Source organism: Condylostylus longicornis, unplaced genomic scaffold (assembly GCF_029603195.1).
Source record: "Condylostylus longicornis isolate FDR11 unplaced genomic scaffold, ASM2960319v2 ptg000055l, whole genome shotgun sequence".
NCBI lineage: Eukaryota > Metazoa > Arthropoda > Insecta > Diptera > Dolichopodidae > Condylostylus > Condylostylus longicornis.
In genome coordinates this window covers 330,278-474,456 of record NW_026578024.1, presented here as the reverse complement: position 1 = coordinate 474,456, position 144,179 = coordinate 330,278, and the positions used below count along the sequence as shown (strand labels likewise).

Genomic DNA, 144,179 nt, shown 5'->3' with positions numbered 1-144,179 from the left:
GTGTGCAATATTCTAGTGCCTATTTAATAAAAAAAACAGTTATCTACGAATGCGAATTTTGTATTTTTTATACCCATATGAACGTATGTTCGAAAGGTATACTAAATTTGCCTTACCATTTGTAACGCTAAGAAGTAATGGTCTGAGATAAAGACTCAAGTGTATGTTTTTGATCAGCGTCGAATTCTGAGTCGATTAGCTTTGTCTGTCTGCTCGTCCGTCAGTCCCACCGATAACTCAAAAACTAATGGCGCTAAGTTCACCAAATTTTCACAAAAGATTCATTGTAGTAAGTACCAGAACTCAATTTAAATTGGACATGATCGGGATACTGCTTCGAATAGCTGCCATGCAACTTCAAAATTTATTTGGCTATATTTTAGAAACTATGAAAGTTGTGGTATTGAAATTCCGTACAAGTAAATATATTAGTTTTGATTGTTTTTGTTTGACAAAGTGTTTGATAAGAGTTGTTGAAATTGCTTGACTCCTTCTGGTAGCTACCATACAACTTCAAAAGTTATTTGGCTATATCTCGGAAACTGTAAAAGCCGTGATATTAAAATTTCACACGGGAGAATATATTAGTAGGGTCAATGTGTTTGATAAATGTAGTTGAAATTGCTTGGCTCTTTCTGGTAGCTTCCATTGAACTTGTTTGCTATAGAATAAATATTGAAAACACAGTACTTTACATATAATACGACATATACATAAGTATGTATGGCATATTCATTCCCATATCAGATAACAAATTTGTACGAATATCACAGAGTTCACACGGTCAACCCTATTTTTTCTCGTTTTTATTTAATTTTGGTTTTAATGAATTGTGTACGCTTAGTACTCATGATCATTTTTTATTTTTGTAAAAGTTACCTACACACGAGTATATATGTAATAAATTTATGTTTTCTATGTGAACATCCTGTTCGGTGTTCGACTTTCTCTTAAAAATAGATGCAAATAACTAAAAGCTCTGAAAGATTTATTAAATTATAGTTATTGTAAACTAAGAATTGTTTTATAACGTGAAATATAATTGAGTTGGGTATAAGAACTGTACAAAAGTATATAGAGCACTGTTATGCATTATTGGGAATTAGATTATGTTATGCATTTTGGGAATCATAATCAGGGTTGGGAATCATAAAAAAAAGTACGTTTTAAGTTTAAAGATTTAATATATACATATACACACATTCTTTAGTAAAGACATAATTAAAAAAAGTACGTTTTAAGTTTAAAGATTTAATATATACATATACACACATTTTTTAGTAAAGACATAATTAAAATTAACATCTTTTACAAAATTTTATTTCATTTTCGCAAATTCAGCGAATTGTCTTCAACATAATTAAAAATTATTTACAAAGATAATATATACATATATATAATATCAAAAATTTGTCTTTATAAGCGTTCCATAAATCAAAACTACAACAATTCGATTAATTTTTTAAGAATTAAATTAATTGGCATTATCTAGCCTCCTATTTTAAACAACATTTACAAATTAAACTGGGATTCGATGAAGACTTCACAACTGGTAAAATATTTCGTAATATAAATATTCTCTTATTTTATTATATTTATTAAATTATAGTTATTTAATTGACTAAGAATTGTTTTATAACGTTAAGAGCTGTGCAAAAGTTCATAGAGCGCTGTTATATACGTTTGAGCCATTTGAAGTGTTTCATGCTTGGAAAGTTGTCTATCATTGCCTAGTGATGGTAAATATTGCCGCAATCTATCGAAGGCTTGATTTAAATTTTGCATACGTCGACGTTCTCTTGCATTTGCTGCTAATCTACGTTTTTTCTTTACAACTGGTGAAATTTGTTTACCGCGTTTTCTTTTAGAGTTACTATTACTTAAGGTAACTGTTTGTATTACAGTTGTCGGTATGTTGGCATCGTTCGAGTGTTCAAATGACGAACTTTCTGCGAGGTTACTTTCAATATACTCTTCATCATTTAAAAAGTCCATATCATTATTATCACAGCTTTCGTCAAAAAATGCTTCATCAGCGAAATCAAAAGAACTAAAATCTGCATTATTTATTACATTACTTTCATTAGAAAGATTATCACTATTTGAAATGACTCCACTTTCACTGGTAGTGACTTTTTCTACTTTGATCACATCCGAATCACAAGGCAGTGATGTTACACTACTTTTCCTTTTTTTTGTGTTTATACGTTTTTTTGGTAAGACTGTAACAGAAGTTACGTTTTTACAAAATGCAGAAGAAGTGTTTGAAAGTGCTGGACAACTCGTTGTATTATATTGGAATTGTGTTTGATGCTGTTCTATATTTGAATTGAAGTGCAATGTACCTGTGCTTTGATTTATTCCATTAGATATTGGTACAATTTGGTTCATGTCCGTGAATTCAGGGCTTGATGAGCGATAGCTTGCTGGAGATGGTGTATTCCAGCCATCTGAATATGAACCTACACAGTCAATGAAATGAGCAGGCCCTTGAACGTTGAAAGGGTTCGTAATATGTTGGCTATGAATTTCAGTGTTATTAATTAATCCAAAAGTTCCGCCATTAACTTCATTTGTATAAAAGATTTCGTCATATTTTGGTTCACTCTTTAAAACCGTTAAATTCGAATTATAGTAATACCGGTACATTTCTTTTTTTATTTTTCTGTTTTTTATTTTTTGTATAAATTCGAATATACTTCTTCATTAATTTTTTTAATGAAGTGTTATCCTTGCGATAAGCGAATATTTTCTAACTAAAATCGTACGATTTACGATTACTTTTATAGGTAACAGAGAATAATATCCCCTCTACATTACATAAGCACGTGCCTTTTAACCAATCAATATAAGCGCCAACCTAAGAAGCCTGTGTATGTGTTGTTCTTTTGGGTTGGGTAAATTTTGCGTTTGTGTATGTTGCAGTACAAATGAGAGCAGGAGATTTTTATTCTCAACTTTTTTATATGCACTTTATCCTTTAGTATTTTATGAACACACAATACACATACAAAAAGATGTAAGAACAGAGTATTTCAAGTTTTTTTACCTGTATTAAAAGAATTGTTTTAATGTAGCTGGGAAAATTATAAATATTTTTTTTCCATGAAAAAAAAAAGTTTTATTAGTTTTATATTTTTTTGTGTTTTTGATTCGGAACAGGTAAAAAATATTTGGTAGCGGTCTTATTTCAGGTACTGTTACAAATTTAATGTATTGGAAGTTGTTGAAATTCGACATTGTGAGGTTCAAAATAACTAATCGGCAACACTAAAGAGTTGTAAACATTAAAGAGTAAAAAAAAACAAAAGTGTATGTAAGAATGCATGTCTTAATATTAATAATATAATAAAGTATTATTCTACATTTTGTTTGTAACATTTAACTCTGAACGCTGTTTTTGTATAATCAGTAGTAAATTGCAATTTTTCATTTGTAAATATGCCACTAATATTTCACGGAGTTTGCTGCAAAATTATTGCGAAAACTCTTAATTTCATTTTATTTAGAATTTAACATTTTTAATGTCAATTTTTTTACCTGGCTGTCGATACATAACTCTTATTTATATAATCTTCGTTAACTTTTAATTAAAAGTATTTATATAATAGTGTGTCTGTATAAAACCGTCCATTTTAATTTAAAAATATCAAGAAAGTATTTATTACAGGGTCAGCTATCGTATGTTACAAAGGACAACATCAAAACTTTGTTTATTATGCGCTAAATTTTTATTGCTCTTACAGTTCAAGGTGTCAAAGAGGTATACAGATATACAATATAATTACAGTTTTCAAATGTGAATTTTACCACTTTTCACATTTCGGGTTTACCGAATTGTAAAAAAGGTCATAGTTTAAAATTCTTTTATTACTTTATCATACCATGAAAATGGCAATTTTCACAATAAGGACAATACTATAATAGTTAAAATATGTATTAAAAATTCCCGACAATAATTATTTAAAAAATATATTATTTACATCGATTTACATATGGATTTTAAATTCTGACAAATATAAAAAAATAATATAATCATTTGAGGAAAATGTAGTTTTTGTTAAATATACGTAAAACCCTCGTATTCTGAAATTTTACATATACATAAATATTTAACTTCGTAGCGAATTTGCATGCATGTATTTTAAAGAAAAAAAAAATATAAAATTAAAAAAAAATTGCATATAAAGGTACCAAAATTCAGATCAAGCTTAATTACATACATTATGTACATATATAAAAAAATGTACACAAAAAAATATTTGAAATTGAAATATTACCAACAAACTATTGCACTTTAATTGTTGTCATAAAACTTTAAAGTAAAATTCATTGGAGTTTTTTCATATGTCGCGAACTTATTTAATACAAAAGTAAGTTATAATTTTAGTATGTAAGTGTATATAGTGCTTAGTATATAAATTATCTTAAAAACGTTTTTATATTATATGTATGTCATTATTCAAATAAAACTACACACGCCTGTTAAAGAACATATAATCTTAAAAGAATCTCTCAATGAAGAATTTCTCTAATTTTAATTCTAACAAGAACTATTTACGTTACGAAATGACTAATGTGTAAATTGCAATGTGAAACCTTGATTTGAAAATTGTATTAATGCTGTATTAATAAATAATTTTGCTTACAATCTAATAATGAAGTCATGGATTGTATAAAGCAAAACGTATTTGCGTTTACATATTCCTCAAAACGTTTAAAGAATATTAATAATTTACATATTGCTTAATTCTTTAAATGATTCTTAATATTATTTCAATGTTTTTATGAAATTTAGAAATTTATCCCGTGTTACATTAATGCAAATTAAATAAATTTACTTTAAATAGAACATTCCTATATCCTTCCTGTGTAGATATAACTTATCCCTATTTAATAATCCGTTCATTAAACGCAAGATGAATATAATCAATTATTCTGTCATTATCAACATTCTTTTCAAGTAATTTCTGTTTTAGTATTGCGACCTAAATTAACTTAAAATTTCCCTATTCTAAAGGTTTTCATTTTGTACCCATAGATACGAGTATTCCTTTAAAATGAGCAACTCGAAAACGTGTAAATGACATATGTATGTACATCCATCTAAATATAGAAAACGAAATTTCAATATAAAATAACAAATTACCTATGATATACAATAAACATAGCTTACTTAATTGCAAAAAGAGACTACAGTATAAAGAGTCCATTCTCAATATGAGTTTACATTTTTGTTTATAAGTATAATTGTAATAATTAAAGTGACCCTCGACACAATCAAAATGATCTTTTGTTGAGCGCACACTTTTTTCTCTGTGAAAATAAAAAAAATTCTAGGAAATATTTTGGATTTGGGAATCCAGTATCGTAATTTTTTGAAGAAGTATCGTTATTTTAGTATCATCCACACTCTCCATAAAATCGAAAAGTAATCTGCCAACATAATAAATTATAGGTTTGCAAATTTCGATCCAATTTTATTAATTTTATTTGAAAAAAAGAAAAAGTACTAAAAACAATACAAAAATCTGGCAAAGGGTGATTATGAAATAAACACAACAAAACTTAAGCGTTTTAAATATCACAATATTTGTTTGTTGCAACCTAAATATATGTTAAACCACGATATTAAAGAGGAAATAGGGAATTAAATTTTCTGTACGGTAATTTGAATACGATTTTGGAATTTTAATTTTGAGCTATTGTATTTTACTTTTTTTATAAAGGTTCATTATTTTGTCTTTTAATTTTGAATAGTAACTATAATTCGCGAACATCAGTTTGATTTTTATTTAAATTTTTCAAAACATTATGGGTTTTAAAAGTAATTATTACTTTGTTCTGGCGTTTTAGTAGTTTATTTATTTGAAATTCGAAATGATATATCTTTAAAAATAAGATTTTATGAAAGTAAATCAGATATAAATGTTATAATAAGAGAGTGGAAAAAAGATTAGGTATAATTTATTTACAATATACACTTACATGCACTTTTTAGCACTTTTCCAAAAAAAATTTTGATAAAAAGTGCTTATTAGTTTCACTTTACCCGTCCGTCCGTCTATTCGTAGGCGTGTTTATAAAACTTTTACACCCTTGTAGATAGAAAGCTGAAATTTTATATGCATATAGATCTTTCCCAAAAACTTATTTACGTAGAAGAAATTTTTTACTTACCACCCCCCACCCCCGCTCCTCTCTAAATGTTATAACCCACAAAATGGTAATTAAGTGTATGTAATCTTTGAACTAGTTTGATCTATGAATTTAAAAGTAATAATTCAATAACGTAGTAAAAAGATTGTTTTAAAAAATTGCTGAAGGGAAAAGTTCTACATTACAAACCATTGGTTTGACTCAATTTTATCAATCGTTTACATATTACATTATAAAAGTTATACAATGTCATATAACGTTATAAATTTAAATTGAGAGTGACTTTTCAATGACAACGTTATACTGAAGACAGGTGTGGGTATTTTTAAATACTCCATTCGCAATTTTAACTTAAAACTTAAATAATTTTATAATAATATAAAGAGTTTTATGGTTAAAGCTCTGAAACTACTACTTTAACTGTAAAATTTTTAACATTCTGAGATTTATGAAATCTTTCATGTCTGAAGATACGGTTCAGATATGCCGCAGAATATATCAGATCTGTGCAACCGTCCGGTTTCACACTTTTGATTATTAAGAAAATTATTTAGCACATTTGGAATTTTATATATAAAGTCTGCCCGGCAATACATCAAAAGGGAACTAGTGGTAGCAACTAAATTTTTATTTAACTTTTCAACTTATATACGGCGTATATATATGTGTTTCTGAGCTACAGGCATGTCAGGAAAATTTGGTGAAATGTTAACATATCTTAGTTTTTTTTGTTTATAGCTTCCGTCCCGAAATAGATAGAAGTTTCAAATACTCATTTCCCACTATCTACCCCATGGTATATAGCTCCTAACGATGTTGCTGAATTACTCTATATATTTTAATTCTTTTATAAATTTTTCAAATTTTCCTAAAATTTTAGATAAGTATTATTCTAACCATTAACGTATTTTTTCTAAATTTACTTTTATTCTTTATGTATATATTTACTTGTATAATATTTAGATATAATTCAAAAAATACAAGTATAATGTGATCAGTTTTGTGATGATCTTTCAAATTTTTTTAATAATGGAGTGAATCCAAAATTTCTTAAGTGTACCATTTAAGCACATGCACAAATATTCAAAAATAACTTATGAGTTTTATATCTCTTATTTTGACAAAAAAGTAATGGTTGAATTTTTATTGCGAAATTTGTAAAGTAAGACTAAAATTCAACATGACAAACTTGAAAATTAAATTGTTTTAGTTTTGAAAAAACTCTTGTTGTTATTTTCTAATTTATTATCTTAACTTAAAAAACCTGAAATGATTTCAGACATGTGGAGTAGTATGATTTTTAGAAGCTCCTCTGTGTTATTCAAAAATTTATGAGCTGAGAACTTACGCAATAGTTATTCAGCTTATAAGCGTCTCTAATGTAATTCCTGAGCTTGCATATTTTATTTTCTAATCTGTATAACCACCCATAACGCATTTTTAAGTTCTAATAAGCATGGAAACTTTAAACTTTCTTTCATTGGACACATTATGAAAAACGATATTTAACGTACCTATTGATGTTGTAAACTAAGATCAATTTTATTTTTTTTTTATTGTCAAAATTCATTTTAGGTACATGAATAAGAAATTAAAAACTACAAAACAAAGATTTGTTAAAGGAGGTCTTCAACATCATATTTCGAAAATATTAATCTTAAAAGCAATGCAATAATATCAAAATGTAAACATGACTTTAAATGGATATAAAATCCTTTTTTCAATAATCTTCTGTTAATATTTACAAAATATATATGAAATGTACCCATACACATCATATATACTATATACCATTCCATTTTATTCAATTTAATTAAATGGGAAGCTTTTTAACTCTTATAATATTTTGCTAGAATGTAAATAATACGCACCTTTTGCTAAGGATAAAAATTTTCAAATCAAGGCAATGGACCAGAAGAAATTTTTGATATTTTATTCTTTCATTAATTTTTTATACCTATTTTTTGTAGGAGAAATTAAAGTAGAAGAGTGAATGGACCACCGTTCACTTGATCCAGAGTAATAAGTGAAATTAAAACCTTTGAAAAAGAAGAAAAAACTAAGAACATTTTTGCTAAAAACTAACTGAACTGAAGCAATGAGATATATAAAATTCCCAAGGAAAATTATGTCAAAAACAAACCATGAAAAACGTGGATTTTATTTAGATGGAGGATACACATATAGGCAGCGTAGGATTTGCCACATATGCAAAGTAATCGTTTGCAAAGAGCGCCTGAAAATCGGGGTGCCATTGAAGAAATAAAAACGAAAACTAAATTTTATTATTATTAAATTTATTATTAAATTTTCTATTTATAGAAAATAACTTAATAACATGTACCTATGTACAAATATCATAAAACAAAAAGCTGACAGTTTAATTTAGCATGATAAAGTTCCAAGAAAGTAGTTTATTATCCCCAATATGCAAGATTTATTGCTTATTGTTCGTTGCTTTGAAAACGGAGGGTGGGTCGCACATTTTGGAAACCGTGCAGGGCGTCAAACAAGGCAGAAACGGGTCTGCATATAAATAAGTACATATAATACATAAGTGCGCAAAAATGTGCAAAGTATTTGTTTAAGTTTAAGTCATGTTGGCATTTAGACTGGAAAATATAAAAATTTTTATAAATTTTCTCAATCTGACTTTTTAACGGTTTGGGCAATATCTAAAAACGATAGTTTGGTATGATTTTGATTTAACGATTTCAATTAAATGTTAAATTTTCAAGTAAATACCTATAAAAATGTGAACAAATTTGAGATACTACAAAAACCGGACAAAAACCAATTTCTCTATATATTGGCTTTGGTTTTACCAATATTAAAACATAAAAATTTTTCTGTTTGAGAACTAAATCTCACAACCTCTGTGGCTTGCAGATTAGATCATGATCCAAATTAAAAATGCACAAGTAAATAAACTATTATTCAATGTATTACCAACAATTCACTAAATGAAAAGAACGCAAATTTGAGTTTCAAAAACAAAAATTAAATTAAGTACTTTTTCAGGAAGTAAGCACTCTAAATGACCGAAAACAAAGTGTCCATACTTTATGAAGTGGGACAAATTTTAATTACGAATGAGTTCATACTTACATACCTATTTATTTATTCCTTTTTTTTATGTACATATACATTTTCGTTTTTAATTTTCTTCAATTAATATGCAGTTTATCGCTCCATTAAAGCAATTTCAATTAGCTCAAAAATTAAAGGTGAAAAAATTGAAAAAAAAAATAAAACAAGATTTTCTTTTTAAATAAAAAAATGTCTTAAATTACATTTTACGAAATTTTGTGAATTTTTCACAAATATCTTATTTTTTGAATCGACAGTCAACAATGATTTTAACTCGAAAGACATCAATTTGGTTTACGCATCACTCAGCTTCTGTTCCAGCCTGATTTAATCTGGTCTGATGGTTCTTATTGTAACTGTGATGTCTTTTTTTATCAACGTTTTAACTGGTTTTTTTGAATATTTTTTTTTGTCAGGATTATGAATTTGAAAAAATCAGGAATTTTGAAAAAATAAAAATAAGTTCTCTAATTTTCTGCTTCAAGTGAATTTTGAATGGTTGTTAATTAAAATGCGATTTTTTATGAATATTTTGCTGTAAATATTGATTTGATCATTATTTGACATTTGGATACAGAAATCATTGATCGACCATTACCATAAAAAGTAAGGCAAAGAGTTTAAAAGGTGAGTTAAATGCCATTTAAGTTAAGTCGATTACTGACTTAGCTGTAATAATGATTGATAGTTATGGCGGTGGTGGTGATGCTGATCATAAAAATATCATATTTCCTGTACGCGCTTTTAAAATAATTTCCAAGATAGGGGGTCCTTTATATCAAAATAAAAAAGAATTTTTAAATTTTGCATTTTGCAAGAAAGCACAGGAATACATAAACGTTATCTTGCGTTCGAAAAAATTTTTGATGTAATGTAATAATGTTATTTTTTGAATAATATAGTTTTTCGGGAAAACTTATCATTACAAGTTTGAATTAGGACTTAATGCTTATGTATTAGTACTCAATCTTATAAATTTCTGACAACAAAGCGTTTTTGTATACCGATTGTATGAATGTACATTATGTTTTCGAACGCTAAAGTTTAGCAATTTTGGCAACGCTAAATTTTAACAAATTCTTATATGTTTCCAATATGATAATATGAAAAAATATTTATATTTATAATGATATGCACACACATTTTGTGCTTAATCTTTTTAAGTGCGGTCAGTAAATAATAAATAAGTTGCCGAAATGGAATTTTTCATTGAATGTAATGCATTTTAAACAAGTAAACTACAAAAAATATTGATTTTTTTCTACAAAAAATATTGATTTGAGCAACTTTTTCCAAAGGCTGGCTAAAAGAAACTATCAGTATCGAACTTTTTGTTTTGTTAAAAGTAAACTTAAGAATAAGGATTTCATACCTTAGTCAAGATTTAAAAACCATGGAGTCAATTGAAGAAACAATAGAAGGTAGAGTTGCACATTTATATTAAGATAAAGATAAACATTGTTAAATGTGTTTTCAGAAAATAAAAGTTTTAATAAAATCTTTGATAATTGTTGATTTCAGGCGCTTGAGAAAACATTATTAGAAAATATGGTGTGAACAACACATAACCGATCGCATTGAAACTGTTGCATAAGATGAAAATGTCTTTTAAATATTTATTTCAAATTCTATGAAAGTTAATATAAATTTGGTTCTTTTTGATAGCCGCCCGAGTACCTGCAAAGTTTCCCAGTTAATTTAATTAACAGTCAAATCTTATATATTAAATTTCAAGAAATTTCGTAATTCATTTCCTGATATATGATCAAATATGTAAAATCGGCCTTTATTGAAAATTTTGTTTCTGAGCCCTGATGTTTGCGAAAAATTACTGTCTTATAGTTTTGTTAGCTAGATGGTAACAATGAAATTTTTGTTTGATATTCTGTATATGAACAAAAATGTAAATGGCCTCTAGTAAAAGTGTACTTCCTGCTATATTGGCTCTATTGCACCAAACACTTTTTACTTTATTTTAATCAGTTAATTGAAAAATTTGCAAAGTTTCTACTGTAGCAATTAATTTTTAAAAAACTAATAAATTATGCCAATAAAAAATAGTTTTTTTAAAGTTAAAAATTAGAAGCACAATTTAAAATAAAAGTGATCTGTGCAATATGCCCTAATCTCCTCAAAAAATTGGACGATTTTTTTTATTCGTATGTTATTATTATTTTGTTAAAGTCCGCTGAGTATTTGCTTAAAAATAGTTAAAAATGTAAAATGGACCGACATAGTAAAGATCCAATTTTAAAGACCTGATATATATCAAAAGTTGATGTCTCGTTGTTACTATCTCGTTCTCATACTAAAGTTGGATATAAATTTTCCTCAAATCAAAGATACTGATCCGCATAGTCAGACTAACGGAATGGCAGACAAACATTTGCTTAAAAATAATTCATCGACATACTCGTATTACAGCAATACAGGAACGCACGCATTTCCGCTAAAAACTCTACATGCAAAATTTGGTGTTATTACATAACCTTCCTTATTGTATGCAATACGGTCTATAAAAATGCTATCATATCGCACCAAAAATCAAACTCTTATTGTAAGTTACTGATCCCAACTTATATTGGTTTTTAACCCATAATTATTATAACAAATACCATAAATTATTAATGCCATCGCGAAATTAGCTAAAAACCATTTAATAAAAAGGCGCATAACAAATAAAAACCATTTTATTGAGGAATAAAAAAAATTAACATTAAATTAAGCAATTAGAATGTCAGAAGAGGAAACAAGAAACAAGTAAGAAATTTGTTCCTAAATAAATGCATATTGCTTTACACTCTTCAAAAACATTGAAAAATTCAGTGATTAACTCTTTCTTGTGTTTGTGTATTTTTTAAATGATTTTGTAATCATCTTTGCTTTAAAGTTCACAATCATCCCTACTGATTTGCTTTGTTCCAATTTTTGAAATCCATATTGCTGTAATATGTCGATGAATGTTCAATCAATTTAATTAAAGGCATATCCTTTTAATTTAGCGCGAAAAACAACGCTGTTTTTTTAATACTTTGATGGTGTTTTTATTAAAAAGAGGGCGTCAAAAAAGGTGTAGAAACGGTTTATAAGATTTTGAATGAGAGCTTCTTCAGTAATTTGAAATTTTTTTGATGGCCATCGATAAAAAAGGATGAGCATATTAAGGCTCAGTTTTTTGTTAGGAATTAGTTGATGAGAATTTTTTTACGTAAGAGGAAATTTATATTTAATTTTTTTTTTAGTAATCAAGTTATTTAACAGGATATTGGAAATGAATTTCTATACTCAATAATTATATAATGTGTTATAGGTTTTTAACGTAATTTTGAGTAACGCCAAAAAATTTATTAAACAAATAAAGAAGTTTGTTACAGGTTATTTGAAAAACACGATGCTTCTTCCCAATGGCATACGAGTATATCCTCTGAAATTGTTTATATACTATTTTCAAAATACATAGCCGTTAACTTATTTTAACAATGCACTAAGTAAAGAAGCTTTTGAAAATTAAATCTAAAAAAGTCGAAAAATTAAAAAAATAAGTATAAATATGTACAACTTAATACTGCTTTCCCTCAAAAATTTTATTTAAAAATACAACCGTAAAATAAAGCAGAAGACCTGCGGGCATTGTGTCTGACTTTGATAATTTTAAAAAACAAAAACTTTAGAACTTTAATATTAATTCCATTATTAGATAGAAAAAAAAATTTAGAAGTAAATTGCAATTTTTATCACCAGCTTAAATGAATAAATTCATTTGAAAAACAAATTAAAATAAAAAGAAATAAAATCAAAATAAAGAATAAGATTACGAAATATTTCCCACGACGTTTTACACTGAAACTTGAATCCGGAAATGGAATGTAATTAAATTCAAATCAAAATCAGTTCCAGGAAACACACAGCATCTTTTAGAAAAAAACATGAAATTTTAAAAGATGTATAATATATGAAGATCTGAAGTATTTTCCTAAATCAAATTAAAAACTGCTGAGGGGATCTTAAAATTTTGAAAATAGGTGAAATAACTAAAAATATATACATAAAACAATAGTAAGGAGACCTAGATTTAGAGGATCTGATTATTAAGTAGGTATGTGACCCATCGTACATCATATACATCAATTAACTTCTACATATACAAACATATTATAAAGAAAGAACCATTTATCGATATATTTTCACTTTTGATTTTATCCTGACTTCTCGAAGTGCTTTAAAATAAAAAAAGGTCCTTTTCAATATTATTTCATTGAAATTTAATCATTATATACTCAATATTTTAATTCATATTAAATTTAACTAAGTATCGTGCATAGTCACCTGCTGTGTTATTCATTTTTTGAATCAGAAGTCAAACGAATTCAAATATAGCCAGCGATAAAGTGAAAACTCTAAAAAAAGATACAGTTATGTACAAAAATGTACAAAAGTAAGGGCAAAACACATGGATGCGCATAAGCATAAAATAACTATGTAAAGTTTCTACATATTGGTATAGCTCTTATACATTTATATATTGAGTATGAAAGAGTTGGATATTTTATTTAACATGTTTATATTACTTTTCAGCATATATGCAATGAATAAAACAAATTTAATATAATAATATTATACTAAACTAAAATACAGCAAGTAGCTTACTAAAGTACAAGTATTGCAGATGATTATCAGACCTGCTGTTACTTGATTATAGCTTTGTAAATGAATGCTGCAAGAACTGCACGCCATTAACTAGCTCAACAAAAATATGATTACTTTTTCTAACGAACCTAAGTTATTATGTTTAGAGCATTCATAATATGTATTTTTTTAATTTTGTCTTTATTATATAACTATTTAGTTGAAAAAACTATTTAGTTGAAAACACCATACCCCTGCTTTGGACAGTCAAATGTAAAAATTTTTAAATATTGTTTATCTATAAATTTGTAGTTTAATAACAATTTTCCACTAAATTTCACTGGAAAAACGATTTATTTTAAATAGAAAGTAAAAAATTAAAAAGTAAAAAATATAAATTAAGTGGATAACTTCTTTGTTGGCATTTAAAATTTTGAAAATAAGAACTAAAATAAATTTGATAGAATTGTAATTAAAGTTTGTCATTTGAGGCTTTATAGAACATTCTTTTTATTTGAAAATTCAAAAGAAATTTAATTATCTAAATAAAATGCTACGTTTCAAATGTGCCCTGAAAACTATTTTACAAAAAAACTGTTAAAACAATGATTTTTTATGCAACACATAATAAAGATATAAGGAACATAATAAATTCATTTTATTTAATTCCCTAAATTGTAAAGATTTTCAATTTGAAGTAATTTCGGGAATAATTAAATATATGCTTGTCATTTCTGTTTTAAATTGGAAATTCAACTGAAAACATTAATATATTATTTAGATAAATTAATATCGTTATATTTCGATAATAAATTAGCTCAAAAAATCCGGTAATACATATATTTTTTATTTCAAAAAAGAAATTTTTATTATAATTCCCATCGTAAATTACAAATCTATTAATAAATTTCAACAGCATCCTTTAAAGATGCTCCAATTTTACTTGTTAAAAATTGTTCTCTATGAACCTTTTTTTTTAATTTTTTATATTTTTTTAAAGAAAAAGAAAAAGGATTTTATGTTAGACATTAAAAAAAACTAGATGAATAACGATTGTTTGAATATCAGCAACATAAGTTGAATGTCAGAAGATCTTTGATTACGATTCGAAGAACATGATTTACTGTCGTAGTTTATATTTCGAATTTCTCGTGTTTTTATTTATGGAATCTAAAAAATTCGAGCATCCATTGCTCTTATAAAAAAAAGATTTCAGATCGGTAGCAAAAATTTTCTAAGCGCGTTAAATAAAATGTCACAAAATAAAAGTTACAAAGGGAAATATAAAATCCTTTCCTTTTTTATATCTTAAAATGAATTTATATTAATAAATTATACAAGTAGGTATTTATTTGAATTGAAATTTTTCTGTTTTTGAAGTAATTTCTTGATACAAAATGGGTGTTACTGTTGTGATTCTTAGCGGTTTTGTTAAAGGATGTTATATTTGCGTACATTAAGCCAGAAGTTGTTTTATTATGCTTACATATCTATTTGAAATTCAAAAAATAGGTAAAACGTTTATTTCATTTAGTCATTCACACGCATTTAAACGTGATAGTATACATTAGTAATAAATTAGTCCTTTTTGTAAACAAAAATTTAAAAAGCACTAAAATGTTTTAAATCCCGAAAATTATTTTTTAAACAATAAACGTATTTTAAAGTGGTATAAACTGAATTGTATTTAATAACTATAATTTATTTTATGAACATGTATGATTCTTTGTTTCCTTTGCAAATGACATGTGTAAGTATCTGAAATTTTATAAAAAAATATTGAAGTACCTATTTTACAAAAGAGAGAAATAACATACATATGTTTATTACTCAAAATTTAAATATTTTTCTCCTACATCTTTCGACCTTCAAATTTTATCTCTTTTTAAAATTTTTGCATAAAAATTTTCGTTTAATGAAAATAATTGTTCACATTTGTTTTTTTTTGTATCAAATGGGTCATGCATTAAGTTCGGCACGAATGACTTTTTTGATTTTAAAATTTTTATGTTTAAACTATGCAATACAAAACTTTTCTGAATATTTGACTTTTATTTAATTTATACAAATTTAATAGTTATACTAACTTTTGGTGTAAAAATCGCCTTATTCTAAAATTATCTGGCGCCTTTCAATGAATTTTTGGTTTTTAGCACTTTTCCAAAAAATTTTTGAAAAAAAGTGCTTACTGGTTTCACTCTGTCCGTCCGTGCGTGTGTTCGTGGACATGTTTACAAAACTTCTACACCTCTGAAGATAGAAAACTGAAATTTTATGAATACATAGATCTTCACTAGAAACTTCTTTCCATAGAAGAAAATTTTTAAATAGAAACGGACGGACTATTGTAAAGAAGACTCAATAGTTGCAATTAGATATACTTAATAGTTGTAAAAATACCATTTTACAACTGTTTATCGCAGTGAAACCATAAGCATTTTTCAAATTTTGCGAACGCAGAAAAGCAGTGGCTGTCTTCTTCTGCCGCGGTATGCCATATTTGAACTTTAAAAAAAAAATGACCGTTAAAATTGATCAGTATTTTAAAGCAATAATTGCCACTAAAATATGTAATTGTTTTTGTTAACTCACGCAATTAACCCTTAAATTATAATGCTTAAATTTACCTTTTTAAATATATTTTTGCTTTATTCCAAAGACGGCATAAATAGTGCATCCTAATGTTATGCAATTCTTGAAATAGTTTCGTATATGAATGTATATTTTATATTTATATTATATGAATGTATATTACATATTTTTAATAATAGTAAGTTTAGATAGAAAGGTTGTTGTAAACGCAGTATTTTCACTTCTTGAAGGGAAAAGTGCTATATTGCAAAACATTGGTTTGACTCAACTTATTTTATTGTATATTTTTTGCGCTGTCATCAAAATTTTTATGATATTGCCAAAAGCCGAATGGTAAAACTCAGCAAATTGTGCTTAAAGTATAGGCAAAAAATTAAGTAGGTAAAAAATGGGAAAAACATGAGAAAAATTAAATTTCTTTTGTTTTTACGAGAAATTATAAATCTGCCGAAAAGGTTACTTTCTTATAGGTATAGTTCACAGATAATCATTATTAATTTTACAAAGGAAAAAAATTAGTTTTCTTTTGTAAATTTTTTAATGACGAGAGCGTGACTACATGTCCTTGTTATATTGCTGATTTTCCTATCAAAATATAATAAGGACAATAACTTAGAAAACTGTTTAAGGAGTGTCGATTATGATTTGCTAAAAAAATAAAATATAAAACTATTTTGGTTTGGTTTGTGATTTTTGATTTCTCGGCATGCCTTTTGTAAACACACATACATATACTAGTTTGGACTAGAATTTTTAGAAGATATTAAGATCATTGATAAATATCTGATGTGTTTTTATATCATTGGAAGTAAATTATTATTAATTATACTGCATCGGAAGATTTTCGGAAGAAGAGGTTATCTTTTTTCATTAAAGATTTAATAAGATATTATTTTAATATAATTTCAATAAGATTCAATTTGAATAGGCAAGTACATATTTTAACTTTGGCAAATACCGAGTTTAACATATTTCTTGTTTCAATATATTTCGGAAATTTATGTCACCGCAAATTATTAAGCTCAACCTACTTAAAATCAAACGCGAACAATTACAATGAATTATAAAGGTATTTGCATGAAAATAATTTTGTATAACAATGTAATTAGTTTGATGTCCGAAATGATCACTTTTTTATTGATTACTCCTATTAAACCATAAATGTTGAGAAATAATTATCAGAGCAACGGTGTGCAACAATTATAATAAAAATCATAAAGAGTTTCGAATGCTACTTACGAGTATATCCTATGGCGAGTGGCCTATTTATTGCTGATATTTTCTTTACTTTTGGACACTGTTTTAATAACGAACTTTAGTTTTGAAGTGAAAACAATAAAATAATATAAAACATTAATTTATTCATGTGAATCATAAATATCATAAAAAATTGAGGGGTTTTTATCAACTCTTAAGGTAAATATTAAAAATAAATTATATTTTCACAGTTAATAATTATGAATCTCGTTGGTTTTCTACCTGAAAATGAAAGGATCTTTTCCAACAAAAATTAAAATAACCTGAAGGAATTATTATTTCATCCATAGTTTTTGCTGTGTGAGTAAATATTTAATGCTGTGAAGTGTTGTTGGACTAAAACGGAGTGGAACGCGTGTTCTAAGTTTGGTCACGCGTGCTGAATATTTTACAATACGTTTTTTTTTACTTGATTCGTAATTTATTTCTTTATAATTATTAAAATTCAATAATTATCATTAAAATTTAAGATGGAAAATAGCCAATGAGCTAAACTATAGGATACATACGGAATTTAAAATATAACATGATTACCTAAAAATATGAAACCAAGTAGGTTAGTCTTGAAAATAAGTTATTATTTTTTGGACAATAATTTTCTCTAAAAATCAGCAAGCTTTGTCAAATATTGATTGAGTTGTTACTCAACATTTTTACCGATCGCATTGCGATCGCATATGATGACACGAAATTTCGCTTAAGCGAGATAAATAAGCTAAGTGTAAATAAGGTATTTTTAGAGAGATGATTGTATGCCTGCTTGTCTACCTGTCTAGCAGTCTGTCTGTGCAAATATGTATCTCAGGCTCGGCTGTACCGATTTTCACTATAATTTACATCTGAGTTTACTATATCAATGATTGGTCAACGTTTGGGATATGCCAAGTTTCAGGAACTGAAGCTTTACTTAGAACCGAATTCATGAGCTTCGTCTTACAGTACGACAAGTCATCTAGTTTTTCAATGAAATCATTTGTCAGCAACTTGACTTTTATCACGGGCCAAATTCAGGTTTTTGCTTTTATACAGAGAAATAATCAACTGAGTTTCTTGAAATTTAACATTTGTAAAGCAACGAACTTGTAAATGTTTTGGTATATCAGGGTTCGGAAACTGAACATTCACTAGTAGCCGATTTTATATTTTTTAATATACATAAGGAAATAATTGACGGATCTCTTTGAAAATTATTATTTGAGTTCGGAACTAACTGCAAAGTTTTTCTGGGTATTCGAATATTATAAAATGAACCTCTCCTATGAGCTAAATTCCCGTTTTTCTAGGTAAGTTAACTGAAAGCCTAGTAACGTCTTTAAAATTTGAAGAAAGGGCATTTTCATAACCTTGTACATAAAAGAAAATGCACTTTGCGATCGATTATGTGCGGAACACATCAGCTTTTTTTGTTAATTATAGCTCAAGTAAAAATACGGTATAGAAGAAGCAAACTGAATGAGAATTCTTTGTTGATGAAGGTAACAATTGTTAACAAATACAGTTATAAACGAAAATCAAAATGTTTCAACTACTAGTATCCTAACATTAATTTTTCAACAAGGTAATTCAGTGTCCCCTTTTTATTTTAAAACTTATATTAAATCATTTAGATTTTATGCTTTTGGTAAAAGAAACATTTTTGTTGCAACTTATATATTTTGATATCGTACTAAACATAAGAGGAAACAAAACGAGGAATAAGACCATTGTTTGCTTAGCACTTGTGTCGACTTTCAGGTTATTTCTATTGGTTAATTTACGTTTAACGTTACAAAAGAGTAATAAATTTTATATTTAAATCAATTTGTCCTTGTTAAATATTTAATGAAACATAACGAAAACATTGATATGAGGAATGTAACCATCAAGTTAGCAAAATATGTTTATATTAAAACTATATTTACATACAAAAATTTATGTGTATACGCGAGTATGTATACATTTTATATGCGTGTATTGGTTTTTACTTCATAATTGCGACTGTGTAATTAGGAAGGGAAGAGTAAAAATAGTTTGAATGCATAAACACCCACAATAACACGTCCTGTTTAATGAAGAAAATGACAGGTATAAAAATTAATTATTTAATTTCTTTGTCATCATTTCGATTGTTTAATATTGGAATATGTTTACGTTTTTGTTTACGTTATTATACAATCCAATTACAATCACATACCAACATTTTCCTTTACCTATTTATATCTAAATTAAAGGTCAAGAGCTTGACAAATCGATGTAAAACCTTATTAGCACACTTAACTAAAGCAAAAATTGTTGCTAAAATTTAGATACGGTCTCTGTATAAGCACATGTAATGTACTCGTACCTACGAATACGAAATTTAATAAAAGGTTATTTATTTTAAAAGAGCATGAATATCAAAACAAATTTTTCTCGAAGAAGCTATTATCGTTTTATTTTGACAAGGATTTTCGTTCCTTACAGATTGTTACTCACTCCAGTCAAACTCCAATAACACTAGTGTAACGCGAAATGTAATGTAGCAGTGTTTTCATAAAGAAGGTACACAATCAAAAACTCTTTAATTTTTAAACAAGAAATGAGATGTATAAAAGATTTAGCTGCTTGAGTCAACTAACAAGAAATTTAAAAGGACGTAAATATAATTATAATAACAACTAATGGTCCTTTCGTTTTTTTTTTATTTAAAAGAGAATATCAAAAATGTTGATATTTCATACGTAGTTTACTCAGAACAATTTGAGTTTGTAAAACCTCACATTTAACTTTTTCTAATTTAGAATTTCAATTCTTTCTAATTTAGAATTTTAATTTTTTAGTATTATTTATTATACAAGAATTTTTTTTTTTTCGCGCATATTAAATTTTTGACCATTTGTTAAAAATTCAAACAAAGATCTTTCGTCCTTCCAATTTTCATTTTATTTTAATGATAATACAGAAACATTTTTCCACACCGATAAATACATATACGAGTATATGTTATGCATGAATGTACATATACACACATCATATACATAAGTATAAAAAAAAAGGCGGAATCGATGGTTTATAAAAATATTTCTTGTCTAGTTTTATAGATTATAGCTATATACAGGTTGATTCATCAACAAGTTGGGAACCTTATATTACCGGATAGAGGGTCGAAAACGAGTAAAATTTTTGTTCGGAACATAGTGTTAAATCGCAACCGTTTCAGAGCTACAGGGATTTTAAGAAAATTTACCGCAATTTTAATATTCTTAAGTTTTTTTGCTTATAACTTTCTTTCCAAAAAAAGATAGAAATTTCAACAAATAGTTTTTTAAAGAGCTGCAAGAAGGATTTAAATCCTTATAACAGTGGGTTATTTGGTTTAACATGTTTTTTCGGAAATACAAACATCCGAACTTTAGGAAACTTCCAATTTTCCTCTTCTTTTATTTTTTTACTTTTTTTCCCGACAATATCTCATGAAGTTTTTTAGAAGCTTCCAAAATTTTTTACAGAATCTTTCCCAGCTGCTTACGCTTTAATTTAGGCGATTAACCGTTAAAATATCTTTTATGATACAGGAAATATAATAAAAAAACCATTTCTATGTCTAGTTTTCCAGGCCCTAATAAAATCTCAAAAAATTATGACTTTTTTTAATTTTTTTGATTTTAAGTAGTATTAAGCCAAATAAGCCCTCTTGAAGCTCTTTCAAAAACCCTTTGTTTGAAATTTCTATCCGTTTTGGAATGGAAGGTATAAGCAAAAAAACTTAAGTATGTTAAGATTTCGCTTATTATTAGACATTTAGATAATGTTAAGATTAAGAAAAATATTTAAATTTTCTTAAAATTCTTGTAGCTCTGAATCGGTTCCATTTTAACACTAGGTTCCGAACACAAATTTTATTTAAACCGTCTATCCGATGGTATATGGCTCCTAACTTGTTGATGAATTGCCCTGTATAAATATGTATAAATTATTTATATATGTTTGTATTTTTGTATACATGAAAATACACATCCAACTGAATAATATTAATATTTGGAACTCGTGGTGGTCACGCTTCTTCTTAAAAATATTCAACTAATTTATATTTGAGTTAAACAAAAATTACTGAAAATTGAAAATAAAATATATGGTCCTCATTGATCTTTTTTTCCATATGGCGTCCGAATGTTTTAAAGATTTTAAAATTGTTGATCCTTCTTGGTTCCTCAATATAAAATATTCTAAATCTATATGTATAATGCTCCTTTTTATTCATTTTAAATGATCAATGATTGCTCATTTCATTTTAGTTTTCTTTCTTAAGGTTAAAGCATAAGTGTTTCTTGAATATAAATCCTTTTGAAGGATAAATGTATGTACGTGAAGGATAAATACACGTATTTTTATATTTTTTAATTCAATTACAAATCTCTTAAAGAAAATAATGTATATATGTATTTAGAAGTAAACTGAACGCAAAATTCATGAACACAAGTTTATATACATGTAATGTTAAGAAAACTCTCATAAGCATTTTTTTCTAGAATTTTTCACTTCTGGATTTCCTTAATTTTAGTTCGCTCATCTTTCTTAAAAAGATTATTGATTTGCATAAAAGATGGTTTAGCGAATTTTTGTTAAATTGAGTTAAATTGCAAATCGTATGACCATATTTGTCGACTTTAAATCTTAGCATAGCAAGTCTTTCCAAAACTTTTTTCTCAAGATGTTTTGAACAATTTGCCAAAACTTCATGGTGATCAAAATTTGTATTTGTATGAAAGATGCAGATTATGAATAAATGTTACAAATTGTAGAATTTTTAAAAACGTATATACATATATACATACAAACATATATACATGTGTAGAAAAATAGTTCGAACTTTGATTAAACTTCAAAGTTCAAACAACCACAATGCGAGTTAATCCAAAAACATTATTGATTTTATGAAGCAAACAAATTTCACTTCCCAATAAAGGACATGTCTCTTAAAAAAAATTTTTTTTTTCATTGGTTGATAATTTTTCCGAAATATAATTTTTTTTTTTTTATTGATATGAAAAGAAAACTTCCTTTTATTCGGAATAAAATACTTTTTTTTTTTATTTTTTATTTTTCGCTAATATTTTTCTTGCGCTACATACGCACTTTATCAAAAAAGAGAAGAAAATCAGCTTTGATAAAGTGCGTATGTAGCGCACGAAATATATTAGCGAAAAATAAAAAAAAAAAGTATTTTATTCCGAATAAAAGGAAGTTTTCTTTTCACACCAATAAAAAAAAAAAAGACATTTCTCTAATTTTTTATAGCGAATCCTAAAACACATTTAAAGTAAAAAATTTTTAATGCAAAATCTTTATTTCTTTTAAAGAAACGCGTTACCCTTAAGTCACCATGTTTGAATTTCAAAATTTCTAAAATTTAAAGATTCAACACAAATTTAAAATAATGTTTTCGTTACTAACAATTGCTTTTGTCAGAATAATTCTAACCTAAGAATATTTGGCAAATTTTTAGCAATGAATTTGGTAAATATCATAAGCATGTATAACTCTATATCTTTAAAAACTACAAATTATCAAATTTGTGGTCAACACAAAACTATAAGGACACGCAATGTAAAAGAATGAAAGTTAAACTTTAACTGACATGCGACATACTGACACACAACCTATAATTTGTGGATCATCACGAATTATTTTTTTGTTCAAAACGTAATGTACATATACGAGTATATTATAATAAGCATACACGTTATGCATATTCGTGCATGCATGTAAATGGACAGTATGTTTCGTGGTTTTAAAAATTTAATTTTTGCTTGAGCATACATATTATGTTTACTACATGTATATCTAACAAGAACTTATTTTTTCACCAAACTTATGCTCTTGACCTGGGTTTATTGATAAAAGTTTTATTTATATTCAACGCAAGTGCAATTAAATAAATATACTCAATATGTGTGTGTTTTACAAATACATACTCCAAAAAGAAGAAATACTTTAAAAGTGCTTTTGAAAGAAAGAGCAGAGAAGGCTTCAACTTTGGTAAAGTTTTCATGTTTTAACAATCTATAATACTTATACTCCACAGACATTTAAAAAAGAATCTCCAAAAGAAATTCAAAAATTTCTCCTGGACATTTCAAAAATGTTCAAAAATTGTCCTTAAAAATTTAACCTAATATATGGTTTTTGCTAACTTCATTGAATCTACATATAACGTGAAAAATAAGTCGTAATAAATTGATGGATGTAATATGAGAATATATGTTTCAAATAAAGAAAAAAAAATATTTCGCTTGACAAATAATGCGACAAATAAATATGTGCTTATAAAAGGTGCATATTTTAAGCGCTTTTTATGTATATTAGTTTGCAAATTATAGAAAAACTTTTTATACCCTGCACTTCGTGAAGGGTACATTAACTTTGGTATGGAGTTTGTAACTACTTGAAGGAGTCATCTGCGGTATGGACATATATATATATTCTTGCTCAGCGTAAAATTCTTCGTCGATTTAGACATGTCCGTCCGTCCGTCCGTCCGTTCGTCCGTCCGTCCGATTGCACGATAACTCAAAAACGAATAATGCAATCGACACCAAACTTTCACAAGTTTTTTCTTTTGTGCCAAGGACGAGCCCTATTGTTATTGGACTAATTCGGACAACGGGTTCGGGTAGCTGCCATACAACTCAAAGAGTTTTTTTAAATATTTCAAAAACTAATTAAGCTATAAATATAAAATTTTGTATACATGTGTCCAATTTTATTCTACACATGCTGTAAAAATTATAATGGGATAGCTGCACTGGTTCGGGTGGCTGCCATACAACTGCAACAGCAAATTTTTTATATTCGGAAAAATAATAAAGTCAGACTCATGAAACTTGGCAGTCATGTGTCCAATTATATGCCAAATATATTTCTGAAGTTTTAGAGGAATTGCTTGACAGGTTCGGGTACCATACAACTCCAGAAGCTAATTTTAAATATTTGGAAAAATAATATAGTCAGATTTATGAAACTTGGCAGTTGTGTGTCGAGTTATAAGTCAGATATATTTCCGAAGTTTTAGTTGAATTTGTCTCTACAGCTACGAGTAGCTCCCATACAAGTTCAAAAGTTTAAATAAAGGCAGATTCATAAAACTTGGCAGTTGTGTGTCCAGTTATAAATCAGACATATCTGTGAAATTTCTATAGAATGGTTTCACAGGTTTGAGTAATTGCTATACAAGAACGAAAGGTGCAGGGTATAATTCAATCGTTTTTACTTGTTTTATTAATAATTTAGGAAAAATTATAAATGAAAAAATGAAAAATGAATAAATTCTATATGTACTTATTTCTGTTATTTTTATATTGAAGCAAAAGCAACCCTTTCTTCATTTTTAGAAAATTTTACAAATCTATATATGCTCCTTCATTATTTATAAGGATATTTCCAGTTTGTACGAGTGCACTTATACTATGTATATAAAAATTTCTTTAATAATTCTGTCTAAACTTTACGTTTTTTGTCGCTTGATTAATAATTGTAAACAAATTTTTAACTTATAATGATTATTAAGAACGTGTTTTATGGATACTAAGTTTTTTTAGCTACAATTTTGTAAAACCTTCTTATTAATATAGAAGAGTGTATATTAACTTGCTGAGCTAAATGGTTTTTGCTGAGCATTACTACCTTTTATTTTGCAATTATTATATAATTATTTTGTTGTTTTTTTGCTTTATATTACTTTTATTTATTTTTTATTCCATTCCTTATTTAGTATTTGAAATTTTTATTTTTTAGAAAAATTTTTCTTTTTTATTTTGAAAATTTCTTATTTTTAGCACTTTTCCAAAAAAATTTGAAAAAAAGTTCTTATTAGTTTCACTTTGTCCGGCCATCCGTTCGTGGCTATGTTTACAAACTTCTACATCCTTGAAGATAGAAAGCTGAAATTTTTACATGTACATAGATCTCCATTAGAAACTTATTTCGGTAAAAGAAAAATTTTACCTATCTACTTATATTTAATTTATAAAGAAACAAAATGCCCGTTAAAATTTACTGTTATTTCAAACCAGTTTTTTCCAAATTTTTGATGCCATTTTTATTGTACACTGTACGTTGCAGGAGTCTGAAATTTTAGCAACTTAATGATATTCATAAATAGTTCATTCCATTAGCAGAAAATTTTTTCTTATCTCCACCCCCTCTCAAGTTATCGCCTCTCGGAATTTGTAAAATTTCAATATTTGGCACCTTATATTTGCGAAACTTGCAAGCTTTCTCAAATTTCTATAAACGCAGAAAGCTAACAGTAAATTCCATGGCATTAAAAAATATAATTATTTTTCTTAACTCAACAAATAACCCTAAAAACGAGCATTATGTTAACCCCTCTTTAAATTTACTTTTTGCTTTATTTCAAAGACTGCATAAATCGTTCATCCAAAATACATATATACAATTCTAGAAATAGTTTCGTATGTGAATGAAAATAATTTTAGTAGTGTAGTAGGTATACATAGATTATTTTTAAAAGCAGTATTTCCACTTGTTGAAGGAAAGAGTGCTACAATACAATGCAACACACTTATTTAAATTTTTTGTACTTATTTACTCTTAAATTATTTGTTGTAAAAACTTTTTAGGATAGTTTTATTTTTTAAATGTTATTTAATTTTAAGATATGAAAATAAATGAAATAAAATGAAAAAAAAAAAAATTGGATCAAACGAATGGTTTCTAATTTAGCATTTTTCCAAATCAACAAATTCAACAAATGAAAATTCTGCTTTTAAGAATTACTTTCATTTATATACGAATATATTTCAAAAACTGTATACCTGTAGGATGATTAATGTTGAATACATTGCAATAGACCAAAAATAATTGAAAGAGGCGTTAAAATAATGCTCGAATCTAAGAGTTAATTGCGTGAGTCAAGAAAAATAATTATATTTTTTAATGGTATGGCATTTACCGTTAGCTTTCTGCACTTATAGAATCTTACAGTTTCGAAAATAAAAGGTGAAAAAAATTCGAATTTTACAAATTTCGAAAGTAATAAATTTAGGGGTGATAGAGGTGGACACAAATTTTCTTCTAACGAAATGAATTAGTTATTAGTTTCTAAAAGCTACTAAAATTTCAAACGCCTAAACTTTTCGGTTTTGAAGAAAAACAATATCAAAAGTTTGAAAAAACGGATTGTAGATAGCAGTAAATTTTAACAGCCATTTTGTTTTTAAAGTTCATATATGGTATGCCGCGGTAGAAGAAGTAAGCCACTATTCTTCGGCGTTTGCACAATTTGGAGATAGATAAAAATTTTCTTCTACCGAAAATAGTTTCTGGTAAAAATCTATGTAATCTATGAAATTTCAGCTTTCTATCTTCAAGTTTTGTAAACATGTCCACGAACAGACGGACGGAAAAAGTGAAACTAATAAGTACTTTTTTTCAAAATATTTTTATATTTTTAAAAACTAATGAGTTAAGTTCACCAAATACTATAGGTAGTCTTATTTCTAAGATGCAGCTTAAGATATATGGCAATTTCTATAATAAAAAAATCATTTGTGAATATTAGGTGAACTGAACTGTTACTGGAACAAACGCTTCGAATAGTTGAATCGACTCCGAAGTCGATACTGATCAAAAACATATGCTTATGTATATATTCCGGACCGTTAATTCTTAGAGTTACAAGCGGAGTGGCAAAATTATAATACGGCATAACGTGTTGGCAACATTACATATTTACACTATGCATGAATATAAAACCATATGACTGTAATTGTATGCAAGTGGTATAACTTTACATACAATTGATTAACAGAAGCTTCTTTAATCGTTCTCTCAATGATTTATTTCTAAATATGTTCATTATAAGATTCGACTCTTTTTAAAAATTTATTATAGGCAGTTAAACAAAGTACACACAACGTTTCTATATACTTGTACCGAATGAAAAAAAATTTATGGCGGAGACCTAAGACAGAATTTTTGAATAAATTATTATAAATTGAAAAAATTCTTAACTAAATTCGATTGAAAAAAGATTACAAATATAGAGCAGACATGGTGCCAAATATTTATTTTTAATAAAGATGTAGGACTATGTAAGTCTCCAGTCTAAAAAAAAATATTAATTAAATTATATGTGTAAATCTCTAAGTATTCTCAGAAAATATGTCATGGTCTTTATTTTAATTAAAATTTATTAAACCAAATTTTGGCATATATTATGATCTATTGAGCATAAACAAATTTTCTAGACTCAAAATCAATTTCATAATATTTAAACTCTTTAATATACAAATTAATTTTAAATCTCTTTAAAAGAATCGCTTAAAAAGATTTTTTTTCAAATGAATTAATAAAATTTACAATCTTTTTTGTAGGTTTTATTCATTGATTCAGTATAAATTTTGTTTACAAACAATTCATATTTGAATAGATCCTTTTTTTTTAAATACTCCGTCGTTCTTTGTTATGTCTATAACAATATTTAGAAAGAATGAAAATTCCAATAAAAAATTCAACTCTCAATTAGCTCACCATATTCAATTGCTCATGTAAATATTTAAAAATGAAATATTCAAGGGAAAAAGAATGGAAAAGGATATTCTGAAATGATACAACAAGATTTAAATGGGTTTAATTGCTTTTCTTTATGTTCATGGTCCAGTTTTATGTTCATTTGTATGTGTACAAAAATATAATAAATCGTGTGTTCATGCATAACTTCATATGCATACCATACATAATAACTTTGTATATTTACTCAAAACAAACAATATTCCATTTTTATTTGAAATAAAAGTTCATATTTAATAAGAACAATATTTATTTTATTTTATCTGAATCATGATAGAGTAGTGAACTTAATTGATTAAAAAAAGTTAAGCATTTCACTCCAACTTTAATTTTTTTCAAAGAACACACAACGATATAAAAACCATTCCAATTTGATTTATTTAATTTTTCGAAATTTCAAATATCAATATTTGTATTTTTTTAAACTTTTAGAAAACATTATTAGAAATCAAATTCATCTACTAAAACATTAAATTATATTGTCACACACATTTTATATAGAACGTCTTTACTATAAGAGTGCGTTCATATTTGTACCATCTTATACCAATCCAAACAAAAAGGGTATATTGTGATAGCACAAAATAAAAATTGAAAACTCAGAGAACAATTAAAAACAAATTTCGGAAATAATTATTAGATTATGGCGATAAATAGCAGTCTGTAATGCCAGTCTCCTCCAAATTAAATGTTTTTTAGGGTTCAAATGTGGCGAAAGATATTAGTCTTTTCTCTAGATTTTGCATGAAAAGCATACATAGGGCAAAAATAGTTTCATGGAAAAAAAAGTAGTTTCAATCGAACAAATTCAAAATTGATATCTAAATTTTTTTTTCTTTTTTTTTTTTTTTTACCCTGGAGGAAGGGTACAAAATCTCGAAAGACACTGCCAGAAGCAGTAGTGTGAAACCAACTTTTTGATTATTTACCAATTTTTGATCTGGCACAATAGCGTACTAAATACTCCTTGTTCCAAAAAAGAAACGTTAAACTAACTCGAGAGGTCTCGTACGTTTAAGTCTCCTAACAAGGTTTTGATTGTCAACCAATCGAGCTGCCTCGATATTGACATGATTGGATAAACGCATTTTATGATTGGCTGCTTGATTTTTAATTTCGTCTGTGACACTTCAGGGATGGTGAGACCCCTGTGTATATCGGCATTACCAAGATGCCAGGGGGCGGTTACAATGACCCGCAATACCTTATTTTGAAATCTTTGAATAGATTGAATATGAGTCTGCGCAGTGCAGCCCCCATAATTGAATACCGTAAGCCCATACAGGCTTAAATATATGATTATATATCAACACTTTGTTGTATATTAACGAAGAACGCCTTCCGAAAAGCCATTTAAACTTCCTGTATTCTTCCTCGAGTTGAGCCCTCTTTTTCTTTATGTGCTCCTTTCATCTGAGCTTTGCGTCCAATGTCATTCCCAAGTACTTCGCCGTGTTTGTGAACGGAATTAAGACGCCATTTATCCAGGGTAGTTAGAGTTGTAAATTCTAGAACCCCGAAACTGAATCCTGCTTCTTAAAGTCATATGTGTTTCTGTTACGAGGCAAACGTCTATATTCTGTGTATGTAGAAAAACTTCAAGCATGTCCTTTTTATTTGCTATACCATTGCAATTCCACGCCACTATTTTAAAATTACTACGTGCCATCATTTACTAGGTTTTTTGGTATTCGATTTTTTTCCCTCGCTCTCCAAAATGCTCAACCTCTGAGAAATAGTGTCCATCATATTTAGCATGCTCTGCATCATATTTTGCATTTTATACAAAACACTCACGTCACTTGCCCTTGCTTTATTGCTTGTGCCACTGCCATAGGTTTTCGTTTCGTGAACATCTTTAAACACTATTCTCGAGCTGAATTGCCTCGGCGGTCGGTCAGAATTCTTCTTCGAATTCTTGTCATTGTTATTCTTACGTTTTTGCAGTTCTTTAGCTACAAGGCATCCCCTATAGTTTGCTGGGTGAGCCTCCAAACAATTAAAGCACTTTGATGCAGTACTCCTTGGCTTACTACAATCTGCGATTAAGTGCCTACCTACACAGTTAACACCATATGGTTCCCTCTGGCAAAATTTTTATGTATGGCGATACCTTTGACACCTTTTACACTGCGGAATCGCGCTATCCTTTCGAAGTGCCTCTATCCTAACTTTCATCCTGTTTATGTGATTGATTATTTAAATTTTGTAAAATTTTTTTGGAGAACATTCAATATGTCCACATAATATTCACACTTTACTAATTAAATTTTTGTTAGTTCAGATAACAGGAAAAAATAACAATGGAAACACCTTTGAATATTTTTTAAACATAGCATAGCGATTCAACTTAATTTTTATTCTTATAAATATTTTGCATTTATAATTCACCATTTGAACTGCACTGAAATTTTACTTTCGTTTTTTACTTACCCACAATATTATGTAAATAAATTATTTTTTTTCTTATCTTACAAACAGGTTGAAGTGTGACGGTATTTCCGGTGTAAGAAAAATAAAATTAAAATAAAAAATGTGCTCGTATTATGTGATCGCCAGAAAACGCGCGATGAACGCATCAGTTCTAGATGATTGAGCTCGCAACGTCTTAAATTACAAAAATATTTTGAGAAAAAATAAAGTCCATACTTTTTTCCAATAAAATTCTTTCGACGCATATACATATGTATGTATTTAAATATAGCGGTGGTAACAGTACAGTTAAAAGGCGCTGTTTATATAGCTTCTTTATTTATATTTTTCGATAAAAAACATTTTTTAGTTACGTTTTTTATTCATTTTACAAAAATGTATTGTATATGTACATACATACATATGTATGTACATATGTACTCTTTCTTAAAAACATAATATTGACAAAAACTAAGAACTATACATACACAAAATTAAAAAATTTCTTTTTGTAACATTTTAATTGGATAAACTTGAGATTGCGCAATAAATTTAAGCTTTTTATACTTACAGTCTCATTAAAATTCTAGAACTTAATAATTAAACGTTGCTAATGGAAAAATTAAGAGCAAAGCATTAAGAAAAGTTTTCATTTTTTAAACGAATTTGTCCAAGTTGCAAATATTACTTATATGTATGTATATGTAAATTGCATATGAACTTCAAATATAAAATTATATAATTCAAGTAAATATTTTCGTAAATAATCGCAAATAATTAAGTGGAATTATCGTAATTTTAAATTTTTATGAAGAATTGGATTTAATTCCCTTTATGTTGGTATGCATGTACATATGTAATTAAAATTTCATTTAGATTTGAATTTCATAAAAAATAAAACATATTTTAATATTTTTATGACAAAAAGGACAAAGTCCTAACTCGTTTTAGTACAAAATTTAGATTTTAAAATATTTGTATTCATACCTGTAGCCCAACATAATATGTTTCTATAAGCTATAAAAAGTTTATATCTATTATTCCTTATTAATTTGTTCCCTAAAAAGTTTTGCAGGATTATGTAAATATATTTCTGGAAAATGATTTCGAAACTTTTAACAAAAAAATAATAAATTATTCGTTTAGAATCATATAATACAAATACTAAATAACATGTTGTAAATAATTTAAAAATGTAATAAAAATCAAAACTCTTTTTTTATATCAACTAATTTTCAAAATATTTTTAACAAAGAGTTTAAATATTTAAACTTTAATTATCTGAAAATATCAATTCAAAACTTACATATACACATGTGCGTGTATATGTACATATATAGCTAGTTTTGTATGATTTTCAAAAATTTTATACTAAAACATTTATCTCTTAAACTTCTAAATAATTTGAATAGAAATTGTAAATAAAATTGAATGAAAAAGTGATTTTCACTTACTCCAACAAATTTATCAGTATACCGAAAAAAATAAACAAGTTTCAACTTATTAAAGATACTCGACAGAGGTGTTTCATACCTTTTTTTCTATTTTGATTTTTATGATTTGATCTTCCGGATATTAGTTACCGTATATCCTCAATTCACATTCATGTAACTTATAATATTACTATTAAATGGATACAATGAAAATGTGAAGAACCCTTTTTTCCCTTAAAGTGATCTTTTATTATCTCAGCGTTCTTTTATTTTTTTTTTGCTTAATCTTGTAGTTATGTTAACTTTTTATTGTTCTTAATAAATATATGTACCGTTATATTCGATCCTTTTTTACATCGATTTTAAACCTTTTTGTGATGTCGGTTAAATAATTTAAAAACTCACAGATACCTAAAAAAATATTTCAAAAAACGAAATTGCTAAAAACATTTAAAAATATTTTTTGTATAAAAGAAATTTTAATTACATCTACCAATAATATACAGTCATAGTTCTGTTTTCAAGCAGAAATTCAATTGCATTCAAAAAACTATTTTTGTTGCTTCTTAGAATATATAAACAAATTTCCAATCAACAACAATATGTAATCAATAAGTCGCTAAAGCTAAGCGTAAACTAATAAAACAAAAATTTTTTCTTAACTCTCTTTTTTTCGTTGAGCCTCATGATGAAATTTGAGACCACCTGTTTTCGTCATCTGTAAGGTAGACTAACAAAAAAATTTGTTTCTTTTCAAATAGAAATTTGTTACGGTATTTGTAACGGTATATATCATATTAATAGAAATGCGAAATAATATTTAAAAATTCATATTTTAACTGAATAACCATAAATACATAATATCATTTGAAATTATAATATTTTAATAGGGAAAAATATATACAGGAATGTCATTTTGAGTTATTTTGAACTGCGACTGAATACATATTAATCTCAGGTTATCTGTTTTTGTTCACTTTTCGGCTTTGGACTAATTATTAAGCTTCACATTTTTAAACGTTTTATCGCGTTTATAACCGGTGATTTTTTTTGTTGGTATTTGGTTTTCCTTGTTTTTTTTACATCTATTATCGCGTTAGCTATAATTATTAAGTTATGTAAATTATTGAATGTTATAATGTATTCTCTAGATTATTCTACTTGAGTCTGTGTAAAGTCTATTCTTTAAATAGATTACATTAAATTAATCGCACCTTCGGAAAACAATGTTAAATATGATTGATGCAAAATAAAATGGTGCGACTAGTGCATATTCAAATGTAATGTATTCAATAGCTTCTCTTATGTACCGATAACTGCCTTGGAAGTACACAAAATAATTAATGGTTTAGATAATTCGGATTCTGGTACTTCAGATGGGATAACTAACAAAATTGTAAAAAAAATATCTTGGTCGATTATTGATGTTTTAGCTTTTATCTTCAATAAGTGTGTCTTTTCAGGATCTTTTCCTGATTGTTTGAAATCTGCCGAAGTTATCCCACTATTTAAGAAAGGTGATAAATTAGACATCAACAATTACAGACCTATTTCTATTTTACCGACTTTTTCAAAGATATTCGAAAAAGCTATTAAGACCAGAGTTGTGAACTTTTTGAATAAAAATGCTTTTCTTAGTGAAAGTCAATTTGGTTTCCTGAGTGGTAAATCTACAGAGGGGGCATTATTAAAATTTTGCGAGGAAATTTACCACTCTTTAAATATGGGGAAAGCTACGTCTGCTCTGTTTATTGATTTGACTAAGGCTTTTGATCTGGTTGATCATAATTTGCTATTAAATAAATTGTCCAATGCAGGTTTTAGGGGGTTTATGTATGATTGGTTCGCTTCTTACTTGTCGGAACGGAAACAAAGGGTTAAGATTGGTTGTGCTCTTAGTGACGAACTTTCAATTAGCTGTGGAGTGCCTCAGGGCTCCGTTCTGGGCCGTATATTGTTTCTGGTATACATTAATTCTTTATTTTCTCAATCTTTTAAGGGTGTTGTTACTGGTTTTGCAGATGATATCGTTTTTACTTATGGGTGCGAAAACTATTTTGATGTTGTTGCAGGTATGAATTATGATCTAAATAGTCTTCGCCATTGGTTCAGCAAAAATAGATTGATTATAAGCTCAAAGACTAAATATATGAATTTTACTATTGGGAACTCATTACAGACTGATTTCGATTTATGGTACCATTCCCATTCTTGTAAAAAATTTCCTGTTAGTAATTGTTCGGTAAAGTTTGACTGTTTCGGTAACTGTTCTCATAAGTGTTTTAGGATTGAATGTGTGTCTACTTTTAAATATTTGGGATTGTTTATTGACTCAAATTTGAACTGGAGGGACCACACTAATCATTTGAAGCTACACTTCAAAAAAATTATAAGGAACCTTTATCATGTTCGTTTGTATAGCTCAGAGCAATTGGCCACTTCTGTGTACTATGCATTATTTAACTCCAAACTCCAATATGGGTTGGTTTGTTGGGGTGGGGCATATTTAAATAAAATAAAACCACTACTTATATTGCAGAAACACGCCATTAGAGTTATATGTAGGAAAGGTATATTAACTTCATCTTTAAATTTGTTTAAACATTTAAATATTTTACCTATAAGAAACTTATATCTCTATAAAACTTTAAAAATTTTTTATTTAAAATCTGAAAATTTTATTATTAGACAGTCTAATAACTACAATTTAAGATCAAACTATGCCAGACTTTTTCATGTTCCTAGATTTCGCAATATTCATTTCACTCAATCTTTCAGTTATACTGCACCGAAAATATTTAATACACTACCAGCTGAAACTAGATTTATCAATTCTAGATCTAGATTTGACAAACAAACAAGGTTCTGGCTTTCTAATTTAAATTACAATGAAACTGAAGATCTTCTACGTGTTTTGGTGTAATTTAATTTAATTTTAATTTAGGTTTATTACTTTTTTTCTTTTTCTTAATTTTGTATAATTTTCTTTTAATTTTAAAAATTCTATATTTTGTATTATTATTCGATATTATTCTATTTTTTTTTTATGAACTTCTTGACTTTGTGTCACTTTTCTCTTCTTTAATTTTTAAAATGCATTTACTTTTTTGGAACCCCAAATAAAATAAAATAAGATAAAATAATCTTTGTAAATATATTATAAGTATATAAAACTATGGTAGGGATTAACCAACACTTGTTTAGTACAAATGGTTAATTTACTTCTTTATTTCCAACTATTTTTAAGTAAATAATTAGCTATTGAATTGTAAAATTTTTACTTTGGTTTGAAATAAATGAAATGAAATGAAAAAAAAAAAAAAAAAAAAAAAAAAAAAAAAAAAAAAAAATGTATAAATTATTTGCAATTTTGCTGTATTTTTGCTGTATTACTTGTTCGAACTTGTTCGATTTGAAGGATTTGCCCCAGCATAAAAAATATTAAAAAAAGTTTTTTTATTTGGAGTTGACCGAAGAACTAGTTCCAATAGCTGCTACACAGCTTCATATATAATTTACTCGTATTTTGGAGACTATAAAACATACAGCTTTCAAATTATGCAAAAATGAGGTTGGTAATATAGCCATAACATCGATTTAATTTAAACAAGCTCTTACTATAGCTGCCAAACAATTCAAAAAATAAATTGTTTAAAATAGCTGCCTCCAGAAATAATTTAATAATATGTCAGCAACTATAAACTTCACAGTTTAATCTTTAACTTAAATTTAATTTAATTTTTAATTTAAGTTAAAACTTCTAGTTCAATCTTTACTCGTTTTGTTTCAATATTAAAAGGAAACTTTAAGAAACTTACCACTTCTTATGATGAAATACCAATTCTTATAACCTCTTTTAACTTAAAAGAGCTCAAAATTTGAGCTCTTTTAGCGGCACATTACGGATGAGACTTTATACTGAATACTAAATGTTGCATTAACTTTTTAATATTTACTTAAATATTTTCCGTTAAGATAAACTCAGTAAACATTCAATTACATGTTGCAGGAAACTTAAAAGTATAACACTTATAGATTATTGCATAAGCAAAAGAATTGAAAACGGCACAATTTTTAACAAGTAAATTATTGAAAATTCTTAAGAGGTCCTTCATAATACAATATTTCTAATACAATATACATTTTTATGAAAAATAAAATTAATGAAGCACTGTGTGAACATTTTATTCATCTAAATTAAAAGTTCTATACTACATTAAATATATGTATGTACATATATTTAATATAGTACATCTACGTGTGTCCGTAATAACACAAGTTTCCTTATGAGCAAAGTGCATTATCAATGTTTCAAATATCAGCACGTCGTTTTTTAAAGAATTTTTTCATAAGGTTTTTTAAATTTTATATTTCATAAAATGGTATACTCACCAAATATTTGCATATGTGTATTAAAAAAACTTGAGAAAAAAGCACTTTCTTTTCACCAAATTACTTTTTGTAATATTTCGTTATATATTAAAAAAAATTTTTTAAGTACTAAATATAAGAACCTCAATATAGAAATAAATGGAAGAAGGGGAATTTTATTGTTTTAAAAGCTATTGTTCTTAAATTTTTTTGAGTTGTGTGATAAATATTTGAGAGTATTTATGGTCCAGTTAAGTATTAGTAATCGCGTATATTTCAAACGAAAGAAATAAATATTTTAAACCTATGTGGTAAAACTTATAGCGCATATGAAGAACAAATTTGTGGTCTAATTAAGTTGAAAAACTTAGATGTCTTTTTTCTTTGATAGAATGTTGGAGATTAAATGAAATCTTATTTTTGTTCTATTATAGCTCTGAATATTTTGCCTTATAATAAGTTATGAAGTAACAAAATTGTAATGTTCCCATATGCCAATAAAATTTTGTGGTTCACACAACCATTTTCCAACAACTTTACAAGAATAAGATATTTTCAATATTTTGAAATTATCTTATTTATTTATTTATTTTTGCTTAGTTCAAACAAAAATAGTCTTCTCAAGGAAGAAGGCGTAGCGCGAACCTCAAAAAATTTTTTTGAATAGACTTAATCCTGTCAATATGTATATTGTAATAGGGTGACCATACTTGCGAAGCATATTTAAGATGAGAACGTACAAGGCACGAGAGCGATTTCCAGACATAAGGATCATTACACTCCTTTGACCAGCGTTTAATGAAACCCAACATTGAGCTTAATATGTATATGATATGACTATAGTGGTTTTTGAATGATAACTTGTGATAGAAGCAAACACCTAGATCCACAGTGAAATCGACTTGACTAAGAGCTTGGCCATGTAAAGTATGGTTTGTTTACAATGGCCGTCTTTGTTTAGAGTAGCACATTTGTGCACATTTATTTACATTACATCTTCAAGATACGTCGCGTCATTTATAGAACCTATTTTTCTGAAAATTTTCATGTCATCAGCATATATTAAAACATCACTGCGTCAATATGGAAACAAGATCATTAAGAGAAATCATGAACAGCAATTGACCTAAGTGGCTACCCTGAGGGACATCAGTATTAGCCGACAGAGGTGAGAGGAATGATCGTACCCAGGCTAAGAAGTTATCAGAGAATCCTAAAAGTTTCAATTGCAAAATAATTACGTCATGTGGTAAAATATCAAAGCGGCTTTGCTAAAGTTTGTGTAAATTACGACCTTCTGATAAAAATTTTCTACAATGTTTGAGAAAACCGTAGTGGTTTCCAGCAGGCTCGTCACCGTGGATTACTTTTTCAAGAACCCATATTGACACCCACTAATGAATGGCATGCAATGGTAATAAATGCTGTCATATATCATCAATCCATAAACCTTAGGAATTGCCGTCAATTTAGCAATAGGACGGTATTTTTCCACGTCATTTTTATTTTTTTTCTTATAAATTGACCTAACGAAAACTTCCTTCCCAATGGAAGGAAAAATTCCCGAAGAATAAGACTTATTAAAAATAGAAAATCAGCACTTGTTTAAAACAACCTCTATGATTTTCATCTGATCCTGAAGAAAGACTAGATCCCAAATTGGAAAGATGTTTTTAAACTGCAGAAGAGTTTGTTACAAAATCTATACAGGTAATTTATTGTGTAGTTATCAATGTTAATTTAGTATAGCCTAATTTCAAAAAGGTTGGATAACTATTACATTTCCTATTATGGTTTATGAAATTCCAAAAAACTTTGGAATTGTGTATTATATGTGTATTGTGTATTATATTATCCGAAACTTTATAGATATAGTAGTCGTAACGTTCTTTTTCCGAGAATATAAATTGATCATACGGCAATCGGAAATAGTGAAGGACCCGAAATAGTATCTTTAGATTTCAACACTGGAATAAACAGTTCAAGCGCAGCAAAAATGATTATATAAAATTTACCCGTATTTGACTTAATACCAATAAAGTTATATACTGGAGAGTGAAACTCGCCTTTTTAAAATCAAAACGATAGAAAAAGGCCTCATCAGTAAATGGTTGGTCGTCAATGCAATAAGAGAAAGATATCGGGGATGACAGATTTCTACGTTAACCAACGGAGATGAGTATAGGTTTATTTCTGGGACAGTTATAGGTAAGCAATTATACCAATGAGAGGTAAAGACTAGATCCAGTTGCTTCGATTGATGGTTTGTTACTATGGATATTTGTTGTAAGTTATTTAAATGGAAGGCAAGAAAACTCCAATTCACTGGAACAGTCAATTGGAATTAAAAACGGTTCCTCATCATGAGTTATCCACTTAATTTTGGGGAGATTAAAATCTCCAAAAACAAAAACTCCATCCACTGGGTTAAGAAAATTGCACAAATAAACAATTGCCGAAGAAAATTTTGCATATAATTCGTTACTTAAGTTGGACAGTAAAAAGAAAAACTGTTTTAGAATTTAGCTCAATTTTAAATGCAATAACTTCAAGATCATCAGAGTCCTGAATGTCAATAACACTAGCTGATAACGAGTTTTTAACGGCGATTAGTGACCCACCTCTCTTTGATAATTGTTCCTACAAGAGAAGTCCATGTCGGTCCTATCTAAAGACTGAAAATGAAGAGTTAAATAATTCAAGATTATTAATGGAGGGGAACAGCTAAGTTTTCGTTAGAGCATAAATATCACAGTCAAGAAGGGAGCAGTTGAGGAACAATGTTACTTTTCTAAGAACTACTGTTCTTAGCCCACGAACATTTTGATAGTACAGAGAAATGAAACATCCTTGTGATACTATTTCCAAAACTAGTTAGTTGGAGGTGGAGCAAGTGTTTATTGTTGCTTCTCAAACCATTTGGACGATTGGGCTGAGGTAGACGGAAGAAAAAACTTGTTATATCTAGCAAAATAGTTGAAAATATTCAGTATACAATATAATTCAAAAGAAAACTATATGGTACACCAATTTAGTTAACACTTAAGTTTTTGTAGTTTCAAACTGGAAAAATTTAACTTCTACAATTAGAAAAAATAATCCCGATACCTGTGCCGATAAATGCAAGTGAAAATTGTATGATCTTATATTTATAATATAATGAAATAATATTATATAAAAATTTAACTTTAGTATTCTAGTCTGTATAGTATTTTAAAATGATTTAAAACTGTGTATGACAGCTGCTATAAAGATTCATACTATTTAAAAGAGTTATACAGAAAGTGATGAGCACATTACTATGTTTATTTGTGCAAAACGTCGATCGCAGTTTCAACAGTTTCTGATATATAGCCAAGTAATTTTAGAAATTGTATGGCAGCCGGCATAAGGACGCGTATAATATCTATATTTCAGACCAATACAACTGGAAGGGTAAATTTATAATACCCTAATACGTTTTTTCGTGTATAATTAAAGTATAATATGTAATATTTTTTTCTATAAAAATCTTCAATTAAATTTCAAAATCATTTAACCACAATAGCCAGTCACATTCAATATGAAAACATTTAAATCACAATTATTTAAAATAAAAATATATGTCTATAGAAATTCATGGGACCACCTTAAGCTAAACTCTGCGTTAAACTATCATAAATGTCAACTTTTAGTTGATTTAAGAATGTTGGGAAAAATTATTTGACATGGTATGATTCTGAGAGATAAACAAATATTTATGTATTCACTTCAAAGAAAAGCAGCGAAGGTAGTGGTTTTTTGTAAAAGCAAATTAACTATATCCAAAATTTAGAGGAAGGAAATACACTCAAATGCTACCAGAAATCAATAATTGATGAGCAACTATAACAAAATATAGCAACCGAAAGGTAAAACCAAAAATCAGCAGGAAGAAATTACAATGGAAAGACAAATAAAAGTTCAAATCTTTTGCACAATCTATATTAACAAATCGTTGCGTCAATTCTGTTATCATTTGTTTTTTTTTCGTTTTATGTATTTCTTTTGTTTTTTGCATTAAGGACTGCTTCATGGGATAAATTGCGACATTGTCTGCAAATTGAATGGTGCATTTTGTCATCGTATCTTTTTATTGCTCGTAGAATTTGATTTGGGATTTGAATCGATTTTAAAAATACACCTGTCCACACTTTTTGGCACATGCCTGTTTCATGGCAAAACAATCGAGTAATTTAATTCAAAGAATAATGAATTCAAGTAATCAGAATCAGATCACATACATTTTATATTCACTGATCGCGTTCAAATGCCATTCAATTTTTTACTTTTTACGGATACTAGTAGTGACTCTTTTTTTATGAGATAACTCATGATATCCTTCTTTATCCTTTATTATAAAATAAATATTTCTTTTATTTTACTTTTTATTTTACTTATGTACATATATACAATATGTACATAACACGGACACATTTTTAAATGTAGATTGTAAGAGGATCAGATGCAAATGTTGGAAAGTAATCATTAATTTACGGTGACAGTTTTACACTTATTGTTAATGTTTTGCAGTTTGCTTTTGCTAAACTGTACAAAAAAGGGTGTAAATTCGAAATGATTAACATCGATTATTAAACGGTATACAAATTCTTCTAAAGAATATACACATTCATTATTAAGAAAAAAAAGTATAAATAAATACTTACTTAGACGAAACAATATAATATGCATATGAATAAGTAAATTAGGTATTTTAAATTGTATTAAAACTTTTGCATTTATATAACAATGAATCAAGTTTATAATAATGTGAAATCGTAATTGGAATTTTTAATGCAATTGATTGGATTGGATTATTTCAAATGTATAGCTTAGCAGCAGTTCTGCCAACGAAATTTTAATTTAAGAGCATGATATTGAATTTCAAAATAATTGATGATTAATTTTCCAAATGCTTAAAAGTTAATATGAATGCTTTAATTATGTTTTGAGCAAGAGCTTTTTGATCAAACCAGCGGAGCGGTTTGAACAATTAACTTAGTCATGCTATAGCGTTATTTTAAAACAAAATTTCTTAAACTTCTTCTAAATTTCTTTTCTCACTTTGCTTTAATCAAATTGCCTCTAGAGCTGCATATTGAATTTAAGATAAGTTGAAAATATGTAATTTCAAGCTTCAGAAGCACTTAATGCTCTGTCATAATCTATTGCACTAGCTATCTAAATAACACATGATAGAGTTAATCTTGGAAAAATCCACATAAAACAAGGTAAAATTATTTTAGTAAACTTTTTTAAAAATTCAATTAAAAACAAACCAACACTTAATATATTAAATTTAAACTTTTTTACTATTTTATAGTATTTTTGTTCGTAAATAAATTGTTTGTATACTAAAAACCCTTTTCGACTTTTATCTAGAAAGTAATAATGTATACAGTACATGTAGGTAATCTCTTTTTAATTTTTTACTTCTTTATATACAATTTACATGAAGGTTCAATAAGTTTTTAAGACGGACAACAAAAGGAAAATTAAGCAACCGACAAATTTTTTTCTAAGAATTTTATGAATAACTGCAAACATTACTATATACAATACAAAAGTTGCTACTTAAACTTGAACTTTAGTGGAATTTATATTTTATATAAATTAGTAGGTATATAAATCTTATTTATGTTATAAATAAAAATAATTAATTTATAAAAATTCCTGTACATACATATGTATTTACTTTTTTTTCGATAATGTTCTAAAAGACGTAATACCACAGTATTAGAAAAAAAAATTTATTCGAAGGATAAATACATACATATATAAGTCAAGCACAAGCTTGCCGCTTTTTATCGTTTCTTTTCACATTTTTTTTTACTACTGCAAACAAGCTATATAAATTTATAACTTAACAGCAAAAATTTTTGAAATTGCAAACAAATAAAAAATTGAAAGTAAAAATTTAAAACTTAAGCAAAAGCTGGATTTAAAAAAAAATAACACAAAACGTCCAACCATTTAAACCAGGTAGTTTTGCAACACACTCCTTTTTTAAGTTTTTTGTGTTTATTCAAGATGAAACTCGCTTGTTTTTCTGCGTGTGCGGTAATAATGAGAAGTGAAGTGTTATTGATTGGCACAAGGTGTGCTTTTGATATTTTGAGTCGTAACAATATTCGTAAAATCAAAAATCTCTAGAAAGTATTGTCGAGAAAAAAATAAACAAGTAAAAACGTTTCAGTCGGTATAAACCGACCGAATTATACCCTGTATGTTAGCAATCTGAGTTTAAAATTTGGTTTTTTTAATATCTAAAATTAGCTCTCATTGTTATATACCAAGTATTCAAACCTCACAAACTATACTCTATAGAAACTGCATGGATATGTCTGACCTATAATTGAAGACACAACCGCCAAGTTTCTAACTCTATTATCTTTTTGAATATTTTAAATTAACTTTTGGAGTTTCATGGCAACTAGTCGAATCTGTCAACTCATTCCAACAAAACTTCAGGAATATATGTGACCAACAATTGGACACATGACTGCCAAGTTTCAAGAATCTAGCTTTATTATTTTTTCCGAATATTTAAAATTAGCTGTTAGAGTTGTATGGCAGCCACCCGAACCTTTCAAGCCATTAAACCAAAATTTCAGGGACATATGTGACCTATAATTGGACACAGGACTACCAAATTTAGTGAATGTGATTTTATTATTTTCCCAAATATTTAAAAATAGCTTTTGGAGTTGTGTGGCAGCTACCCCAACCCGTGAAGTCATATCACCAAAACTTTAGGGACATATGTGACATATAAGTTTCATGAATCTCACTTTATTATTTTTCTAAATATTTAAAATTAGCTTTTGGAGTTGTATGGCAGCTACATGAACTAGTGCAGCCATTCCATTAAAACTTTCAGACCATATGTAGAGTGTAATTGGACGCATCCTTGCAAAATTTTATATTGATATCTTTGAAACCTCTTTGAGTTGTATGGCAGCTACCCGAATTAGCCCAATTACAATAGCAGCCGACGGACGGACATGTCTAAATCAACGCAGAGTTTTACGCTGAGCAAGAATATATATATATATGCAAGGTATAAAAATCTTAAAGTGTGGTCTACCGTTGTCTATTACACGAAAATAATTTTTTCGGTTATTAAGCGTATTTGTAGATAACTCTTAATGAAATAACTTTTTTTATTAATTTCAGTATTACGCTACTCATAATTAATGTTTAATTGAACTTATATTATCTAAAATAAGTTAATTATTTACCTAAAATTGAACACTAATATCGATTTAATTTTCTGCAATATGTGTATCTACTTACGTATATATAATATTTACCGTATCTTACTATAAAAGACTACTAAAATTTAATTTACATTTACTTTATATAGCAAAAAACATTTTAAAAAATATAATAAATCAACAAAAAAATTTGATGTGCTCAGCGCATAACCAAATTCAAGAAATTCTATTAGTTGGTTCCGTAAAAAATGTAAAATTGGCCTTAATTTGGTTTCCGAGCCCTGATCCTTTCAAGAAATTTATAGATTCATTGTTTTAACATCCCGAATTTAAATATTAAATTTCAAGGAAATTGGTTGATTATTTCCCTTCATATACGCAAAAATGTAAAATGGGCTCTTAAAAAGGTCCAGTTCCAGAGGTCTAGTATAAGTTAACACCAAAAATGCAAACATTCCATAACTCACGTTGCACTGCCACGTGATCACGCGTAACAAACAAAACATTCCAAAATATTTTCCCACAATAATGTTCACAAGAATGTTGCAATAGGCAAATATGCTTATTTAGCATATTTACGTTATAAATATTAGTACCTAAGATTTAAACATTGTTAATCGTCAGTTAATCGTCGGTTAATCGTCAGTTACCGCAAATTCTTTAACGTCAAAATTTTGTTTTCAGTCTGCAAACTGTCTGACGTATAAAACTTTTACGGACAGAAATGTAGTAAACTTTTTACCCGTAATTGACTTTGAATTTTGATCATCCGTAAACGTCAAAACAAAAAAAAAATTTTTTTTAGATTTAAAATAATTTTATACTTTTATACATATAAAAATTTTATACATATTAAAAATTAACAAAAAAAATATTTTTTATATTATTTTTAACGTAATGATAGTCACTCAATACATCTAATTTATTTACTGAATTACTACGTCAGACTGTCTGCATGTAAAAAAAAAAATCTGCAATTTTGACGCTTAATTGACTTTTTTTAAACGTTTAAGAATTTAAACTTTGACTTAAAATAAAAACACAGTATAGTATTCGTAAACTCAGACAACTCAGATTTTGTAAAATTTGCCGTTTAAGAATTTACCATTAATCGTAAAGTAATAACAGTTAGCATAACATCTTATTATTCTGTTGTATAGTGTAATTTAAATACAGAAAAAATAAAAATAAATTAGAATTAAAATTAAATTTGTGTTTTTTTTATAAAATACTCGTAACACAGTAATAATTTTAATTTATATTCCAAAAGTTGGTCAATCCGTGCCATAGCCAAAATAAGCTCATATATTATATTTCATCAACATTGATTCAGCCGAACTTGAGACCAACCGATAGACCGACATCTCTCTAAAAGTAGTTTATTTACGCTACTCTACTATGGAGAAGTGCGTTCCCACCGAAGACTCGAAATCCAAAATTTGATGCCATAACATAACAATGAGGTAGATTGTATACAATGCGGCCGGTAAATATATCAAACTCAGACTGCTAACTTTATGTAAAATCTATTTTTGGCAAATTGTGATTACTTTAGTCTTTATTCACGATGCAATTAATTTAATTTTAAAAAAATTTAACTTTAAATGCAATAAGAATAAATATATGCACATAATTATGTTCAAATAATATGTAATATACATATAAATAATTGAATACTTCTACTATAGAGACAATTTTTATCGAAATTGATAAATTTATTAATGCTAATTTTCTTTCAAATTTAAAAACTTTTCACTTTGTGAAATCTATCTAACAAAGTATTTCAAAATTATGTCAAAAAATTTTAATTCATTTTTAACAAGTTAACACAATATTAAATGTTTGATCTTGCTGTGTAATTTCGTCGGTATATCTGCTTTCATTAGACTTGAAGGAATATATTGCACAATTATTTCCCTTTGGTTATAGCTTCTGTCGTGAAGTAATTTTTGGTATCTAAATGCTTCGATTTTTCATGAAACGCACAGTCATTAGAAAGTCTTATGGCACTTTAGTTATATAATATATAACTGTTGGTTTCTTATGATATATATTATTTAATGTGAACATTTAAAAAGTGCAATCGTACTCTGCCTCCATGGTCGATAGATCAACTAAGTTGCGTTTTTTCGTTTTTCAACAAATGGGTGAATCACCTTAAGATATCATATATTCAGAGCATGAATCGACAGAAGCATGTAAATTTTATTCTGTCTTGCAATAAGTAATTTTGTAATCGCTAATTGCTTTCAAAAAACGGAGAGCCCTTTTTGCTGTAGTCCAATAAAACTTTGTAAACTGATTTGTAAATGTACTGAGTAAATTTTAAGCGAATGCTATATCTGGCGGCGATGTATTGGATAAATACCTTAATGTTCCTATTAATTTCCTGAATAGTTTTTGTTTCATTTCGTTTGATTATTTTAATTCTCATCTTTCCAAATCTTAAATTTTTCATTGAGTGGCGTAATTTGATTAATGTGGTTGAATTTTCGCAGTGCTTTTTTCATATACTCAGACTAACCCACATGTTTCCATACTCTGATATTTCCACTTCTCCAATGTCACTCTTTCATTCAATTTTAATAACCAAAATATTTTTTACCTTGCCAAGACCTTTAATATCAAATTGTTTCATTAATTTTTTTTGATTTCTATTGAATTTCCCGAGTTACTCGACGTTACAAGAATATTGTCTACATAAATGACCACGAATATCTTAACTTTACTCAATTTCACCACATAAAAGCATGGTTCTGATTTTGAATTTGTGACACCGGTACCTTTCAGGAAACTATCTAATTTAATATTTTATTGTATTCCAGCTTGCTTTAACCCGTATAATGGTTTCAGCAATTTGAAAACTGTCTTATAAATTCCACTATGTTGCAAACGTTTTGATATTATCATATAAACAACTTCGCTTAATTCAACTTGCACGTAGACTGTGATAACGTTCATATGGTGCAAAATTTATTCTTCTTCCGCACATACAGCTAGTGGTAATGTTATGACTTCATATCGGACAACGAGAGAAAATGTTTCATGGTAGTCCACGCTGTAAGTTTGTTGACAACCTGATCTGGCTTTATATCGGTATGTAGACTCGTTATCGTTATTTTTAATGCAAAATACCCAACTATCAAATATCAACATCTCCTGGTTGTTGTGAGAATTGCTTACACAATTATCCAAGTATTGCTTCTTTTTATTTAATCTAGGGGCCCAAAACCGCACTGTCACCTCCTAGTGGTGGGCCCCGGTAATGGCAGAGGATAAAGGGGTGATTGAAACGATCAAAGTTACGTTCGTGTCGTGGTCATGTCTCGCGGCGAGCCTCTTGCTTTGTGAGTTTCAGCCCTATATCTATACGTCAGCTGACAACAGGCGTCCCAAGTCAAGGTGGAACAGCATATGCCGATGACTGCGTGGCTAAGGGGGAGCTTAGTCGTTAGTATGCGGACTCTGGATACCAGGCGCCCTCCAATTTAAACGAGCCTTCCCATAGTATACCGGGCTCTGCCATGGGTGACTATACTTTCCCGCGCTATTCGTGGGACCAGGAATGGAAAACAACAATAACAACAGTGATAATTGCATACAACCACTTAGTGCTCAAGGGTCTTCGGAACCAGAGCTTCTCTTGGCTGACGCAGAGGAGGAACTCCTTCTCACGCCAGTAGAGGAAAAGGCGGCGCCTCCGATGGAGACGGATAACCAGGATCCTCTTGGACCTATTATCCAAAAAACTGAGGAGGACCTGAAGGGGTTGGACATCAGGGGAAAAAAACAATATTTCTCTGGTGCATCCAAGCGGCGTATCGCGGCTTATATCAGGGATGGCATGTCCCCAGAGGAAGCTCGCAGATATGAGAAGGAAAGGCTGGAAAAGCTGAAGGCCTGCGGATCGGGTGTTGTGGCCGACCATCCCCAAAAGAGGGAAAGGTCGGCAAGCAACACCCCTGATGCAGGGCCCTCAAAGAAGAGGTCGATGAAGGGCAATGTTGAGGAAAAGGTCCCTGGGAACATTCCTCAACAAAACCCGAAAATGACTTCTTATCGGGATGCAGTAGCACAGGTAAAGGTGGCCATCACTCATAGACTGCATCCAGAGAAAACGCTATCCGAAGTCCAGATGGGGAAAATCAAAGTAGCCATCATGGATGAGATGGATAGGGTTGTGGACTCTCATCCACAATTCACTGCAGCGTTGCAAAGGGACGGATGGATATCCGTAACATGCAACAATCAAAACACCAGGGAGTGGATAACCAGTGTTTGCAGGAAGATAAAGCCTTGGGACGGTTGCGATGTCGTGGTATTGGATGGCGACGACATGCCCAAACAGCATGTCTGCGTCACCTACGTACTAAAGGACGAGACAACCGTCATTCTCTCCAGGGACAAATTTCTCAGTAGGATAGGGAAGCAAAATCCCAGCCTCAAGATAAGTTCCTGGAGGGTGCTGAGGATGGATAAGGAAAAGAACGGGGACTGCTCCATCACCTTTTCCGTGGATGATTCCTACGGAAAGCGGAGTTCCGACTTTTCCTGAATTTCTTCTGTGTTACCGTATCGGGTTAAGGGAAGAAAATTCTTTCAAGGTGCTGGCGGCAGGGCAGGACAAAATAAAAAACCAGTGCCCACCGCGACAACGTCGAGCACTTCAGGCCAACCAAAAGAGCCAAAACTCATTGGAAAGTCTGAAGTCGCTCCGAAAGTGGCGGCAAGGGAAACGGAAGGACCATCGACCAGCACGCGAAATACAAGCGTCCCGGGGGAACCAAAAGGGCTTAAGCCCATTGGGAAGCCCGGAACTGCTTTGGTATTTGCTGTTGGAGGGGCTAGCGTGGCACCTGGGATGGCAAAAGAGGCTGTGGCAGGGCAGGCGCCCACCAAGATGTGTAAAAAGGCGGCAATGGGAGGTAAGGCTCATGTAAAGCCTTTGTCTAAAGGGCCAAAGCCCATAGACAAGAGCCGGAGAAAATAATATGGCTGTGAGATGCATCCAAATAAATCTACAGCATGCTAGGGCATCTACTGATGTTCTAGCTCATAGATTTATGAAGGATCACCTCGATATCGCCCTTATCCAAGAGCCTTACATAGTGAAGGATCAGGTTAAGGGCCTAACAGGTGAGCTATTGTATGATAATACAACTGGGGGCAGGCCTAGGGCTTGCATTTTGTTTAGTAAAAGGCTAATGTATTTTCCCATTCCAGATTACTGTTCTAAGGATCAAGTAGCTGCGTTGGTGAAGGTGAAGTCCTGCTAGGGCTGGACAGAGTTCATTGTGTGCTCATCCTACCTCCCGGGGGACTGTGCCCACCCGGACGAGCAACTGAGGGATCTGGTGGACTTTTGTGGAAGGAGGAACTTCCAACTTATAATAGGAAGTGATGCCAATGCCCACCACACCATCTGGGGAAGCAGCAATATAAACAAAAGAGGTGAGTGCCTACTTGAATTTATATATAGCAATAAATTAATGATTATGAATGAGGGCAATAGACCGACATTCATAAATGCAATTAGGGAAGAAGTCCTTGACATCACCCTTTGCACTGAATTTATCGGCAGTAGGGTTGGTGGATGGCATGTCTCAAATGAGACATCCATGTCCGATCATAGGCAGATTAGGTTTGATATCATGGTCTCCGGGGGCCTGGCAGAAGAAATTTATCGGGTGCCCCAATCCACAGATTGGAGTCAATTCGAAACGCTCCTCATGGATGGGATTGGATCCGTTCCTGCTTCTGTCAGAACGGTGATGGATATCGAACTGGCCAGCGAGGCCCTGACGGCGGCTATTACTAATGCCTATCACGGGAGCTGCCGTGCTAAGCCGAGCCGGAGCAATAGGAAGTGCCTGTGGTGGAATGAAGAGCTTTCAAGGCTTAGACTAAAGACCAGAAAGCTATTCAATAAGGCCAAGGCGTCAGGTTCGTGGGAAGAGTATAGGGACTCACTCACAAAATACAATAAGGAAATTAGGAAAGCGAGAATCTCGTGGAGGGCGTTCTGCAAGGGCATTGATGAACTCTCCAGCAGTGCGCGTCTTCACAGGGTGTTTTCCAAAAAGTATGCTAGCGGGTTGGGCCTAATCGAACGTCCTGATGGCTCCATGACTGAGAACGGAAAGCAGACGTTGGAGCTTATGGCGTCAACGCACTTTCCTGACTCGGAGATTCTTTGCAATCACTCAGATGCGGTCATCGAACCGAGGGCATCCTGGCCCAGGAGGGATGACTGGCAACGATCCCGTCTAGTCTTCACGATGGGCAGGATTAGATGGGCTGTCTTCTCTTTCAGGCCCTTCAAATCTCCAGGTGATGACGGGATGTATCCTGAATTTTTGCAGAGGGGTTTCCAACATATCGCTAGGGCACTGTTGGAAATTTTTCGCGCCAGCTATGCGTGGGGTTACATCCCTCAAGCATGGAGGGTGGCTAAAGTGACGTATATTCCGAAGGTGGGTAAGCGACCAAGCAACCACCCAAGGTCTTTCCGTCCAATCAGCCTTACTTCTTTTCTATTGAAAGCAATGGAAAAAGTGATTGATAGATTTATACGGGACGGTGCACTGGGAAGCAATCTCTTGCATGAATCTCAGTACGCCTATCAGTCGGGAAGGTCTACTGTACTCGCTCTGCAGAGTCTGGTGGGGGTCCTTGAGAACTCACTGGAAGTGCGGGAGGTGGCAGTTGGCTGCTTCCGTGATATAGAGGGAGCTTTTGACAACACCCCATATCATGTCATCTGTGAGTCGCTGCACAAACGAGGGATTGATGCGACGACTAGCAGATGGGTTAATCGGATGCTACAGGATAGGATTATTAAGTCCACCATAGCTGACGATATACTCTTCATCTCCGCTGCAAAAGGATGTCCGCAGGGCGGGGTTCTTTCGCCCCTCCTGTGGTCCATTGTAATGGATGATCTAATCGCTGCTCTCAGGGGCTCCGGGGCGCGTGTCTGGGGATACGCTGACGATGTGGCCTTCGTCGTGCGGGGAAAATTTGGAAGTACTATTTCTGATCTTGCTCAATCTAAAAAATTTCTTCTTCGGTTTTATTATTTTCCAGATTGAGTCTTAATGTTGATACACATACAGATTCATTAGTATAATTTTCTTTTTCGATTTTTTCAAAACATTTTCTGAATTTTTAAATAAATTCAAATGAAGTATGTTCTTTAGGATTGTCTTTCAGATGAAGTATGTTCGAAGACGTTTAATTTTTAATCCAGTTTCTATTTCAACTCGTATTTTAAATTTCTTAAATTTATAGAAGATTTAACCTTTTTTCTTTAAAAATACCATATCAATGTATCTTGAATTTTCACACATAAAGATGTCTCGCTAAATGGTCCGAATATCTCGGAATGTATTATTCCAATTACTTCACTATTTCGTGTTGCAGCTGCAGCGCATGGTAATTGTGATACTTTTACTTTGATACATATTACACCTTTAATCTCAATTTCATTAATTTTGTTATAATTTAAATTTCCCGTAAAATTTGCTTTTACAATTTTCATCAAATCATAAAACTTTAAATTTCGAAGTCTCTGATGCATTTCAGTAAATAATTTTCAGATTTATTTTCTTCTATACAAATCAAAGCTGCAGTATTTTCAACGGTTTCAATCATATACACCTTATCTTGAAAACCCTTTTGTGTAATTTCAAATACTTGAAAACCCTTTTGTGTAATTTTTGAAACTGAAATTTTGTTTTATATTTTGTACGAAATATATGTACTTCTTTTGATGTTATTTTTAATATTTCGCTTTAGTATTGACAGCTTTTATTTCTACAGATCCTATTCCATAAGCTTAATTTAGATTACAAAACTTACTTTTATCTTTGCACATATGTGTACTTGCATTATACGGAATTCAAAAATAAAACCAAAGTTTCTTTTTACGGAAAATTTTTAAGATGCAAAAAAAAGTAGTATAAAAAATGCAATTTTGATACAAAAAACTTATTTCTAGAAATTTTATTGTTTCGGTAATATGAAGTATAAAAAATAAAAGGATACAAACAAAATATATAACAGAATGTGTCGATTGGATTTATAAATTCAATAAATTGAAAATTTTTCAACAAGTTTTCAAGATACCAGGATCTTATTAGGCTTTATAAAAGTAGCGTTCATAGGCACCATAAACTTACTAACATTAAATCAATTAAAAATTTTAAAATTTCTTTTTTCCTTATTTATTTATACATACTGCGTATTTATATAAACATATACATATATGTATATTTTATATTTGTATACATATATACATATATATATATATGTAATATGCACATTATTGTGTTTACATAGAGAAAAATACTGTAAAAATACGATGTATTTATAACGATGAATCTTCTCACCCTTTCTGAAATCCTAGTTTTCTTGGCGAAAAATTTTAACTGTACACGAGTATAAAATCAATTTTGATTTAATTTTGTATTTATTTGTAGGAATCAAACGAAAAAAAAAATTTCCAAAAAAATATTTTGCTCAGTCATACTCGTACATATTTCAGTTTAAAAAACTATTATTAAAAAAGCATTATTTTTATGTACAAATCATGATAAACCTTTACGCAATTTTTATATTTTAACACAAAATTATTCATTCTTATTCTAAAACATTTTTTTGTGTATTCTTTGTCCATTTTTGTTTTCTTTGTTTGGTTTAAACCGCAAAATATAAAAAATAATTATGAATCTTAAAGGAAAAAATAAAGTACCGCCAATGATTTTTTAATGGAATTCTAATATTAAAACATAAAAATTATTATATACATACATACACCTGCATATACAAGATCCTTATAAAATTACTAATAATAATAACAAAAATATAAAACCATATAAAACCAACATAACAAATTTACTTGTTTTCATATCCTTTTCGAAATTACTATATAGGTATGTACATACTTTGTTTGCGGTTTTTATTTTTCCACAATTTTCAGATATGGTCACACTACCAAAATAAAAAACATTTATTATTGATTTAAAGTGTGTGTACCTATTTATGTATGTTCATATGCAAGTGTTTTTATAGGATTAGTATTTATTATAAATTAAAATTCGTATTATCCTCTAGACATAAATTTCTACCTGAAGTCTACAAAAACACAATAACACTTTAGAAGTAGAATTTTTAAAATTTAATTCTTTTACAAATGAATGTTATAATTTTCTTGTTTGATTTACGAAATTAGATCAACCGGAAATGTCTATAAAAAAAGCTACTGATCCAGTTTCATTATTTAAAATCAAGGATATAACCGGCGACAATGATTTTCCTATTTCTAATGTTGTTGTTATTTATCGGATAGATTTTCGGATTTCATTTCAGCGAATATGACTTTTATTTAAGCAATAGCAACGAAAAAGGTGTGAATAAAATAATAAATAGAATTGTAACAAAAATGAGAAAAGTATACATATAAGATTTTGCATAGAAAGTACACAAATATATTTTTAAACAAATTGAATATTTTGTTCAATTGATTAAAAGAAGGAAAATATCTACGTATTTTGATCGTTTATTTAATTAGAGCTCGTTTATTTTTAGAGCGTTTATTTAATAGAAAAACTAATTATATTAAAGGAGTTGCATTTCACTTTTAGTATTGCAGTTATATAACGCGTAGCTAATAGATAGATGTGAAACATAATGTATGTATATATTTTTATTTACGAGTATATTAGGAAAAATTGTTTGAAATTAGAAAAAAATTTAAAAAAGAAAATCTTTTTCACTAACCACTTTATTGGGAGTTTGCTAAAATTTCGTATTTTTGTTATTGGGACTCGAAACATTTAGACCATATTGCTATTGCTACGGTTATAAAAATTTCAAATTTTGTCTGATTCGGCGAACAAAATTCTATAACTTGAATTAAAGAATGCTTACGCATATACATTTGTACATCTGTACATATGAAATCCTTGAATTTCTGTTTGGTTTCAAATTATCGTTAAGAAAAAAATATATCGACATAATAACAGAAATTTAAGACATTTTTTAGTTGTTATATTGTACTAAATACATTATGATAGTTTTAGAAATGTATACAAACCATTTTGTGCATATTTTGATTTTACGAAAAAAAAAATTTTACGGGGTGGCAAATATTTATCAGATTTTTTAAAAATTAATCAAAATTTAACAATCAAAAAACATGTTGTTATATAAAAAGTTTAACCATGTATAATAGGAGTTAACTAATAAAATTAATATTCTAGATGAAAAAAGTTATTTGTTTTGAAACTGTTGCTGAAACGAATATTGAACTAACAGTATATATGTATATTTGAAATTGTTTTAATATTCAGCCCTATCATGAATTTCCATTCTTAGAGTCCTATGAATTACAGATTTTGGTATGACGTAGGTAGACTTTTGAATGATCACACATTCCTTTCGTAAAGATTAGAGTCAGCAATGGCAGCACCATTTTTCGGAATTTTTAAACCAGTATTTTATTTCAACTGTCAAATGTTAATTTATATTTTTTGTTGCTATTTAAGTAAACAACATTCATACAAGAGAATATTTTTTGAAACCGGAGTTTTTTAGTTATTTTAGTTTTTGAATATTTTTGAAAAGTGGAGAAAAAAATTTTTATCAAATATGAATTCATTTGCTTTCATGGTAGCATTGTGGAGGAAATCAAGCTAAAAAGAAATAAAAACAACCACTCCCTTTAAATTGCTTGTATATGTGATTATTTCGTAGACTTGTATGGGCATTTTTTACTACGAATGTAATTTATGATTATTACGAACATTCGCAACAGAGTTTTATATGTCTATTCTAAGATCAGTCGCCGTTTTTTTTTTCGGGGATAATAAAAAAAATGGTATTTCAAGATCCGAAAATTTTCCAAATTGAAAGTCAGAAGTTACGAATAAATTATGACTCAGAATTTTCGCAACTTTGGTATTCTAAGATCACTTTTTAACAAATGTTAATAGGGAAATACTACTAATAATAGTAAAAATATGATTATTCACATTATTCGCAAATTAAGTTTTAAAATAAATAATACGAAGAAATCGAGAAATTATTAAAATGTAATTCTAGTTACTTGGGGCTCAAATTAAAAATGTGTTTTTCCGCATGTTTTTTATTATTTTTGTATCCAAACGGCTAAAATTAAAACTAATCAATCACAATATAAGCAATATAAATATGAAAAGTATTTTTTTGGCATAATGTATAATCTTTTTACGAAGTATAAATTTTGCGATATATTTATAACCATGTAAAAATATTCAGAACTTACAAAATACCATCCACGTCGAAAGGATTTTTCTATCAATATTAGAGAATAATATATCTCCATTCTTTCTTCCTCTTCAACACACACTATTCCGAATTAAATTTCCAAAATATTCTTTTGTTTAAATAGCTTACTTGAATAAAATTTTTTTTTTAATTTACTAATAACACCACTATTATTTGCTTACTTTCAAATTTAAATAATTTTTGTTCCTCGGTGTATTTTGTTTTTTCCTTTTTCATTTGTTTTTAACACTGCGAAAAATTCCATGTCCTTCAGGGTCGTATCGTAGTTCGTAGATCAAAACAATATTACGACGGATCTTAGAATAGGCATATTAGTAATTCGGAATTATAAATAAATACGAAAGAAATTCATGATAGAACTTCTTCTTTTATAATTCATGAAAGAACTTCGACATTTTTATATCCAAGGGTTTCGAAAACATATGATACATTAAATTTATTAATTTTTAATTCTCAATTTTTCACAAGAATTGCTAGTTCCATTATTTCAAATTTTAGACAAGAATTCATTTTCTAAATCTTACGTCAATTAAATAACGTATTTAATAAGGTGTTCAGGTTTCTTTTGAATATACATATCTATCAATAATCTTACATCAATTATATTCCTTATTTAATAATATGTTCAGGTTTCTTTTGAATGTATCTCTTAATATAATTTCTGCAAATTTATTAGTTACAAAGTTAATGTTTAAATTCCCAATCTATAAGTCTAAAAGTAATTTAAACATTAACCTTTTAAACCACACTGACAAATACCTTCTAGTAGAAGGTATTTGTCAAATAGAAATATGATGTTATGATTTATTATGAGTTGTAAGGTGATCTTTTAAATGTGATTTCTTTATAAAACATTTATTACAAACGACACACAAATAAGGCTTTATTTCTGAAAAATGTTGTCTTTTGGTGTGTTGTTGCATGTCGTCCTTGTCATTGAATTTTTTCTCGCAATGTTCACATTTAAATGCGCCTTTATTTTTATGTCTTCGTTCATGTCTTTTGACGGCTTCCTTACTTGAGAAAACAGCAGAGCATAGATTACATATGAAAGGTCCATCAGTAGCTACCATATGTTTTTTTTTGTGAACGCGAAGAGAGTTTGAAGTAAGATATCCGGCATTACAGTATTCGCATTTGAAATCTTTACTCCGGTTCTTTTCATGAGTCAAAGCATGCGCCGTCAGGTGCTCCTTTCTTTTAAAACGATATTGACATATTTCACATTGAAAAAGTTTCTGAGAATTACAAGTTGTCTGCTCATGCCTTTTGAGATGAGCTGATGTGTAAAAACTAGTACCACATTTTAAACACTTAAATCTGCGTTCTTCTTTGTGCACCAATATATGATGATTTAACATTTGTTGGGAAACCACACTCTTTCCACACAATTCACATATAAATGGTGTTACGTTTTCATGAAAACGTTTGTGCTCCTCCGGCTTGTACGAGTTTTTGAACCTAGAATTATAAGTGTGATGAACAATGGCGTTTTCAAATTTTATTAAGTACTTACATTTTGTCACAAACCTCGCATCGCCAGTATCCATTTGGGACACTGTAGTTAATTTCAAGAACCGAGTTTTCTGAGTTACCATTTTCAATCTGTTGCAAAACAGCTTTCTTTTTGCCAATACCTTTAACAAGCAACCGATATTCAACCGAATGTTTTCTCTGATGCTCATTTTTGGAAGATATTGAATTAAATTTTATAAAGCAGAAATCACATTCGTATATTCGCGGCTCGTTATGCACTTTACTATGCTTTTCTAAATTTTTGGTAGTGTTAAAGCCCTTCAAGCAAATCTTGCATTTATATGGCCTTTTACTTTTTTCTATATGAGAAAATCTGTGTCTTAATAAGGAAGATATATTTGGTAACAAACGTTTGCAAGTTTCACATGTCAGTTCGTTTGTTGAAAATTTTGAAACCCGTTTTTTCATTGAATTTAACTTGCATATTTTCAAATGTTCAACGACGAGTGCTCGAGATACAAACTTTACATGACAATATTTACAGTTTAATTTCATATTTGAATCTTTTGCAGAATCTTCTTCCAAGTTCGCTTCTAAGACACCAGTAAGACTTGAACAAATATCGTCTTCTTCATGGTGCTTTAATTCGCTGGGTGCCTCAAAACTATATTACATTTAAAAATTTTCAGTCGTAACAGTTATTGAATTTATACTTATTACCTCACGTTCATACTTACTTTAAAAAAGAAGTAGAAAATTTACTGTCAGATGGTACGTTATTAATGTCATGTACTGATTCCTTCTCATCGGTTGATTTACAGATTTCCTTATTGTTATCATTTTCACAGTTCGCATCACAAAACAAATTCTTTTTTTCTAGAAAACTAAAACTGAACGGGTTTCTTTTAATATTATTTGACTCATTAATTTGTGGTGAAAGATTTAATGAGGTACCACTACAATTTGTTTCTTTTGCATCAGTTTCGAATTTTACTTCAACCTTTGAATCATTCCATTTTACCAAATGTTGATTTAAAAAATGATTTGAAAATGAATTAAAATTTCTAAAATTTAATTCACATAATCCACAAACTACAGAAAATTTCTCAACGTCCCTTTGAAAAAATACATCTCCGCATTTACTTCCGAATTTCAATTTCTGAGTAGATATATTATTTTGTGCAACTGCAAAATTTAAATCTCCTTTATTGCTAATTATCGCTTTACGCGATTTTTCTTGAATCATTCTAAATTGCTTAAAACAATTTTAACCTTTAAATATTGTTATTGGAGTTTTTATATTTCGTAGATAATATTGAATGAGAATATTGTTTATTTACTTTCAAGTGTCAAAATATTAAATAATATGTTCTTCATACTTGACATGATATCGACATAAAAATATTGCTATAGTGTAGCCATGTATCGTGCATGAACGATTCGTTCTTTTTGAACGACTCATTGGCATGAAAAAAACATACGACTCAGTAAAAAGAAAATGACTCGTTCAAAAAGAATCGCATATTATACTAAAAGAATCAAATTGTATATACAATTTATATACATACATATAATATTTGTAGCATTACATATGCCCGCATGTTATCTACTACACACCTTGACATTACAAAAAATCAAGGTCTGGACCCTGTTTTTTGTGAATGGATTTGTAAAATTGCATATGTATGTATTGTAATTGTATAATATATATACATATATTTGGCGAAATGACATTTCTGAGGAATAATTTTTTTTTGTTTTTTTTTAGAAAAATTATGAATTTTACCTATTTTCATTTCGAACTTTCTATACGAAAAGTTAACTAAAACCTAAAAATTTTAATTCTAACATGAAATCAAAAATTGAAATTTTAACTGATTTTGATTAAATATTTTTTCCATTTTTTCCACATTTTTTCGTACCGCCATGTCAGACAACATATGTATCTGACAGAATTGAGAGTAAAACATGATAATATAGTGAATAAAAAAAATTTGGTACTATATTTTTTAGCCTAGAATACACGACTTAAAATAAAGTTAAACAAAATTTTTTTAGATTTTAATTTAAGTTTGTAATTATTTGATTTTAAGTTTTATAATTATGAAAATGCTTTTAAAATTTTATAATCGTTATAAAAGTGCGTCGTTTCAAGTTGTCCCCTATATAAAAACAAATATAAAAAAAATTGTAAAGAAACTTGTATAAGTTCTAAAGTTTCTGATGCGGCAGTTTAGGTAAATTAGCGAATTGGCCTTATCAACAATGTGAAGACAATTTCTAATAAAACTATAATCACATACGTAACTTAAAAGAAATTATACGGACTTTTAATACAAGAATTCACATTGTAGTCATTTTTATGAATTATGAAGCATATATGTAAGTTTAATTAATATAGTATACACATGAAAAATATATAGATATATGTATATGTGATTATTGTGGAAGATATATCATACAAAATCAGCAAACTCGTTATTATCAAATGTATATTTTCTCAAATTTGAAAAAATACACCAAAATCAACTAAATCCTGCAGTGTAGCATTTATTGAAATCTTAAAAAAATGTACGGAGCCTGGAAGGTTTTTTTTTAAATCAATTGTTTAATGTTTTAATAACACAAAACTTTAAAAATGTAAACTAGTAAAGTAGAAAAAGATTGAATTTTAGTTTTTTCTAATTAAAAGTTTGAAAAAAGTTGATCTTGTAGTAGATCTAAGATGTTAAAAAGGTCCTTTATAGACCCCATAAGAATACGTGCAAATTCGTCAGCTTTGAACTCTTCGGGTACAGACCTGTATTTCTGTCTGCAGCGCTACAGACATGAAAACTGAGAAATTTACGTTCTCTTCTTTTCTTTTTACTATAGCTTTTTTTACACACATTTATATTTTTATAATGTACTAAATACAATCCGTGCAAACGATTCTTTTTGGAAACCAGTTCTTTTTAGTGTACAATACATACGAATCTTTTGAGAATTCTCTCTTTCATATGCATAAGATACTCTTAAGATTTAGTACTTTTTCGTATATTGTATACAAACAAATCTTTCTGAACAGTTCTTTTTGATCAGTTCTTTTTGGTACACAATACATACGATTCTTTTTGATCAGTTCATTTTAGAGTAAAATACATACGAATCTTTTGAAAATTCTCTTTTTCATATGCATACGATTTATTCATAACGACTTCTTTAATGTTTCTTGTATATGTATATTTTTTCATATGTAGGAATGTACATATATTGCATGTTTTTCGTTCTTACTGATTTTACATGAGAAGCGCGATAGCAGTATTTTTATAAAAAAATATTATACTGCATTAAAAATAACGCACTTTTAAAACTAAAATTCAAACTCTGTGTATTTGTAGGTAATATTATTTGTAAAAAATTAATATTATAATATTAACTGCAAATGCACAGTAAATAAATAAATAAATGAAATTAATTGAAAAGCAGTAAATAAACTTATTAAATGACTTAAGTGTAACTGACCAATTTGGCTATTGTAAATTTTCTAATGAATCTTTTTGAACGAGTCAGTGAAAATGAACGATTCTTATAATTCGATTCTTTGAAAAGAATCTAATTACACTATCGTGTGCTTATATTGCATAGTAAGGATAAATATATACTGAGAAGCATATTCGGTTCCTTTCTTAATATATAGCAAGTTTGCTACTTGTTCTTGTATTCACAATATTAAGTAGTGGTTCTATAAAGAAAATCTACCATCGAAAATTTACAAAAAGAACGGATAATTAACAATTGAAATTGAAACAAAATTAATATGATATTAAAACGACGTTCTTTCGCAAAACCGTATTAAATAAGGAAAAAATAATTCAGCGTTGTCTCGTGAGAAAGTTTTTTGTTTTTTCACTAAGAACTTTTATTCAGCTTTTTAAAAACTCATATTAATTTTAATATATGTATGTATACTGTTGTGTAACAACAATTATTTTCAATTCTATATTTCTTATTATTATTATGCTTATTATATTAAATAAAAAAAATTTAATGTGTGAGTATTGCACTATTTTTTCGTTAGTGTTTTTGTTGTGTGAATATTTGTTTATATATCCAAGTAGCCCAGATGCTTCTTGCAAATTTCTTAAGCAAAATAATAATTATCCCTTTTTATTGTTGTGTTTCACTAGGTCGTAAAAACCCGTATTTACTCTTGAAATAGAAAAACAATTAGTTGAATACATCCAGGAGATGGAGTCACGATATTTTGAATTAACTCGGCAAGATTATTATATTAAATTTTATTAAATAAAATATCTATTATATATATAAAAGTATTATAATATTATATTACATTACGACGAGATTATATAGAAAATATTATTATTATAGAAAATAGACCTGTGGTCCAAATTACCCGAACACATGGTCCATATTAGACTTTAAATTTTTTTTATAGACAACTCGAAATTAAAATAAATAATCTACATATAAAAAAGAAAAAAAAAATGATTCAGAAATGGTAAACATTTGCAATTTTAACACATACATTCACAAAAAAGAAGGCTCCAGGACTTGATTTTTTTGTTATGTTAAGGTTCTTATTCTTAAAACATGAACCAATTGTTTTTTAAATTTTTTATTCCAATTTTCCGTTTTGGTATAGAAATGCATTGCAATGCATTAAAATACTGTATTACTTCTTTTATCTAAATTACTTAAATATGTTATAGGTGCAGGCTGCCGTTTGATTTTTTGGATGGGCAGCAGAAATATTCAAAGGGAGCCATTTTCAGAAAAATAGTGCCAATTCCTATATTTCAAAAATTTCAAATTATTATCATACGATTTACAAAACAAAATCAGAAAAACACAATAAAAATCATAATAATAAATATCACAATAAAAACTCATCATCACAATAAAAGAGAGTATAGCTTATGATAGGCTAATATACAATTAACAAATATGTAGAAAAGTATAATAACTTTCAATAAAATCCATTTGAAATTAAGAATTCTTTGAAAAAAGGGGATAAAATAAAATTAATTTAAAAAATAAAATTATTTTGTTATTAAAAAAAGATGAAACAGGTATGTATATGATATTAAATTTAAATCTAATTCTACTCTTCATTATATTTTACAATTTTAATTTTTACTCCACGATATAAACTTTGATTTCAAATTGAAAACACGATATAAATAGAAGTTCCAAAATGTGTTGCTATTTTTTGTCTAGATGTATAATATTTTTGTTTGTGGTGCTAAAACCATGTTTTCTAGACAATTTGTAGTGTGTATATTAGACAGTACCATATGATGAATATGCAGCGTTAACCTTGGATTAACCAAATCTTTGACAAAAAGAATGTCTTTCTTTTTGAGTATGTTTAGTGCATTCACGCCAATCGTAATTGTATAAAGAAGTAGTCCGATCCTCCGTTTACATCACACTAATGCAATCACTCACCAATGTTTGTATACAAAAAATTCCATAAGCTAAAAGAGATAAGCAGTATAACTTCTTATTTTCACTTTTATACACATAAGAATTTTTTTGAGACAGGAAGAGTACGTAATAGATGTCTCCCTATTTTTTTATAATGTATTTTTAAAAGCGGAAGTCATTCATTTTTTCGTATATAAAGTATAGGAAAAAATATTAAGAATTTTAAAAGCGGCAGTTTTATTTCTGTAATTTATTCCAGTACAAGGTGGCAAAAAAGGTGTATTCATATTATAAAAGACAAGCAGAAAAAAAGTATTTAAAAAAATTATTATAATTTATATAATATAATTTTAAAAAATAATAAAAATGAATTTTAAAAAGACTTGAATAGGTGTGAAAAATAATAATTTTTTTTATAATAATGGGTAAACATTATTTGAAGTGTCTGGGATGTAATTTTATGAGTGAGGGGAAAAAGCCGATACGAAAATTTCATTTGTTGCCAAAAGATGTGGAGAGGTAAATATGTACTGTTGAAAATTTTAAATATTTAGTATTAAGCATTTGTAATTAATAATTAGCAATAAATAAATTATCTTTGAATTTTTTATTTTTATTTCAATCTTTATTTTTATTTTTTTTTATTTATTTATTCTTTATCTCATAAGAGCCCAATCGCTCGTATAGAGTGTATAAAATTCATAGGTATATATAATATACAATAACAAAATTTGTAAATAATTAACTTAAAAATATATAAATTATTCCAATGCAAAATGATTGATCAATCTAATTTCTTAACATATTCAACCAATAAAAGAAAAGAAAAAGTAGAAAACTAATATAACAAAAATGATATAAGAAAAAAAATTAAAGCTAATTTTATTTTAATGCGAAAACAAGTATGTATTTTAAATTTGGTTTAAATAAAAGTCCCTGACTACTGCCTTAAATTTATCTAATTCATTAATTTTAAATTCATTTTCTAATTCATTATAGTTTCTATACGCTATGTTGTATATAGTATCTTGTCTATTAAATCTAATATTTGATGATAATATTCTTAAGTTTTCAGCCGTTCTTGTATTGTAGTTATGATAGTTTTTATTGACGGGTGGTGAAATACATGTATTTATGTTGTAATTTAGTATCATGTGTATTTGTGTTACCAAGTTGTATTTAATGTAAAGATGCAGCGGCAAAATTCTGTGTTCTTTGTGAATATATTTTGTAGAAGTTCTGTGTTTGTAGCCGAAAAGATTTTTTATTGCCTTATTTTGTAGTTTTTGAATTGCGTTTAAATTTTTGACAGATGTGTTTCCCCATATGTGAATGGAGTAGGTAATGGTACTGTGAAACATACTATAATAAAGCGATCTTTTCGTTTTTGCAGGAACTCTATTATTAATTAGCGAAAAAACTCCAGCTATTCTTCTGGCCTTCTTGATCTGCTCTTGTATTTGCATGTTCCACATGAGACTGCTGTCAATTATAACGCCCAGATAATTATAAGCTTCAACCATTTCTAGATTCACATTATTGTATTTGATATTTATAGTTTGATTTGGTTTTTTTTTTATTATCCTATACTTCGTTTTTTAGCGTTAACTGTAAGTTTATGTTTCTCCATCCAGTCATTTATTATAACTATAGATCTTCTTGTATCGCGTTTTCTACTTGATTTAACGATTCGTGACTGTATATAATTGCCAGGTCATCGGCATACATGAAGGGATTTCCCCTTAATTTTATATCTCCAAAACCACTCATATAGCAGGAAAACAGAGTTGGTCCTAGTGAACTACCGTGTATCACCCCATATGGTACATTATGTAGATTACTTTTAATTTTATCACACTCCGTGTATTGCTTTCTTTCGTTTAAATAACTTTTGAACCAATCGTATTCCTTACCCTTGACACCACGTTCATGCAATATTTTTAATAAAATACCTCTGTCGATAGAATCGAACGCTTTCTGTAGATCGAAGAATACGATCGTAACTGTTTTTTTTTCATCGATTCCTAATTGTATTTCTGAAACCACGTCAAACAAAGCTGCTTGAGTACTAGAATTTTTTCTAAAGCCGTATTGTTTTTCATTAATTAATTTTTCAGATTCTAGATGTTCGACAAGTTGATAATTAACATATATTTCAATAATTTTACTAAAAATAGATGAAATTGAAATTGGTCTAAAGTTACTTACATCATTTATAACACCCGACCGTTTATAAATAGGTACCACTCTATTAATTTTTATTTTTTCTGGCATTTTTCCTTGAGATAGTGATGCATTTATTAGACATTTAATATTTTTTGAAATCTCTTCCTTGCATATTTTTATTAACTTAGGTGAAATTTCATCTACGCCTACTGACCCTGAGTTCGAGATTTTAGCAATAAGTTTTTTTGTTTCATATTCATTAATGAATTTGAATTTAAATTCTTTTTCTGTTCTCAACTTCGGAAAATATATGCTGTTAAATTTTTTGGCCATTTTTTCACCAACTGTACAGTAATACGAATTGAATTTATTAATTCTACTAAATTTTTCTGTTTCACCGATGTCCAAATTTGAGAAAAAATCATCTTTTCGCATGTTTGACGAATTTATTATTTGTTTTACAACATTCCAACTCTTTTTTGGGTCGCCTTCTTAATAAATTTAAAACATATTTCCTATGAATCGGTAATAATTATATTTCATAAAGTATTAATCAGTATGCATACATCTAATTTTTCTTTATAAATTACTTTATTTCTATATCACTACCTGATACTGTGTGTCTACTATACCAGGTACATGCATATGGACATTCATACATGAAATTTCAAACTCATATATTTTTATTTAATCAAATAACTTTATTTAATTTTTATTTTAGTTCAATGTTTTTGATACACTCGTTTGTTTACGATATTTTGTTTCCTTTTTACTACCTACACCACTTTTATTACCATCTTTTTCTAAATAAAAATGGAATATTTTAAGAATTTGGAAGCAAAATGCAAACTAACGGAAGAGAAGGAGTCGAACTATTTATTAATAAATATACTTTGATCATGACAAACTAAAAACTCATAATCAAAGAAAAATTTTAATAGAATTACCTTTGAGAAGCATACAACAAGAAAATTTTTGAACCGAAACAGACTAAATTTGCGATTGTGGAAGACCATATGTTGAAATTTTCAAAATATTACTAATGCCTATGGCAAATATAATTTTAGCTAATTATTGTAAAGATTTCAATAATATAAATAAGGAGTAAATTTTAATAAAAGAAAATTAAAAAATTTTTTGTGATAGTTTTGATGTTGAATCAATACTAGTTTTAAGATAATACTTGTAATTTCTGCTTGTTTGGAAAATTTTTTATATGTGTTTAATTTACTTAATAATTACATTAAGAACATTAATTTTTTTACCTGTGAAACATCGCAACTCATCCTGAACATTTCTAATTTATTCGAAAAGACTCAATATAAGAAATTGTTATGAGAATAATTTGACGCTCATCAAATACAACTTTTCATAATAATTTTGACGCGTTAATCATGATTTCATAATCTGCTGCTAAAGCAAAAGTTTGCAAAAATCAATTGATCGCCGCATTTTTTTTTACTGCAAGATGTCAAAATATTTTATATTACTAAAATTTTTGTGTTTATAAGATGTCTGAGACGGAATCAAGATATTTGATTAATTATAAGGTTTTTAATAAAAATGTGTTTTTTATAAATAAATACTTTTTTTATGTCAAACTTACACAATCGACGATTCACATAATTAAATGTAAAAATTACACAATCGACGATTCTGACATAAATGACAGAAATCATCAATATATGGCAGTCAAATCGTTGACTATTAAGACTTCACTTTCTTAACAAAAGGTAAGATGATCAATTTTCAATACAATATATGTATGTATTTATTAGTAAGTTCTAATATAAAGATGCCTCTGATAGTTGATACATTTTTTGACATTTTTTGGCAATAAAAAGGCGATTTTACTAAAAAGCACCAATAATGGACGAAAGTTTGTTCCAGAGTGAAAAGGTATGTATGTATATTCCGCTTAACCTGAAGTCGATCCGAATTTCATGAAACTCGTTCACTTCTTCTCGTAATTCTTTAAAAATTTTTTGCATTCAATAGAGGTGAAGATGTAATTATCATAATATATTTGGTTTTTTTTTTATGTTAATGGTTAACTTTTGTTGTTCCATAAATGGTTTAACTTTTTTATGTCAAAATTAATTTTTTTTTTCTAAAGAATTGTAGTTTTCAGCTTGGAAAATGAAACAAACGTCTACAAATATTTTTAAAAGCAAAGAACGCAAAATACTGCCCTGCGGAACGCCAAATTTTATGTTTTTTTTTCGTTTTGTATATTGCCAACCTGTATGAATTGCGATCGATTATTTTATTAATATGAGTTGAACCATTTAAAAGTCAATCCTTTTAAAACATATCTTTGAATTTTTTTTTAGAAAATTGTATGATCAACGGTATCGAAGGCGTTTGGTAGGTCCATAAATAGCACTGATACTATTCTCAAAATAGAAAATATCTAGCGAATGACAATGAAAATTAATATGGAACATACAGGGTGTCTCATATCTAAGTGCACTGCTATGTACTAATATACAAACCAAAGTATATCTTTTTTATAAGTATGTAGTTCGTGCCAGCGTTTACATCACACTAATGCAATCATTCACCAATTTTGGGTTACATAAAATTCCCTTAGCTAAAAGAGTTAAGCAGTATAATTTCTTGTTTTCATTTTTATACACATACAGTGTTCCCACTTGGATACAATTGTATCCATTTGGATACATTTTTTGCTTTAAATTTAGCTTGGATACAAAGATACTCAAATCTGATAAAATGCCGAAATTGGCTACATTTCGAAATTTTGCTGAAATATGGATACATTTATTCTCTAAACACTAAATAAATGTTACAAAACTGTTAAAATGCTGCTAATATTAAAACGCGTAATTGCTCTATCTTTCAAAAGTGTTATTTGCTGGCATTTCTAAGCAGATTTCCGAGTTTACTAGAAGAAAGTAAGAAATCTGCTTTATTAAATGAGTGCTGCCTCTTCCTGTATTCAAATCTAGAACATTTAGACAAGAACGTACCAGAAATATTTTGGAGTAAGCTAGTTGTAATAGAAAATGCATTGGCTGTACATATTTTTTAAAATTTTTCCGTGTTAATGGTGAATTGTCTTTAGCACATAGTGCAACAACATACATATATGCATTTGTTTTTTCTGACTTTAACTTTTAACACATTTAAAATATAATAGAAGTTGTATGTGATTTCTTAAAGAATTTACTATAAATAAAAAAACCAACAATAGGACGGCTTGGTATAAAAATTCTGCTTTATGAGGTTGGATACATTTTGGATACATTTATTCCTCGAAATTGGATACATTTTGTTTTTACCAAGTGGGAACACTGTACACATACGAATTTTTAGGGGAGGGAAAGAGTACGCAATAGGTGTTATTTTTTTATAATGTATTTTTAAAGGCACGCAAAAGTATTATTTTCGTATACCTATAAAGAATAGTTAAAAATATTTAAGGCATTTTAAAAGTGCCCAAAACCATTTCTGTAATTCATTCCAGTACAAGGTAGCAAAAATATGTGTTCATATTATAAAAGCGAAGCGATTTAAAAAAAAATTGATTTTTAAAATAAAAAAATAATTATAATTTATTTTGTCAATACATTTATTGATAAAATATGGATTTTATATATTTGTTTTAATTTTGCATTTTTATATATTTAAACACATATTTCTAATAAGTATGCATACGTATGTATTAGTAATACACATCTTTCATAAAGTATGAATTAGTATGCATACACAAAGCTCACTAACGCTCCAAAAATTGGAAAGAAGTCTTTAAAAGGAATTTTTATAATCATCTGTAAGCACTTCCACTTAACTAGACTATACACATTGCGGTCGGTTAAGTGTTGGCCACATCAAATTTTTTTCTTTACTATGTCAGTTTAAAAGCCAGAAAACGACGTTTATCTATTTAATTTCAAATAAATATTAACATCTCAAGTCAAATGAGCAAAAGTTTTTATTGACTTGACTGAAGCCGGCTTTTGGTATGATTTTTATATGGTAAGATTTATATAGACATAAAAAATAGTCTTCGAGTTTGTACGCTTATGAAGCAGCATAGACTATAATGTACAAGATGCCTTAATATTTTTGCATATGTGTGAATCCAAAGTCCAAACATGTATAAATTTCGTACGGGAAGGCTGTGTCGCTAAGCGGTAAAATAATTTATTTGTTGTTTAAAATTTAATTTTGATTTAAATTCAGTGAATAATTAATTTTTTGGGTTATTAAATAAAATGAAGATTTATAATTTATATTAATTAAATTTTGTCATTTGTTCATAATATTTAGAATAAAACAATGTAATCTATTTCTATTGTAATCATACTTAAATAAAATATAATACTATATTTGATTTGCCAAAGAACGAGGTCATCAAGGATAAATGTATACAAGCATTAGGAAAAACGAATTGGACACCACCAAAGTATTTTTAATTTGTAAGAACTTTAAATTTTATTTTGTTGCCTGTAATTATAATATAATAATATAATATAATTTAATTAATATAATATAATTAAGTACTTAGTAAATATAATTTAGGCAAATATAATTTAATTAATTACTTAGTAATGTTAGGATTTGAACAATTTAAATAAGTATGTAATTTAATTTCTAATAAAAGAAAATTAAAAAATTTTCTGAATTTAGTTGAATACATTTTTATCATAAAATTTACTAGTTTTAAGAAAAATTGATTAAAAATTTTATTTTTTTTATTTTTCAAACATCCCAAATTTCCATGAACATTTCAAATTTATTCGAAAATATATTTCTTAACAAAAAGTGTAATGACCAACTTTGAATGCACCGTATTAGTAAATTGTGTATCACGGAGTCTTGAGAATAAAGATGTCTGTGGAAGCAACCATATAAACATATGTATATGTAAAATATAATAATACACCCAAGTAATATGCATGTGTAATAATAGAAAGTCTGTTTTTTTATTGTTTTTTAAACTTCATTATGTATGTTCAATCACTGAATTAATGCTGTAATATAAAAAAAAAATCTCAAAACAATCAATTTATCACGCTGTTTTTAGATAAATTTGGAAGAAATATAATCAAAAACCGCATATTAAAAAATTCGCATAAAATCGGCCGAAATAGGACGGCCGAAAACAACAACCGCGTAACTTCAAAATCGCACAAAAGGATCATAAGGCATAAAACGAGGCTTAAGTGTATATAAAATTTTAAACGAATACCATTACTTTCATACATTAGAATACTTTTATCTAACTAAAAATACATAGATACATATATTGTATTTTCCAATTTTTTTACTAAGAATAAAAAGAACTTGCTTTAAACTACTACTTTCGATTTATTTAAAAAATAATCTCAAAGTCTTTCAAATTTGATTAATTTTTTGATTTCAATTCTGTAAAATCGTCTTTTTTTTCCTTTTAATGTGATTCTTTTTTGGTTTAACTGTAGCTGGTATTTTTTTCATATTCTGTATCTTGACCTCCTGGCGGTTCAACAGCTACATACGACGCTGCGAATCCTTTTAATGACGTGGAATTGTCTGTTTCAAATTTCACAATCAAACTATCTGAATGAGATGTAATTTTAGGAGGTTTCTTAAAATATAATATACTTAATAAGATTAACGACATTTTTAATATATTAATATAATAACTTACAAAATTACCACAAAATTTTCCATGTGATGATTTTCTTGACTGATTGCTATCTTCACTTACTTCCACATAATCATAACCACATTTTCCTTCATATTCAATTGAAAAACTAACAAAGCTTAATTTAACACTACTCTCAGAATTCGCTTGTATTCTCCATACGCAATAAACATTTTTTTTATAAGGTCGATGCCCGAACTTGGCGTGTGAATAAAAATGTTTTGTTTCGTTTGTTGCACGTAAATACCCGCCACATTCTAATAAATAAGTTAAACAAAAAATAATTTATAATTATAAATAAACTTAAAAATTTGTCATAAAAAATGATGAAAGGAAACTTCTGCACCTATTGTATGTGTTGCCATAAATCCTTTCTTTTGAAGACCAGAATCTGTTTTCAAAACCATGTATAATTCATTAGTTGATGCTACCACCGTATATGGTTGTTTTTCACCACAGTAACTTCCTAGCGTCGAACTGTTTTCATTTTTTCCATCATATAAAGTTAAAGAATCATAAATACATTCTTGATGATTTTCTATTTCAAAATCATGAAATGAAAGTAATATGCGATGACCAGGTACTGTTGAGAAATGCCAGTAACAATATAAATTTTTTGGGTAATTATTTGGATAATTTGGGCTGTGAACAACACCATATGATGACGTCACCTCAAATTTACAATTTGTTTCACTGCAATTAAATCCATTTTCATGCAGACTGTATCCAATTCGGCAAGAACATTTATAAGATCCATATGTATTAATACAATTATGTTGACATTTACCATTTCCTTTGGCACATTCGTCGTAATCTGACAATTAAAACAGCAAAAATTTTGCTTAAATGATGTCATTCCTAGTTAAAACAATATACATAGGTGTATACCTATGCATGTACTTACCCGTTTTTATTTCTGCCAGGAAACCTGTGTGTTGAATTGATTTATCTGAATGAAACTCAACCCTTAAGATATTGTTCTCTGATTGAATCAAGGGTGGTAGTTCAGTACCACAAAATGTTCCAATGAGCCTCAATCTGTTATCTTTTAGCTTTGAATAAATATTTAAATAATCATAGCTGCATTCTTTGAACTGATATTTAGAGCCTTCCATATCAAAATGTGTAAAATTTAAGAAAACATTATGATTTTCTTCAGCTACTATTTCCCAAATACAGTTTTTTAAAATCGGATATACGTGTGGGAATGATGGGGAAGCCAATTTTAATTTACTTTTCATTGATGCATTAATTCTTCCACCGCATGCATCTAGAGAAATATTTTAAATTTATTTGATAAGAATTATTTAAAACCAATTCGTAAGCATAGACTAACTTTACGTTAGCTAAAAAAAATATAATAAAAACTTACATAATATGTTTATGTTTTTAAATTATAACTTTTAATATATTTATATGTATGTATGCATGTGTCTGCGTTCATATAAAATACTTGAGTATGAAAAGACAAAAACAAATTTTTATTGTAAAATACAATAGAAATTTTTATTGTATTGTACAATACAAATGGGGTACTTCACCCTGGATACGTAAATATAACAGATGCTGTCTACGTAAGCATGTGTATTGAGCAAGTGAAGTTAATTTTGTGTTAGTGGGTGTTTTCCTTTTAACTTTATATAATATATTTATAAATATTGAAACTGTTCCAAGAGTAGCGAGTATTTTTATTTAGAATGCCGCGTAGTTTAGTATTTACACAGGAGTAAAAATAAACACTTAACTAAATAAGATTTAACACATTATATACGGCATATTAGTCAGGAAACTTACCGCCACACGACTTTCCGTCTAACTCCAATTCATAACCAGCTTTACAAATGCATTCATAACTTCCTAACGTATTCACGCACTCATGTTGACAGTCATGCTTCCGCAGTTTACATTCATCGACTTCCTTCATAAATATACCGGAAAAACCAACTTTTTGCACAGTTGAGTCCGAGATAAATTTCACATACATTTCATTTGAGTTTGTCCTTAAATAAATTATTATTGCATTTAAAAATAACGATGAATTTTTGTCCTTAAATAAATTATTATTGCATTTAAAAATTTAGAAAGCTTTGGCGCTTTTTTGAAAAGCAATGTTTTTATTACTAGTACTACTAGCAATATTTTATTGGTGTTAATGATTTTACCTATGGTTTGAAACTTAGTCTTTTGATACTAGTAGAGCATAAATGAAAAATTAATAACATGTTTTAGTAAAACATCTCAAAATTTATTCAAGATACAACTGAAATTCTAGATGTGAATATACTCGTACAACATTTCCAGTTTTGCTTTTGAAAAGGCTTTGAAAGCTAACTTCAGATAAAATTTCTCAAACCGATTCATGTATTGTTGCAAGAAACAAGCAGATTTATAAAATTTCTGTAAAATTTGAATTTGACGGCTGAATGAAGTAACTTTTTCAAAATTTGTCTATGCGACGTGGAAAACAGTTAATGAAAATATGATAAAAACCACTCAAATTTTTATATTACATTCTTGAATTGAAGCACATCTGCTCTTACTTTTACTTGTATTGTATTTTTTTAAACGTGGAAATTTAACTTTAATTTTGCACATTTATATATGCCATAAAATTATCCAGATAATATTATGTACCTTTACACTTACTTTATAGTAGGTGGTATTTTATGTCCACAAAACACTCCTATCAATTCAGAATCAGCTGTATTACCATCACGTATTTCAACATAATCATAAATACAATTATCATGATTTTCAATTTCAAAAGTTTGAAATTGAAGTGCAACTTCATATTTATCCGGAACTATTATTCTCCAAATACATTCTTTATCTGGCAAATACTCTGAGGGATAATTCGGGGAATCGATACGTTGACTGTCATTTATATAAAAGGTCCCACCGCAAGTTACTACAACAAAAATAAATAAATTATTAGTAATAAAAATCAAATAAAAAAACATTATCCGTCTTTATTTATTTTTGTCCGAATATTAATGATAGTTTAATTATTGTTTTACTATATTTTTCTTTTTCATGCAACTTATATTTGAAAGTTTTGTGTAATTTTGACGCATAAAATTTACAATTTGTAATAAATAAGCTATACTATAAGTTCTTAAAAAAAGTGTGAAATTTAAAATTTTGTATTAAGCTAAACAAATTTTACCTTACATTTGCCTTGATCGTAGAATAATACTATAAAAAATTAGTGTAGCAGGGACTTAATTTGATAGCCTTCGAAGAAATTATAACAAATGTTTTTTTATTATTATGAAATGTCAGTTAGGAGTAGGTGCATAAAATTTTGCAAAAGTATGCGCGACAATTTAGATATGTATGTATGTTAAAGTGAATAAAATGGAATAAATGAAACTACCTAATTGAAATTGTTACCTTTTCATAGCATAATATCTCCGAGAGTAATTTAGTTTAAAATATCTTTTTTACCTTCAAATTCAGCAATGAATCCTTTGAATCCTTTGGGTAACATGCTATTTACATAAGTAATTAGCATTCGACTAGACTTTGAGCGAATTCCACCTGCCAACCTTTTGTCGATTTTATTTCCACAAGTTCTTGCGATTAGTGGCGATTTTAACCAATATCCATCTCGAATTTCCAAAAAATTATCTTTACAATTACCAGCGGTATCATTTGTGAATATTTGTAGTTCACGAATTCGTAAAGTTATACTTTCACCATGGGTTGCCGTAATTCTCCACTCGCATCGTTCAATCATGTCATCATTATTTAAAGTACCATTTATAACTCTATTAGCACCTAAAATATACCCAGGGGAAATAATTTTTCCTTTAAGTGTTTGAAAGGTTCGGCCACATTTTGCACACTTGTATAATAAATTAGCTTGAGCAATATCACCTTGACTTAGACGAATACGTTGCCCGATTTCTGGCCGTTGTTGACCTTTTGGAATTATGGGTGTTATGGTATCCAAGTAAATGCTTTTTGAAAATGTGTTTCTAGCGTAATGCATTATTGAGTTATAATCATAGGGTAGTCCCAATGAATCAACATCTTCGGGATCCAATACGTTAAAATTATATTCTTGCCCTTGAAGAATATTCGCTCGATTGATTTGTATATACTGGTCACGATCAATTCGAGTATGTTCATGCCAAAATCCAATAACATGTCCTAATTCATGAACTACGATACCAAATTTGTCACAATTGGTACCGATCGAAATAGCTTGTCTTCCGTTTCCACGTTTTCCAACAAAGGAACAGCATCTACATGTAAATGAATTATATTTTTAGTTTTAAATTTTGACAATATTTCGATCATATTAAGAGTGACTATAAGTATATAGTACTCGTATGCTGATATATTTACCCGCAATTTTTTATTGTAAAATAAATATAATTATTGTGGTATGCAGGATCACGTTCAACAAATTTTATACATGTATAATTTTCCCAGTGTCTCATTGCTTGTTTAAATATAGCTTTATGATTTCCACTAAAAATATTATCTATTTCATATGGAATGACACCGTAGTCCCATATTCGTTCTTTACGTGGCATCACAGCTCTTTCTTGTCTACTTTTAGACGTTATTGTTGATGCATTCACATTGATTAAAATTTCCCTTCTTACATTTCCAAATCTTTTTTTTAACTTTGAATAATTTTCGTAATGTTTAAGACGTTCGCTTTTAAAAATTTTAATTGGTTTAATTTCTTCTTTAGCTAATGTTTTTGGTGATAAGGGTTGCCTGCGACTCTTTTTGCTATATTATGAGAATGAGTTAAAAAAAATAATAAATTAAAGAAAAAAAATTATTAAATGATACAAAAATATTATGTAATATTTTTTTGTGTCATTGGCATCACAGCTTCTTGAATTTTTAATTATACTTACATCCTTGAAAACTTTCTCTTTTGTTGTAACTTATCTTTCTGCTGTACTCCTTTATTATCTTCATCTTGTGTTAATGGTAAAATTTCTTTTGTTTTTCGGTATATATTTTTTTTCTTTTTTTCGGTCCTTTTTGCCTCCATCACTTTTGTTTTTGGCATCAACAACCCTTCTGCCATATTTTCTTTAAATTTGCTTTCCCTCTTATTGTAATTATTAATATTTGGATAAAAAAGATGCTGCTTTGGCAGTGTTGAATCGGTTATTATATTTTTATTATAAAGGAAATTTTTTCTAGGGTCGTTCTTAATATCCTTTGAATTTGACTGTATTTTTGTTAAATCACGTAAAAACGAAGGTAATTTATTTGCTTTTGGTTCTTTTTTCAATACCTCTTTTAACTGAAATATGGGGTGGATATTAAAAAAACGAGTCGCAAAACTCAGTTAACAAATGAAATATTATTATTGAAAAAATAATTGATGACAATTATTCTCACATTGACACCTGTAATTTTTATTAAAGTTTAACATTTTTCAGGAATTTAAATAAATATACACTTTTTTAAGTTGTTTACATTTTCGCTAGCAATAATTCTATTTTATTGCTAAAAAATATTTTTCAGGAATTTAAATAAATATACACTTTTTTAAGTTGTTTACATTTTCGCTAGCAATAATTCTATTTTAAATTTTTAGTTTTAGGCCTGTTTTAAATTCTTTTTAGGAGCAACAAAATACAAAAAGCAAAAAAATACAAAAATTATATGTATGAAGATTATAAACTAGATTTCATTTATAAACAAAGAATACTTAACAACATAAATAACATATTATATTGTTATATGTTTGATTATGGACAGCATAATTGCAGAAAGATTTTTCAACAATGGAATAGATTTTTATATAGAAAACATTTTATGTACCTACTATATATTTATATGTTTATGTATGTATGTAAGAAACAAAAGTAACTATAATAAATTCTTTTTTTTTTTTACTTAAAACTTATAAAGAAAATCCTTTTAGAAGAAAAAAAAACGTTTCAGTGGGTCTAAATAATCTGAATTATATCTTGACAATCTTAACACAAAAGCATGTTTTTGAAATATTTAACATTAGCTTTAACCTATAGCAGGTATAATTGGACACGCAATGGCCAAATTTCATGTATCTAACTTTGTTATTCTAAATCCAAATATTTAAATTTAGCTTTCAGGGTTATATGTCAGTTACACGAACCCGTCCAAACAGTCCATTAGAATTTTCAGAATATGTATAATTGGACACACCTTTACGAAATTTCATTATAATATTTTAATAACTTTTTGAAATATTTAAAATAATCTCTTTGAGTTGTAGGTACCCGAACGCGTTGTCCGAATTGGTACTTAATCTTAATCACATGTCGCGTATGGAACACACACACATGTCCATACCGGACCCATCCTTCAGGTGACTACTCCATACTGAAGTTAATATACCTTTCCTGAAGATACAGCGTATAATAAAAATCCAGACATTTTAAAAATTTTTTTAGTTTCTCATTGCGCCCGCATTAATTCACTTTAGTTTGAAAATATGAGTTACAATAAAAAAAATTAATTTTCTTAACAAAATTATTTCGAAAAATCAATTGCTAACAATCTTAACATATAAGTATGTATTTATTAAGTATTCAAAAATATGCTGTTATAAATAAAATTCTAGTTTGAAACATTTACAGCCTTTATTTCATCTTTGAATCACAATTTTTGCTTTTTGCATGTAGAGTATCATGAAATTTTAAACGCGAGAAAACTTCAACATAATAATACGGTACATAAAATGTATTAAAACTACATGATTGTTTGTAATACATACATATATATATTGTATAACTTTTTGTATTATAAAATTGTGTACAAAGGAAACTGCATATGTATTATATATTTCATAAAGCTTTCAAAATTTGAAGCTTTGCAGTTTGATTAGTTACAGTATATTTGTAAGCTGTAATAGCTTGTAGGAAATGAGCTATATAGGAAAATATATTGTGTTTCACAATACGAAATTATTTATGACATGTATGTAAGCATTTTCAACTTTTAAATTAACGTGCTCATAACAATAGTCTCTTAATATACGACGTCTCTGGTTTCAAACTACAACGTTTATATAAATATTAAAAATTCTTACAGATAAGTAATTATTAAACAAAGTAAAAATTGCGTGGCAATTCTTTTATTTTACAAAAATTTAAGAAAAATGCACTAAAATTTTTAATAACCGATAAATTTTTTTTTGTAAAAAACACAAACGGTTTCAGGTAAACTGACATAACGTACATAATGTATATAAAAACGTGGTATATACGAATATATATACGCCAAACAACGTATAAACAAACACTTGAATTTTTCAACGAGATAAAAATACTTAGAAATTTTTATACATATATGGACCTGACATTTTAAGTTATTATTTAATCTTTTGATAAACAGAGTGAAAAACGGATTGGCAGGTATCTACTTGTAAAACAGCCAATTACAGGCTAAATGTATATATGTATGTAAGATTATGCATATTCTAATGAAATATAATTAAATTTGTTTTAATGTTTTATTAAGGGTCCTAGAAAATTTATGTATAATATACAATGTTATAATATGAAACAATTATAACAATATTGTGTATTGGGTCACATTAGCTTATAGAATGTACTGATATTTGACTTTTAACAATTAATGGGATCAAAATTTTATTTGTTTCGTACATCCCTCATTCGTTCCTAAATATATTTCTCAGAAAAACCAAAATGTTATAAATGTTATTTGAAACGATAGTGAAAAAGGTGACTTTAACAACTTCTCTTTCCTAAAAATTTTTTTTATCCATTTGAGTAACTAATTCTGGCTGATGCTACCAAATCAGTAATTTGAACAGTTATTGCAACTTTTAATTAAGTGCATAGTCAATTGAGCACAAAACTTAAGCAATTCAAAGTTTTGGTTAGGAAATATTGAAGAATATTATAAATAAAAACTAATTTAAAATATGCGGGCCTATATAAGAACAAGTACCAATTCTATTCAGGAATTATTTTCAATAAAACAATAACTCTTAACTACGTTTCATAAAAAAAAAGCAATACAATGATTAAGTATTTTAGCCAGATTTGACATCAAATCCAACAATTAACACTAATGTTTTTAATTTTATGAAATAAACCTACTTACCTCATAATTTTCAGGTTTTCCTTCATTAGTTTCAGTGCTCCCGAGGAAACCTTCCGGCTCTATCAACAAATCCTTATCATAATTATCAATCCCCATCATCAGAATATCATCAATTTTGTAATTAGATATATTCTTAGTTCCGTTACTGATTTTCCTTAACTTAATTTTATCTAATTTTATCAAATCCAATTCCTCTTCATTTAATTTTTCGTAATTTGTAACCATTGAAGTTACTTCATTAACTATTTTTATATTACTATTAATATAACTATTATTTAAAGATTTTTTAAATTTCAATAAAATTTTGCTATCAGTTTTATCACAGATTGTACCACAAACAAAAAAGAAAACCGTTAAAACTATTACGTAAAACAATCTAAAATCCATTTTCCCTTTATTTTTCCGCCACACCTATGTTAAGTCGTTCCTCTATCTATGTCTGATTTTTTTAATGTATTTATATGTGTTTTTTTTTTAAATTAAAAATAAAGAGCAAAAACTAAAATATTTTTAATGTATTTTTAACTGCTCTTTTTATATCAGAATAAAGGATAAAACTTTTTTTTTTATTTCGCAAAACCAAAAACGGTAAGAACAAACCATGGTTGAAGGAGAAACGAAAGAAAAGTATTTTTAAAAGAAAATAGTGATTTTTACTTTTTTTAACGTAAAACAGTTTAAAACGTGATATCCTTTCCGAAAAACGAAACTGTTACGAACAAAATCAAAACATAAACTGGCACTGATTATGTTGAAAATCGCAAAATTAAAGGAATATTTTGCTTTTAGTTTTTTTATTGTTCTTAAAGTACAATTATTGCTGCTGTTGATGTTTTTTTGTGAATAAGAACAAAAATAATAACCTTGTTTTCTACCTAAATTTGAGAGTAATGAATTTTTAAAGTACGAAAAACGTGCTTAAAATCGTCTTTTGATTATTTTCTTTTATCTCTCTGCACACAAATATTACATGTGCATGCACACCATGTGTTGTTAATCATTTAGACGGGTATACAAAAGTGTATCTATATATATATACACATATATACATATGTCCATATACCTGCAAAGCATCATTTGTATAATAGGATTTGTAATGATACTTTTGTATTGTTTGTTGAATACTGCTTTCATTTATATAAAATTGTATAGAAAACGAGGGAAACTATGTAACGAGTATAAATTTTATAGTTGATGATGATTTCTCTCATCACTAAAAACACGTAACACACGAAATGTAGTAGAACATTATGTAAAGGTATGCATACATATTATGTGAGTATACATTTGAGTATAACGATAAGGGAATATTCAGCAATTCAGCCCGCCTGATAACCTCCCTGATATATAGTTTGAGAAAATAACTTCAAGCCTGTCACAAAAATTTGATTCTCAAACCGAAACAAAGTCATTCAGTCTGCTTTTTCTTCTTTTACGTCTAATAATTTTTTAGTTTTTTCTTATTTCGAAGTTTCGATGAATTTTGAATTATTATGAAATTATTTTGTTTCTATTTGCGATACGGAAAGGACAAATATGATTTTTTGAAAAATAAAAAGGTACCGACAATTTTTATAATTATGTTATACATAATATACATTATGTTCTATATACGAGTAATTTAAAGAACTTATTTTTTCAAATCTTACGATTTTGTTTAACGTTATTGTTATATGTGTTAGCAATTAAACTAATATCTGTTGATAATCAACTTAATATGTTAAATTTATGTTTTGTAACTTGAAGTTATAAAAATCTCGTTAAGTTTTGCATCAACTGCAAAAAATAAGGCTTCAACTAAAATAATCTTCAAAAAATTGGTAATTGTAATCGAGAAAGCGATAAAATTTCTGTCACTTTAGATTTTTCTGCTCTGATAAAATTAAGGTTGCAAATGCAATTTTTTTAAGGTTAATAATGTTTTTTAACCTTGAATCTCGAACTATATGGAAAACAATGACAAACAAAATATAATTAAATATATTAACCATTAATGATCAGGTAAAAGAAAATACACATTTTAGTTATCTAATATTATCATCTTATATTACAATTTAAATTAATTTATTTTTGAATGATTATCATCTAACGTTTTACTATTTTATTGAAAAAAGAGAGAGAAAAAATATAATGTTTTACAGTAAGTTTAAAACATTTTGGACATCATTTCTATGATGGGGGTGAAAATATTACAGTAACTTTAACATTTATAGTCTCTTATTCCAATTAAAATAATCAAGTATTGAAAGAGCACAGCCAGCCAGATTGGTCTACTTTTTATCTAAAAGGATTTTAATTTTTTTTAGTATTACAAAACTTTATTATGTCGACTCGACAATACTTAAACTTTTTTTGTTTCTCATATGGTGTTAAAAATAATTCAATAAGTTTAAATGGATTGTTTAACGAGATGTTAATATTGTTCGAAAGAAGTTTCTAAAAGGTTTGTTTATGAAATTATCGATGCTTTAATGTCGAATCTAAAAGGCTATCGTAAATATACTTTCCAGAAAATTCACAATCACGATAACCAATTTGAAAAACATTAAGTTATAAAATGTAGTAGTTAAGTATTTAAAACGCAGTTTGAAAACTGGCTAAATTACCCGTGAACGATATGAGTAAACTTTTTGAATTTTGTGTTTCTTGATTTTTGGTAAAAGTATTGTTTATATTGGTTTCATACAAACATGTGAGTATTAAAATGTATATAACTATATGACTGTAAGAGATGTAACTTGTCGTAAACAGAAAATACGCTAGTTAAAAGTATTTAGTACAGAAAAGACGGAAAAACTTGCAAACTCGAAATCCGTAAAAATTTTATAAAAAATTTAGAATTACTTTTGAATCCGGAAATACTAGGATTGATTTTTTTTGTTTTAAAAAAATATAGTTTCGTTCCAGCAAATGGGAAAAAAACTTTTTAAGAAAAAATATTTTAAAATAGAAAAATTTTCATTATTCCCTTGATTTATCAGTCCAAGGCAAAAAGTTGATACTGCGAAGCTCAAAAACTTATAAAGTTTTAAGTTTTGTAAACAAAAGTTTTCTACTATACATACTATAATAGAAATATAGTATACTATAATAGAATATGTCTTTATATCAAATAAAGACATATTCCCTTTAAATTTTTTACATCTTTAATTTTCCCTTTAAATTTAATGTAGATTATAACGTACTCGTAGATATATTTTTATTTTAATGTAGATTAAAAATACTCAAAAAAAATTATGATTAATTGAAATTTTTGATATTTTTATTGTCTTTCAAAAACAGTTTTTGTTTACTTGTTCTATTATAGTTTTCTTAATATCTTGTGTTTCCATTTAAAGATACGTTTATAATATTTTTTTTTATTTTTTCTGTATACTATCTACATACATTTACGTATTTATAATCATCAAACAATCTGTCAAATAATTAATTTATAAATATTACAGTGTATTTATTAATATATTTTAATGAATATTAAATCATTTTACTAAAAGCAAACGTGATATGTAGAACAATATGTACACATACAATACACATACATTTATATTTGCCGTCTGCAGATATTATGAAAATTTAATATCCCTTTATTGTTCTCAAAGAATTGTTAAGTTCTAATCAAAATCTTGTCATTATAATAACTAGTATTATATATTGAACTTCATAGAACTCCCAAAAATTTTAAGGATGGACTTACACATGTCTTTTCCATCCGTTGTCAAACTCAATTTCATTTCTCCGGTAATCGTAATGTTATGAGTATATGAAAGAGTCGAATATTCTGAGTTGTGGAAATAATTATTACAAAATTACATATAAAATTTTTTCAAAAAAAAATGAAAATATTATTAAATTATGAACAAAAGTTAGTGTAAATAGATTATGATATATAAAATAGAATCAGCTTCAAAATTCTTTATTTTTCAAGTTTAGACTCCCAAAATTATGTACATACAATAATATTACGTAATGTTAAAAAATATAAAAACATTTTATATATACATAAATACATATATTTTATATACGAATATATGTGTTGTGTATATATGCACTTGTATATGTACACATTATTATAAAATTAAAAATTAATGAATTACATTGTAACAATATTCTAATATTATTAAATAGGTTTTTTCATGTTAGTATAAGTATATTATAATTGAAGAAATTGTAACAAAATATTGTCATGTAATACGATTATCATGAATAATTATTATCCGTTTAAAAATTTTTTATATACAAAATTTTTTATATTAACTTTATCTTAAATAATTACATTCCCTTTAAATGAATTTAAGATATGACTTCTCATAATGGTTTCTTTTCTGATATGAATTTTAGAAAGTATCATTTCGTTTTCTAGAAAATTTTGCATTTTATTTTAAAAGTAAATTAACAGCTTAATTAAAGAGATTAATTAAAATAAAAAAATCAAGTAGTGTTTAGCGTAAACCATATAATATAAAAATATAATATTCATAAAACTTCTTATTTTAATTTTGTTTTAATTATTGATTTTTTTAATTGTTGTGCATTTAGTAATTCAGCATATCTCTTTCAAGTGTGCGTTGTAGTTTTTACAAGTACTCTTTCTAGTAGCAACTATCTTTTGTTTTAAATTATGTTCAAAATACTCTAAGAGTAGAACAGAATAAATAAGTAGTAGAGATTAACATAACACTCCTGATATAAGAACAAAAAAACTGGTTTAGATAAGGATTAATTTTTAATGTCTTTTGCTACTTTTCGGTTTATGAAAGACGAAATCTGTTATATGTTTACATTATTCAAAAAACATACATACGTTGCTTTGGCGCAAACATATGTAGGCTATTGCAATGAAATATTTTGAAGTTTGTGGTGTTAAAAATTAAAAAAATAAACAAAAATCGCTTTTTTAAGGCATCACAAAAATTGTGGTCGTGCAGAAAATTGCCGTTTATATTCTACTATACCAGGTAAAAACGGACACACAACGGACAATGACTTGGGATGTTATTTTATCTTATGTAATTTTAAAAATTATAAAAACAAACGTGCACCATGAACGTTTTCCACTAAAAAACTTATTAAAAATTAAGATATTGTAGCTAAAAGCTAACAAAAAATTAAAGATGAACTTTTCTGTGTATATAGCGAAGTGGCACAAGAAAATTTTGCTACAACATTTTGAGCAACAAGCACCTGAAATAAATTATACTATTAAATATATTTTATTTTTCTATCAAATAATTATGGAAGATTTTAAAATATGGGTCTTTGAAGGACTTAATTTTATTTTTGAAAATTCTTTTCGTTATTTTAAGGATTAATAAAAAATAAAATTATTACACGACGTAATAATTTCCGCAGAATATCAGGATAGTGAACATTAATCAACTAAACCGTTTTGTTAAAGTCCTCAGCATTTCATCACCTATTTCAATTATTTATTTAGCATTATTGTTTCATAGGCTTAACCTACATTAAGTCTCTAGGTTTATGCCAACTTAAATGCTGCATTTGTATTATGTTCATTAAATTTTTATTTAATTATTTTTGGGTTGAAATTAATGCTTTATCTGTTTTTATAGCCGTTTTTACTTATAACTAAAAATTTTATTTATACCTAGATACAAATGTACATATATATATGCATAATTTGTTTGTATAAGAATGTAATATTTAAATACAATTAAACATACAAATTACGGTAATTCGCATATCTACCAAAACGTTTATATTGTTCTTGATTAGAAATTGTGTTTTCTCTATTGTCTATGTACTCATACACCTCAGAATCAAGTGAATCGGATTTGTAAATACTTTTAAAGTAACCAGGAAATGGTGTAACAGATTCATGACTATCTGAATTTAAATCTTCGCTTTCTTCTAATGGCTCTACAGTTACATAAGATGCGGAAAAACCTTTACTTGTAAATGAATCATCAGTTCGAAAACGTACTAATAAAGAATCACTAAGGGAAATTATTTCCTGCGGAATCTGTGTAGAAAAAAAACATATACGTATTCACAGCTTCTTGATTGAGTAAAGTAGAATATTATCTCTAACAATTACCTTGTCACCGCAATACCGACCGTGCAATGGTCCACTTGTATCCTCCATACCAGCATAAATTTCTACATAATCGTATGTGCAATTGGTTGAATCTTCAACGTCAAAATCGTTAAAAAAGAGTTGTACGTTACTCCCTGAAGTTGTTTTTATTGTCCACTCACAATCCATATTCTCATCATAATTCTGATCAGCATAACGTGCATGCGAGTAAAATTGTTGAATGTGTGGTGTTGCACCAAGAAATCCCCCACATGCTGTCCCCGCCAAAAAAAAAGCCAAAAAAAAAAGGAAAAGTACTATGAGTTTTCGCAAAAAAATAAGTATTTGTGTAAATTATTTTAATAAAGAACAATAAGAAAATCAAAGTCTCAGAAACTTGAAACATACATGTTGAATGTGTTGCTTGAAATCCTTTTCGTTGTTTATTTTTGTCAGTTTTTAGCACCATATACATTTCATTTGAGGATGCTGATATTGGATAAGGAATTTTATCACCACAGAAAATACCTAATTTTGAACTATCATCAGATTCACCATCATAAATTATTACGTGGTCATAGCCACAGTTCTATGTGACAAAAAAAACAAAAATGAAAAACCAGAAATTTAAATAAAATTTATATTTTTCTTTTTTCTGATATTTTAATTGAAATTCAACAATTTTAAAACATCACATTTTCTATTTAATTACTAAAAAGTAATTAAATACAAGATGTAGGTTTATATAACAAAAAATAAAAATAATTTACCGGGTGTGATTCCACATCAAATTCATTAAAAATCAGTTTAATTCTATGCCCTGGAGTGGTAGAAAAATGCCACACACAATCTACATTAGGGGGATATAATTCTGGATAATTTGGACTAAAAATGTTTCCATATGGAACTGAAATTTCGTATTTGCATGCACCTTCTTTACAATCATGTCCATTATCGTGTAATGTATAACCATTATGACATGAACATATGTAAGACCCAATAGTGTTTTTACATTCTTGTTGACATCCACCATTATTTACGGCACATTCATCGATATCCGTAAAAAATATTGCAGCAAAACCACTTCTTTGTATTGACTTATCAGATTTGAATTCAATTCGTAAAGCATTACTTTCAGATGTTGCTATTGGTGGTATTTTGGTACCACAATAATTACCAACCCGTTTTAAACGGTTTTCGCCAAGTTTTGAGAATATAGAAACAGAATCATAACCACAATCAGAATGTTGGTTATTTACGCCTTCCAAATCAAAATGTGTAAAGTTCAAGGAAATTTTATAACGTGGTGGCGCAATAATTTCCCATATGCAGTCTTTTAATGCTGGATATAAATCAGGAAAAGAGGGCGATGTTATAGTGCCATTAGTAGCTTCTAAAACACCACCACAAGCGTCTACATAGCAAACAAAAACTTTAATTTGAAATATTTTTTTAAATATTATTCAATTTTTAAACAAACCTTCACAATTTTTTTTATCACTATGAAGCTCATAGCCGATGTCACAACTACATTCATATCCTCCTAAAGTGTTAGTGCAATGGTGTGCACATCCATGTTCAGCAGTTTCGCATTCATCTACTTCTTTCATAAAAATAGCGGAAAATCCTGCTTTTTGAACTGAACTATCGGAAACAAATTTAATCCACATAGTATTTGAAGTAGATCTTTATTAAATAGAAAATCAAACTATTTGCAAAAAATTAAAGAAATTTTCAAATTTTATTCTATTTTACTTCATATTTGGTGGTGGCTTATAACCACAAAATATTCCGATGACACGAGCTTCAGCATTATCACCATCACGAACTTCAACATAATCATACACGCAATTATCGTGATTTTCCACTTCAAAAGATTGAAATTTTAAAGCAACTTGGTATCCTTCCGCAGCTGTAATTTTCCAGACACATTCTTTGTTTGGAAGATATTCTAAAGGATAATTAGGGGATTCTAAACGCCCTTCTGAATCGGCGAATAATTCTCCACCACAAATCGCTTGTTTTTTAAAGTTCATAAGTTTTTGTTTAGTAATTCTTGTCTGAAATTTAAATTTTTTACCTTCAAAATCAGCTCTAAATCCGCGATAACCCGCGTTTCTATGAGTATTAACATAAGAAATTAACATGCGGCTAGAGTTAGTCATTATTGTTTCTTGTGCTACTTTACCACATTTTCTCACTAACAATGGGGATTTATACCAATAACCATCTCGAATTTCCAAGTAATCGGTTTGGCATTTTTCAGATTTGAATAAGTTCTAAAAATATTTTTTAGGAACTTAAAATGCTTAAAATTCTAATTTAACTTACCAAATTTTCCAATTTTAAAACTATCCTCTCACCATGTGTGGCAGTAATACGCCATTCACATTTTTCAACATTGCTTGCATTTTCTCTTGACTGGTAAGATGGTGAAGAAAATGAACCTATATTTTCTTGAAATGTTCGACCGCATTTCGGACATCGGTATAATAAATTCGCTTGAGCTACATCACCTTGGCTCAAGCGAATACGTTGTCCAATTTCAGGACGCTTCTTACCCTTTACTTCAATTGGCAATATAGTATCCAAATATGTTCCTTTAGAAAATGTATTTCTAGCATAATGCATAATTGAATCATAATCGTATGGTTGACCCAAGGAATTAACATCGTCCGACGTCAGCATATTGAAATTATAATTTTGTCCTTTCATTATATTATTATGTTCGATGACTACATGTGCATCTCTATCAGGTCTAGTATGCTCATGCCAAAAGCCTACAACATGACCTAATTCATGTACAACAATACCAAATTTATCACAATTTCTTCCTATTGAAATTGCCTGTCCACCATTCCCCCTTTTTCCAACGAAGGAGCAGCAACTTTATATTATGTGAAAGGTATTAAACCGAAAAATATAGAGAAAATAAAAAAATATTAAATTTAATGCACAGTAGAAATACATTTTCTATAGGGAAGAGTAAAAAGGAATTCCTAATATTAGTTTTTCAAATTTATAATATTACAAAATAATACTATAAAATAACCTTTAATTTTTGTAAAAATTTGTAAACGAATTCCTTAGAAATAAGCTGCAATTTTTAAGACTTGGCATTTTTTTTTATCATTTTTATAGCCATATCGCATATCTACTATATTGTAGGTAATAACAATACTAGTTTTAAAATTATTGGATTTCGATAGCTAGAAACTATATAGGAGGGCAACTATAAAACTATATAGGGACGGCACTCGTGTCTGCGCGGACAGCAAACTGCAAAAACTATATATCAAATATTTTTATAAAGAATTATAAAATGTATGAATCTTAGAAAAATATGCCTATAAAATTCAAATATTTAAACAAAAGTTGAAAACCATTGTTTATTAATCTGGTCAGTTATTATATAGTACGATTCCAAAATTGAACGATAAATGAGGCTAAGCAATGAAGTGTTATATTAAATACAAGTGAAAGTTAGACTAATGAATTTGTTTTTAAAAACTTGTTCTTTTCAAATTCTTACCCACAATTTCTAATAGTAAAAATAATATAATTTGGATGCACATCAGGATCCCTTTCAACAAATTTAATGCAAGTAAAATTTTCCCAATGTCTCATAGCTTGCTTAAACAGCGCTTTATGAGAACCACTAAAATTACCATCGATTTCATAAGGTATGACACCGTAATCCCAGACTCGTTCCTTTTTTGCTGTAACAGCACGTGTAATACGACGTTGTCGTTTAAGAGTTTTAGAATTTCTGCGAATAAAAGATAAAAAAGAAAAAATCTTATTTTAATTGTATATGCACCATTTTAAAAGCACTAATTTTATTTACGTTCAGTCTAGAAGCAAAATTTTATGAAAATATTGATTCCACACTGTCCTGGCAATAGTACGTTTATATCTTTTCTATGTACATATATAGATTATTTTTAAGTATTAAATCAATTTAATGCTTTTGCTTCTCAGCTGCTATTACCTTTATTACTTACGAGGAAACTTACTTTTCGTCATTTAACATAATTGCATCTAAACTTGCTGCATTCAATTCATCTGTTAACGCATCCAATGTTGACTTACGTTTTGTTATAATATCAAAGTTATCATAAACAGTATTTGAATAATTTAAAAATTTCTCATTGTGTTGATTTTTTTCAAGCTTAACTAATTTTTCGAGAAATCTTTTATTGTTTTTGTCTAGCAAAAACTTCTGACTTTTTTTATCAAATTGTTGTGGAAAATTTGAAGATCTGTTTTTATCTTTTCTCTTTTTTAAGTTTTTCAAGATTTTTCGATCTTGTTGAGTTTTTTTATTTAGATTTCTTTCCCTTTTTGCATCATCGACAGTTGCAACAGGATGATTCAATTCTTCTTTCAAACGCTGTAATTTTTCACGATATTCCTTTGTAGTGTGAGAGCGTCTGTAAAGGAACATGTAAAGTTAAGTTTACATGTCTGTAAAGTTACACTAGTATTGAGAAAAATTTTTTATATTTATAAGTGTATTATAATATAAGGCTATAAAATAATTCAAGAATTTCCTAAACATTTGATATGAGACTAACAAAATTCATAAAAAATAAACTTTTTCTATTATATAAGGAATGTTAAAGCTTTGAATAATAAACAATTACAATTATGATTTCCACTCAATATGATAGAAAAAAAAAATGCCAAAGAAGCCAAAATGAATATTATTTCACAAAAAGTTTTATGATAGAAAAATTGTGCACAAAAAAATCTTAACGAAAGCATCGTTCTCTAGAACAAAATTTTTACTTTCTTACATCCGGTCAAATTGAAACACGTGGTCCAAGTTTTAAGATGAACATTATTGCCAAACAACTATAACTTATTGTTACTGGGACTGTTACTGCTATAATCTAAGAAATCCTATCATTAAAACTTTATTAATTTTTTTTTATCAAAAGAATAGGTTTTTTTTTCATTTTCGGAGCAATTTTTCTTCTAAACAGCAAGTCTTGTGAGTTTTAAGTTTTAACAATTTATCAATAATTTTTTTTTGGTAAAATTTCTTTGTGCCTCCTATTCAATATTCTCCTATTCCGAGCTATTATCTTTTAATAATTATAACATGTCATTTTCAGCTCCCTATTCCATCGAAACTGTAAACGTAAACTCCTTCCAAATTACGTAAACTATTACAATAAACCTTTTCCATTAAAATATACAAACAAATATAAAGTTCAATCTTAAATTATTTGAAAAGTAAGGTGCTATTTACGTAAACTATTACAATAAACCTTTTCCATTAAAATATACAAACAAATATAAAGTTCAATCTTAAATTATTTGAAAAGTAAGGTGCTATTTTGCGAATAATGGATTTGTTTTTTTTTATTTAAATTTACTCTTCAAATTCAAAACAATGTTTCAAGCAGGTTTTTTTGTATCACAAAATACAATGTTCATATTAAAGAATAGGTTTGTTTGGGGTAAAAATTGAAAAAACAAAAAGAGAAACAATGACTTTTGCGAGAAAGCAAAAAGCAAAAATTGCTATTTAAAAAAAAATAAACCAGACGGAAAACTTGAAAAAACTTTTAAAACTTTATAAATATGTGATAAACCCCAAATTTCAAACATAAATAAATATTTTTTCGTTATACCAAAAACCGAAAATTTTGATTTTAGATTGAAAAAGTGTGAAACTTGGAAATACCCATTTGTGAATCCAATTTGTTTATTTTATTTTTAATTGAAAAGTTTTGAAAAAAAGTACCATATTACTGATGAAAATTTTTTGTTTTTAAATAAAACCTTCTGACATAACCAAGAAAAACATATATATGTTTCAGAAGTTATAACATTTGAAAAGTTTTTAAAACACTACATTTTACTTTATAAAACTTGAAAAAACTTTAAACGTCGAGAAAATGAAAATGTCATCGTTTTCTCTCATTTTTGCAAAAAGTATTATACCAGACGCTTTGCATGCAAAAACTTTATAAAGTTTTTTCAAGCTTTGAAATATTGAAAAAGTTCTTATCCCAGACAGAACTTATATTAAATTAAAACTTTATTATCCTTAATTTACATTATTTTCCAAAATATGAGATCAACTTTACAAAAGAAATATTTTATCATTTTCGTATTTTAAAAATTATTATTTTGTATAACCATACCTTCTTTGACGTTTACCGCGACGATGTCTTCTCCGTATAGGGCCATCGACCTGAAAAAATTCAATATCATCTAATTTACCACCATTGCCACCAGCATTGCTAAATACATTCGCCGCTGTTGATCGTTGAATTGGCAATGATGTTGGTAATATAATTACTTTTTTTTCTGAAACAAAGTTATTACCAGAATCATCTTCAATATCTTTAGTATTTGATTGAATTTTCCTTAAATCAACATTTCGTGCATGACCCGAAATTTTATCATTTTTTTCCTCGTTTGATTTGTACAGATGAATTACAGTAGGTAATTTTGTATTTACTGACGAAGATTTTTTAATCTTTTTCATATTTGATGAAAATTCTTTCATATTTTTTGTAATAGTCAGAACCGTGTCACGATTATCTTCCTCAATTTCTTCTTGCTCGATCGAGGCTGATGCCTTTTCTGAAGTTGATAATAAATACTTTTTGGTTGTTTCCAATTTGGACTTATCTTTAAATAATTTCGATGAAGATTTAGAATAAGGCGATAGTGACGAGTGCGGCTCTAAGGAAGATTTCTCATATTTACTATAATGAGAATGGGGTACATACGTTTGTATTTCACTTTTCAGATTGGAATTATTTGATTCAACAAATGTTGTTGATTGATATTTATTGCTATTTAGTGGTTTATTTGGTTCTCTTATTAACTGTAAATATATAAAACATCTTATGTTGGTAAAAAAATATGTAAAATATTAATTTTACACATACATATGTATGTACATATTAAGTGTAATCTAGTTTAAATTAATCAATACAAAATAAAAAGGCATGTATAAAACTATAGCAACAACAATAGATCAATTTGCACATATGTATGTATATACAGGGTGTTTCGCATAAGGTTGCAAATAATTTCAAGGATTATTCTTTGATCAATTTTCAGCAAAAAATTGTATGAGTGGAGTGGCGGCGGAGTGTAGATATACTTATTATCGAGCTAAAGCCTTTTTCAGTACGGTATCAAATTTTTCCTGCATATTAATAAATGCTTATAACTTCAGATCTATTCGACATAGAGTAACCATCAGGAGCTTTTTTCTCAGGCGATTGGTTGTTCTTTATTTTCGGCCTTGCAATCAATTTGATTGGCACCATAGTTTTTTTTATTTTTTTTTTAACTTGCAAACTAATACCGAATATACTCTATTATGCCACTAAAATAAAAGAATTCGATAAAAAATTGCTGCAGTTTGTGTTCCATATAAAAAATTATTATACTTTGCAGATTATGAATTCGATTTCAAGATATTCGCAACTCTTTTCTTGTCCTTCTCTTCAATGTTTTTCAAAAGACAGTCATTTTCCATAATTGGCAATTATAATTTTATTTTAAAAGTTTTAGCTTTTTATTGCAAAAAACCATTTTGTATCGTCAAAAGTATTTTGCGATATTAATTATTGTCGGTGGTAAAACTTTCATGTAGTTTAGTTTTTATTGTGTGGTCAGAAAGTATGAACACTGATATTCAACGAAAAATTGGAAGTGATTTTTTTTGACAATCAAATTTTTCAGCACAATTCTTTCTCCAAAGGAACAGATGCAAATACAAAAATCTTGCACCATAATGAAGCATATAGAAAACATACGCACACGTTCCAGTAATTCTATAGTTTTGGTGAAAATAGTTTGCAATATTGTACCTGGGTCTACAGACCTAAATTCAAAATATCTGCTTTTGAATTTCGACAGTAAGTTTTAAATTATTTAAAACCATAACTTTTTCTCTTGCTTAAATATACATAATATGTACATATGTATGTATCTACATAAGCGTGTTTTAAAACAAAATTAAATATGTATGTATGTTAGGTAATAATTTTAAATATGTATGTATGTAGGTAAAACAAAAGTATGATTATCTTACCCAAAAAGGGTCATTGTTGCTTTTTTCATTTTTATTATTATTGTTCGGCAGTTTAGTTTTCTTTCTGATAATATCAGTCATACCTTCTTCCTCCACTTGAAGACCTTCATTGTAAACTTCTTGCTTAAGAATTTCTAGTTCTTGTTGAAAAGTTTTATTGAAATGTCCACTAGTTTTAGGAATGTTTTTACCATCATTACTTTTCCTATGATATTTGCCATTATCATCATTCATAAACGGTTCAGTTTTGTTCACATAATCTCTGGAATTTTTATAATGATTTGCAATAATGTCTATGTTTTTATTTGATGTGAAAAAACTGTCAGACACATTCAAATTCTGTTCAGGCTTTCTAGAGTATGTCGTTGACGCAGAAACTATTGTTGTTGTTGACGTTGTTGCTTCCATAAAATCGAAATTAGGCTCGATTTCTGTAAATGATACTGTTGGGTGCGGGGGCAAAGTACCACCTACTTCACCACTGGAAATATCTGGTAATGCGATGTCACCCATAAAACCACCTAATGAAGCGAAAACAATTTAATTATTTCAATAATTTTAAAAAATAAAATATTGTTATCGAAGAATTCAAAAGAACAAGTAGACTTCAAAACTTGTTTTTAAAAATAAGACGTCATGAAGTCAGTTTTCATATTACAAAGTTAAATGTTTTATTCACCCATATTCTGTTAGTCGCGTTACAGACTTAATAAAGTAGTCTATCTATTACGTTACCTTACCTCAAATATGCCTTCCTGATGGTAATGTATGTAGAGGCGATGAAAATTGTTGTTGTGTTGGTATTCATTAACAACTGACGCGATATCACAAAAAAAATTTAAAATAGAATGACGTCAAAAATATTTTGATCATATGTATAATAATAAAGGTTAGGAAAAAAAACTTAAAGCAATAGTTAGTGATTTTTACCGATTGCATTGTATACAATAAGGAAGGTTATATGATGTCACCAAATTTCGAATTTCGTATTTTCGATGTGAACGCACTTCTCCATACTAGAAAAGCGTAAACAAAACCATTTTTAGCAGGATGTCGGTCTTTCGGTCTATGAGTGCATGCGTGTATCTCAAATTTGACTGAATCGATTTCAATGAAATTTTATATAAGTGAGTTTATTTTGGATGTGTAAATTTTTTGGAAAGATCAGGGGTTGGAAACCGGACAAGGGGCCGAACTTACGTTTTTATCATATACATATGTATATGGAACGAATTGACGATATTTAAAACTTAAAATAAATACTAGTGGAAAATAAAGAGATAATAGCTTTTTCCACTAGAAATATTCTTCGGATACTTATTAAACGTAGTTGTCCCGATAGCTATAGAATTCTAGGTTTTTCAATGGAAATTCTAATTCAATCTACTAGAATATCAATAAAAAATTATTTTGTTCACTCGAAAAATCTAGGAGCGCAACTCTAGTTGTGTTTTACTTGAATCTAGTTGAAAAATGGCGATATAAATAACGGTGGTTTTTAAAGAAATACTGATCAAATTTAGTAACAAATTATATTTCGCAGAACGCGAAATACACTTGTTAAAGTTCTAATAAAATTCTTCTAAGAAAAAATCAATAGTGTGGCTAATGGCTTGGTGTTCTAAAAACTAAAATGACATAAAAACAGACCGTTTTGGTTATGACAAAATTTATCGTTAATAGATCTATCACTTTCCTTAATAGATAAACAAATTTTAAAAACTTTTACAAAATAAAATAAAATTAGAATGCATAAATAAATAATGTAAAATTTTACAATGCATCAATGAATGACTCTACATTCATTTTTTAATTAAAAATTTTTAAAATTAATTTTCATCATACATTGCAGTACATATATCTAATAACTGTATATTCAAGTAATTAAATAAAATTGAGAAGGAGGTTGACTTTACAAATATTCGTGCCAGATCAAGAATTATAAAAATTTTAAAAAAGTTTGAACCAAATCAAGGATATTTTGTAGTTATTTTCGTCTTGTTTTAATTTTTTTATAAATAATTTGGGTAATTATTTTTAAATTTTGAATGAACCTAAATGGGTTCGCTGTATATGCATGTATACATATTTATACATATATATATATATATACTTTGGATAAGATGTATCTGTTCTAACTATAATAATAAAAAAAGTTTTCTATAAATCAGTCTTGTATATTATTAAACTATCAACAAACTTACAAGCCGACTGAACTATACCCTAGCCTACACCACGTCAATCTCAATTATATAAATGTCATGTTTAAGTACAATATTTTCAATAATTTACACTTAACTAATATTTAGAGTTGAATAAAATGTGCCAGACAAAATTTTCATAACTTGTCAGATATATGTGTATTGCTTTTTCTCTTATTGGAAGCTCAGTTAAAATATGTCGTAAAATAATATACAGAGAGTATGTTTGGACCGCGATTTATAAATTTTTTGGAGCTGTCTCCATCACAAAAATTAGAGTCAATAATTTGGAACTTTATTTCAGTCAACTAAAAATACTGCAAATGCTTGAACTGAAGAATTATAAGTTTGCGTTGTGTTAATGTTTTTACCAATGTGTAATTAGTTTATATGACAGGTGAAAATTTTCAAAGTTTTCCAGAAATAAAATTTGATGCAAATTGGACAAATTTTAGGAAATTGTCTTTATCTGTGTTTTTAATTATGTTGACTTAATTTTCAAAGTTGTATAGGAACCACCGAGTATAGTGAGTCATACGAACAAAATTTTTAAAGCGTCTTTATGCAATGTAATTCGGCACTTTCTTAATATATTTCATGGAATTACCTCAACATGTCAAGCTACTACACTAAAACTGCAAGGAAAATACCTTATCTGGTCCCGATATGTAGCCCTGCGGACTTTTAAATGTCTTTTATAGATATCCACTTAAATGGCCTTTAGCAGCTCTCTTCTGTTCTCAATCATCAATCATTATCAATAATGATCAACCATATAATCATATTTCCATTACATATGCCTTTTATTAGCAATAACTGTAGAGTGGGAAAAAGCAATCATGTACTCGTAATCAATCATGTAAATTCTAGTTCCTAGTATTGAGTTTCAAACCAAGAACTTAGTCGTAGTTAATTATTACGTTGCACCGAGCTTTACGTCAGCGGTTTTTAATAAACTCTCTTTTTCGGTGGAAATTTTGTTGAGCAGTCTAAACACTACTGATGAGATTATTGTTTGTGGAGACTTTAATATTACTTAAATCTTCCATCCTCTCCTTCCTTTTTAGTTTATCCTGACTGTCCGTCCGTTAGTGGACATATTTACGAAATTTTCTACACACTTAAAAATAGAAAGCTGAAATTTCACATTATATGCACAAATCTTTACTAGGCACTTACTTTTGTAGAAGAAAATATTTGCCTATATTCCCCCTCTTAAAATTATACCACCTCAAAGTCCTAAAAATGTCATTATTGTAGCAAACCCAGAAAGTTTTTTTATATTCTGCAAACACAGAAGAGTAGTGGCTGGCTTCTTCTACCTGTAGCATACCCTATTTGAACTCTAAAAAAACGAAATGGCCCATAAATTTACCATTACCCGTTTTTTTCAAATTTTTGAAATTTCCAATTGTCTGAAATTTTCGCAGCTCTTGGATATTATTGCATTATTCATTTCGTTAGAAGAAAAGTTTTTTCCACCTTCACTCCCTCTCCAATTATCACCCTTTGAAATTCGTAAAATTTGAAATTTTGACAATTCACTGCAAGCTTTTGCTAATTTCTATGAACGCAGGAAGCTAACGGTAACCGCCATGTCATTAAAGAATATAATTATTTTCTTGATTGATCCGTTCAGGAGGAAGGCGTAAACCCAGCGTTCACCACCTACATCTGATGTGCGGATTTTAGAAAAGAATAAAAATATAGAAGGTGGACTACCGAACACTCAAGCTCCACAGACCAATAAGGATATAAACATGACTAAAGCTCAAGCTAAAACAAGTGATGATCAGAATGCTGACATACATAAAAGGATTAGCCAACAAGAACAGCTCTGTGTAGCTTTGAAACGAGCTTCTGCAACTGGGGGCTGAGAATGAGAAGCTAAGGAAAGAGAAACATGTGCAAATTACAAACAATAAGTCTAACGATAGTAGTCATAAAGAAAAAGACACTGCACCAAAAGCAAGGCAGGTGAAGTCAATCTTGGACGTCCGCTCAACAGATGAGGAAGAACTCGCCAGAGAAACAGATTGGATCCTAAAGCAAACGAGGTCCAATAAAAAAAGAAAAGCGGAATCATCTCCGGAAGTGGTTCAGGTGATGATCAACGCTGAGAAAGCGGATGTTCCTGATTCTAAAAGTCGAGGCGATGTCACGAAAAACTCTAGGCCGCCTCCAGTAGTCATAAGTAATGTGGTTGACTATAATCAAATAGAGTCAACATTAAAAAGTATTCATTTTACTGCGAAGCCAACGTATTGGCCAACCGATGTTAATAAATGTCCAGATTTTATAGATTTCTTCATAACAAAACGGATTGCGAAAAATTTCATAGAGGTACATGATAACTATGATCTTAACTCCGATCAATCGATGGTTATTCTTGAACTTAAGGAAAATATAGTTATGAAAAGAGCGAAACCTGCGCTGACAAATGGAACTACAGATTGGTCAAGATTTCGCTTAGAGATTGAACGACAAAAAGATCTATGAGGAGGCCGAAAACTTTACTAAAATTATTCAAAATGCGGCTTAGAGTAGTTCGAAAATTAATGCTATTAGAAGGGCAGGCATTAACTATCCCCCACATATACTAGCAAAAGTAAGACGAAGCAGGCGGGCGAGAAAGAGGCGGGCGAAAGATAAAACCAGATAAAATAGTGAATCGCAGCAACTAAGACGCTGTATTAGAAAATACAAAGAGGCCAATTATGTTCAAAATTTGACGGCGTGTGAGAAAACCTATTACTCACTGTGGAGGGCAACAAAGAAAATGAAGAAACCTATCAAACATCTCGCTCCTATTAAAAACAAAGATGGAACGTGGGCAAAAACTGACAAGGACAAGGCGAATGCGTTTGCGGATCATTTGGCCGATATATTCTGCCCGCATGACAGCCAGAGCGTGTATGAAAATGAGGAATCTGCTTTTGTTGGGGATAGCGTGACTATTCCAATTGTCAAGGAAAGAGATGTTATAGAAGAAATCAGGACTCTTAAACCTAAAAGGCCCCAGGATTTGACCTAATAACGGCCGATATTTTGAAAAAATTACCCAAAAGGGGTATAACGATGCTTACGCTCCTAACAAATGCGTGTATAAGTTTTAATTACGTGCCTGAAATTTAGAAATTTGCAGAGATAATCATGCTGCACAAACCTGGCAAACCTATTTTTGGACGTAGCCCAGACCTTCGATAAGGTTTGGCATTGTGGATTAATAAAAAAACTTAGGCGATTACTACCAAGGCAGTATGTTGACCTGCTCGAATCTTACCTGACTAATAGGGTATTTCGAGTTAAACAAGAAGAGGAGTACTCTTCGCCCAGGAATATCAGGTCGGGGGTACCACAGGGGAATATACTGGGCCCGATATTATACTTGCTCGTGATATTCCTGAATCGGAACGAGTGACAACAGCTACATTTGCTGATGATACAGCAGTTATCGCAATAGGACGAAATAAAAATGAATCTACACAAAAATTACAAAGGGCCAGTGATGAGATCTCAAAATGGACTAGAAAGTGGAATATAAAACTTAACGAGGAGAAATCAGTACACGTTTAAATCAGTAAATTTCACTAATAGGAAAATTGACAATTCATTGTCGGTTCGGATAAAAAAAAAGAGATCTCAACTCGAGAAGGAACACAAAAAGTTTGAATGGCTTTTGGGAAGGCGTTCTAAGTTGACAATATACAACAAAGTTTTGATATATAATCAAATATTTAAGCCCGTCTGGACTTACGATATTCAGTTATGGGGCTGCGCTGCGCAGACTCATATCCAATCTATACAAAGATTTCAAAATAGAGTATTACGGGACATTGTAAGTGTCTACTGGTATGTCCGTAATGCCAATATACACAGGGATCTCACGATCCTAAGTGTCACAGACGAAATTAAAAAGCAAGCAACCAATAATAAAATGCGTTTATCCAATCATGTCAACATTGAGGAGGCTCAATTGGTTGACAATCAAAACTTTGTTAGGAGACTTAAACGTACGAGACCTCTCGAGTTAGTTTAATGTTTTTTATCTGGAACAATGAGTACTTATTACGTATGCTATTGTGCCAGATCAAAAGCTTGTAAATAATCAAAAAGGTTAAAGCAAAATTAATGGTTAGTCATTTCCGACTAGTTTTATAGTTTATTTTGAGGGAGTGTGGATTATAGTTCCACGCTACTGCTTTTCGTCTGGCAGTGTTTTTCGAGATTTGTCACCCTTCTCGGTAAAAAAAAAAATTTTTTTTCTTAACTTACACAATTAACCGGCAAATTCTAGAATTATGTTCACGGGTTTTTAATTTTTTTTGGTTTATTTCAAAGGTTCTATACATTGTTTATCCTAAATGTATGCAATCTTGTAAATATATTCGTATATATGACCTTGGAAAACTGCATTTTATAATTTTTTTACTAAATTCTTATTTTGTTTAAAGTTGTCATAATTTTACCATAAAACTTAAAATATATAAAAAATAAAATATAATATAATGACAGAATATCATCTAGTTCTGAAGTTTTCAAAATTCCCAACAATGCATGTTCTTCTATAAAGTTAATTTTATCGCTTTATTTGAAAGTATATTAACAATTGAAAAGAAACAATTCTTTATTTTCATTAAAATGAACATTTAAATTGATGTCATACATACACAAAATAATTTGTATGTATTACTTAACTATTAATGTCACGATTTTAAATTTTAATATACGAAGGTTTCTTAAATAACGCAAAAATAAATGTTTTAAATTGTAGAAACAACATGTTAGGAAAATTATTTAAATATTTCAGGTTAAACAATCAATCCATGCAGTATGTCAAGTATGGCTTTTATGCAAGACAGTTAAAGAAGAATATGTGCATTAACAATTTATACATTTTGTATCTAAGTGAAAGATAAAATTAAGAGTACCTACATAATGTGTACATAAATATAAGTATTAAATACACTTTTTATTATAGGCATATTTGAGAAAAATGAGCAAAATTGAAACAAGTCCCTTTATTCCTTTTACTTTAAACTAGAAATCTTCTCTCTTACTCAATCATTCTCTACAAAACTGTGTAGGAAAAACAAATATGTGTAGTACTCGTATAAACCTTAAATGTGAAACATTTTTCTTAATTGGAGTCTTATGAAAAGGATGCTTTTTATGAGATGATATATATTCTTTTTCATTTTCTTTTTTAATAATTCTTCTTTTTTCAATAAACGGTTAGTTATCACACTATTGTTCGAAAACTGTCACAAATACATGAGAAACATGAGAATATCACACCTCAAGCATATTACAGACGTATTCAATCGTTCAAACGGATGAGCCCAGAGTCATGCGCTCCCTAAGGTGTAATTGTGGTTTTATATTGGATTGGTTTAAATCTTACTTAGAATGCAGGACTCAAAGAGTCAAAATTGGTAACAAATTCAGTAGTGTTCAGTATGTTAGTTTGAGAGTTCCCCAAGGATCTGTTTTCGGACCAATATTATTTCTTATATATATAAATTCACTTTTTGATTTGGAATTTCAAGGTAATTTAACAGCTTTTGCTGATGATCTTGCAATTTCCTATTCGTGCAACAGTCCGCTCAATCTAACGTGTGCAATCAATAAGGATCTTAGCTTATTAAGATATTGGTTCTTCCGACATAAGCTAATTGTTAGTGATAAAACAAAACTAATGTTTTTTAATCTTATGCAAAAGGAACTTTCTGATATTAATCTTGTTTTTCATTCTTCTAGTTGCAAAAGTGTTTCTATGGATAGTGATAATAACCATAATGTTAACATTGTACATTCTGGCTGCTGTAACTCCTCTTGCTTTATAGTAGAAGAAGTCAATCAATTCAAATACTTAGGTGTGTTTATTGATAGTATGTTGAATTGGTCAGCGCACACAAATGCCATTAAGTCTTATTTACGCTCTACATTGCGTTATTTTTATCGCTTAAACAAAATTTGTTCGCAGAAAACCCTCTTGATGTTTTATTATGGCATTTTTCATTCTAAGTTACAATATGGCATAAGTTGTTGGGGTGGTACTTGTAAGAATAAAATTTATCCCCTTCTAATCTTACAAAAATGTGTTATTTGAAAAATTTGCAATAGACATCGTTTATTTCATAGTATGGATTTATTTAGAAGTTTGAAAATTCTTCCTGTTAGACAACTTTATTATTATAGGGTCTTAAAGGTTTTTTTATATAAGAGCAGGTTACTTAAACAGTAGGGCTTCAAATCGCTTTGGTTTGCGCATTAATCAGAGATTCTTAGTTAATGTTCCAGTTTCTAGAACAACAAATTACCGAAACTTTTTTGATATAACTTCCGTCCGCTTGTTTAACAAACTTCCATAACCAATACGTGCTATTAGAAATTTAAATAAGTTTGTTAAAAGTATAAAAGAATGGCTTTTATGTTTTGAGCATAGTGAAGTAGATAATTTGTTAAGTAGTCTAATTTAATATTTTTATTTTTTTTATTGGGTATTAATTTTATATCTTAATTTAAAATCTATATTTTTGGTAAATTATAAATTAAGTATGTATAAGTGTATAATTATATTGTACTGTTAACTAGTATTTTTGCAGATTGAATTAATAATTGTAATAATTTAATATTTTTTCTATAAAGTATTTGTATTATTATGCAAATGTTGATTTAAATAATAATTTTTAACAACACAATTAGGCATTTACAGTATTTTTCTTTAAATAATAATGCCGTTTTCTTATTCTCTTAGTTTAAGTAAAATTTTTGTAATAATTCAGAGAATAAAGTATAATAAATAAATAAAAAAAATAAAATAATTTATTAATTTTTTCTAAGTCCCTTTTAATTTATCTACACATTCATATAAGAAATGAAATGAGTAATTAATGTGTAATGTTTCCTTTATAATAGAAGTATTAATACAGTGTTATAACTTGTCTTAAGAATGTTTTTGCTACCTGGGTTAAAATTGGTTTCATGGGAGTGAAGCGCGTTAAATCGATTTCAACATTGGTAAGGTGCCTACAACAATGTTTACATGAGAAGCAAATAGCGAATATGAAAGTATTATGTTTGGTTTATATTAATGATATAAAAATAAATTAAAAAAAAATTTTTGGGTACATATTATATTACATATTTCAAAAAATATATGAACAGAGCGTAAACGATAAACTATAAAACTCATATATTAAAATAGCTTCAATACTAATTGACAGAAGATATACTTGTGATAAATATATTTTTTAAACATCAGAAAAAGTTAAATAAAAAACAAATATAAACGTAATTTTAACTTTTAAATGACAGTCTTCACAATCATTATTATAGTAGCAATGAATCTAATGATTGTCTATATTTCGCTTTCAAAGGTCAAAAAATTCTTATGTGTTCAGCATTTAACTGAAAACTGTATTTTATAATTCAGCAGAAGTGTTGCACATTATGAAAACATCCTTTAAATACATATCTAGTAACCTCAGTTAATATTAAAAAACTATAAATTTTGTTCTTAGTTGAGCTGCACTTTAACCAATTTGTCTAAAAGTGAATTAGTTTCATTGCCAAACAAAGCATAAATACTAAATCTCAATTTCATTAAAAAATGTAAAGTCAGCACCATGTAAAAAACTCAATTTCCCTGATTAACCCCAAAAACTAGCCAATCTTAAACTCAGGCACAAATTTTTATTAAAGTCGGTTCAGTCAAAATCGAATTTATATGAATGTGATTCAATAACTTAGGCTCTCTTATTGTATAACGATACTCAAATTTTTTATTGTTTTCTGCTTAAACTATATTAAAAACTCCGATAGACTTTTCAATTAGACTACAGTTAAAACAGTTAACTTTGAATGTGTTGAGTGCAATGAATTTGTTGTGACAATAAAATTAAAATATTAAAATTTTTGTTATTGCTATTTTAATTTCAAAAGTTACTTTAAAAAAGATGAATATGTTTTTCAAATTAAGAAAACTTTTGTTAGGAGAATTACAATTTATTTATAGAATAAATCTCAATTGAATAAGAATGGACGGGTTTTGGTTTTATCACAAAAAAAATATAAAAATTTTTTAGAGTTTTAATTATTAAAAGCGAATATCTGTTTCTTTATTACAATTTGTTAGGTCATCAAAATTTGTTTACGGTCACACTCTTAGCATACATAGAAAAATTTGAATTTGGTTCTAAGTATAGAGTTTTATTTTGTGCCGTCCGATTTATATGAAAAATTCCTCAATAACTTCTGGTTAACCAGAAGTTATTGAGGATCAGTTTCCGAGCTATGATCTTCCCAAAATATAGATCAGTTTCCGAGCTCTGATCTTCCCAAAAATTTTATAGATTAAATATCAATGAAATTGGTTGATTATTTTTCGTTATATACGCAAAAATGTATATTTGGCCCATAGTAAACGTCCAATTGCTGACACCTGATTTCTTTCAAAAGTTAGGAGGCTTCACGAACGGTTGAGCAAAGCTTATATATAAAATTTCAAGTAAATGTGTTGAATATATTTCTCAAAATGATCAAAAATAGAAAACAACGAAAACTCGATATGCAAAATTTGCCATCACATACCTTATTGTATACACTATACACAATGCGATCGGTAAAAAAATAATAAAGAAAAAAATATAAGAACATATAATATATTAAAAAAATCTGATGTTATCTTCCAAAAGTTAGCAGGTTTCGCGGAAGATTGAGCAAAATTTATATATAAAATTTCAAGTAAATCTGTTGAATATTTTCTTCATAATGATCAAAAATGTAACAGAAGCCCGCTAAAAAGTGCAGTTCCCGAGACCCGATATATCCCAAAAGTTGATCTTCCCGTGTCATAGTCGAAATAAACATATAAAATTTCATCAAAATCGGTTCAAACGAACTGAAGATACGCGGCTGCACACACAGGCCGACAGACCGACAGGTTTCTAAAAATAGTTTATTTACAGTATAAAAGAAAAAGTATGACACTAGCATAATGCAAATGAAGACATGTTACTAAGATTTAACGAAATATCAATGACATAACCTTTAAGGAGAACGGATATACTAACGTTTTTCTATTACGGGGAACCTTAATGGCGTTCTAAGTAGAAAGCACTAAGTTGAAAGCTTCAGAATCTAAAATAGTTGATTAATGATTTCAACTAGATTCTGAAGTGGAAGATCTTATTAAGTTAACACAGAAAAGAGCCTGAAAAAATACAGGATTCTCTGAATTCAAACCTATTTCAAATAATCATCCTAAAGTTGTAGGTCATCTAATAGTACAAAAAAACGGCTAGACGTAAATGGCAAGAGTCGCATCACCCGGTTAGATAAAATAAAAAGGCGATAAAAAAATTGTGAACAGACTTTCTAAAACAGTGAAAAGGAAAATAGATTTTTTTAAGTTGCTTCTTTCTTTAGTATTTCCAATTCGTTGCTGCACATCTTCAACACCAATGAATAATTTTTTAAAATTTGTATAGTTATTTCTAGTTTATCCACGATAAATGGATTATCAAATTTAATAAACATGTGTATACTTATATACGGGGAGTTTCGCATAAGGTAGCAATAACATCAGGATGATTCTTTGATCAATTTCACACCTCCAACTCATAAAATTTTTTGCTGGAAATCACTAAATTGTAGTGACATTTATCGTAAAAATTTCAAAAACGTTATTATAGGCGTGAATTATTTTTATGAATTATATCGATATTTATAATATCGAACTTTATTATTACTATCACTTAGTGATTCGATATTCAGACAAAGCCCCATTGTTAGACTTTGTATTTCTATTTTTTGTTTTTTTCTCTGAGATTTATATACGTTAGCTGCAGCACTCAATATAGTATGAGTAATGAACATAAAGTTAAATTTTCATTTAAATTTGAAATGTTAATTATTTGAACATTAGTCATGGAGCTTTGTAGTGGTTGGCTAAAACAATTCATTTCAAATGATAAACTAGAAGCCCCTAGTGTAGATAGGAACAACTTTAATTACATATGTTTCTCTCTACAAATGCTTGTGTATATAATATATTCATATCAAACTTTAAAATATAATTTCCTTTTGGGCTTTGAATGAAGGAAAGCAACTATTCACTTAATTTTAACCCAATCACATATATTTAAATTTGTGTTCAAAAGTTAGTTTATATTCCTCTGTGAAGCACAAAAGCCTAAAGTGCGTATATATATATATATGAAAACGTTCAAATACCATAACCTCATTACTTTGTCTTAAAAAATCTAACACTATATGTTAACTCCCATAAAAAAATTAAATAGAATATTCTCAGATCCCCTTATATTATACCGTTTTTCTACAAAAATTTTGCCTGTATTAACAGATATGTAATTAAAAGTAGAACAAAAAATAATCAAAAAGGGTTGCTATATGAATACAGCTTCTATGCAATTCAACATTATACTGTATGTAAAAATAAAGAAAAGTTTCTTTTGGATTAATTTTAAATTTCGTTTTTTTTCCATTAATAAATGTTAATAATATTTCTAATTGTAAATTAAAGTTTGATTTTTTTGCTACAAAATAAAGTAGTTGTTGGTAGACCAAATTATTTTTTAAATTGATTCAAAAACTAGTTGTTTTCTGTTTCATGGCAAATCACTTAACCACTGCGTTTCGTTTTCAGATATCGCTGATAACATTATTGAAAATGAAAATTTTACGTCAATTCGTCAGCAGAAAAATTGCCATAACATTGGCTGTTAATTATATTGATTGCATTTCACACAAGGGATGGATTGCATACAACAAAAGAGATATTTAAATATGCATTTCCGCGAGTTAAATTTGTGTAACTACATATTTCAAGCCAGGTCTCCTGAAGGTCATTCGTGCTGTCTGTCTGTGAACTTCCAATTCAATTATATGTAATGATCTCTACTACTTTAAGCACTAATATGATACTCTTGAAACAGTGCATGTGATTTTATATCGAAAGTAAATAAAGAATGCGACTTATATTGGGAAGCGATAATCTTACGTGCACTTAATAACCCATTTTTCAGAATAAGCTTCAATATTCAAAAAACTCAATTTCGATACTTTCAATATTATTTATCTATTTATTTTTTTTATTTTTCGTATGTTTAGCTCAAACATTTGACATAAATGAAAATTAAAGAATGCATATACATATATACACATTTTTTTTGGCCATTAACAAATCTTTGACTCAAAAAATAAATTTGAAAATTATACAAAATAAAACTTATTAGTACTAAAACTCCATTAAATATGTAATATAAACAATAAATACTAAAACAAGGAATTGTTGAAATAAAAAGAACGTTTTTATAAAAAGAAGAAGGAAACTTTTTCATCGTGTCTTTCGTCTGCGAAAATTCAAGTCTGTGTTTGTTTGTTGCATAAACGCAGCATTCTGCTGACAGGCTCATGTTTCCCATAATTAGTCCTATGAAAAGGAACCATGAAAAGATCCGGGAACGAAACCTAAAGTTAGTCACAATTTAATTTAAAATGTCGGGAGAGATTAAGTCACTTTTCAAAAGCTTAAAAATGAATAACAAACCCGCAACATCACGTCTTTTGCTCAGTGTGGGTAAATCAATTAATTTGAGTCTGTGTTCATAAGGTGGAAGAATGATGGGGTCTTAACAAGGAAGAAGGCGTAGTGCGAACCTCAAAAAAATTTGTTGATTAGACTCAATCCTGTTAATATGTATATCGTAATAGGGTGATAATACTTGCGAAGCATATTCAAGATGAGGACGGACCAGGCACGAGAGCGATTTTAAGACATAAGGATTATTAAACTCCTTTGACCAGCGTTAATGAACCCTAACATCGAGCTTGATCTGCATATGATATGATTGAAGTGGTTTATGAATGATAACTTGTATCGAAGCAAACACCCAGGTCCATTATTGAATTGACTCAACTAAGAGCTTGGCCATTCAAAATGTAGCTTGTTAAAAATGGCCGTCTTTGCCTAGCACATTCGTGCACATTTACTTACATTGATATTTAGGTTATTACTTCAACACCACCCTTAAAAGCGGTTAAGATCATCCTGAAGATACATCGCATCTTTTGCAAAACAAAATTTTTTTCATAATTTTCATGTCATCAGCATATATTAATACCTCACTGTGCGTCAACATGGAAACAACATCATTAATTGAGATTATGAAAGAAGCGAAGAAAGCTACCCTGAAAGAGGCGAGGAAATTGCTGAACGAAAGAGGACTCTGTAAGTCCTACTAGAGAGATATAACTTTATTCAGACTAAGAAGTTATCAGGGAATCTAAAAAGCTTCAATTTTAAAATAATAACTTCATGTGGTAGAATGTTAAAAGCTTTGCTAAAGTCTGTGCAAATTACGTCCGTCTGATACCCATTTTTCATATTACTTGAGAAAACTGTCGAGGATTCCACCAAATTAGTCACAAAAGTTGTCCAAAATTTTATAGACAAAGTAGTCGTAACGTTCTTTTGCTGCTAATTTAAATTGATCATACGACAATCGGAAATTAACACAGTCCCTGCGTCGCCTTTAGTGGAGAGATACTTGCGCCACAGCTTATTCTTTTTGTTGCGAAGTCCCCTTAACTCTTGCGAAAACCTTGGAGGGCCAGAGCTAGTATGTTTAGATTTCAACACTGAAATAAACAATTCAAACGTAGCAAAATGATTTCATAAATAACATTTTGTACATATAACAAGAGCATATTCTACATATAATGAGAATTTTGTACATACATTTTATACATATAATGAGAAATACTCAACCAATTTCCTTAAAATCTAATTTTTAAATTCGAGATATAAAAACAATGAGCCTTTTTCAAAAGACCAGGGCTCGGAATTCGAATTTGGGTCCGATTCAAATTTATAAAGACTTAAAATCTTAATCTGTAAATTTTGTTTTTTTTTTTTGAAGAATCGGCTTTTAATTTCTCAAACTAAAATTTAAGGTAATTTATGGGCATTTTTAAATATATAAGGTCGATGTATAATTTACATTAGTTATCATTTATTATAGTTTAAATTTAATCGAATGAACTTCTGTTTTAAACAGCAAAACTCTATTAACATTTTTAATGACAACTTGAAAATTTAAAACGAACAATATTATGAATATACTTTCATTTAATTAAAAAAATTTCAAATAAAAACAAATTAAAAGTTTAAAAAATCATATTATTAACTAAAGTTACTACGGTGCAAACAAACAATGTACACCACTCATAAAACTCTTAAACATTTACAATTGGCATGTTGTATAATAATACAACGAAATTTTCTTGCCGGAACCTTTTTCTAATTATTTCTTAATTAATCAGACAGAAAACAATGATATTGTCTGCTTTCGGTTTATTTGATTTATGTAATTTTTTTTTGTTTATAAAACTGTTTTTGTATTATTTTTATACACGCACATTCACAGAAAGTTATATGTATGAAAGCTGTATTTATGAAAATGTATGACAACGATTAATCACAATTTAATGATACAAACTGCAAACTGTAATAAAAAGAATATAAAAAGAAAATGTACATATATATAAAAGTTTACAACTTTTATATGTACATTAAGCAAATTTTTGCAGGAAACAAGATTTTCCACACTGTTCCATATTAAAAAAATAAGTAAGAAAAAATATTTTATCATAAGTATTTATGTTAAATATTTTTTCTTGTATCAAAAGCAGAAGGAAGAAACCTGATCCTAATATTTGTAATGGCAAACCTACGAATTTGAAAAATAGTATTATAGTTTCGAGGTATTGCAAACACAAACTTTTACCTATCATTTAAGATAATTTGTAATTTCGCATTTAAAGTAAATAATTTAATGAGGTTTTATTTTGGATAAGCAACGTATGAGACTAATATTACTTCGATTAAAATATTAGGTTAATTCGCCTTTTTAGAGACTAATTTGTCGGTGTGATAATGCATTGCTTTGAGTAAAGAAGAGAGGGATTAAACACTGAACAAAATATAGAAATCCCTAAAAAGCCACTAAAGGGCAATAAAAAGAATTTCAGCTAGTACATCATTTTCTAATTTTATAGAAAATAATTTTTTTGCTCTATCTAGATTCATGTATCTATTTATACACACGTGTTATATAATTTGTAGTAAAACTGTTAGTATAGTCGATACTGTTATATTAAATAAATTTAAAAAATACAAAAGAAGCTGTTCTTATATTTTTTATTGCCATGAAAAGGAATTTATTATGTCTGTGTTTAATTAATTTGTAAATCATAAGTAACGGTTAGATACAAATTCAATCGGTTGTAATTTAAATAAAAACATACAATGAACGACAAAACATAACAAGATGATCTTAATACCTGCTTGATAAAAAATGGGAGTTGGTTTTTAAATAAAAAAGAGAAACAAGAGGTGGAACAATCACAATTAAAAATTATGGTTTCTTCTTTCCCTTTTATAACAAGAACTTATAATGAGAAAAAAAAAGTAAAAGAAAACTGCTTTTGTTTATTTAAATTTTCATAATTATTGTGCCGTTTAATAAAATTTCATAAATATCATGTTTAATTGAAATAAATTACAGAGCTAATTTTTACAAACTCACAATATTTAAAGAACTGTAAAGATAAATATATTTGGAAAAAAAACTTTTGTTGTATTTATAAAAAATTTGTAAATGTTGTAATTGTAAGAAAAAAAAATCTGATGTGGTCAGCACATAACCGACCGCATTAAGTATTGTCTAGTTAAATGAAAGTGTTACAGAATATTATAAAAATGTCTGTTAAATACTTCTTTCCAATTTTTAGGACATTAGTAAGCTTATACTTAACATACTTAGAAAAATGTAAATTTGGCTCTTAGTAGAGTTTCGCTTTGTGCTACCCGAATTCCTTGAAATGCTCGCCAGTTAGTTTTGGTAACAACCAGAACTCAAATATCAAATTTCAAGAAATTCCATCAATTTGTTCTGTGGATATGGTGAAAAATGTAAAATCGGCCCGCAAATCAGTTCTCGAGCCCTGATCTTTCCAAAAAAGTTATATGTTCATTGCTTTAATATGAGGAATATGAGGAAAAAAAACTTTTGTTGCATTTGTAAAAAATTTGTAAATGTTGTAATTGTAAGAAAAAAAAATCTGATGTGGTCAGCACATAACCGACCGCATTGTGTATTGTCTAGTTAAATGAAAGTGTTACAGAATATTATAAAAATGTCTGTTAAATACTTCTTTCCAATTTTTAGGACATTAGTAAGCTTATACTTAACATACTTAGAAAAATGTAAATTTGGCTCTTAGTAGAGTTTCGCTTTGTGCTACCCGAATTCCTTGAAATGCTCGCCAGTTAGTTTCGGTAACAACCAGAACTCAAATATCAAATTTCAAGAAATTCCATCAATTTCTTCAGTGAATTTGGTGAAAAATGTAAAATCGGCCCGCAAATCAGTTCTTGAGCCCTGATCTTTCCAAAAAAGTTATATGTTCATTGCTTTAATATGAGGAATTCATATATTAAATTTCAATGAAATCGGTTGATTATTTTTCTTTATATACACAAAAGAGTATGTTTGGCCCGTAGTAAACGTCTAGTTGCCGATGCCTGATCTTTCCAAAAAATTTACATGTTCATTGTTTTAATACGGGGAATTCATATATTAAATTTCAATGAAATCCATCAATTTCCATCAATTTCTTCAGTGAATTTGGTGAAAAATGTAAAATCGGCCCGCAAATCAGTTCTCGAGCCCTGATCTTTCCAAAAAAGTTACATGTTCATTGCTTTAATATGAGGAATTCATATATTAAATTTCAATGAAATCGGTTGATTATTTTTCTTTATATACACAAAAGAGTATGTTTGGCCCGTAGTAAACGTCTAGTTGCCGATGCCTGATCTTTCCAAAAAATTTACATGTTCATTGTTTTAATACGGGGAATTCATATATTAAATTTCAATGAAATCGGTTGATTATTTCTCTTTATATACACAAAAATGTATATTTGGCCCGTAGTAAACGCCCAGTTGCTGATGCCTGATTTCTTCCAAAACTTAGGAATTTTTGCGTATGATCGAGCAAAGCTTATATATGAAATTTCAAGTAAATCGGTTGAATACTTTCTTCAAAATGGTGAAAAATGTAAAATCGGCCCGCAAATCCGTTTTCGAGCCCTGATCTTTCCAAAAAATTTATATGTTCATTGTTTTAATACGAGGAGTTCATATATTAAATTTCAATGAAATCGGTTGATTATTTCTCTTTATATACACAAAAATGTATATTTGGCCTGTAGTAAACGTCTAGTTTCCGATGCCTGATTTCTTCCAAAACATACGAATTTTTGCGGACGGTCGAGCTGAGCTTATATATAAAATTTCAAGTAAATCGGTTGAATATTTTCTTCAAAATGTTCAAAAATGTAAAACAGGCCCGCTAAAAAGTGCAGTTCCCGAGGCCTGATATATACCAAAAGTTGATCGATCCGTGCCATGGTGGAAACAAACTTACATATAAAATTTCATCAAAATCGGTTCAGCCGAACTTGAGATACACGCGTGCACACACAGACCGACAGACCGACAGGTTGCTAAAAATAGTTTATTTACACTTCCCTACTATGGAGAAGTACGTTCCCAACGAAAACTCGATATGCAAAATTTGTTGCCATCACATAACCTACCTATTGTTTACACAATACGGTCGGTAATAAAGTTGGGTCAAACCAATGGTTTGTATTGTAGCACTTTTCCCTTCAACAAGTGAAAATGCTGCTTTTAAATACAGTCTATGTATATTCTAGGATTGCATATATTTAGGATGAACGGTTTATGCAGTCTTATGCAGTAACATAATGCTCGATTTTAAGGGTTAATTGTGTGAGTTAAGAAAAGTAATTATATTATTTAATGTCATGGAATTTAGCTTTTTGCGTTTATAGAAATTTTAAAAATCAAATTTTGCAAATTTCAAGAGGTGATAACTTGAGAAGGGGTGGACATGTAAAAAAATTTTCTTCCAACGAAATGAAGCATTTATTAGTATTCTAAAAGCCCTTAAAATCTCAAGCTTCCACAGGCTGGGGTCTAGAAGAAAAATGACATCAAAAATTTGGAAAAAATGGACTTTAGATAACGGTAAATTTTGTTTTTCTAAAGTTTAACTATAGTATACCGCGCTATGGGAAGCAAGCTACTGTCTTTCTGCGTTTGCAAAATTTCAAAAATGCTTATGGTTTCACTGCACTAAATGGTTAAAAAATGGCATTTTTAGAGTTTTGGGGTACAAATTCTAGAGGAGGGAAATAGGTAAAAATTTTGTTTTACGGAAATAAGTTTCTAGTAAGGATCTATGTACGTATTAAATTTCAGCTTTCTATCTTCAAGGGTGTAAAAGTTTTGTAAACAAAAAAGTGTCCACGGACGGACGGAGTGAAACTAATAAGCACTTTTTTTCAAAAATTTTTTGGAAAAGTGCTAAAAGTGAAAACATTTCCTTCATAATATCCCATTTGTTTCAATAAAAGTAAAAATTTATAGTATTTAATTAGTTTTTGGAGATGTTGAAATTTGTTCGAACTTTATTTGTTTTGAGAAATAGAACAATAGGAATTTTTCATCAAACTTGTTTTTCAATAAATATCTAAAAATATAATTTTTCATCAAAATAACGGTTCCTAAAAATTTTAACTACCTTTTAGAGTGTATTTAATAATAGAGAACTATAGTACCTAAAATTCATAAAAATCAAAATTAGAGATATTTTTTCGAATTATCAATTTTATTAAAGCCTATAAAACTTTAAAATTAAAATTTTTTTTTTTTTTTTTTTTTTTTTTTTTTTTTTTTTTTTTTTTTTTACCGAGAGGAAGGGTGAAAAATCTCGAAAGACACTGCCAGACGAAAAGCAGTAGTGTGGAACTTTAATCCACCAAAAAACACCCTCCTCAAAATAAACTATAAAACTAGTCGGAACGACTAACCATTAATTTTGCTCTAACTTTTTTGATTATTTACAAGCTTTTGATCTGGCACAATAGTGTACTAAGTACTCATTGTTCCAGATAAAAAACTTTAAACTAACTCGAGAGGTCTCGTACGTTTAAGTCTCCTAACAAAGTTTTGATTGTCAACCAATCGATGTTGACATGATTGGATAAACGCATTTTTTGATTGGCTGCTTTCTTTTTAATTTCGTCTGTGACACTTAGGATCGTGAGATCCCTGTGTATATCGGCATTACGGACATACCAAGGGGCGTTTACAATGTCCCGTAATACCCTATTTTGAAATCTTTGTATAGATTGGATATGAATCTGCGCAGCGCAGCCCCACAACTGAATACCGTAAGCCCAGACAGGCTTAAATATTTGATTATATATCAAAACTTTGTTGTATATCGTCAATTTAGAACGCCTCCCCAAAAGCCATTCAAACTTTCTGTATTCCTCCTCTAGTTGAGATCTCTTTTTCTTTATGTGCTCCTTCCATCTGAGCTTCGCGTCCAACGTCATTCCCAAATACTTCGCCGTGTTTGCGGACGGAATCAAGATGCCATTTATTTGAACCGAAAATGAATTGTCAATTTTCCTATTAGTGAAATTTACATGTACTGATTTCACCTCGTTAAGTTTTATATTCCACTTTCTAGTCCATTTTGAGATCTCATCACTGGCCCTTTTTAATTTTTGTGTAGAATCATTTTCATTTCGTCCAATTGCGATAACTGCTGTGTCATCAGCAAATGTAGCTGTTGTCACTCCTTCCGATTCAGGAATATCACACGTGTATGGCAAGTATAATATCGGGCCCAATATGCTCCCCTGCGGTACCCCCGACTTGATATCCCTAAGCGAAGAGTACTCCTCTTCCTGTTTAACTCGAAATACCCTATTAGTCAGGTAAGATTCGAGCAGGTTAACATACTGCCTTGGTAGTAATCGCCTAAGTTTTTTTATTAATCCACAATGCCAAACCTTATCGAAGGCCTGGGCTACGTCCAAAAATATGATAGAACATACTGCTTCTTCTTCCAGTGAATTTTCTATTAGGTCAGTTATTCTATGAATCTGATCTATGGTTGAGTGGTTGCGGCGAAAACCAAATTGATGATTCGGGATTAACCTTTTACTTTCAATTATAGGCTGGAGTCTTCTCAATAAAAGTTTCTCTAGTAGTTTTGAAATCATTGGCAACAAAGAGATTTGTCTATTAGGCCTTTATTAGGCGCGTAAGCATCCGATATTTCACCCCTTTTGGGTAATTCTTTAAAAATATCGGCCGTTATTAGGTCAAATCCTGGGGCCTTCCTAGGTTTAAGAGCCCTAATTTCTTCTATAACATCTCTTTCCCTGACAATTGGAATAGTCACGCTATCCGCAACAAAAGCAGATTCCTCATTTTCATACACGCTCCGGCTGTCATGCGGGCAGAATATATCGGCCAAATGATCCGCAAACGCATTTGCCTTGTCCTTGTCAGTTTTTGCCCACGTTCCATCTTTGTTTTAATAGGAGCGAGATGTTTGATATTTTTCTTCATTTTCTTTGTTGCCCTCCACAGTGAGTAATTGGTTTTCTCACACGCCGTCAAATTTTGAACATAATCAGCAACCGAATCCTCTTTGTATTTTCTAATACAGCGTCTTAGTTGCTGCGATTCATGATTATATCTGGTTTTATCAGCAGTATCACGCGTTTGCTGCCACCTTTTTCTCGCCCGCCTGCTTCGTTTTACTTTTGCTAGTATATGTGGGGGATAGTTAATGCCCCCCCTCCTAATAACGTTAATTTTGGAACTACTCCAAGCCGCATTTTGAATAATTTTAGTAAAGTTTTCGGCCTCCTCATCTATGTGCTGGGTCGTTCTTATTCTTTTCCTTAGATCTATTTGTCGTTCAATCTCTAAGCGAAATCTTGACCAACCTGTAGTTCCATTTGTCAGCGCAGGTTTCGCTCTTTTCATAACTATATTTTCTTTAAGTACAAGAATAACCACCGAATGATCGGAGTCAAGATCGTAGTTATCATGTACCTAAATGAAATTTTTCGCAATCCGTTTCGTTATGAAGAAATCTATTAAATCTGGACACTTATTAACATCGGTTGGCCAATACGTTGGCTTCGCAGTAGAGTGAAAAAGGCACCCCGTGCCGCCAATTGCTGTCCTAAGTTCTCTTCCTCTAGTTGAAGTATGTCTTGAACCCCAATCAGTGTGCTTGGCGTTAAAGTCACCCCCCAATATAAATCTATCGCCCAGGTCTGTCAGAACGCATTGAAACATTTCTGCCGTAATTTTAAATATAGGGTGACAATATAATGCAGCCACTCTAAATTTCTGCTTAGTCGAAGTGATCTGAACCGCTGTCATTTGCATTCCCTCGGTTTACATCTGGTACAGATCGCAATGCACCACATTTTCTTTTATTATTATCGCCGTTCCGCCCTTCGCTATATTTCCAGGATGGTTCGAGTTGTAAATTCTATAACCTGGAAACCGAATCCTGCTTCTTAAGGTCATATGTGTTTCAGTTACGAGGCACACGTCTATATTCTGTGTATGCAGAAAAACTTCAAGCATGTCCTTTTTATTTGCAATACCATTGCAATTACATGTTGCTATTTTAAAATTACCTCGTGCCATCATTTACCAGGTCTTTTGGTATTCGATTTTTTCCCTTCGCTCTCTAAAATACTCAATCTCTGAGAGATTTTGTCTATTATATCATTTTATCATTTTATACAAAACATTCACGTCACTGGCCCTTGTTTTATTGCTCGTGCCACCGTCATCAGTTTTCGTTTGGAGAAAGTCCCTGTATGTTACATCTTTTGAGACTATTCTCGAGGTGAATTTCCTCGGTGGCCGTTCAGAATTCTTCAGGTTGTTGTTGCTGTTCAAATTTCTACGTTTTTGCAGTTCCTTAGCTACAAAGCATCCCCTATAGTTTGCTGGGTGGACCTCCAAGCAATTGGAACACTTTGCTGCAGTACTCTTTGGCTTACTGCAATCTGATGTTAAGTGCCTGCCTGCACATTTAACACAATTCGGTTCTCTCTGGCAAAATTTTTGTGTATGTCCATACCTTTGACACCTTTTACACTGCGGAATGGTCCTGTCCTTTCGAAGTGCCTCTATCCTAACTTTCATCCTGTTTATGTAATCGATTTCATAAATTTTTTTCATCTCTTCTTCATTTGAGAATGTTAACATAAACAGCGGTAGAGGCACCATAATGTTTTTCCCATTTTCTTTCACTTTTTTAATTTTATTGGTTACATCTAAGATCTTGTAACCCCTAGAGCTTAGGTCTTCCTTTATATCTTCCGGTTTACAACTGGGGTGAAGACCTCTTACCATGACTTTTATTGGTCTGGCCTGCTTGTTTTCATAGGTATGCCATTCTAGTCCAGATCCATTCATGGCTCTGGTAAGATTCCTGTAGTCCATTTCGGAATTTACAATAAGCTTAAATTGATTGTTGTTCATCATTTTAACCTTATAATTGATGTCCTTATTTTTTATTGTTGACTCTATTTTATTATAGTCAACCACATTACTTATGACTACTGGAGGCGACCTAGAGTTTTTCGTGACATTGCCTCGACTTTTAGAATCAGGAACATCCGCTTTCTCAGCGTTGGTTGTCACCTGAACCACTTCCGGAGACGATTCCGCTTTTCTTTTTTTACTGGACCTCTTTTGTTTTAGGATCCAATCCGTTTCTCTGGCGAGTTCCTCCTCATCTGTTGAGTAGGCGTCTAAGACTGACCTCACCTGCTTTGCTCGTGGTGCAGCGTCTTTTTCTTTATGACTGCCCACATTAGACTTATTGTTTGTAATTTGCGTATGCTTCTCTTTCTTTAGCTTCTCATTTTCAGTCCTCAGTTGAAGAACCTCGCTTTTCAAAGCCACACAGAGCTGTTCCAGTTGGCTAATCCTTTTGTGTATGTCAGCATTCTGATCATCACTTTCTTTGTCTTGAGCTTTACTCATGTTTATACCCTTATTGGTCTGTGGAGCTTGAATGTTCGGAAAATCCGCACATCAGATGTAGGCGGTGACGCCGGGTATTCGCGTTCCTCCTGAACGGATCAATCAAATGCAATAAATGGCTCTTCCCAGAATCCGTAGAGCCGACCTCCGAAGAGGGTGGATTCTCCAACGTAGTTGAATTACCACCTGGGGTACTAAATCCTTTTGTTTTGTCCATTGCACAAATGATTAAATTCTGCATTTTATACCTACTGCCAGGATTCAAAAACTGCCGTCCCTCAGGGATCAGACGCAGACCAGGGAGCCGCCTATTCTAGGTCAGACGCTTCTGGATTTACCGCCCGCGCGATAATTTTGATTAAGCGCCGAGTACTCGCTTTCACCCGCTCTCGTCAGCCTTACTAAGTAAGTTGCCCAGGAGACACCCGGCAGATAACTATGTTACCTACCTGCTGGGAGGGGAGAGTCGGATTTGTTGGCAGAGCTGATGTTTTCAGAGGGCATTTCCAAGCATTTTCAGCCTCACATGTTAGGAAAATGTGAGAGTGACTAGGGCCCATCCCAACTTTTGTCCCCCTAAAATGAACAAGATTCAAATGGAGATGAGAAAATTCAGATGGAGAAAAAATCTGTCAAAAGTTTTTGAAAGTTTCAAAAAATTTCATGAGAAATTATCGGGAAAAAGGTAAAAAGTTAAAAAATTAGTAAAAAGTTAGAATTTTCCTTAATTTCTAATGCTTTAACTTCAGAAAAGACATGAAAAAACAAGTAATGTGCAATTGCTTAGATAATTTTCTCTTTTAGCTTTTTTCTATTAGCTTTTTCAAAAAATGTTTGTTTAAAATTTCTACCTTTTTCGGGATGGCATTATAAGCCAAATAACTTAAACATGTTATAATTTCATAAATTTTTTAAAGTCCCTATAGCTCGGAAACGGTTCAGATTAACTATTTCCGTTTCAGTATAATCAGAACAAAAATTTTACTCATTTTAGATCTGGTGGCATATGGCTCCTAGCTTGTTGCTGAATCACTCTACATATAAATATTTAAAATTCTATAGCACAGTATGGAATCGTTTTTCGAGAACAGGCTAGTTTATTACATTATGCGGAAGCTAAACGGATATAGGGAATTCATGATGAAAAAAAACGTAATATCTACAAACTAATGTAAAATCTAGTGGACGAAGTTAAAATATGAGAAAAACGTGCAAATGGATTTTAAATATCGTTGATTATCAAATAAAAAAATAATTAACGTCTTAGAAAACGACAATAGATAATAGAAAATGATTAAACAAATAACATAGCAGTAGTTACTTACAAAATAGCAAAAAATATTAAAATAAGTTGGGTTCAATAACTTGTTCGATCCTTAAATTGGATAAACGCTTTCACGATAAAGGAGATAGTTTTAAAATTGGTTGCATTACAATTTTATACCATGCACCATTGTGGAGGGTATATTAACTTTGGTACAAAGTTTGTAACCACTTGAAGAAATCATTTGCGGTCAAGATCTGTCCCTCTGTCTGATCGCGCGATTACTCAAAAACAAAATCGCTGTTTGGGTAGCCATACAACTCCAAAAACTAATATTATATATTCGGAAAAATAATAAAGTTAGGTTCATAAAATTTGGCACTCATGTGTCCAATTACAGGTGACATATATCTTCGAAGATATTATGGAATGCCTTGACAGGTTCGGGTAGCTGCCATATAACTCCAAAACCTAATTTTAAATATTCGGAAAAATAATAAAGTTGAGTTAAAGAGATTTTTCTGTCATGTGTCCAATTATAGCTCAGATGTATCCTCAAAGTTTTTATTGAATAGCTTAACAGGTTCGGTTAAGCTAATTTTAAGAAAAATAATAAGATTATATTCACAAGACTTGGCAGATGTTGGTCCAATTTTAAGTCAGACATATTTGTGAAGTTTTTCTGGAATAGTTTAACAGGTTCGAATAATTGCCATACAATAACAATGTAAATTAATTCTATATATTTCAAAAACAAAATTTTATAGTCAGATTCCTAAGGTACAGGTATAATATTTTTTTCTTAAATCAACCGAATATTTCAAAATATCATTGGATTAATTTTATATTGATTATTATATTAAAATGTCCCCTAGCATCCTGATTAGTTATTTGAAAAATAATAGGAGAATTATCATCATATAAAGTAAAATCTTTATATGATGATAATTCTCCTATTATAAATACATCAACTTTGCACAACGCATCAGCAAAAAACAATAAGAGCAATCCAAATTAAATATATACTCGTATAAATAAAAGCTTCTCTAGTGGTGTCTCTAACTGAAATTTATGCAAAATAAATCTGGAAATGAAAAAAGTGATGGAAGAAAATAGCACTGTGATTAAAAAATAAAGGGAAAAAGAGATAAAATATGTATGTAAAGAGAATGTATTTACATTTTCTGCTTTCGAAATAAGGTAGCTGGTTCCTAAAGATTACTGAAGCAGCAAAAAAAAGAGAAAATTTGTTGATATAGTTTGCCTACCTGATATTAATAAATCGAATGTATGAGAAAGAACTAGTAATATTATTGGAAGTATTTCTCAATCAAAAACTAATAATAACGATATTGAGTATTGTTTCTTTAACAATAACAAAAATAATGGTCATAAAGATAATATGGAAGCATTGTCTGTGTTTAATTTTTATCCTTTGCAAAGAAAAAAGAATTGCTGAAATTGAAAAAGAAAAACAAGAAGAATTTCACAACTTGATAAATTTTACTTGATAAAAACATAACAAAAAAATTTTGTTAATGATGAGCTGACATTTCACTAATGAAGCTTATTCAGCAAGGCTCCTGACTTATGTAAAGAAGAAAGCTAGAAATTTATTTGGACACATATATGTCTGTCAGAAAGAATACTGCTGATAATAGATTAAGATTAAATGACTTTGATGATTCAATGAACATTGTATAGATTTTTGTGTTATCTGATTACTTTTATGGATTAGGATTTAATGAATGAAAATAATATTAGTAATCGTCGCCTAAGTCATTTTTCAAGTAACAGTACTAGTAATAATTTTATTTTAGCACTTTTCCAAAAAAATTTAAAAAAAAAAAATTGCTTATTAGATCCACTCTGTTCGTTCGTAAGTTCGTCCTTGAATATCTTTGGAAAACTTCTACACCCTTGAAGATAGAAAACAGAACTATTATTAAACTTATTTCTATAGAAGAAAATTTATAATATAGAACAAATTTCTATCTTATCCTATCTCCTCTAAACGCTCTGAAAGTTATACCCCCCTTAAACCCTAAATATAACATTTTTTAACTATTTATTGAAAGTATAAGTACTTATACATACAGTGAAACTGTAAGTATTTTTCAAATTTTGCAAACGCAGGAATATAGTGGCTGGTTTCTACCGCGGCTTACTATATTTGAACTTTAGAAAAACAAAATGGCCGCTAAAATTTACCGTTATCTAAAATTTGTTTTTTCAAAATTTTTGATTTCGTTTTTCTTCGGAGTCTAAAATTTCAGCAGCTTTGAGACATTAATAAATAGTTCATTTCTTTAGAAGAAAATTTTTTCTTACCTCAACCCCCTCTCAAGTTATCGCTTCTCGAAATTTTGTAAAATTTAAATTTTGGCTCCTTATATTTCCGAAACCGCAAGCTTGTTTAAATTCTTATAAACGCAGAAAGCCAACAGTAACTTCCGTGCCATTGTAAAATATAATTATTTTTCTTAACTCACACAATTAACCCTTAAAATCGAGGATTATGTTAACACCTCTTTAAATTTGTTTTTGCTTTATTTCGAAGAATACATAAATCGTTCATCATAATTAATATGAATGAAAGTAATTTCATTAGTGTAGTATCGGTAGTAGACGTGCATAGATTGTTTTTAAAAGCAGTATTTTCACTTGTTGAAATAATAAGTGCTTTATTACAAACCATTGGTTTCACCCAACTTTATTAATACTATATACAGAATATTAAAAGTTTGAGATCAATATTTAATGTTTGATAATTTTATTTTTTTTTAGATCGAAGTGAAGCCTTACATAATATTTTTTAGTGAAATTTTGGTTTTTGAGAATCAGAAGGAGAATATTATTGCATTTCCATTTCTCAGGAGTGGTTGTGTTTTATAGGGAAAAGTTAGATTGTAGTAATGTTCATTTTAATTTTGATACCTGTGATATTTTAGAAGAAAGATGTGATATTTTTGATTTGCGTTTTAGTTTTATTTATGTTTATGGATTGCATAGATTTGGTATAGCAAATTTTTTAGATGAATTTTCTAATTTTTTATCTAGTATAAGGACTAAAAATTTATTTTTGTTTGGTGACTATAATATAAATATTCTCAGCGATTGTAATGATGCATATAATAATTTTTCAATGCCCTCTTTTGGTTTGGAATTATTGTTAATGAACATACTAGGGTAGTTACTAATATACGTGTTGATCATATTTTGCTCAGCCTGTGCAACAAAGATATTTTTCATATTAGTGAGGCCTTCATTTGAATTTGAGTGATCATTCCATCATGACCTCGTTGAAGTTATTTGTAGAAAAAATTGAAAATATTAATGTCAGTGATAATTTTAATAACATTTTGCCAATTAATTTTGACCTTTTGAGAAGTAACTTGGTTAATGCGACTTGGAAATTGGTGAATCCAGCTGAGGCTTATTCAAAAGATTATTATTAAAAAGAACACCAAATGATATGAGACTCAAAGATTTTTATGGCAGATCTATAAAACAAAAAGTTATAGACTGTAAGAATCAAGTTTAAAAAAAATTAATTAAATAATTTTGCAAAGGTAATATGAAAACTGAACGAGAAGTTGTGAATAGAAACAGGGAACGTAGGGTAACGGGTCTTTCTTTTAAAATTACCCCTAAAATTATTTCAGACTACTTTAATGAGCACTATATTTAGTTCCCCAAATAATTTTGAAAATTTTCGTAGTATTAATAGTCGTAATATTATTAGGGAAATATTATTTTAAATTGTCGATGTAATTGCATATATTTTTAATTTAAGTGTAAATGTTGCGGTTGTTTTGCTTTTATTAAAAAAGGAAAGTACATTAGATATAATTAACTAAAGACCATTTTCATTATTACCACTGGTAATAATGAACTACTCAAAAATTTTGACAAATTACAATAAATAATTTTTGAATAAAAATAACTTTTTCAGTGATAATCAATTTGGGTTTCATAGCGGGCTGTCCCCTGATGATGCCCTTCTCAAATTTTGTACGGAATTACATAATGGCATAAATTGTAATAACATGTGAATCATGGCATTCTATTGGGGAAAGTTTATGAGGCGGGTTATTTTTTAAAAGAATTTGGTACTTCCTCTCTAAATAGTACGCGTAAAGATGGTTTCAATAGCGGTATTTGTTTCGTGTTGGAGTGTCTCAGGGCTCTGTTCTTAGTCCAGTATTACTTTTGATTTACATAAATTCATTTTTTAACCTGCCATTCAGGCTAAAAATTGAATTTATATAAATATTATTATAAGTTTAAGTCTTAGTATAAGCCTCCTTATAAGTAGGAGGCCGAAAACTTTACTAAAATTATTCAAAATGCGGCTTGGAGTAGTTCGATTAATATAGACTAATTATTGCTATTAGAAGATAGGCAATAACTATCCCCCACATATACTAGCAAAAGTAAGACAAAGCCGGCGGGCGAGAAAGAGGTGGCAGCAAATGCTTGATCCTATTGATAAAACCAGATATAATCGTGAATCATCAAAATTTGACGGCATCTGAGAAAACTGTGGAGGGCAACAAATAAAATGAAGCAACCTATCAAACATCTCGCTCATATTAAAAACTTGGGATGGAACTTGGGCAAAAGCTGACAAGAACAAGGCAAATGCTTTTGCGGAGCATTTGGCCGATATGTCACAGACGAAATTAAAAAGCAAGCAGCCAATCAAAAGATGCGTTTATGCAATCATGTCAACATCGAGGCGGCTCGATTGGTTGACAATTAAAACTTTGTTAGGATACTTAAACTTACGAGACCTTTCGAGTTAGTTTAATGTTTTTTATCTGGAACAAAGAATATTGTGCCAGATCAAAAGCTTGTAAATAATCAAAAAGGTTAGAGAAAAATTAATGGTTAGTCGTTTCCGACTAGTTTTATAATTTATTTTGAGGAGGGTGTTTTTTAGTGGATTAAAGTTCCACACTACTGCTTTTCGTCTGGCAGTGTCTCTCGAGATTTTTCACCCTTCCTCTCGGTAAAAAAAAACAAAAACAAGTTTAAGTCTTAGCTCATTAATTTTGATCACACTCAAATTGAACAGTTTATTTCTTAAAATAAATTTAATTTGTTTTCGATGGTTCTTCTATTCACGGTGTATATGATTTTCATTTAATTATTATATGCGCAAGTTATATAAAATAATAACAGAAAGAACAAAGAAAAATGTAAAATCTACCTCTCTAACATAAAACAAGAATCGACATGTTTGCATAAAAGATAACTGTAAAAAAAACAGGTCTATTCTCTGTTATTTACAATTAGATAAAGATTAATATTTTGTATAGTCTTTGTCTAATTACATTTTAATGATTAAGAATAAATATTTATAAAAAGGTAAATAAAAATAAAGATTAGTATTAAGAAAGAAAAGTATAAAAATGTAAGTTTAGAATAAGCGTTAGCTTAGTTCAGTTATAATATTCAAAGGACGCGGAATCGCTGTTCAATAAATGTTAATAGTGTTAAGGTTGAATCAATAAGGTTGGAATATTGTAATAATAATTTTAAATTAATAAATAAAGAAAAAAAATAATAAATTATTTTTTTTATATTAAATTCGGAAGTATACATAAAAGTGGCGGAGTCGGTAGGATCCTTTTCTAAAATATAAGGATTCAGTGATCGAACCGAAAAAAAAAAAAAAATAAATAAACGCATATTAAAATTTTAATTAACTTTAACTAAAAAGAAACGAAGTAAAACAATAAAATTTTTTTTACATAGAAACGACATTAGTGAATTAAAATTCCTATGCCAAAGCAATTTAAAATTAAAACAACCCAACCTTACAGTGTAAAAATAAGAAATATTAGTGAAGACATATTAAATATGTTTCAACAAAATAATAATAATATTGAACCAACATTTTCGTTTCCTCAACAAGAGGAACAGAAACCACAACCATCACAAGCACAAATTGAAATAAACTTTATGGAACAGTACGAGGCAATGTCTAAGCATTTGGAGCAACAAGAAAGAGAACTTGTCCGTTTAAGAAACGATAAATCGCTCGATTACATCAGATAGGAAATCCAGTATCTAAAACCATTCAATGGGGAAGATGGATATTCCATCACATCGTTCATTTGGAACATCGAGGACACCATCAACGCGATCGACCCAGATTCATCAAGTTACAAACACATAACAAGGAATATATATGTACAACGAAAAAATATTAGGAAAAGCCAAAAGCAAAATACTGGACATTGAAAACACAAATAGATGGAACCAGATAAAACAAAGGTTAAAGAACGAGTATAAGCCAAAAATTCAAATAACAAAAATATCATCTATAGCATTCAACTTAAAAGTAAGTAATATTGAAGAATTAATTTTAGAAACTGATAATTTAAGATATCAAGTTCATGAACTTTATTATTATTCTGAACAAACTAATTTTGAGGCTAGGCCCGAAATAATAGACCATATGCTAATATTAGCTATTAAAAGAATGATAGGTGGTATTGGGCATAAATTTATACAGAACATTTCCGAATATCAAACTTTAAAAGATGAATTACTAGAATTAAGTGAATGTAGGGATATAATTAAAGAAGAATTCATTAAACAATCGGTTAAAAGTAATAATAATAACCAAAGAAATTAAGGAAATCAAAGTAACCCAAGAAGTAATAATTATAACTCTAATTCCTATTTTTCTAACAATAATCAAAACCAAATAAGTAAATTCCAAGATAACCAAGGTAGAAACCAAAAATATGACACAACTCAGAATAGACAATATTAATATGGAAATTTTAATCAAAACTCAAATCGATTCAGAGAAAGAAGTAACTCTGATGGACATTATAGAAGCTTTAACCAAAATTCAGGACAATTTAGACCAAGAACAAATTCAGGGCAATTTAGAAATTTTAAAGAACAGGCTCAGTTTTTCTACTATTAGTGGATCTAACTGGGTAATGAATAAATTAGTTACCCCATTTCCGATAGAATTCAAAAAAGAGAGTTTCATACAATAGAAGGTAGTTAATTTACCAAAAAGAACGTATGATGCCATAATAGGTCAGGACATTTTAGGAAGTCTGAAGGTAAAAATTAATTTAGAAAAAAATTTCGTCGAAATAAATGGGAACAAACTACCATTTACTGATAATGATTACCCTTTTGAAATCGAAAAAATATTTAATTCAGAAATTACGAAATCGTGCAACCAATTATTAGAAAATTTTGATTTCACGTCAACGAAGAAGAAAGATATTTAATAGAAAATTTAATAAGGAATTTTTCAGACTTATTTTTTAAAGAAGGCGATCAATTAACCGGCACTAACGAAGTAATGCACGAAATTAAAACTACAATAAATCAACAAATTAATGCGAAAGCATATAGATTCCCAAAAATTAATTAAGAGGAAATAAATAGACAATTAAAAGAAATGGAGGAACAAAATATAATTCAAAAAAGCAATTCTAAATACAATAGCCCCTTATGGATAGTATCAAAAAAATAAGATAATTCAGGAAAGAAAAAATGGAGAATAACATAGTTATAGACTACAGGAAATTGAACGAAATTTCATTCGACGATAAATTTCCTATACCTAACATGGATGGTATATTAGATAAATTTGATAGGGCCCAATATTTTACTACACTCGATTTAGCGAACGGTTTCCACTAAATATTAGTTAAACCAGAAGATAGGGAAAAAACTGCATTTCAAACGCCATTAGGTTTCTATGAATTTGTTAGGATGCCGTTTGGACTGAAAAATGCTCCAGCGACATTTCAACGGTTAATGAATTCAGTACTTAGGGAATTTATAAATAAAATATGTGTAGTTTACCTTGACGATATTTTAATATTTAGTACAACTCTTAAAGAACACATCGCAAACATCAAAAAATATTTAATGAACTTATAGAAAAAGGATTAAAAATTCAAATGGACAAATGCAATATTATGAAGAAGGAAACCGAATTCCTAGGCCATGTCTTAACCTCAGAGGGAATAAAACCAAACCCCAACAAAATTAAAGTAATTAGAAAATTAAAACTTCCCACTACACAGAAACAAATTAAATCATTTTTAGGAATTACGCGTTATTATAGAAAATTCATAAGAGACTGCGCAAAGGTAGCCCAACCAATAACAAAAAATATTTAAAGAAAGAAACTGGAATCAATACCAATGATCCAAATTACATTAATGCTTTCGAAAAACTTAAGGATTTGATAACAGAGCATCCAATCCTTAGATTCCCAGACTTCGAAAAAAATTTTACTCTAACTAAGGACGCAAGTAATTTTGCGATTAGAGCTGTTCTCTCGCAGGAGGGTCACCCCATTTGTTACGCTTCAAGAACCATCAAAGCCATCAAAGGTGGCTATTGAAGTTGGGAGAATACAAAATCAAAATGGAATATATAAAAGGGAAAGACAATAACGCAGCAGACTTGTTAAGTAGAATAGACAGTGACAGAAATGAAATTAATGTTACAAGAGAAAATTGTACTAATACTAAAACAATCTCGCAACAATTATCAGAAATTATACATAATAACAATAAATACGATACTATGTAAGTTAATGAATTATTTGATAAATTATTTGATTAAAATTAGAATCAGAATCAATAGACATGCAAACAGTACATTCCACAGAAGAAGATATAAACAACCATATACCAATATTAGAAACTATAGTTAATCGATTCAGAACACAAATAATATTAGTAGAAACAAAAATAAAGGAATTCGAAACTGTATTTAATAATAGAAGGATTTATATAGATAAAAACGATTTAGAAAATAACCTGACAGATTTATTAAAAAAATATATGTCAAAAGGTAAAATTGCCATATACTCTGAATTAAGTGATACACAATATAACATAGTACAACAAAAATTATAGAGCTATACTCTAACGATAACAATCTAAAATTCGTAAAATGTAGTTTTTTTTGCTAGAGACTTAGATGAAGAAAAATGAATTAAGCAAATTTCTTTTTACAACATTAAAGAATCAGGCCATGCAGGAATAACTGAAAATTACGAGAGCTTAAAAAATAAGATTTATAGGCCAAATAGTCCACATGGATATCTACGTGAATCAAAAACATTCATTTTTCAATTTTATAGATAAATTTTCAAAACATGCAGTAAGCATATACTTAGAAGATCGTAATAATCAACTATAATAGAACAAATTGAATTTTATATATCAATCAAAGGAAAAATGAAAAAAGTCGTCTGCGTCAATGAGTTTACGAGCATTAATATAAAGGACTTCTTTAAAAACGAAGGCATAGACATTCATTATGTCAAACCAAATAGTCATACAGGTAACTCCGATGTAGAAAGACTAAATAATAAATCTCAGAAAAAATTAGAACTCTAAACTAAATAAAAGAACAAATCATTAAGGCCATTGAATTTTAAACAAAAATTACCATTCAGCAATAAAAAATAAGCCTTTAGAAGTTCAGGAGCGTAGAGTAGATAAAAATAAAACATATAACATATTACTTAAAGATAAAATTAAAAGAACTAATAAAAATAAGAATAGGGAAAACTACGAAAAAAAACGTACGATTGGTTTCATTAAAAATTAGGCTAGTTTAAGACATAAACAAAAACCTAAATTTAGAAAATATAAGCTGCAAGGAATTCATGATAGTAATATTAAAAGACCTCTAAAATTTTCAGAAAATAATGATAATCATGACGTTGACATGCATACCGTTACTAACACCAACAAAAGCGACACTACTAGTACAATATATTAACGACCAAAATGAATTTTCCATAATAAATATGGATAAAACAGACATAGCAACAGAGTCTACTATAATTTTACATATTATTGACCCGACCGAAATATTAAAAATAATAAGATACATGACAGAAAACGTAGAAAATTTAGATATTAAAAGCAGACAATTTATTTTATCCGAACTCAAGGAATTAACAAGTAAAGTAAAAACGATTATCCCAAAAACCTATAGACAAAAACGAGGACTGATAAATATAGTACGAGACGTATCTAAATGGTTATTCGGTACAATGAACGACGAAGACAGAATTACATTAGAAAGACATTTAAGAACTCTAGACTTAAATAATAGGAAACAATCAAGTTCGAATGAACAAATTAGTATAAATGATAATTTTAATAGAACTCTTATCCAATTAAGGGATATCATTTTAATCATAATAAGTAAAGAAATCAAACAAAGTATATATTATGACCAACTTTTACAAATACAATATTATTAAAAGAAAAGTTGAGTTGCATTCAAGATAATTTGGCATCGGCAAAACATGGTATATTGCACCCAAGTATTCTGACAAACGAAGAAATAAAAAAATACGAAATAGACTTCTTTAAATTAAAATACATAAAATTAGGAGTTACTCAATTTAAAGAAAATTTAATCATATTCGCAGTTAAAATCCCAAAAGTATTCGTAAATGTTTAATTGAAGAAAATCATCCCAATACCAAACCAAAATAGTAAAGAAATAAATGATGTTCAAGAAACCATATTTACCTTCAATAATAAAAATTACAAATATAAAGAAACAGAAACAATTAATGAGTTAGAAATTTTCAAACATTGTATCTATAAGAACAATTGTAAACTAATAAAAAATAATTCAACAGAAATACAATCGTTAGATGAACAAACCATAATAATAAAAAATGCCAAAAATATAACTCTAAAACAAACATGTGACAATAGGAATATCGTACTAACAAATAATATTTTAATACATTTTAATAACTGTACTTTATAAGTATATCCTTAATCAAGTATTTTCAAATATATTAGGATCAACAAAAGAAAAATTTTATTACCCTAGCAATATAATAAATAACTTTACAGATAAAATAACCTTTGAAGATTTCTTTTTAAAATATAAAAATAATTTAGAAGAAATAACAGAAAAACAGGCAAAATCCTATGACAAAACAAAGTCAATAACAATAAATGTAATCTTGATAATATTAAGTAAATTCATAACTATATTTTTAACATTCATAGTAATAAGAATTTGCACAAAGAAAAAATGTACAAATTTCTAAAATTCAGAAGATACTTCTGATAACTTAAATAATACAATAAAATTAAAAGTACTCCCACCTTCATTTAATAAAGTTAATGAAATATTAAACAAAAATTCAGGAGAATTTTAATTATAGGGAGCGAGAAGTTATATAAAATAATAACAAAGAGAACAAAGAAAAATGTAAAATCTACCTCTCTAACATAAAACAAGAATCGATATGTTTGCAAAAAAGATAACTGTAAAAGAAACATGTCTATTCTCTGTTATTTACAATTAGATAAAGATTAATATTTTGTACAGTCTTTCTCTAATTACATTTTAATGATTAAGAATAAATATTTGTAAAAAGATAAATAAAAACAAAGATTAGTATTAAGAAAGAAAAGTATAAAAATGTAAGTTTAGAATAAGTATTAGCTTAGTTCAGTTATAATATTCAAATGACGCGGAATCGCTGTTCAATAAATGTTAATAGTGTTAAGGTTGAATCAATAAGGTTGGAATATTATAATAATAATTTTAAATTAATAAATAAAGAAAAAAAATAAATTATTTTTTTTTATATTAAATTCGGAAGTATACATAAAAGTCGCACGAACGTATGTTCGAAGGGCATACTAAATTTGCCTTACCGTTTGTAACGCTAAGAAATAATGGTCTTAGATATAGACTCAAGTATATGTTTTTGATCAGCATCGAATTCTGAGTCGATTCTTGTCTGTTCGTCCGCCCATCCGTGCCAACGATAACTCAAAAACTAATTGAGCTAAGTTCATCAAATTTTCACAAATGATTTATTATAGTAAATGCTAAAACCCTATTCAAATTATATACGATCGTAGTATTGGTTCGGGTAACTGCCATACAACTTAAAAATTAATTTGACTATATCTTAGAAACTGTAAAAGTTTTGGTATTGAAATTTCGCACAAGTAAATATATTAATAGGGCCAATGTGTTTAATAAAAGTCGTTGAACTTGTTTGGCTCCTTCTGGTAGCTGCCATGCAACTTCCAATGTTATTTGACTATATCTCAGAAACTGTAAAAGCTGTGGTATTGAAATTTCGCACAAGTAAATATATTACTAGGGCCAATGTGTTTGATACAATTTCTTGAAATGGCTTGGCTCTTTCTGGTAGTTGCCATACAGCTTTATAGCTAACTACTATAGTTTGACAAAACTTAAAAAATATTAAAAACACACTTCTGAAATGTTGCATAAAATAATATGGTAATATGGCAACCTAAAATTATAGTCTTTCCCATAGTCTACTACGACATATTTATTTTCCCATAGGATATTAAATTCGTAAAGGGATCACAGAGCTGACACGGTCAACTCTATTTTTTCTCGTTTTTATATTTATTTAGCTTTCATTTTTAGTTAAATTTGTTTTGTATTCAAGATATTGCCTATATTAAATGCTTTCATATTTTTTAAATAATTCTTTAGATTTTTATAGTTTAATTTATATATGTATTCATTGAGATTTTTATATATTTGAATAAATTGAATTTTAATATACTCCACAAATAATTAATTAATTTTTAACGATTAAAAAGTTGTTTATTGTAATATTTTTGTTTTAAAACTTCATTCGTAACTTGCTTTTTTTATAGCAAAAGATGATTTTACCTATTTAATTGTATTATATTTTGATTTTGAATTATTGAATTTTATTAATATACTATACAATGAAATAAATTAAATAAGCTAAATGAAAAAAAAAAGAAAATTTGATGTAGTCAGCACGCAACGTATATTGTCTAGATTAGTAAAAGTATTCCAGAAGATTATGAAAATGCGTTTTATATACTTCTTTACAATTTTAAGGACACTAATAAGCTTTTAGATACCATACCTAGAAAAATGTGAATTTGGCTCTTAGTAGAGTTTCTTTTTTGCCGTCCGAATAATACGTAAAGTTCCTCAGTAACTTCTGGTAGCAACCAGAACTCAAATAATAAATTTCAAGAGATTCCATCAATTCGCTTAATAAGTATAGTAAAAACTGTAAGATTGGCCGCCAGATGAGTTTCCGAGCCTTGATCTTTCCAACAAATTTATATCTTCGTTTAAAACAATCAAATTTAAATATAAAATTTATAAGAAGAAAAATGTTAGATGTTTAAGAAGAAAAATATTGGATTAAAAAACAAATAACATCTAGAAAAAACTATTAACTATTAAGTCGTACGTCTACATTGGCAACATACAACACAGTGCTGATATATGATATACAGAGTTATTTAGTAATCAGTGACATACCGTATACCACAATCTAGAGCATCAAAAATGAGTAAAACTAGATTCAGAACTAGATGTCAAACCTTAACGGTTTCCGAGGTACAGGGATTTCAAAGAATTTTTACGAAATTTCTACTTGCCCAAGTTTTTAGGTTTGTAACTTCTCTTCCGAAAAAGATAGAAGCTTCATCCCTTTAAAGGTAGAAGATAGAAACTTTTTAGAGGAATAAACTGTTTATTAGTATCTAAGAGTTGCTATCACCTGAGGTCTAGAAGAAAAACTATTCCAAAAATTTAAAAAAAAATTTTCTACGAAAATAAGTTTATAGTACAGCTTTATATACATGCGAAATTCACGGACGAACGGACAGAGTGAAACTAATAAGCACTCATTTCAAAATTTTTTCGGAAAAGTGCTAAAAATAGTAATAAAAACACAAATAATAATATTGATCATAGCAACTTTAAAACTAACAACAGTAACGTTAGAAACACAATAAAAAAAATTAGTAATAAAAAAAGTAAAAATAAAAAGAGGAACCATATCAATAATAATAAAAGTAATAATTTTAAAGACGAGAGTAAAAATTATAATTATGTTCAATCTATTAACATAATTATTCATTCTATTAATAGTAATAATAATAGCAATATTAGTAGTGACAGTAATAATAAAATAATAAAATATATTATAATTATAATAGTATAATAATATTACTATTATAATTAGTAACTATTATGAATAATAATAATAACGATAACAATAATAATAATAATAATAATAATAATAATAATAATAATAATAATAATAATAATAATAATAAAAATAATAATAATAATAATAATAATAATAATAATAATAATATTAATAATAATAATAATAATAATAATAACAATAATAATAATAATAAGAATAATAATAATAATAATAATAATAATAATAATAATAACAATAAAAATAATAATAATAAATAATAATAATAATAATAATAATAATATAATAATAATAATAACAATAATAATAATAATAATAATAATAATAATAATAATAGCATTATTAATAATAATAAATAATAATTAATAACAATAAATAATAATTGTTAGAATTATAATTTGATCCACTCTAATTATCGATGCTGTTTATACAAATTAATATTATTTTGAATATACATTATTATGATAGGTATACTCATACAATACCTTGCCTTCACCATTACTTTACTCTTTTAATAATGTTAATTTAGTCTATTTAAACTATGTACAAATTCTAACAAAAATAAATAAGAATAAATAATAACAAATAATAATAAATAATTATGAATAATAATAAATTTTTTTTTTCCTTCTTCACTCCTAGGAGGAGTATAGGGCTAGTGCATGATATCTATCATGCCCTAGTTTCTATAGTCATAGAGAGTTAGCTAGGTAGGTGACTAGCCTACCGTAGTTTTTATTTTTATTAAATATTTCAGTTTATTAATATTTTACTGTTTATTTTTTTTTTAGTCTTTAGTATCGAATATTATGAATATTTGAAAATTACTTGTATAATATTTTTTAGTATTGCATATCAAGTTATATAATATTGAATATAATTTTTATAGTGACCTGACCGGGGTTTGAACCCGAGACTCTTCGTTTAAAGGGCCGGTGCCATAACCACTGCACCAATGGTCAGATGAATAATAATAAATAATTTTTTGTATTAAATATTAATTTGTATTAAATATTAAAAAAATTATTGATATTTTTATTTTGCTGGTATTTTTAATATTGAATATTGTTGAAATAATAAAATTAGTTATATGTAATAAATAATTTTCATTTAGCTATATATTATTATTTTATTTTACCGCCTGACCAAGAAATATGACCAAGAAAGCAATTGAGGAGGGAGGTAGTACCTATATTTTACCACGTTTTAGGGATCACAGCGTGTACAATAATGTTAAATTGCACCTGGCTTATTGAAATGACGCGAAGAATCACATACACTATAACGGAAAGTTTAAACTTAGTATTATTAGTTGAAGGGGGAGGTCTTCCGGTAGATTAGATGTATTTGTCTAGAATCTTCAAAAGATACCACGAGGCTCTTAATATCTCGTCTGAGGAGGTAGGTAAAAACTTAAAAACCTACCGTAATCATTTGGAGAGCAAATGGGTGTATTGAGCGTGATTGAGGGAATATAATTATAGGTTTTTTTATCCCTCAACTTCCTCTAATTTCTGCTCAAAGTTCATCAAAACCCGCGTAATCGGGTCGTAGTATTGATAATTTAATAGCAATGCATCCCTCAAATGCTTTAAAGGATTCAAAAACTTTAGGTAATATTACAATTTACTATAAAAATGTTCAGGATCTTAGGACTAAAACGATTACTGTTCTACTTAATTCCTCCGTAATGGAATGTGGTATCTTTGTATTAAAGGAAATGTGGTTCGATTCCACTATCAATAATTTGAAGCTATTCGGCACTTCATTTTCTGTTTTTAGAAGAGACCGCTACGTAACTGCTTCTAACGGACCCACGCCCAAGGAAGGTAGAATATTGATAGTAGCTGTTAAATACTACCTTTCGGCTAGTGTTATTAATTTTTTGACTGTGACAATCGCGATTTTAATTAAACTGACTTTTAAACAACTTTTAGTAGTCAGTTGCTATATTCCACCTAATTCTAATTTTCTAATGTAATTCTCTTTATTGGTTGAAAACATATGCAATTACCTTAACTTGGAGAACGAAGAGTTAATTTTTGAAGACTTTTACTTCCCAAAATAGCATGGATGCCACATGATGGGGAATCATTTTTGGTTCCAAATCGTTGTGAAGGTGAGTTGGAGCAATCTTTGAGAGACCCCTTTTATTTAAATGATTTACAGCAGATTTCAATTTGAATTATTGCTAAACTTTTATGGTGGAAACTATATCTACTTTTCTAAATAGATGGCAGAAGCTATGGCTGGCGATAAATAATATGGAGTAAAGTTTTCAGACGGATGTGGTCTATACCGACTTCAGCCTTCGATGTTTTACCCTGTGATATTTCTGTACATAAAATATTGCTGTAATACAAATACTGAAGCCTATAAATATATGGTTCACAGCTTTGGGTTATGGAAAGTGAACACTTAACAGAACTTCCGTGTCTTTCTTCACGGAATATAGACGCAAAAACATAATAGAACAAAACTAATGGTTAGTCAGTTTTGGAAATTCTGGTCTTCTGCAAGTGATTTGCAGGTTGGGTTAAAATTCCCACTAGTTCTGACAACATATTATTTACAAATATTTTTATAACTACATAATGTATTATTATACAAATTAAATCAAAACAGCAAAATTTAAAAAAAAATCTTGTGATCAGCACATTACCGATCGCAAAGTGTATTTTATGATTAAACGAAAGTGTTGAAGAATACTATGAAGTTGTCCTTTAAACACTTCTTTCAAATTTTAAAGACGATTACAAATTTATTATGCTGTTCAAATTCCCTGAAAAATTTCTCCAAACAGAACTTAAATACATTGTATATTTTATATTTTCTTAAATATGATGAAAAATGTAAAATCAGGCCGTAGTAAAGATTCAGTTCCCGGGACTTGACTTAACCCGAAAGTTGATCAAACTGTGACATAACACAAGTAAATAACCAGACACACCTGAGATGACGATCTGCACAGACTGACAGGCAAACTTATAGATAATTCCTAGTTGTTCCAAAAGTAGACGAAAGAGTAACGATTCAAAAAAAACAATATTCCGTTGGGTACTTATTTATTTGAAATAAAAGAAAACACGTCATGTGCAGATTATGTATATACATACATATACGTATATCTTAAATTGACATTGTATTTTTAATAATATATAGGTAGTTCTTTCCCGCAGGTAAATTTATAAATATGAACTTCAATATTAAAAGGCAACATACTTTAAAATTTATGGAAACTAACACAAATAACTTACTTGCTTTACAAGGATCCCAATCAATATCATTTGAAATCTTTCGCTCAAATGTCGTATTTAATAATTCCTCTATAGTATATTTACTCGTAAATTTTTTATAGTTTTGATTTTGTAATTTTTCCTTATTGTTGGTATAATGATTACGACGATTACGATTTGTATGTTTCAATTGTTTCGTTGGCGGGCGTTCGGGTGTCAATTTATAAACTTCACTATTTGTTTGATTTACTAAATCGACATTTTCGTAACCATTGTTTTTGCAACTTACACATTTATTATTTTTCTTTTTTTCTGTTACCTCAAAGGTGGAATTTATATGAGGTTGTGCTGCTGTCATCACTGTTGTTAAACTATTACTATTCTTTGTTAACCGTGTTTTATTTTCAAAACATTTACTCCAATGTATAGGTATTGCAAGTGTTATTAAAATTATTAAAAAAAAATTAATCAAATTTAAATCACCAAAAAATGTTTTAATTATTGAAGCCATTTTCTTTATTTTTTTATAATTTAGCAAAAAAAATTAAAATAATTAAAAAGTAAAATTATAAAAAAAACGAAGCACAAGTATTAACGGCACGTCAAATTATTTTTTTTGTATTTTTTTTCATTAGTACATTTTCCTATAGGACATTTTTATACGGAATATTTTTTAATATTTCTAATTGCATTGAATGATTTTTTTTAAACAACTGAATAATGAAAGAAATATCAAAATACTAAAGTAAAAAGAAAAAGCAAAACCAAATAATTTCTAAAAATAAAGAAAAATCTCTTCTTCTCAAGTGAGTTCTTTTACATGTTTAGTAGAAATATAATGAAATATATTTCAGGAATATTACGTCCGAAAATAACAACAAATCAAACTTTTACAGCAAAAATCTTATTATACTTTATTTTAATGAAGTTGTAATGACACCAGGTTACTTTCAATGAGTTTTTATAATTTTCATCTTAAAAATCTTATTATGTAGTATGAGTCCAAACGAGGGAAAATGAAATTTTATGAGTTATTCTGCTAAAACTTTTTTCGAAAATTAAATGTATTTTAAATTCTACATCGCACTAGCATCCATTGCACAAACCTTCAGTATCTTTTTTGTAATTTTTATCAAATAAGCATGAATATTTGCATTATAAATTTTAAAAAAGGAGTTGGTAGTCGCAATATTCTTGAAATATTTTGCCCTGAAATGAAAACAAAATATTTAAATTTTAATTACTAAATATTTAAAGCAAAAATCATTTAAAACAGACTTTACTAAAAATTTGAAAATTATCTTTCAATCTTTAACTAGCATTTAATTAGCACCAACAATTATTAATGATAGAAGTTTTAAAATATATGTAAGATATAGATTAGAAAATCTTTTAAATTTCTGAATAGCATTTCAAACTACGTAATTGAATTTATTTAACTTATACTTTATAGGTAAGTTTTTTTTTCGAGAAAAAAGAATAACTTACATATTACAAACTATATATCCTATACAAATAATAATAAAAGTCCAATTCTCAAGCTTAAATATCTACATATATGAGTACATAAAATTTGATTATTTTTAATTTTAAGGCAAAAATAATATTTTTAAAGTCATTATTTTATTACACTTCTGTACAAAGATATATCATAAATGTAATCAGCCTTGTATAACATAAGTAAGGGAAGAAGGGTTCTGAACCAAATTTATTCCCTTTATATTTTCAACTGAAAATAAAACTTCGGTTCTTTCAACTTTTTTACGCTTGCTGCTCTGTACGTATATCTACACGAGTTTATTTTGAAGTAGTGATGCGAAATTCAAAGGCTTTAATATCTTTGTAAACTAGCAAACCCACAAACCGTATCTAACCCAAACATGTTAACTTTAAATCTGCAGTATCTGGTAATTACTAATTTTAGTTCTGTAATTTACTGAATTGTACATGTACAGTAAAGTATATCAAGACATTTGCGATAGACAAATTGCGGTGTATATTTGTTGAACAATCAGCAATCGATTGAAATGAAAAAAATATTATATTTCATTATATTGACTTTGTTAAAATGTTTGTGTTACAGAAAAGTTTCCGATTCGTAATTTATCAAACCAAAAAAATATTTTTCTGTTATTTTATTTTATAATAAATATTAAATTCTGTTCATAAAAAATTAAAGAAGTATGATGAAAATGAGCCTGGATAAAATGAAAATATTTTACTATTTAAAATTTCTGTAAAGTACGTAGAGAAAAAGATAGTCAAAATTTACCTGGAAGCAAAAATTAATTTTCTTCAGTTAGTAATTTTTATTTTTCCATTTTTTAAAACAAAGAAAGGTAATTGAAAATGCTATGACAGGAACATCTAAGCATTAATATAATAAAGAAAAAAAAACTGGCTATTTAGCATTATCACATCATTTTGTTCATGGGTATTTAAACTTCAGGAAAAAAATAACAATTTCCTTGCAAAAAATAAACAAAAAATATTTGGTATCCTTAAAGTATCTTTAAAAATTTTGTTTTAATATACATTTTTTTTTATAGTGAAATCAAATAAACGTGAAAGTGTGTAAGATTTAAATTTTCACTCAACTCACTTTACCAAAAAATTGTTTTTAAAAGAAAAAAACTCATCCAAATTAGCAGAATGTAGATATGGTGCAGAAATTCTCCACATGTACAATCCTAATTCTTCCGGAGCTTTTCTTCTATCATATACAACTATAAACAAACTCCAGACCGTTTTCTCTAGACGGTTCTATTGGTTAACCCTTTCCCATTCATCTTTATCTGATTATATTTTTCGCTACTTCTCAGAACAATTTTTCCCCTACACGCCAGCTCGTTTTTGTGTCAAATTTAAACAGTTTGTAGATTTAGACAAGTATTAATAAATATCAACATAGATAATTATCCAGATATATTTAACTTCTACTACAAGATATATTTAACTTTTGTCAAAGTAAAAATGTATCATTTTCTTACCGAAAAGTATGCTTGAATGTGTTAACGAAATCAATTAGAAATGCAATTCAATTTATTTTAAAGTTGCTTGTAATTGTATTTAAAGCAGGTTAACAAAGTGAACAAGTCCGGAATTTTAGTAGCTTCTAAAAATTGAAAAATATTTTATTTCGTAAGAAGCAAAATTTTTTCTACCAAACTTCGCTCTATTGGTTTGTCAGTCTATAGGTTTGCCGGTCTGTGTGTCTCCAGTTCGACTGAACCGATTTTGATGAAATTTTGTATGTGAGTTTATTTTGGTTAGGTCACGTATTGATCAAATTTTTTTGTCAGCTTATCAGGTCTTGAGAACTGAGCGTTTTCGCTAGCCGACTTTACATTTTTGCACATATAAAAAGAAATAATTCACCAATTTTCTTGACATTTTATATTTAAAACTAAAACATATTTAGAACTAAAAAAATGGAAATTGCTTGGAACTATCAGGGCACGGAAAACGGAAAAGGGACCGAATTTACATTTTTTATCATATATATGGAATTAATTGACAAAATTCCTTAAAATTTAGTATTTGACTTCTGTTTGCTACCGAATCTATCAAGCGAACCTTCCAGAGAATTCGGAAGCGAAACTCTACTAAGAGCCAAATTTACATTTTTCTAGGTATGTCAACTACAAGCTTACTAGTTTTCTCACAAAGTCAAAGGAATTTTCATGGTCGTCTGTAATACTTTCACTAAGCTAGACAATACATTTTTCGGTCGTTTACGTGCTGACCACATCAAAGTTTTTTTTTATTCATAGAATTTGTAGAAATCATTTCAATTAGTGTTATTATTATGGTTGGCGGTGGCTAATAATTTTTTATAATACCTTTTTTTCTCTTGTCTTTATTTTTTATTTTAGTTTCACTATTTCCAGTTTAAAAGCCAGAACATTTAATTCCACATTTTCTTTCATAAGTTCATAAAAACCATCCCACATAATCCACCTCCAAAAATATAAAAAGAAAAAAATTTATTAATCTTTGTTTGGAGAGTGCCGATGGATGCAAACAATTTTATAAGGTAAAATCGCCCAACGTAGTGTACATAATTATGTTTTTATTTTTTTGTTTTTTTTTTTTTTTTGTTTCCAATTACGAAATAAATTTTTCAATATTTTAAATTTTTAACCTTATATTGAATTTTACGAATGAATCTCGTGCAATTAGTTAATAAACATTAGTTGATTTATCACTTGTATAGATTAAAGCCCATATGCACTGTATTGTTTTTCTTTAATGATAATATCACATATGCTTAAATTCAACAAAATACACAGAAATACATAACCAAATGAAGAAAAAAACCGATGTGATCACCACTTAATCGACCGCAATGTGTATTGCTAGTTTAGCGAATGTGTTAATGGAAATCTGCTACAAGACCAACTTTATAATATATATACACATATATATACATTTATTTGTTTCATGTATATATACAATTTTAATTACATATATCAGTGTCCGTAATTCATAAAAATTATTTTACTATCTTCTTATATTAAAAATTTACACACAATTCTTTTTTCAGAAAGTACGTGACTTTAATTATATTAGGAGATACGAGCAATAATAGAAATACACTAGAGAATAATGTGAATAAATAATTATCATCCTTTCTGTACAATATTGCAGAAAAATATGATGCATTCTTCCTTATAGTGGTAGTGCTAGTACCCCTAATTCGTTGACTTACATAATCTTCTACCTCGTCAGGAAACTTAAAAGTCCATGTAAATTACATTACTGGACAACTGGGACACCTGGGAAAAAACCTGGATTCTTCTTGTTTCTTGAATGAACTGGGACACCTGGGAAAAAACCTGGACTCTTCTTGTTTCTTGAATGTGTGTGTTAATATTAGAACTGTATTTTTATAAAATGAAGAAAGGAAAATATCATAATTTTTTCTCAAAAGAAAAAAAAAGGTGATTCAGAAGTGTAATCAAAAAAATGCATTAAAAACTTACCTACCGAAATCGCCTACCGAAAGCTTTAACTTTTGAACAGAATCACCTATACGTGCATATGTAAAATAAAATTTCAACACCCGTGAAAACAGGAAGGTGTAAAAATTTTTGAAGATTTTAAACATATAAATTGAGAGAATTGGATTTTAGTAAAATTTAAATAAACATAACTCAGATTTTTTGATTGCCTTCCTTTTTACAGTATTCACTCGTATGTTCATTACTGTGTTTACTTGTATGCTTTTACAAAGTAACAATATAATAGCAGATTTTTTATTGCCTTCTCTTTTCATTGTTTTCATTTGTATTTTTGTATACACAAATACACTACTTCTTATCGCACAAAACTTATTTTAAATTTGTTGAACTGTTTGTTATATAAATCACATTTATATGAACTTTGTTATTATATAAATATTCTATAAATTTTATGTGACATTCCTTTAAATGTTTCTATTTTATTTTTTTTAGTTTTATACAATTTAATTTTTCTTCCTTATGATTTTGTTTAAAATCATGATCTAACCGAATCTAACAAATTTTCTGTTCAAAGATTTACATATATGAATATAGGATTTCTTCGTGTGACGGCACCACTATGTAAAGAAATACCTAAAATTTTTAATACAAAAGTATATAATTTAATAAGATAAACTACGAAATCTCATTTACCAAATTTTGCATTAAATACGATCAAAAATAACTTATTTAACCAATAGATTTATAGAAAAAATTTTAATTTTTTTATGAAACTACTCGCATATGTCGTGATTCCAATCAAAAAAGTTGGAATTGATAAGCAACAAAAGACTATGAAAGTAAAAAGTCATATTTTATGTACCCAATCACCAATACATTTTATGTATTTATACATAACATGCATATTTTTGTTCGAAGTTGTACGTTGGTTTTTGTTACTATCAAATTACTGCGACACTGCGAGAGCGACGGTTGCACGATGTGTGATAATACTATTCAATCCACTGATTTATAAAGGGTAGGTTGTATTATACAACATGCGATACCGGCAGTTGCAGAATTTCGGAAAACTGAATATTTGCCGCTGCAACGTGCAATGGCAGTTCAAAAAACACAATTTTTAATTTCAAAAAAAAACATTGCGAGAAAAACGATGATTATATTATAATTTCAAAAGTAAAATTAAAAAAAAAATAAGCTAATCAACTGAAAGGATAAGAAATTGAAAAATTAATATAATTAGTAAAAATAAACTTACAATAAAAAAGTATTTTAATAAAAAATGATTTGCTGTCGGTGCTAATATAAACTGAATTACGATAACGACATTTCTACGACATCTCGTACGTGTTTCGCTGTCGCAGTGCAGCAGCAATGTAAACAGTGCATATTTTCATTTTATTTTAGAATAGAATCAATAAAAAGGAAAAAGAGTTAAGTTTTAATTCAGAAATTCAGGAAACTCAATTCAAAATAAAGGGAAAGAATTAAGTTTCCATGAAAGATAAAAGAGTTGTTAAACTATTTATGGATTTGAAAAACCCGTTACATGGTTTATTTACTGTAACCATGCAAATTAGAAGAATTATTTAGAAGAAGAATATTTCGACTTTCACTGTTATGCTAAAAGATTTTATATCAAAAACCCGTCACATGACTCCTATACTATAAAAACGCAAATGAGAAGATTTTTCGTAGTGTTTTGTGTACTTATTTTTTTTTTCAGCGAAATGTTCAATAATAACAAAAACGAATTGTCACGAACAAGAAAAGAGAAAGCGAAAATCTAAAAAGGATGGAAGAAAATTTTTGTTTTCACATAATTTAACACAATTTAAATCGTTGAAACCTTTGGTTATAAAGAAAAAATATATTATATCTTTCATATTATCTTTTATGCTTTGATTTTGTTAATTTTTTGTATTTATTATTCACATATCACTCATTTTCTTACAAGTTATGTTACCTCATTGTTATAATTCCAGCATAATTAAGTAAAGTAATACTTCTTACTTTTAGTTTTTTACTACAATTTTGACGTTATAACGATTATAAAAGAAGTTTGAAACTATAACATTAAAATTGTAGTAAAAGAACTACACTGACATGCGGAGAAAACTGTATGAATTTTAAATTACGTTAAACATTAATTTTTTGTACATTCTTGTAAGTATTTTAGGTAGCAAATAGATTTTTATATGTTACTGCGTTTGTAATAACCTATAAAAACATAAATAAACATTCTTGAAAATCTTATTCATTTATTTGAAAGAGCATTTAAAAGAATAAAATTAATTCTTGCGATTACGAACGTTAAAGATACGCTTGTATTAAGAATTGGGACTTAAATGTAAAATTTTTTTAATTTTGAATTTCAAAAGTAAGCTTCAAATGCGAATACATGCCTGCAAACTAAAATTTCGATTCGCTAAGCGTTTTTGGAAATTTGAGTTTAATAACTCAAATAAATTCGTCTTGAGTTTTATACTCGTATACTTGGCATTTGGCAACCTTAAATTTATACCGCGTAAAATGACTCAAAATATTAATTTAATAAGAAAATAGACATATAAATAAATGAAAGAAATAAATAAATGTAAGAAAATATTAATTTAATAATGAAATAGACAAATAACGTCAAAATATCATGGGATGGTATTTTGCTAGTACTAAGCGTAAAAAAGACAAGTACCTATACATAGTTTTAGTTAACATAGTCAAAAATGTAGTTCTACAAGAAATGTTTTAACAAATTAACTTTGTCCAATAAATATTCAGCATAAAATGTATTTAAATGACCAAAAAATTTAACTGAAAAAGTGAACTAAATGTACATGTCATATTCTAACAGTGACATTGCTAAAACTGATAAATACATTTATTAGTTTTAGGAACATTTTTAATACTGAAAAATAGAATTGTGGCAAAAAAAACATTCGAAACAAGTCATACTTTAAATAATATATGTAAGTGACTATGTATTTATGAACAAAAAAACCTAAGATGCATGTTTAAAATTTCCAATGCTTTCTTTTAATCGCCATTATAAAACTGAACCGGATTTCTTTTTAAGTTGCAAAAATAAATATAAAATCACTAGCTGTTAACCGACTATATAGCGATGTCCTTATATTATAATTAAAATGTGAACTTATTTAATAAATTGTTATATATTATAAAAATATACATACAAAGTTTAATAAAAACTTACGTTTTAAATATAATCGATTACAATTAGAAATAAGCAAAGAAAGACAAAAAAAATATACATTAAACTTACTTTAAATTAAAAATATTCCATGGAGTTGAAAATAATTTTTTAACTTTTAATGTAACACAATTTTTTTCGTAAAGTTAAATTTGAAAACTGATGCAATCATTATTCAATTCTATTTTATGCACTAAAACAGTATTTTTTAACTACTCAATAAATAAAAAATTATATAACCTACACTTAGATGAAACATGTTTTCGAATTGATTAAATTTCAACTAATGGCTAATTTCAAAAATTTCCAATTATATTACAGCAAATGTTTTTTCTGTTTATATATATCCTTTTATATAGCTTTTCTTTGTAAATATTATATTTAATTTAAAGTAGAGCATTCACTGAAATTACTTTATATTTGACATTATATTTAGCTTATAAGTATCCGTTGACATTTTGGCAGTGATAAATTAATATTTTCCAATTTTTTCTTAATATTTATTAAAACAATTTGTAAAACAAAAAAAAAAATTTTTTTGGAAACTTTCGCAAAAATCTGGAAAATGTAAAATTCTAAAATACGAAACAAAAGAACACATACACTTTTTAATTTTTAATCAGCGCATTAATGCCTGTTTTTGTCTTTTGTTATCATCACCTTATGCTCAAAACAGATAATTTTTCTATTTACCTCATATAAGTATACTCAGAACTTTGTTTTTATTTCTTTCTTAGTCATTATTATTTTTAAAAAGTTTTAATGAGGCAAAACAAACATTCTCCGCTAAATGATTTGATAGCACAACGTTTCAAAGTAAACTGAAGAACAACAGAATAAAGTCCCAAATAATTTTTTTCTTATTTCTAGAATCTGAAAAAATCAAAGTATGAAAAGAAAAAGAGAATAACTGATTAAACAACGAAAAAAGAGCATCCTCACGGTATTCTTTCCATGAATAAAGCAAGCACAGAGTTTGATTCAAAAAATAGAAAATCAAAAAGAATATTTTATGTATCATATAAACGAAAACACTTTATTCGTATTTGTGTTTGTACAGATTTCCTGCGTACAATTAAAATCCCATTTATAAAATTCGATCTATGTACTAAACAACTATTTTAATATAAACTTTATATAAACTGTTTTGATATAACACACTCTATAGGAATTTTTAACGAATACCAACGTACTGCACGAGTTATAAGTGAAGAAGAACGTGGAATATGAAAAAATTTACCTAAACAATCTAAACACGTATGTTTTGCGTACATATAAAGAAGA

At 28.4% G+C, this 144,179-nt stretch overlaps 4 protein-coding genes across 10 annotated transcripts; all 4 read right to left on the bottom strand.

The window, feature by feature from the left end:
- Window positions 1–1,641: 1,641 nt before the first annotated feature.
- Window positions 1,642–2,649, bottom strand: LOC129611913 (protein atonal). The gene has a single exon (XM_055525335.1). The coding sequence runs from the start codon at window positions 2,647–2,649 to the stop codon at window positions 1,642–1,644; it is 1,008 nt and encodes a 335-aa protein (XP_055381310.1).
- Window positions 2,650–54,867: 52,218 nt separating this feature from the next.
- LOC129611859 (zinc finger protein 814-like) lies at window positions 54,868–57,858 on the bottom strand. The gene is made up of 3 exons (XM_055525264.1): window positions 57,268–57,858; window positions 56,571–57,194; window positions 54,868–56,515 (listed from the first exon to the last, which is right to left on the bottom strand). Exons 1-3 carry the CDS (start codon window positions 57,774–57,776, stop codon window positions 55,852–55,854), a joined length of 1,797 nt encoding a protein of 598 aa, XP_055381239.1. The 5' UTR covers window positions 57,777–57,858; the 3' UTR covers window positions 54,868–55,851.
- Window positions 57,859–69,446: 11,588 nt separating this feature from the next.
- On the bottom strand, window positions 69,447–78,550 carry LOC129611826 (dorsal-ventral patterning protein tolloid). 3 transcript variants are annotated; one of them, XM_055525209.1, is made up of 11 exons: window positions 77,874–78,550; window positions 74,660–75,057; window positions 74,133–74,528; window positions 73,659–74,029; window positions 73,227–73,559; window positions 72,426–72,687; window positions 71,574–71,779; window positions 70,684–71,049; window positions 70,126–70,593; window positions 69,783–70,036; window positions 69,447–69,719 (listed from the first exon to the last, which is right to left on the bottom strand). In XM_055525209.1, the coding sequence occupies exons 1-11, from the start codon at window positions 78,258–78,260 to the stop codon at window positions 69,564–69,566; spliced, it is 3,597 nt and encodes a 1,198-aa protein (XP_055381184.1). In that variant the 5' UTR covers window positions 78,261–78,550; the 3' UTR covers window positions 69,447–69,563. The 3 variants fall into 3 exon arrangements, with proteins under 3 accessions (XP_055381184.1, XP_055381183.1, XP_055381185.1); XM_055525208.1 differs by having other exon boundaries at window positions 73,227–74,029; window positions 77,874–78,549; XM_055525210.1 differs by having other exon boundaries at window positions 73,227–74,029; window positions 74,660–75,163; window positions 77,874–77,966.
- Window positions 78,551–81,129: 2,579 nt separating this feature from the next.
- LOC129612116 (dorsal-ventral patterning protein tolloid) lies at window positions 81,130–143,716 on the bottom strand. 5 transcript variants are annotated; one of them, XR_008697203.1, is made up of 15 exons: window positions 142,968–143,716; window positions 134,745–135,932; window positions 91,979–92,499; window positions 90,066–90,757; window positions 87,924–88,340; window positions 87,440–87,676; window positions 86,239–86,794; window positions 85,988–86,186; window positions 85,663–85,924; window positions 85,388–85,593; window positions 84,678–85,321; window positions 84,316–84,496; window positions 83,929–84,182; window positions 83,479–83,853; window positions 81,130–83,054 (listed from the first exon to the last, which is right to left on the bottom strand). XR_008697203.1 is itself a non-coding variant. In XM_055525642.1 (15 exons), the coding sequence occupies exons 3-15, from the start codon at window positions 135,232–135,234 to the stop codon at window positions 83,545–83,547; spliced, it is 4,968 nt and encodes a 1,655-aa protein (XP_055381617.1). In that variant the 5' UTR covers window positions 135,235–135,932; window positions 142,968–143,307; window positions 143,499–143,716; the 3' UTR covers window positions 81,130–83,544. The 5 variants fall into 5 exon arrangements, 4 of the variants coding, with proteins under 4 accessions (XP_055381617.1, XP_055381618.1, XP_055381619.1 ...); XM_055525642.1 differs by having other exon boundaries at window positions 81,130–83,853; window positions 142,968–143,307; window positions 143,499–143,716; XM_055525643.1 differs by having other exon boundaries at window positions 81,130–83,853; window positions 143,499–143,716.
- Between the last annotated feature and the right edge of the window lie 463 nt (window positions 143,717–144,179).

What these genes read in the sequence shown, in the direction of transcription:
- LOC129611913 (XM_055525335.1), bottom strand. Translation starts at nt 2,649, where the DNA reads ATGTACCGGTATTACTATAATTCGAATTTAACGGTTTTAAAGAGTGAA.
- LOC129611859 (XM_055525264.1), bottom strand. Translation starts at nt 57,776, where the DNA reads ATGATTCAAGAAAAATCGCGTAAAGCGATAATTAGCAATAAAGGAGAT. An exon ending in TTTTCTACTTCTTTTTTAAA is followed by an intron (nt 57,195 to 57,267) that starts GTAAGTATGAAC and finishes AATGTAATATAG; the next exon opens with TTTTGAGGCACCCAGCGAAT. An exon ending in TGCGAGGTTTGTGACAAAAT is followed by an intron (nt 56,516 to 56,570) that starts GTAAGTACTTAA and finishes TTATAATTCTAG; the next exon opens with GTTCAAAAACTCGTACAAGC.
- LOC129611826 (XM_055525208.1), bottom strand. Translation starts at nt 78,260, where the DNA reads ATGGATTTTAGATTGTTTTACGTAATAGTTTTAACGGTTTTCTTTTTT. An exon ending in AGACGGAAAGTCGTGTGGCG is followed by an intron (nt 71,050 to 71,573) that starts GTAAGTTTCCTG and finishes ATATTTCTCTAG; the next exon opens with ATGCATGCGGTGGAAGAATT. An exon ending in TATGGCAACACATACAATAG is followed by an intron (nt 70,037 to 70,125) that starts GTGCAGAAGTTT and finishes CTTATTTATTAG; the next exon opens with AATGTGGCGGGTATTTACGT.
- LOC129612116 (XM_055525642.1), bottom strand. Translation starts at nt 135,234, where the DNA reads ATGGCTTCAATAATTAAAACATTTTTTGGTGATTTAAATTTGATTAAT. An exon ending in TTGGGATCCTTGTAAAGCAA is followed by an intron (nt 92,500 to 134,744) that starts GTAAGTTATTTG and finishes TCGCTTCATTAG; the next exon opens with GTGGTTTTATGGGTGACATC. An exon ending in TCAAGCAACACATTCAACAT is followed by an intron (nt 84,183 to 84,315) that starts GTATGTTTCAAG and finishes TGGCGGGGACAG; the next exon opens with CATGTGGGGGATTTCTTGGT.